This window comes from Equus przewalskii, chromosome 1 (assembly GCF_037783145.1).
Source record: "Equus przewalskii isolate Varuska chromosome 1, EquPr2, whole genome shotgun sequence".
Taxonomy (NCBI): Eukaryota; Metazoa; Chordata; class Mammalia; order Perissodactyla; family Equidae; genus Equus; species Equus przewalskii.
In genome coordinates, this window is record NC_091831.1 from 14,222,516 (window position 1) to 14,366,694 (window position 144,179).

The 144,179-nt window shown below is 39.9% G+C and overlaps 1 protein-coding gene and 1 long non-coding RNA gene across 3 annotated transcripts; both read left to right on the forward strand.

Moving 5' to 3' along the window:
* The first annotated feature begins 33,072 nt into the window (after positions 1 to 33,072).
* RAB11FIP2 (RAB11 family interacting protein 2) lies at positions 33,073 to 74,463 on the forward strand. Of its 2 annotated transcripts, XR_011532038.1 has the most exons (6): positions 33,073 to 33,815; positions 39,193 to 39,635; positions 40,348 to 40,816; positions 44,849 to 44,939; positions 64,257 to 64,302; positions 70,144 to 70,213. XR_011532038.1 is itself a non-coding variant. In XM_008525474.2 (5 exons), the coding sequence occupies exons 1-5, from the start codon at positions 33,463 to 33,465 to the stop codon at positions 70,369 to 70,371; spliced, it is 1,539 nt and encodes a 512-aa protein (XP_008523696.1). In that variant the 5' UTR covers positions 33,073 to 33,462; the 3' UTR covers positions 70,372 to 74,463. The 2 variants fall into 2 exon arrangements, 1 of the variants encoding a protein (XP_008523696.1); XM_008525474.2 differs by lacking the exon at positions 44,849 to 44,939 and having other exon boundaries at positions 70,144 to 74,463.
* Positions 74,464 to 74,482: 19 nt separating this feature from the next.
* LOC139078879 (uncharacterized) lies at positions 74,483 to 110,130 on the forward strand. The gene is made up of 2 exons (XR_011532063.1): positions 74,483 to 74,578; positions 109,887 to 110,130. It is a non-coding gene; the product is annotated as an uncharacterized lncRNA (long non-coding RNA).
* Positions 110,131 to 144,179: the final 34,049 nt, after the last annotated feature.

The following is a 144,179-nucleotide window of genomic DNA, read 5'->3' on the forward strand; positions in this document are numbered from 1 at the left end:
CTTTTTCTGTGTTAAACTGAGGCTTCTGATAAGTTTAGAGAAGTCCCCGTGGCACCGAATAAACCTAAACAATTCGTACAGACTAAGATCAAGGAGGCTTAGCGAAGAAGAGATTCCAGCTCCTCGAGAAAAGAGAGTCTGTTTGAAACCACTGGCAATTATTAATGTTTTAAAACTATAATTTAAGAAACCATTCTTTCTAAAAATAAATATTAAGCTTTCGGAAAATTTATCCTTTATAATAAGCTCTATAGCAGGGTTTTCAAAGACATTTCAGACTTATGTTGAAAAAAATGTCTTTGTATTATTACCTAGCCTTTTTCCTTTAGCCGTGACACGTTTAAACTCTCAGAATGAATTGGAAGGCTGCAGTTGTTTTCAATGCAATAGCACATCCCTTATAATAAAATAAGCCACCTTTTAAAGTGTTATACTTTTTCCTAGAAGTATTTAATACTTAAGGTTAGGTTTTGGCAGCATAAAATAAAATGAGATTTTTGTCTTCCAGACTGCCAATGAGTCTCTGGGGTAATAGAGGGGCAGTTTGTTGTGAGCTGTGAGTTTTGCAAGGCCACTCTGTAACACTGCAACAGGAAAACGCATGTGGTGTCACAGATTGCAGAGGAAGACACAATGCTGTCTTTCTCTTGCTTTTCAATCTAAATAGACCAGTAGCCATGAAACACGCTTGGGATGGAACATACTCCAGAGATAGGTGTATAACAGAGAAACAGCTGGGAAGCAATTGTCACTGGTCATCTGGTCGTGATATCTCAAGCAAGTATTCAATACTAGCTTTCCCCAAATAGGATAACAAGCTGGAGACTTGATTTGAAGTCTGTCACAGTCTAAAAAGAGCTTGCATGAATCCAAGAGCCTATAAATATTGCTGACTACAGCTCAGTGATTCTTTAGACATCACGTTTTCTTAGGTTGCCTGCTGAAATTACCACTTTCGGAAAGCTTGCAAGATGAACCACGTTTCTGAAGACAATTTTTGTCAGAGAAATAAAGCAAAAAGAAAAACATCATGAGTCTTAAGAGGATATTTCCTTTTCAGCCTAGTTAAAGTCTATGCAATTCTAAAATATTAAACTGTAGTGATGTTTACAAATTATCAAAATGGGCTTCAAGACTGTTGGTTGTTAGCCACATGCCAGAGGCAGCGCTGCATTGAGATGTGAGTGTGGAATCCATTTTTTAGCTGAAAATGTTAGTAAATGTTGGTTTCTTAATGGCTAAGGTAAGCTGTCTCCTCAAAACAACAACACAAAAAGCAGCTGGATTGATCTCCTCAATCTTAAAGGATGTGTTTTCATTCCAATGTGTGTATGCTTATGGTGACTGACATGTTCTCTTGATTTACTTGACAACAGTTAGTGGGCCCCATGTTACCAGGATAATCTGACCCCTTTTGAAACTCCCTAAGTGGAGATATTTTCAAACATCTTGGGTTATAGTTGATGTCAGTTTTTGGTGTCCTTTAGAATAGCTTTAGTTTATCCAAAAGACTGTGTCTCAGCTTATTTTTGGTTTAAGCGATAGCAGTTCCATTTACCCAAGGAAAATCTTAAACGTAAGGTTGGGTTGTGGCAACACAGAACAAAACGGGATTTTTGTCTTCCAGATCATCAATTAGTCTCTTCTGTGGCAACAGACTTTAAGTTCAGCTCACAAATCTCTTTATGTATAAGTCTAGCAAATGTTAAGTTTTGTGAAAGGGTTTTGAATAATATTTGGTTTCATTAGTTAAACACCTTCAAACATTTTAAACTTTGTTTATAAATTTAATATATTATATTTCTATTTTAAGTACTTCAATTATCTGAATTATAGAAACCTCAATGTATACTTACATCATTTTTGTATATCTAGTATATTAAACTTAATGACACAGTAACACTAAAGTCCTCTTAAATGATCTGATATTGTAGATGAGTTTAGCAAGATTTCATTTTAAAAACTCAAGTCTAAAGAAAATTACCAATCATCCTAAACTGTGGGGTGCCCAGGATGCGAGACTTTCCATTTTAAAACAAAGACAGTCCTGAGCAAATCAGGACAAGTTGGTCACCCTAAGTAAAAATCACATAATTACAAATTTTTGATTGAAGTTACTAGACTTTCCTTCCAAATAGGCAAAATACATAAAATAACAAATATGAACAGCTTCCTTCTTAGCCCCCAAATATTAATACTTCAATTTTAATCATCATAATCCTTTCTATACTTAATTCTAAATCTTCCCAGGGTTAAAAGATTACAAGCCACTAAAGGAGGCCTGTTAGCGTCCCAGGTAATTTAGGTCACCTGTGTACGCAGATTTTGGCCTGGATAGGAACTGGACTTTTATTAAAGACCCTGATGAGTCTCACTGAATCTTGTTTTATGGTTGAAATGTCATGGGCTTCAAATCATAAAGGTGAACTCAACATTACTACCCATTATGGAAAGGCAAATAAAACCACAATGAGATATGACTTTGTACCCAGTAGGACGGCTACTATCAAAAACAAACAAACAAATAAACATAAAATACCAAGTGTTGGCAAGGATGTGAAGAAAGTAGAACCTTTGTGCACTCTTGGTGAGAATGGGAAGTGGTACAGCCGCTACGGAAAACAGTATAGCAGTTTCTCAAAAAATTAACAATAGAATTACTATGTGATCTAGCAATTTCAGTTCTGGGTATATACCCAAAAGGACTGAAAGCAGGGTTTCTAAGAGATATTTGAGCAGCGATGGTCATGGCAACCTTATTCACAACAATCAAAAAGTGGAAGCAACCCGTGTGTCCCTCGATAGATGAATGATTAAACAAAATGTGGTAATATACATACAATGAAATATTATTAGGCCTTAAAAAGGAAGGAAATTCTGACACATGCTTCAACATGGATAAACCTTGCAGGCATTATGCTGGGTAAAATAAGCCAGTAACAAAAAGACAGCACTATATGGTTTTACTTATATGAGGTATCTAGAGTTGTCGAATTCAAAGAGACTGAAAGTAGAATGGTAGTTTCCAGGGGCTGGAAGTATAGGGGAATGTGGAGTTGTCATTTAATGGATAGAGTTTTAGATTTGCAAGATGAAAAGTTCTGGAGACTGGGTGTATAACAATGTAAAAGTACTTAAAATTACTGAGCTATACACTTAAAATTGGTTACTATGGTAAGTTTTATGTTGTGTGTATTTTACCACAGTCAAAATTTGTTTTGAATTATATTAAGAATCAAAATTTCTATAATCACAAGCATTGATGAGGATGTGTAATGTAGAAATAAGAACCTTCATACACTGCTGTTGGGAAGGAAAATGGTACAGCCACTCTGGAAACCGTCTGTCAGTTCCTCAAATGATTAAACGTAGAGTTGTCATATGAGGATATGTCAATGGAAACTTCCAAAACTGAAAAGCCAAGAGCAAAAAAATCTGAAAAAGATGGAAAAGAATATTCAAGGACTGTAGGACAACTACAAAAGATGTAACATATGCATAATGGGAATACCAGCAGGAGAAGAGAGAAGGGAACAGAAGAAATTTTTGAGGCACAACGACTGCGAATCTCCCCAAATTAATGTCAGACACCAAACCACAGATCCAAGAAGCTCAGAGAATACAAAGCAGGATAAATGCCAAAAATACCACATCTAGGCATATCACATTCTAACTACAGAAAATCAAAGATAGAGAAAAAGAAATCTCGAAAGAAGCAAGAAGAAAAGTGAGTGAAGTACTGACACACACTCCAACACGGATGAACCGTGAAAACATCACGCTGAGTCCAAGAAGTCGGTCACAAAAGTCCACACATCATATGATTCTATTCCTATGGAAGTCCAGAACAGGGAAAATTTATAGAGACAGGAAGTAGAATAGTGGTTGCTTAGGGCTGGGATGGGAAAGTGATGGGTTTGTAGAGAGCTGAAAGCCAAAGGATGTGAGGTTTCTTTGTGAGGTGATGAAAAACGTTCTAAAATTGACTGTGGTGATAGTTGCATATACCTGCAAATATACTAAAAACCACTGAATTGTACATTTTAAGTGGATGAATTGCACCATAAGGGAATTATATATCAAGAAGGCTGTGAAAAAATTTTTTTAAATGTGAAAGTAGTTGGTCTCTTAGCTCATTTTGCCTAGTTCTTTGTATACTCACAGAGGTCTGAAACTCCTGCCCAAGTGAAGCCCTTGATTAGATTTTACATTTCATTTGACCCTTACGACATACGCGCATGTTCTAAAATTCTACAGACCTTTGCATCCGACGAGAGCCTTAGATATACGAACGCATTTTCTATGTAACCTGGTGGAATTTTGTATTCCTTCCTATTCTTAGGACCGTACAACTCTTAGGAATATTTAAAGGGATAGTCGAAGAATTCTGGAGACCTCAGCTAGATTGGTATCACTACACACAAGACCATTCTACTGCCAACTGTGGTGTTGGTGAGACTACGGCTATTCCTAATGTGCTTCTCTGTGGCTGATGGATAATTTACAAATAATAGTAGTTCTCTGAATCACCAATTTGCCAAATTTATAAAATTTACCAAAATTATTTAAAATCTGATTATTTGGCCTATCATTATTTTGCCATTACATAAATTAGTAATGGAGGGGATGATTTCTATAGCTTTAACAGGAATGCTAAATGTATCAAAAGCTAGAGATCATAGGATGCTTTAGTCTTACAAATATACTTAATATTCAGAAAAGGAACCAAATTTTCAGTAACTCATAGCAAAGTAATAAATGGATATAGGTTCCTGTGGGATTTGTGGTTTTTAATTCATATATAGAAATTTTGTAGTTCATACTGCTATGGGTTGAATTGTATCCCCACCAAAAGCATAGGGTGAAGTGCCCTAACCCCCAATGTGACTGTGTCTGGAGATGGGGCGTCTAAGGAGGTAATTAAGGTTGAATAAGGCTCTAAGGAAGGGGCCCTAATCCAATAGGACTAGTGTCCTTACAAGAAGCAGAAGAGACACCAGGAATGTGTGCACACAGAGGAAAGGCCATGTGGGGATGCAGAGAGAAGGGGGCTGCCTGAAAGCCAGGGAGAGAGGCCCCCCCAGAAACCCACCCTGCCAGCACTTCTGTCTTCGACTTTCAGCCACTAGAATGACGAGAAAATAATTTCTGCTGTTTCAGCCACCCAGTCTGTTGGTATAGTTAGAGCAGTCCAAGCAGACGGATATAATATCAATTTTTTAGAATTATTTTGATGCCTTTTTCTATTTTGACAGATCTTTTGGCCTCCTTTAGGATTATTTCACCAATTTCCCAAGTCACACTAGCAACTTCAACTTGCTATGTTTATGAACCAGAGGCCAAAATTTAATATGCAGTGTGGTGGCCCCTGTGTCTTCCTAGTTATCTTTATATTTGCTTTTGTCTTACTTTTTTCATATTTTAGCATTCTTTAAGGATTTTTTACCAGTTGACTCTTTCTCGCATAATTCTTTCTTTATTGCTAATGTATTTGAAATCTGAGGTTCTACTCACAGTGAGTATAGCAATCCCCTCTCAGTGTGCCCACTTCACTTGTGCACGTAGACACACTGTCCAGAGGGTATAACCCCATGGTTCCTGTTGGAAAGCAAGATTTCAGCAAATTGTGTGGCTGAAGTGTTCAACAGTTTATCAAAGTTTTGGTTTTAGTCTTTCTGTATTCCTTTTGCCCTTGTCGTTTGCAGCAGACTTCTCAGCGCAGTTCAGTTACACGTCAAATTCATGTGTGTTTAATATTTGAGGCATACAGCACTTTGCAAAAGCGTAAAACACATGCAAAATGTTTATATTGTATTGGGCTGGTTAACTAAATGGTAAATTAAGAGAAGTACAAAAGGCTGGATTAAAAATATGTTAAAAGGAAAACCCATCCCACTGTTTATAAATCATAAGACAGTTAATAAAATTACATTTGTAATTTGAAATATACAAGATATTTTTACTCCTAAAAGTCAGAGTATGGTAAAATCTATGATATTCTGGTTTGGCTAACCACTGCAGCTGAAGAAAAACTAAAGCTAAATGAATGCTTTGGAAGAAAAAACAAAATCCCTGAGTGTTGCAACCATCTCAGGCATCACGGTTACTAATAGTATTAGACAAAGTTAATGGAAACTATTTGATTTTCAGCAAATTGCTCATTCGACAAATTGGTTTTCCAGCAAGCTGATTTTCTCCTCTCCCTTTCTGAATGTTTGCCCCCCAATAATGAATCCACATGGAAGTTTAAGCTGTAAGGGAAACACAGTAACTGAGTTTTTTACTGCATATCATCCCCATAGTTGAAACAGAAGGAAAGGAACTCTCAGTCAAATAACGTGATATATTGCCATCTGAAGAGATCTTCAAGTTGGAAAAGTTTTAAGCTTAACTGAGGCTCCTAGTGACAAATTTAATCTCAATGGAAACATTTTTTTGTGTAGTATAGTACTAACTAGCAAGATAGTTTTATTCAGCTGGACACTTTAAAGCACTTAGTAAAAGACCTACTTGACATTTAACATTTTTCCCCCTTGAAAACAAATTTATCTTTATAAGGGTTTGAAGTGATAAATATACTGAATGTAAATGAATACTTCACAGTGACTTCACATGCTTATCCACCCTGCCCCGTTCATGTGTAATAAATAGATGTTTTAAATATTTGCTCCTAGAGGTCTCTTCTTGAACTTACACATAAGTTATCTAAACAGTTGAAAAAAGATTTATAGTTATGAAGAGGCCTATATGTCAAGGAAAGTTTTATGATATGTTCCATAATAAATTAGCAATAAATGGATACAGGTGACTGTGGAATTTATGACCTTTAATGCTTTAATACTGCACTAAAGAAAAACTAATTATTAAGGTCCTAAAGGGTAATATAAGAATACCATCTACAAATTGTCAAATTAAGCCATTAGTGCTAGGTATTTGAGGTAGGTGCTTTTTATGTGGCTCAACCAGAGAGGCAGATGTATATAAATACAAGAAAACTCAACGCCCTCAAATAGCAGAGAAGCAACAGTTACGCTTTCTAGCCGAAACTAAAGAATTACTTCTAAAATTTTTTCTTCTGCTTAAAAAAACATCATTCTTTTGGCACTTTAGTGAAGTGGTACTTGTACTGTTAAAAAATGACTAATCTCACTAGATTCTCTCACAGCATTTATTGGTCATTTTTCGCCCCAAGGACCCATGAAGATGTTTGAATACAAGAGGTCCCGGAAAAAGTTATCTGACTAAAAAATCAAATTTAAGCTACTTGCAGGTTTTAGAGCTGTCCTGGCCATGAGAAATTTCAATTAAGGCGCTCGTTGTGGTGAGGCATCTCCACTTTCATCTTCAGTTTTTCATAAGAAAAAAGAACTCCCCCTTTTATTCCTAATTTGAACCTCACCAGGAGGTAGATGAGTTTATTTCCTGGAGGGAAGAGGCTATTGTAAACGTCGGCCTCTAAAGTGATCTTCCAGTTTCCAATCTCTCACCCTTTTAATCCATTCTCCACACTAACACCAGAATGGTCTTTATTTTTAGGGGAAAAAATGTGATTATATCACATCTCTACTTAAAATCCTTTGACGGGCTTCAGCTGCTGAGCCTAACTCCTAAGCAAGGCAGACCCGCTTTGTGATCTGGTCCCACCCATCCCTCTAGGCTCATTGCCTCCTGGAACCCTCTGCTCGGGTGTGTTGGACCACAGGTCGTGTCCACGTGGCTTGCTCACGGCTCTCAGTGTGTGCGTCCTTTCTTTCTGCTGCCTGATCATCCTTTCTCCTTCTTTTTCTTTCAAGGACCAGCTCAAACCCCACTTCATGTGTCCTGTCACAAATGTAACAACTGTCCTGTCAGAATCCATTGCTTTCTCAATGCTTCCATGTCATTGTATGCCTTTTCTTGCATTACAGTTAATTGTGTAAGTGACTACCTTGTTACTAAATTGAAAATGGTGGAAGGCAGCGACATCATCCTGCATCTTTTCATTCCTAGCATGGAAATCTATAGGGATATAATAGTGCTCAGTAAAGGTTTATTGACTAAAAAGGCTGGGGAAAATGAGCTGAAAGAGGGAGAGGTGATGGGAGATGGAGTATGAGTCTGAGACACGAGTCCCTAAACCTTTCTTCCCTGTAGGTCTAGAGTGGACGGGAAGTCTTGGATAGAAATCAAGTGAGCCTTTTCGTATGTTTCACCATTTCCTTAAGAAGCTACTAAGTAACAGCATAAAAACGAACATACAGGGGCTGGCCCCCTGGCCGAGTGGTTAAGTTTGCGTGCTCTGCTGCAGGCGGCCCAGTGTTTCGTCAGTTCGAATCCTGGGCGCGGACATGGCACTGCTCATCAGACCACGCTGAGGCAGCGTCCCACATGCCACAACTAGAAGAACCCACAACGAAGAATACACAACTATGTACCGGGGGGCTTTGGGGAGAAAAAGGAAAAAATAAAATCTTTAAAAAAAAAAAAAAAGAACATACACTATCTGAGGTTGAAAGATATTTATGCATGGGAAAAATTAATAAGGAAATTATAACTATAATAATAAGGAAAATAAGGGATGAGATTCCTCAATCTGGGAGACTGCTGTGTTGCAGGGGAAAGGACTTAAATCTACAATCAGCAGATCGGAGAGGACTCTCACCTCACTCTGTGATCTAACGGAATGTGTTTATTTTTCTTACCTTATTTCCACCTCTGTAAAAATGGACTCTTCCCAGGGCTTTCATGTGGATTATAGGAGATAATATAAATGAAATGATAATAATAATATCTACCTTTTAATGAAGACCGGCTATATGATAGGATTTGAGCTTTATAAACATTATCTTTAATTTAATCTCTAGAAGTGTGTAATATATTTGTACCCATCCTATTCATCATGTAGACATTGGTACTCTTTTCCAAATAGTCATAAGTAGTTTGACTTTTTCAGACTTTGTAATATCAGATTCTTTGCCAAGAGACACACTTACCGGATGTCCTTGCCTTAGTCAAAAACATCCCACACTTGTTTCTGTTGTGGGCAAGTGGCTAATGTCCAGTATTTTAACCTTAAGAACAAGGCCAGCTATAATCAAAACTGTGAAAGAGGCAAAGGTCTCTGTCATTTCTATATTTTGGTCCCTCTCTCTTGTCCCCATTGAAAAGACCATAGTGTTTGCGCCTCACGATCCTGTGACCCACACAAGGACTTCATATCTGGTGCTCAAAAATGACCTCTCATCCTCCCCCCAACCAAGTTAATGATCCAAAGAAGCTAATGAAACTAGTCATTCACCCCATGGTAAACTGTAAGTGTCTACTTAGGTCTTTGTGGGTGGATATTTAAATTTTAAAGAAGGATACAAATTATTGAATCTATTTAGTCAAGAATTCTTGGTTTAAGACTAATCCAGAGGCAGATTTACTCTGATTTGATGAAACTTAACCTTTAGGGCCCTTCATTTGCTCGATTCCCCCTTCTAAATGAATATTTACCAAAATCATTTATGGTTTAAGCCTCACAAAACTTGGAATAACCCCTAAACAAGTACTATCGAAAAGCTTTAGCACAATTCTTCTCCGTTTATGCCTTCGCCTCTGGGTTGGCTCGTTTCCTCCCCAGTCATTTCCTGTGATCTCTGATTCACCATAGACGCCTTGGCGAATCTCAGGGTAGACAAGCCAGTAAGTGTTATCACCAGAAACTCCAAATATTACACTAGCTCTCTGTGGCTCGAAGTGTACCCTCCAACTCCGTTTCCCAGAAAATTCCATCCTTCACTTCTGAGTTTAAAAGGATATATTTATGATCACTCTGCTAATAAAAGAAATTATTAAAAATGTATAACGTAAAGGTGTGGGCCAGGGCATTTCTTTGTGATGATGGAACGGGTCTATATGGGATGGTGATGATGGTTAACAAATCTATACATATGTTAAAATTTCGTAATACTATACACTGAAAAAAGAATGCATGTAAAAACTGATACAATCTGAATAGGGCCTGTAGTTTAGTTACTAGCGTTGTACCAGTGTCAGTTTCATAAGGTGTTATGGTTATAAAAGATGTTATCATTGGGAAAAGCTAGGTGGGAACTCTCTGTATTATTTTTATGACCTCTTGTGATTCTCAAATTGTTTCAGAACAAAAAGTTGAAAATATATAATGAGTTATTTCTAAATTTATCTGAATTATTTTTTTAAGTTTGGGGCTTAGTTGGCAATACTGGTGGAAACCACCTTTAAGACGCTGGCTCACTCCACTAAAGCTGCCACTTTCTTCCAAAAATGGAAGAAAGAAGCAACAAAGAGTGTCAAAAAGTTTCAATTTTCAATAGCACCTTGTTTTAATATATATTCCAATGCAGAACAACACGTCCTGCTTTCTTTCACACATCTGCCTTTCTCTAAGTGTCAGAAAGGTAAATGGCAGACTTTGGAGGGACCTCCTGCTGTGATCCTCTTTTTCCCACCTGTTATTAACCACGTGTGAGAGTCAGGAAGCTTTTCAAAGCCTGAATTCGCAACAAGTAGATTTTATCCGAGGTGGTTTAAAAAAGATGCTTCCAGTTAGTGGAAGGTTAGACCAGCTCAGTGATTTCTAAAATACGTGGACTGTGGGGTACAATGTGAGGATTTCAGCTGTCTGCTGCTAACTGAGAAAAGCAAGGAGAATAAAGCACCCAAGTCATTTTAAAGTCGATGTATCTTTTTTGGGAAAGGATCAATTTTTTATCCCAATATTATGTCCTTTGAATTTGTTTATTTATGTTGAACTTTATTTATAATCCCTATTTTGGTTTTATACTGTGTTTTATGAAATAATGATGATAGTAGATAATTATTTGTTTAAACTCCTTGGCAAAATTAGAAACCTGCAATTCTAAGCTATCTTGCCTCCCTTTTTTTTTCTCTAATTTCACCAATCTGTGAAATCCGATATCCAAGAACTATTGGATTGAATGTCTTTAAAGCATCTTTAAATTCTAATAACTGCTCATTCACTTAGTCATTTATTCAGGGCCTATTATTTGCAAAGCACAGTCCTGGGAGTGTAACTTTCAAAAGCTAAAGAGAAGACAGGTGCAGAAATAATAATAAATGCAAGGTGGAAAGTGAAAAGTGCTGCGCAAAGTTTGGAAAATGAGCTGGAAATTTATTCCGACACCTATAAACATAGGCAAAGAGGGAAAAGGTGAGAACCAAGAATTCAGATGGCATGAAATTGATTGGCTAGACCTTTCCATAGAAAGGGAACCTCATATGGAGACTGACAATAGTGAAGGCTAGAGGGAGGCAAAGGCTGGTGAGCTTGAAATAAATATGCTCTATACTCGAGCAAGTTCAAAGGGGCTCAGACAGAACCAGAACACGTGTCTCAGGGGAAACCTCATAGTACAAAGGAAGTGGAGGCATTTATGCATCCTTACGCAGTTTAGCAATGACACTTTTTTACATGCTGAATCTGAAAAAGTAATAAGTCTGGCCACAGAATTATTTGATATTAGATTTTTGTAAGCTGAAGCCTTAAAGCCAGTAATTTTTTAAAGCAGTATCTCAATATGTGGATTTATATAAGTGATAAGCGAAAGGAAAAAGAAAAGCAAGAAAGGGAAGGAGAATGTGAAAGGAAAGACCAATCACAGAAGTTACCACTACAAGAAGTAGGGGGAAAAGCAGAGAAATGGCTGGTGATGGAAGAGTCAGAAATTCCTCCATTGAACAGAAGGTTTCATTTTCTCACTTCTTCTTGTCACTTACAGTTTAGCGGCGAGTTTGAAAACCCCAGTGTGGTGGTTGTATTTGTTTTAATGTCCACAGAGGTGAAATACCAATAATCAGACTCATCATTAATTATACTAGGCATTTTATCCAATGTATTTCCAGGAGTTTCAAAGCTTAGTCTGTCAGTTTCCCCTAGACCTGATCTATTGCATTAATAGTATAATAGTACAATCTTGAAACTATGTTATAAGGGCTAGAAAAACATAACCATTTCCTATATCATAAAGCATTATACTCGACAGCACATCTTTCTAATATGATTATTTATGGTGCCAAAGAACTGATAATTCAATGCTCTAGTCCTTAGTACTTCTTTTCCCTAAAGATATCTAGGTATATTTCAAATGTGGATGCCGTATTAGTTACCTAATGCTGTATAACAAACTACTATCAACATAGCAGCTTAAAACAATACACATTTTTCTATCTTAAAGTTTCTGTGGTTCAGGAGTAGGGGGCATAGCTTATCTAGGTCCTCTGCTGAGAGTCTCACAAGGCTACAATTAAAGTATTGGCTGGGCTGCATTCTCATCTGGTGACCTGACTGGAAGAGTTTGCTTCTGCATGCATTCAGGATGCTGGAGAATTCATTTCCTTGCACTGTATGAATGAGTCCCTCAGCTCCTAGAGGCCACCCATAGTTCCCTGCCTCATGGACTTCTCCATTGGCAGTTCCAGCATGTTAGCTCGTTCCTTCCAGAACAGCATGAGAACAAGAGCTAGAAAGACCAAGTCATATAGTGATGAAATCATGGGAGTGACATCCTATCATCTTTGCCATACTCTAATGGTTAGAAGCAAGTCACAGGTCCTGCCCACACTCAAAAGGAGGGCGTTATACAGGGACGTGAATACCAGAAGGCAGAACTCATTGAGGGTCACCTTAGCGTCTGTCAGCATAGTTGCTAAAATAAACTTTTCATATCTTGAGTACCTTTTCATATGTCAAAAATAGACATAATTTAGAAGATGAAAATGATAATGCGGGGCAGTGTTTTAATAGAAAGGGAAACAGTCAAAGTAAAGAGAAGCAAACTTTAAAAGTCAGTTTCAGTAAACTCTTTCAGAATATAATTTATAAAATTCAAATTTACATTTTAAAAATTATTTAAATAATAATGTAGAACTGAATAAATATGTTAGCTAACTGATTTCTTGAAATGGTTAAGTACTAGTAATAATTTTATATGCTGAAACAGGATTCAGACATAAACAAAGCTAAAAAATATCAACAGACTGGGAGGAAATACTTGTAACACGTTTAACAGAGAGAGGATTAATATCCAAAATACATAAAAAGCTTCAATAAATCACTAAAGGAAAAACAATCCCAAAGGAAAATGGATAAAATATGAATAGCCAATTCACAAATAACATATATAGTAAAGAAAGAGATAAATGCTCAATTGCCCTTGTAATTAAGTAAATAAATGATCAAAGCAATAATAAAATATAAATGTTCATTCACACAATTGAAAAGATAAAAAAAGATTTCTAATCTCAAGGGCCTTTCAAGCATGTGAGAAAATGGTACTTATACATTTAATGAAAAGATAAGCTTTTTGGAAGGCAATTTAGCAAAACCTATAAAATTTTTTAAAGGATTACTATTTGACCCAGCAATTTCATTTCTGGGAAACTATCCTAAAGAAATACTCCCACTTTTCAAATAGTAATACACAAGGATAGTCATTGTAGAATTTTATGACAGTGAAACGCTAGAAATAAATGTACCATAATAAAGAACTGAATTATGATAGATTCATGCTATGAAATTCTATATAGCCAATAAAAAGAAAGAAGTTGGCTTATGTGTATTTGCCTAAAAAGAGCTCCATTACATATTAGGTGAAAGAAACTGAACAACAATATATAAATTATGATCTTACATATGTAAACAAGAAGATATATATAGATGTGTACATATAGGAGTGAAACACACAGAAAGGGGACTGAGAGAATGTACATCCACCTCTTGGCCTCCCACACCTCTGAGTGGAATGCAAAAGTAGGAAGTAGGAAGTAGGAAGGTGATCGGAGACCTCAGGCTTTGCTCTGTGTAATGATTTGTTTGACTCACGTGCATTGAGAAGACACAAAAAGAATAGAAATAAGTAAAGTGGCACTACCTTTTTCTTTGCCATTCTAAATAGAAAAAAACACTTCATTAATTAAAAAATAAATATTTTTTAAACCAGCCACTAAATTTATTTATGTTCTTCCTTGCAAACTTCTTGCTGAGTCAGTTAATTTTCTGGCATATGATAAATATAAGCAAGAGATTCAAAATTGGAGGGGAGGTTCTAATATCTATCTGTCTGTCATCTATCTACTCACCTAACAATTTTCTATCCCTGCTATTTATACTCTCTGCCTTTCCTAAATAGTTCATACTGCCCTGATGCCAATGCTAAAATTCCTGCCTTTGCTCCCTCAGAAGGTTTATTTTTCAAAAGCCATGGAATAGGAAGAATAGGCTGGAAGGATAACAAGAACATGTGACAAAAATAACAAGATTGATGGGAGACCTGTGTCACAATACAGCTGCAGAATGTTGGCATCATTTGAAAAACTGTCCTTGCCTATGTTCGCCTTCCACATATAAAATGTTCGGTAGCTGTTTTCTTAGCAAAATGATAACAAGCTGTAGGGGTTTGCTACATAATTCTGATTTATTTTGTCATTGTGAAGAACTTTTTACTGTGACCTCGTGTCCCTTTTTGCTGATATGAGTGTTTGCTGCCATGGTCAGTGCATTCTATTACAATACCAGATTGCAAGCAACATTGTTTTAAAGAAGGTTAATCCAACTTCTTTTACATCAAAAAAGCAACTAAAGAGCTTAAAAATTAAACCAAAAATTAAAAACATATGACTTTGGGTCTTTGCATTTGGTTGGGTAAATACATATATAAATTATGCTTAGACCTGAAGGCACTCAGTGCCTATTTTTACTTTATGATTACCTCAAGTCAATGTCGTGCCTTGTAAAAACGTACCTATGCTGTAGTCATTCCATAAACTCTATGAAATAAAACACATCTTTCTGGCTCAGTGAAGTTCAGAAAATCTGAGTCTTCGCTCCTATAAATGTATCATGTTGCATTTACTGGCTAATAAAGTCTCAAAGAACAAGATTGCCCTTCTTTTCACAACTTGATCCTTTACAAATTTACAAATGTAGTGCTTTAACCTACTTGAACTCAGCTCTGGCTCCCTGAGGGAAGATGCTAACCAAGGGAAGTGTCTGTTCTCGGTTAGCTGGGTCCGGGCCAGCAGCCGGGGGTATCAGGAGGGGGCAGCCGCGCGCCTGAAGGGTACAGCTGGTCTGCACTGGAGGTTTGCACAGCCCAAGTTAATGAGGTTAATAAACCAAGGTCAAAACAGGAAGACAAAAGGACAGAGTGGGCACTGAGAAGGCAAAAACAAGGACCTGGTACCAGAAAGTCAGGTCACAAGGCGAGGGCGAGATCTGTTATCAAGCTGGAAGCCACCTCCCCGAAAACCAAACAGAGATGAAAGCTGAGGAACGGGTGACATTCTTCAGGATTGAGGTATGCATTCCTTATTAGCCATCAAATGCTTAGGGAAATATTTCTCTGCAGAGCTTCTGAATTTAGACAATCTCAGACACCTTACCTGAAGGAGGTTGTGACATCCACGTGGCCTTGTGGAGGGTCTTGCAATAAAAATCTATTCCTCAAAGCCCACTTAGAACGAGTAATTTTAGTTTATGTTTTTGGTAATAGGGTATAGTTTAGAAAGAGAAACTCCAAAGGAGGTAATATACAAGGAAGAAACTACCATAACACTGGAGGCAGTAACTTCAACATGACCTTGTATGAAAAGGGAAATTTCTCTATCAAACAATGAAATGTTTTGTCTATACAACTCAAAGCGTTCTGAAGCTGAAGCAATAAAACAATGAGTTTGTGTAAGAGTAGAGAGTAGGTAGAGAAAGTAAAGACCAAAGGAGAGAGAAGAAAGAAGAGGTAACAGAGGGAAGGTTAGAATGTTTCCTTTCAGAAGCAAGGGAGCGTGGGTTCCACTTGTCAGAGGAAAAGATCCCGTCTCTGCTGCAAGCCCAAAGATTTGAAAATCCTCCTGGTGTAAGACTGGCTATTTTTCTGAATTCCCTAGATGTTTGACATTGAGTCCATTTACTTGGTAAAATGGATAATGAAAACTGTTTGCTATATATTTCAAAGACTTGCTTCAGTTTTAACACCACCACAAACATGTAACACACATATTATCCAGGTACTTTCAAATGAAAGCATTTGTATCTAAAATAATTACCAAGGTTTCTATTCCGCTCTGCTAGTTGATCTTCACTGGAAAAGGAATAAATGGTTTCTTAGACTCTAAAATGCACACACCCCATTTATATAGAAGTTTTTAACTGGGCAGATGTACCCATCCATTACTCATGGGTATAAGCCACCTCTAACTACCTCGCTGCCTCCTCAAAAAAAAAAAAATGTCCATGATCACCATCAAAATACTGACAATAGAATCTGTCTGTTTCACTAAGCTTCAAAATAAACCACTAAAAGCACTCGGTGACCACTGGCCGCCTTGCGCTTGTTCCGCCCACCTTTTAACAATTCAAAATCTTATGGAAAGCAAGTAATTTTCATCAAAATGGTTGTAGCTCTGGCTGTCCCCAGATGAATGTGGGGTCCTCAGGAAACAACATAAGGTCTCCAATTGCTAACGTTTTAATCTGGGTGAAAAATTAAGTTACATGAGTCTTTGCGGCAACCCTAGAGAGTAAAAGGAGGTCAGCCTGAAGGTGGTCTGTGGAGGTGAGGAGGGGCGGGGAAGGAATAGTGAAAGGCCATATAGCCTACAAAGAACATTCTCAGGAAACGTTCAAAGCAAACAATCCACCCCCACCCCCACCTTTTCCACCCTCACTCAGATCCCTGTGTTATAAGAGAGAGATTCTTTTTTTCTTCATCGTTTATAGGGAACCACCTCCACCATCCCATGAGTTGCTATCTTAGTTCCACAGGGCCGGAGGCTGAAACAACCATCTTTGATTAACATGTGGAGAACAAAATCCACCCTACATGATGGAGCTGAAATGCCACTTGGTCTTTGTTTTACAAATGTTTCTATAGTTTTATCTTCATTTATGATGCAGCTGAGACACTATGTTTTTGTTTTTTGTTTTTTAAGATTTTGAACATAAGAGAAAAGCCTTCCAGTGGAAAAATCTGTTTGCAGTGGCAATGTGCTTGCGCGGACATTTTGGGAAATATTTGCTTATTCTTCACAACAAATATTTGGCAGAGAAACTGTGTCTTAAATAGGAGCTCAAACTCTGTAGTGGAGAAATGATTACCCGGAGGAGTGGTAAACATTTCAATTCCATTCAACGTAGTCTTGAGTTCCTGCTCCGAGCTTACCTCCCCCTAAGTGGTGGAAGACACAAAAGAAGTGTAAGAAACAGTTCCAGCTATTTACAATGGTATTGAAGAGAAAAGACAGAAATAACAAATTGTGCAAGATAGCGCATATAATTAAGTACCGACATGTGCCATGCCTAGGACATACTCTTGTCCTGAGCACTAAAGGAAAAAATAAATCGTACTGAAGCTCTGCTAAGAAAAATGGCGAAGCCCTACCTTCTTTGGAGGCAGTATGGTATAGTAGAGAAAAACACAGATTTTACAATCAGACAGTACGAACCCAGATAATCAGTGGGTTAGCGGATATCTCAGCCAGGTTGTCCTTACACAGACTTGGGTTTGAATCCTGACTCCAATTACTAACTTTGTGATCTTGGACAAGCTTTTAACTTCTTTGAGCTTCCAGTTTCAAATGAAGATAAGAATGTAGTGTAATTTATTTATTTCGAAGTCTCAATGAAGTGGGGTATACACATGAAACGGCTTTAGTTTTGTCCAATCACTGCTTTTCATATTGTTTTGGAAGAGTCTACCTTTCTCATCTGAAAAAAGAAATGCTTTTAATTTCTTATTCCTGTGACAAACAGTATTGAGACCAGAAACAATTTCCTGTCCCTGTGTTAAACAATACCGGGATCAAGTAAAATCACTTGGCTGCTTGATCCAGAAAACAGTTGTTCTGGAAGATAATACTACAAATTCGTTCTAGAAGATAAGACTGTAAACTAAATAGCTTACTGATTAAGCCCAGCAGCTTGCTCAACAAGATTCACATCAACACCTTTGCCTTGCTTTGCACTCATCCAAAGCTATTATGTCACAAACTGCCCAGTCTCACCCAGGGACCCCTATTCCCACCTTGTAATACCCCCTCAATATCACCAGCCCAGACTCTAATATTGTTTCCCAATTTCCCCACTTTGTGGCACCCTGAGACTGTGTCAAGATGGTGTTCACTATCATTGCAATAGGTCTAATAAACTTCTCTTGGCTTGACCAATTGGTTTTTCTGGTGGTTTCTAGAGACATTAATGGTTGACACATCCCTTAACAATATCTTCAGCAGGTTTCATAAAATTCTGGCCACTTTGGAATTAAAACACACACCTTTCTGGTTTGGCTTACAAAGTTCAATTTACATTCTCTTCAAAGCACTGAGCCAGCCTTACCTCACCCCAGATGTGTGGCTCAGGGGACTTGGGATGGGGAGGCAGCTCAGCCTTCTCTTTAAATGGGGGTGAGGCAGGAGAGGGAAGGGATGCGTGGTTTGAGATGACCCTATGCCCCTTGAAGACCTAACGCCTCTAGGAGGAGGAAGGATCTTTGGGGGTGACTGGTCACCAGTCAGAGGTATGGAGAGGTTCTTTCTCATTTTGCTGCTCTGGCTGTTTCCATATGTCCCTAGGTCCACCAATATGGCGGCCCCTGTTTAGATGGTATGCATGGCTTTCTGTGGGCATAGTCAGCAACACATGGGCCCCTCTGTTGCTGATGTCCCACTCAAAGAGGATCATCCTCTCCATCAGTTCCTGCCTCCAAAAACCTTTTTTGGTGCAATGTTGCCTTATTCTGTCCCCTCTTATAAACTTGGTGCTCCTTCATATGGAGCCATAGGAACCACTCATAAAATGGGAATTAAACAGAACATTGTAGTGAGAATTAAGCACACTTCTAAAGTAAGTGGTCCATAGACAATAACTAGTAATCTTCTCTCTTCCCTATTATGTGCAATACATTGTGTTGGTGATACTACCTTTGTGATTAAGAATGGAATATGAGAATATTCTATAAATTTACCATTTTTAAGTGTATAAGAAAAAGTTCACAAACATTAAAACCACAAACTAACCTACTGTGAGTTCATCAAACTATAAACTAATACAAATTTATCATCAAGTGTTTTTAAATTCTAGTCCGGACCAGTAGGAAGAAAATCTCGATGCCAGAGTGATATTCTGTTTTAACTTTTTTTGTTGTTGCCTCTTAATAAATAATCTTTAATTCGGTGTCTTGAAAGTTGATACTTCACTGTTGATGTGGTTAGACTCTTTTCAAGGTGTGAAATTAGTATGTGCCAACACGCTAGGGGGATAGTTCTCTTAATAACATTTTCCATGACATGTATTAAAGAGTATTGCTACTTGGGAGGAATCCAAAAGAGCAGAGTGAGAAATATTTATAGCATATGAGTGTAATAAAAAATGTAATCATGAACAAACAATACATTAAACTGGTAGGACATAGTTTACATTAGATCACAGGAATGAATATCAAAAATACAGGCACTATTTTTGAAAAAACAACCAGCAGTGAAAAATCTATTTATAATACAAACCAGACACTCCAAAATAATTTGTGGTTGACTTAATTCTTACCGTTCATCCTGTATTCTTTTGAATAAGCTGAAGGAAGGCACCCGAGTAACTACCTCAGCTGTTTTTGATTTTCATTCTGAATTTTCAGTGAGATGAAAACTCTAGTCTATATAACAAAAAGAGATGGCATGACATTTTTAGAAATTTGGATTTTTCCCCTCAATAGAGATACATATTAAAAAGAAATGTTTTACAATAAATTACTCTATTTCCAAATTGTCTCATTATTTCTGGGAAACAATAATTGCATATAAATTCTGAATAAAGGAATATCACATTGCATCTTATGTGTTCTGCAATATGCACTCCTAGAAAATCATTAGAGTAACAAAACCAGCTGCATGTAATAGAAAGCAAATGATTTACAATGTTACTATGAGAATCTACTTTATTTCATATTATCATAAAAAGAGCAGAACTGAATATGTGCATGACAAACAGAAGAATCCAAGAAATTCCAAATGCAAGTCAGTTTTTTTTTCTAAATAGGTATTAATGCTGGAAGGTGATTTGAAAAGACTTCTATTCTAGAGAATATTATCAATTATAATTTGCAGTCATTATTAGTCCAAAAATTGAAAGAAAAAAATCTACAAACATTAATAGAATATGGAAAGAAATACTTGGAGACATATGTGCTTCTATTATTCAACATCTACGTTACAAGAGGTTCTATTTAGTGATTTTGAACACTTTATTTCATTTAAGCTGAGAAATAGAATGCATTTTTGTTCCTAAATGAAGCTTGTCCCTGTCATTTGAACTACACCAAAAGTCTTCAGTGTCTGTGTTTAAATATGTTTTATACATCAATCATATCTGCCTACCAAGAGCCCAGTCCAAGTGACTTGGCCCCACCTACAGTCCTAATAACGAGGAAATCCTATGCAGACCACAGGGCCCCAGCTTTCTCCCTCCACCAGCCACAGCCACAGGTGATGCAGCCGGAGCTACTGTGATAGGGCCTGCCTCAAGGAAAGTTGAGCTGGGCCAGTGGGACTCCCTCTCAGTCATGGGAGTCGAGTCTTGACTAGGAGAGGGAGCATTAAGACGAGGGAGCAGAACAGGAGCAGGCAAGAGCTCTGGGGCAGGGACAAGACACAGAGACCAGGGGAAGAGTGAGTAAACGTGACATAGGGAGAAGCAGAAAGCCTGAGCAGGGAGGCCCGTCAACGGTGGATCACAGTGCGATCCATGAACTCTTGCAGCTGAGGATCCCAAACCGTGACCCCCAACCACCAAACTCCAGCTGCAGCCTCCAGGACACCCAGCCCGGAATCCACTCCTAGGCTTAAATATCTACGAAACTCCATATCTCTAATTTCATTGCACATACATCAATATCATAAACCATCCTAAACAAAGTAACTGGTATGAGTTTCAGGTTCCAGCAGCCAAAAGAACCTATAAATTATATACATATGTGTGAGATTATACATATTAATTATATATAGCCTAGGTATAATATAATAATTAGTATATATTATATTATTACATATTTTATATTTATAACATAACATTTATATATTTATAAGAATATATAATATGTATATTATATTATATATTACATAATACTAAACATCTAATAATCATGTATATATATCATATTATATATTACACTTCTAAAATTGTAGGTTCTTATATATATCATCAAACCAGAGAAAGGTCCCAGGACCTAAATATTTATGCCTGAATTCCAAGCTCCAAGTCCCTTGTTAGAGCTACCAAATTAGAGTTCTCTTTAGTGATCATGGTTTTTAGAGAAGGAACCAGTTCAACTTATTTAATAAATGTTGTGGTGAGAGTAGTCCATCAATATAAAATACGTATTTTTTTTTTTTGAGGAAGATTGTCCCTGAGCTAACATCTGTGCCAATCTTCCTTTATTTTATGTGGGATGCCACCACAGCATGGCTTGACAAGTGGTGCTAGGTCTGTGCCTAGGATCTGAACCCACAAAACCTGGGCCACCAAAGTGAAGCACACGAAATTAACCACTATGCCACCAAGCCAGCCCCTAAGATAGATTTTAAACATAATCGAGAAAATACTCTAAATGAATACAGTAAACTGTTTCTTGGTTTATGTTTTCATTAGTTATCATATGTCACAATAACACTAAACCACAATAAACCAAACACCACAACAGAGTGGGCCATCACTCTGAATCTTGGGGCTTTTCTGAGATGTCTTTGCTTTATAAACTTGAGCATCAACTTTACCTAACAGATGGAAGATATAAGTGGTTAACTGTGCCTAATGCTGCTAACTGGCCAAACAAGATGAGGACTGAAAATTGACCCTGGCAATAGGTAGGCACAGAGTGGCAAAGACAAATATCTGATTGGAGTATGTTCAAGAGAAAATGGGAGAAAGAGAGAGCAAGGAGGGGCAAATCTTTCAAAAGATTTTTCTCCAAAAAGGAACAGAGAAGTAGGGTGGTAGCTGGAGGGAACGTAGGGTCAAATGAGTTATTCTTGCTGTTTTAATATGAGAAATATTAGCGAATACTTGTATGTTGATGAGATTTGATCCAGCAGAGAAGAAAACAATTAAGGCTGCAGGAGGGAGAAGGGATAATGAGAAGCAAAATCTTAAGAAGACAAGAAGGGATGAAACCCATTATCTGTGCAGAGGAACTGTCCTCAGGTGGGAACACAGATAGGCAATCCACTGTAACAGGAGAGGAGAGAGAAGGAGCGTATTGGAGCACCTTCATGAACTATATTTCTATTAATGCATCCCAAATTTACGCTAACTTGCAAAAAGCCACACCACAATATCAGTTTCCACTGCAGTTGGAATTAACCAAGATTCTACATCTTTTCCCTGTATGCTGTTGGTAGGTCATCCAATCCACACGCAGGTGATTTTCAAGACCAAGTTCACTAGAGACATCACTTCAGGTTAATACATTTATAATATATGTTCCATATGTAAATACATTTTAACATTCAGGCCTAATGTACCACCATAAACTGATAAAACAGGAGGTCTAACACCATCTCATAACATCTTGGAGGGGCCCCTTAAATCCCTGGGCTCTGGCAATCATCCCACTTTGCTTACAATGTATTATCCCTTGTAGCAAGTATAGTATTTCGGGCCACATACTCAGGTGATATGCAAGAAATGTAACTATTTTCTCATTCCTCAACTTAATCTCTCTTTTGATTTCCCCATTTCTACTCCTGTCAAAACTCGTCCAGAAAACATCATAATTGGATAAATTTAGTCATTTCATATTTTCAACTCAGATAAGAATTTCTGCCCCCTTAGCCTTCTCCCTGGGACAGAGCTGAAGTTCTAAAGGCTGAACTGAAGTTGAGGGCCTGGGGAGAAGCCAGGGCGAGTCCATGGCTGATAACATCTATTCCTACTAGCATCTCCTTGTGCACAGAAATATGTGTAGGTCCCATCATGTAGTCCCTGGTCCTCGACCCATGTACTCCAAATCTTCCCAATCCTGACTTGGAGGATCATTTAGGTCTACCAGTGCTTTTTTAATCATTTTCACACCTTTCTGGGGAAGATGGAATTCTCAAAGCTTTTCTGGTGACAGGAGGCTCAGGGAGATACCTTAGACCTTCTTTGCCTAGAGCCTCCCTGTCCTGCTCTTTTACAGCTACTGTTACTGCTCCAAGCCAGCATGATGCAAGGGACCATGGAGCTCTAGGACCTTGCTCACTTTCAAGGACCCTCCTGGGAAACAAGATACAAGTGATAACCACTTTGGGATGCCCAAATTGGTCTGGAAGCTCTATCAACAATTTGCCCAATTCCCATGCTCAGCAAGAGAGGAAGAGAATAGAAAGGTCTTGGGGACATTCAAAAATATCCAACAAACTTGGTCTTCTCCACCAGTCCCCCTTTTTTTTCCTTCTCCCTAAGCAGTGAAATCTTTGTGAAGTCTAGCTCTTTCATCAATTGCCTTCTTCCAAAATTCTTTATTTCCTGCATAAACTTTGGGGTTTTTTTCCTCTTCTCCTACTGTCTGCTTTGAAATGGCAAAGCTGAGAACGGATCCTGGAGCGGTAAGTCTGGCTCTCCTAGCTGCTGCCTGAAACCAGGAGGAAAGTCACAAGGGACCAGAGATTACTAGGAATGAGAAACACAAAAGTTATTATCAGCATTTTATCAACCTTACAACCACATGAGCTTGTGAAGGCATATTTTTCCAAGAAGGCACTGGGTTTTTCAGTCCACAATAAATTGAAATTTTGTCTGTCTTAATAGAGTATACCCTGTCTGTTCTGCAATAGTCAATCAGTTTTCACCTATCATATATATTTATCTACTCAGCTACCAAGTTCTTATTTATCCTTTATATATTCATTATCTTGTAACCTTGAATTGGATTTAACATAGTTTGGTAAATTTTCCTGCTTTTAAATCTGTTCAACTCTTACAATTTTAAGTAACAATTGATGCTAGAAGAAAAAGTGTGAATTTGCTAATAGGTAACTATTTAATAGATGCAAGCCTAAAAACTATAATATTTCATATTTGCAAAATTCTCTGCAGTTTACCCAACGCTTTTACATACATTATTGTGTCTTCCTCTCTAGCAAATGTCTAATGAAGGTTGAGGTGGTGTGTGAACCTTAGTCTTTTGACGGAAAACCCACCATTTTTCCACAAGAGACAGACTATAAGCATTTTGCCCTTTGATTATGAAAGCAGAATAATTCAGTGATGTCAACGGTGACTTTTTCAGTATATGGGGTTCACTAATACGTTTCAATTCCTCTGCAGTTTGTGGATGCCAACACCACAGCACCAGCTGCTGAGTTGCGAAATAGATCAATTGTCTTTTGCTTGTCTCTGCACTTTCACTAAAGCAGTGTTAGGCTCTGGGATTGTGTCAAGGATGCGACGATAACGCTTAAAGCCAATTGAAGTACAAGAGTTGTTCAGAGGATACGAAAGATTTGGTTTCCAAGTTTCCTGCCTCAGCCTCGTGTGAGCAATGCCTAAAGAGCGGGGTCCACCACACAACCTTGCTTCATTCTTTGTGATGGTTAGAAAAAAAAAACAATGGCAATGTTTTTGCTGTTGAGTGGAGCTTTAGTTCATTCAAATTAAATGAAATTATGATGTTAAAGAATTTAGCATCGGGTTAGCAATCAGCAAATGTTAGCTATTATTATTATTAAAATAGAAACAACATGCTTAAAATTAGAGTGGTACATGGGAGTCAGAAAAAAGATTACTCACCAAATGTTTATGTTACTAGGTATGCCAAAGGATTCATACTTTTGTTTTAAAATGCATCACAATTCCCTCCTAAGTGAAAATCTAGTATATCAAAATATTATCTGGTATATGATCTATTACTTAAGTTTCGAATTCAGCTACGTGTATTCATTATTTTTCTGCAACTCAAGAATCAGATTAATTCTTAGGGAGTTGTTAAAATAATATTTTAAAAAACCATTATCAAATTTTAAAGGAAGGTTTGAAATATTATTAAGGGGTTATTTTAATTTTAAGTTTTGTTTAGAAAAAGAGTCTAATAATCCTGAGTTCAGCTTGAAACAAAAATAACTCAGGGTTTCAATTTGCTGGCTTTCCTCTGCTGGGCTAGAGAGGCATCTACTGCAGCCCCAGATCCTTAATAAGTCAGCAAAGAACAACCCAGAATAACCGTCTTGCCCAGCCTTTGCCTTCAGATATGAAGAAAGCAGTTGCAAAGAGAAGTGGAATTGCACCATTAACCCAAGAGAAACAAACATCTTTCGAGCACTTCCTATGTGCTGGCCCTCCCTGCACTTTACCTGACCCTTCATTTCATTCTCTCAACAACCCATTTTGCAGATGAGCAAACTTAGCTTTAGAGAGTGCACATAATTTACGCAAGGCCACAGTGGTAGGTAGAGCCCAAGGGGCAAAACCTATCCTGGGATGGGCGCTCAACGACAGTCCAGTGAGCGTCTCTATCTGAGGAACTTTGGAGAAAATCTTGTGGCAAGCCCTTGATTCCTGAGGTGCCTAATGCATCAGACTCCACTTTTACAAAGCTAGTTTGCTCCATTCCTTTCCAATGTCCAAGTGTATGTAGAAAAGGAGAACAAAAACCCTCAAAATTTCAAAGGCAATTTAGGCAAAACTCCAACTGAGTTCATACAACGGCGTTTCATACTTCGGACAGGAGTTTTTGAAAAACTTCCTTAATTTTTCTTAAGACCTCAGGTTACTAGAGCACAGTGACAGGCACAAATTACAGAATCTGTCCCTTCTCCTCCTGCATAAGCCTGATAAACAACCACAGTAAAACACAGCTGCTCATTGATGTGAGTCTCTTGGGAAGGCATCCTGGATAACCTGAGATCCAAGTTTGGAGACAGAAGAAATTTAGAAGTTGCTGTTTTACCGAAGAAGAATTCACTTTGCTCAAGGTCATACACACCAAGGTCATACACAGCTGGGCATACACAACCAGTTGGTTGAGCCAGGTGATTTCTCTCAGTTCAATGCTCCATCCACTATGCTACCTAACTTCCTGGAAGCAGGTATTTCTTTTGGGTCTACGTTGCCAAGCTAAGTCCTGTGCTTCTTTTTGGCTGTGTGGATCATCAGTCTTCACTCCAATAACTAGAAAATGGTTGCAATACAGAATCGCAACACATTCCCGATATCATAACCTGAAACTGCTCTGAAGGTGACCTAATCCAGACTGTGTGAAAGATAAGCACCCAGTTCTAAGCCAAAAATATTTTTATTATCAGATATTCAGATGGACTAAAACATTGTTCAGGCTAGTTGAAAACTGCTTAGCAGAAGTGCTTTAAAATCTGACTGACCCTGGAACGAGAAGAGTTGGATCTATCCTTCAAAATGTGTTTCCCCCCCTGGGCTTTATATCAAACACACAAAACATAACAAATACTTTTAAAGTCATTAATTTTGTTTAGCATGGATTAAATAAGTAAAAGGGAGAGAACACTAGATCTTATGTAGGGGGAAAAGACACTGCCACCAAATGTTTTTGCCAGCTGCCCACTTGTTTAATGTTCTCCAAATGAACATATATATTAGTTCCAGAAATATTATAAATCTAGTTCCTTATTATTTGTTAATAAAATCTTCCGTCTTGTATTTTAACTGACTATGAAAAAATATTAACAGATATTTACAAAGTACAAGGATGAGGTTTATGTAACTCTGATAAACATTTCTTTCAGCAATAATCAAAAATTTACAGTCCTTGTTAATCTCCAATGTTCTGGAAGATTTCAGAAAGACTCATGCTGATGAGACAATTAAAACTTGAAGACAAATACCTAAGGATTCACAAAACCTTTCTCCAATAATAATAATCTCTGCTTTTCAGCAATTGTATAAATTTATTTTATTATATATATATTTATATAGAAACAATCCATAGCTATATGAATTAATATACATTATATATTATAATATACATGTTTATTAATATATTAATTTATAATATACTATTATATTGTCTATATGATGTTTATTATATATGTAATAGATAACATATACTATACACAATATAACATATATATATAAATGACTTCAAGAATTCTAGAGGTGGAAGGGGCCTCAGAGGCAGAGAAAGACTGTCAGGTCAGACCTGACTCGTCACGTCTACAAGTTCTTCATTGCAGAGCCAAGGTTAGCACTCGGGTCTTCTGATGCTGAGGCCCATGAGTTTTCCCACTATCATTCACAAACTCCCAATAATTTCATTGTTGTCAAAAAGAGGCACGAATACCAAAAAAAAAAAAATTCCTTGCAAACAAGCATAGGAGACATATGTAGATATCTCTGCAGCATTGTTCATGAGAGTGAAAAATTGGAAACAATGTCAACGTCCTATGAAAGGAGAAAAGATCAAATGAGGCTTATTCATCTGCCCCAATACCGTATCAGTTAAAGTAAATCAGTTCACATTCTGTGCATCAACATGCACTGATTCTGTTAGGGGAACAAAAATTGCACAACAGAACAGCATGAGGCCATGAAGAGGAAATTAAAAGACATCTACAAAAAACATTCTTATGTCTAAATACATATTCTGCTCCATAAATTCTTACCCCCCTCAGCATGTCTTCACAGTCTGAAAAAGCTACAAATAATATGAATAGAAGTCATGTTTATTACTACAAGTGAAAAGTTTAAGGCTTTTCAAAACCACTTGCACTCAGGTATAATTTCTTCCTAATCTTGAGCTATTAGTGTCACTTTCCTCATGCAGGGCCTATTAATAAAAGTTATATTTACTTCCTTTCTGTGATGATCATTTTCATTTGGGAGATAGAGCTCTCAGGTCATCTTGAAGATTTTTTTCTCCTGAATTAGAGGATCCTTCATTAATAAATTATATAAAAAGAATCTGCTTTAGTAAATTGACCACACTCAATTAGATAATTATAATGCAGTTTGCTTCTTTGTGTTGTGGATGTGGTACCTAGAATCATTAAATGTTAGAGAATGCTTTAGTCCTTCCTACTGTAGACGCTTATTTTACAGATGAAGAGATAGTGGTCCAAAGGAGAAAAATTACTTCCCTAAAGATACATAGCTAGTAGTGGGCAGCCTGGGATTAAGACCCTGGCTGCTGACTAGAGCTCTCTACACTGCGAACTACACGGCTTTGGGCATCACAACTGTGTCCACACACTGCCAATCCCAGAAGACAAATTAATCAGCTCAGTGATGGAAACAAAACAATCATCAAAAATCCCCAATCACTAGTTTACTGCTATCGTAATTTCAATCAACTTGCCAAATATTTTACTTTTTTACTGGTTATGGGGAGATTCTATCTATGTACATATCTCCAACGTAACTCTGGAGTTTTGATGCGTGTATACATGTACACATTTTATATACATTTCAGTTGTCCATATATTTGAAGCATGTGTGTGTGTGTATCTGAAGCCTGAAGATTGCAATGATACTTTGGGAAAGCTTCTTGTTGCCCTTATGTCTCTGACCCTCTATCAGGTAACTAATTAATCTGTTACACAGGTATATGGGAGCACTAACCCTCTTGATCCAGTGGGCTATGTAAACACTAAGAGCACTATAATTATCTTACAACAGATTTGCAAGTTGTAATTTTAGAGATGCTGATGCCCAATAGGAAAAAATCATTCAGGATGCTTGAATGAGTCTTCTTATGGGACTTTACTTAAAGGTGCAGCACTTACTAAATATTTTCATCCATGCGCTCTTCCACTATTGGACAATAAATATTGACTATTTTCACTTTTTGGACAAATTGTTCACCCTAGTCAAATCATCAAATTATTCACTGCAGCAGGCATTGTAACAGTTTAAAATTAGAAATTTCAGCATTTTCCTCCTTAAGACCTACTATTTTTCCAAGCCCTTGATTTTAGAATTATACCACACATTTCTGAAAAAATCATTAGTCATAGGATAACAAAAAAAGTGACTCTCTTCAATTCTGGTATGTTGTCCTTATGTATGCAATTCTCCTTCCCATTTTAAATTACTTTCCATTTATATCTTAGAATTAGTCAAAAGAATTTTTAAAACTTTAAGACAATAAACATTTTTCCAGAAGCACTTTGATCCCAGATCTTATGTAATTGCCATTATTTTTCACCATGAGCCAACCACATATTTGACCCAACTAATATGTTTTTACTCTCTTAATACAAATAATCAAAAAAAGAGAAGAACACTTTCTTATAGGAATGACTTCACTTTTACAATGCAAATCCAGATTCTATTTAGCTCATTTTTAAAATTTGTTTACTTGCTTCCTCAGGGCAAAAATATGCTATTTTCTTATTCTGGCTTACTAACATTAAGTCATAACTTTGGATCTTGCCAGATAGTAAAACTAAACAATTTTGGCTCTAGCCAGGCTTTGGGAAAACTTGTAAGAAATTTAGGTGCTACAGGAAGAGATATTAGTCATTTCAGTTGTTCAGTTCTTGCCTTTAGAGGATTCCCTGAGTTGTGTTGGAGTATGTTATTGCGTTGCTGCGAACTATTGCTGCCAATTTCCACCCTAGAGATGGCTATATTTCAGAGATGAGTGAAATGATACTTGTAAACAAGTTTATAATCATTAATAAAGCTTACCAAACAATTTAAGCTCTTTAGAAACACACATCCACTGTTATAATTAATTGCCTATTGTTTATTTAATTACAATCTTTAATAGAGACATGAAGACTTTAAAAAAATGTAATTTGTAAAAATTCTAAACTTAATTAAATTTGTTCTCATGATGCTTGTTTTGTTTTTGTGAGTTTCAGGTGTTAAAGTATTTCTCCCCGGAGATCCTGGTGAAATTCCACCATTGACTATTCCAACGTACTCTTGAAAAATCCCTAAGAATATTTTTCTTTAAAGTTGACAACTGCCCACTCTGGGATCCAGATGCTATATTCACAGTTCAATGATTTTGTTCTGTTTTCCGCATGTGGCCTTTTCATACACTGTCTCTCAGAGATGGAAAATTTCACCTCTTTGACTTTTTTTTTTTTGGTGAGGAAGATTCGCCCTGCGCTATCATCCATTGACAACTTCCTTTTTTTTTCGTTTGAGGAACATCAGCCCTGAGCTAGTATCTGTGCCAATTTTTCTCTATTTGTATGTGGGATGCTTCCACAGCATGGCTGATGAGTGGAGCAGGTCCTCGCTGGGATCTGAACCTGCGAACCCAGGCTGCCCAAGCAGAACACAGGGAGCTTTAACCACTCAGCCACGGGGCCAGCCCCTGTTTTACACTTTATAGTAAACTTTCATTAGAGTGACCCAAAACCAAGTCTTCTCATTCTAGATGGTATCTCGCTCAGCGTTATTTAAGATTCACCTGTAGTTTGGCTCCCTGAAGATGTTGGTGGTAACTTAATCCAATGTCTTTTTTTGAAATGTCTACTTCATGCAGAATTCACACTAGCCACTGTGTGTAAGCAGCACTAAAAAACATTAGGGTTTCTAAAAAACGAAAGGAAATCTATGGACACTAGCAAGTGTTAGTGGGTCCTGAAAAAATGTGCTGGAATCGGGGTGGTCTTTGAGGCTTGTGGTATTGTCCTCTAGAGGCAGGAAAGCACCTCGCTTCCAGAAGATTAAAATAATGTATAATGTTATCGCTTCTCTCCACTAAGGTTTTTCATCTTTTTTTTCTTTTTAAGGATTGGCACCTGGGCTAACAACTGTTGCCAATCTTTTTTTTTTTTTTCTGCTTTATCTCCCCAAACCCCCCCTGTACACAGTTGTATATCTCAGTTGCATGTCCTTCTAGTTGTGGGATGTGGGACACCGCCTCAACGTGGCCTGACGAGCGCTGCCATGTCCGCGCCCAGGATCCGAACCCTGGGCCAGGGCAGCAGAGCGCGGCAAACTTAACCACTCGGCGGCCACGGAGCCGGCCCAGGTTCTTCATCTTTAGTGGTTGCTCTTCTGACACAAATATACTGGGCCCTCAATATATTGGGAAAAGACCCTGTTTTTTAGGGTTTTAAGCGCTGCAGCTTGTATCCTGTAAACACAGGGGCACCGAGAAAACGTGGAGAACACAACGTGTTACTCGAATGAAAGAGTTTTAAACTTTGCTTAAAAGTAATAAACACAATACCTTACACTTTTATGGCTATTTTATGTTAGAAAAGTGTATGCACATCTATCGTACTGTTTTACTCTCAAAATCAGTCTCATAAAGGGGGAGAAGACGTTAAGTCACTCGGTCAATTGAGCGCCGACTGCATGCTAGGCACTGTGAAGGGACGATTCATAATACACAAGGCAGTCCAAAGAACTTAGAATTTCCACGGGAAGATAAGACAGGAACTGAAATAAATACAATAGAGGAGAATGAGAGATAGAAGGGCAAAGGGAGACTTAAGATTTTGTGCCACACCACGTTAGGAAATGTACATGTATTTCTCATACTACTACTCCCAACTCTATAATAGCTATTTTATCTAGAATTTATGGAAGGAAATCAAGGCTCCCAGAATCTAAGTTTCTTGCCTCACGGAGCTAAGTGCCCATCACGAGCTTTGCACTGAAGCTGAGGCAGAGCCAGGACACCAAGCAAGGTTCCTGTCTCACCAGCCATTCATTACCCATACTTTTCCCACTAGATCACGCTACTTCAGGAGAAAGTCGAGTATTAACATATGCCCACTTTCCTCTCTTAAAAATGCCTCTTCCGTTAGAGCAGCGCTGGTGTCCATGGGGCCTTGACCTCAGGTGCACGTAGGACAGATGGCTGTCGCCCTTGGGAAGGAGGCTGTTTGCTTTTTTTACTCGACAGAATACGACCAGAGCCATCTCTGGGGCTCGCTTCCGAAGCTGGGTTGTCTACCAGACTGTGAGTGCCCCTGGGGTCCTTCCGACGTTGAGCCCATCAGTCTCAATGGGGTCTTAGCCACGCTGGAGACCTGTTTTACCTGTGAAGAAACTGCAGCTCAAGGAGGGGAAATGACTTGAACAAGGTCACGCAAACCTCGTGGCAGACGTGGGGTCGGAACCAGGTCTTCTGGCTCCAGTCCAGTGCCACCTGCGATCTTTATTAATCCCTGTGCTCGTTTTGGAACCTTTTATCGGCTTCCCTCTCTCCCTTCGCCTGAGTCGGGGAGTCATCCCAGCCACTTAACAGCCTTCCCTGTCTTCAAAAAGAGAAGAGTGGATAAGGGGTTGGGGAAAGTGTGTTTTCGGTCAGTGAAGGGGACTGATTCATTCCACCACCCTTCATCGAACGCCCGTTCCGTGCCAGGCACTGGGCATCCAGGACGCAGCAAAGGCAGCTTCCGAAGATTGAAACCGGGTCTCTCCCAGAGCGGGCAGGCCCCGGGCCTTGACTGCCTCCTCTCGGGCGCGGTTCCCCGCTCTCCCCGGAGCCCCGCTGCCGGCCTGTGCAGGCCCCACGTCCCGAGTCCGGCGCCGCGCCTGGCCGGAGCAGCTGGCGCGAACCGACCTCAGGAGCAGCAAGCGCTGGGCGGGGAGCTCCCGCCGCGCGCCCTCGGTCGCCACGGCAACCAGGGAGGTGCTGACCCCTGACCCCACGGCCCCGCCCGGCCCCGCCCCGCCGCGTTCCCGAGAACAACATGGAGAAGGCCAACCCGGAAGTGCCGCTGCCGCCGCCCGCCCGGTGCTAGGAACCGCCGGCCCGGCGAGGCCGAGCCCTGTGCCCGCCGCCCTGCAGCCCGCGGCCCGCCCCGCGGCTCGCCGGCGCCGGGGCGGCCGCGTCCCCCGCCCCGTCCCACTCCGCCCCCAGGCGACCGCCCCCGCCCGAGAGGAGGAGCCGAGGCGCAGGGGAGGAGGAGGAGGGAGAGGTTGGCGAGAGGGAGCGAGGCCGCGCGAGCCGCCGGCGGTTCGTATTACCGGGGTCGGGAGGAGGAGCCGGGCCGGGCCCGCGGAGCGGCGCGCGGCGGGCGGAGGGCGGCGGCGGGGGCGGCCCGGCCGCGGGAGGCGGGCAGGAGGCCGGGGCTGCGGCTCCGGGCGGGCGAGCTCTGGGCTGCAGGGCGGGGGCGCCCCCCGCCGCCGCCGCCGCCGCCGCCGCCCTCCGCCCGCCCGGCCCTGGAGGCCAGGCTTCCCCTGCTCGAGGCCCGGGAGCCGCCGCCGCCGCCGAGGGCCGGGCCCCGGGGCCGCAGCGCGTGAAGGTGGGGACGCGGGGCGCGGGCTCCGCGCGGAGGCCTGGACGGCGCGGCCAGGTGATGCTGGGCCCCTGTGCTTCTCCCGAGGAGAGGGGACCCCCAGAGCAGCCGTGCCCCCGGGCTGCCCCAGTGAGGCGTTTGGACATCAGTCAGCCCTAGGGGAGGTGGGCAGCTGTGAGTTTGCCGGTCCCTGTTAAGTGCCCTTAGGATGCAGGGCTTCAGGAATTAGGCGCTCCCCCCGGGAGGGGCACTGCCTGCGCTGGTGCACTCGGTGCGGAGAACCGGGACAGAATGATGCTGTCCGAGCAAGCCCAAAAGTGGTTTCCAACCCACGTGCAGGTCACAGTGCTCCAAGCCAAAGATCTTAAGCCAAAAGGCAAAAGTGGCACCAATGACACGTACACTATAATTCAGCTGGGCAAGGAAAAGTACTCCACCTCTGTGGCTGAGAAAACCCTGGAGCCAGTCTGGAAGGAGGAGGCCTCTTTCGAGCTACCTGGGTTGCTAATGCAGGGCAATCCAGAGAAGTACATTCTTTTCCTCATAGTTATGCACAGGTCCCTGGTGGGTCTGGATAAGTTTTTAGGGCAGGTGGCAATCAATCTCAATGACATCTTTGAGGACAAACAAAGAAGGAAAACAGAGTAAGTTATGTAATTTATTTTGAATTTGGGGAGCTTAACTATATCTTACTTACGGATTTTCTGTTTTTGGAAATTATTTGTATACCTGGGGCTTTGGTTTTTGGACTGAAATATGACCCAGTTTTAAGCACCATATTTGCATTAATCTGAAAGTAAAAATAGCCCTTGTGAAGAAACATTTTAGAAGTGGAGTCGTTAATGATCCATTCTCTCATTTGTTGGAAGTAAACATCTTAAATAATTGAATTTTTGCTCTGAATTTTAAGTAAATTACCATTGTTTCATTACTTACAAGAGGACTGGATCACAGTGTTGCCCAACGAAAACAGCATACGTGTAAATTATGATCTTTAAACATTACAATTTTCCAGGAAATGGAACATCAGAAAATTAAATCTGCCAATATAACGTCATATCTATATGTTGAACTCTGAAGCTGTCAAAAGATAAATTACCAAATTTAGCACTCAGTATTTCATCTCACCCTTATAAACACAGTTGGCTTTTATTGTAGCTCAGCCATTTGTCAGGGTCAGTACATCTTGATGGAGTCTAAAGCTGGTAAAAGAAAGTTTTAAAAGTATGCACAAACATTCTCAACCTTGAACACTAACATTTTCCTTTGAATTCACAATATTTTGGAGCTACTGTATTACTTCAGAATTAGGTCCGCAAAGCAAATGTGTTTAGACCATGTTAAATGCTGTCAGATTGGAGATAATGATTAATTTCTTGTCATGAAATGATTTAATAACATCTTCAGTGAACACATGGCCTTTTTAATGTGACTTCAAGCTTAGGATAGCTATTTCCTCATTTAAAAAACCATAATGTAAATTAACACTAGGATATGATTTCTTAAATTGAAAAATAGTGTGTTTTCAGAGATAGGCATATTCACCCTTTCCTTAAACTTACAATTTTTCTAGTCTGAGAGAACGTTAAGATTGATGAAATTAATGAGAGAAAAATGTGGGTTGAATTTATAAGAGGACTTTAAATTTCCAAAATAGCTTCGTTATTTCTTTCAGTCATAACTAAAATTTCGTTACCCTTTTAAAAACTTTTTCATAATGATAACTTTCTTGAAGTTGATCTTAATTTCTTAGGTTTTAGAACGACCATCTCTTCTTCTTTTCTACACATAGCTTCCTGCAAGATTCACTTCATAGGAGTTTTTATTTTTATTAAAAAAAAATTTTTAAGTCAGGTCTTTACTGAAGATTTAATATAGACAGGATAAAACGGTAGAAAGATAAGAAATACAAGGAATGCAAGAGGAAAAATAAATTTTTAAAGTAACTGAGGAGATGAAAATAATTTTTTAAAAAAGAAAAAGGTTTTAAAAGTGTAAAGTTGAGTATATATGAATGATTTTAATAAATCTGTTTGATACCTACAAAGTGGCATTCGGTTTCCTCTGAAGAGCTCTTCATCAAATTTAAGATGAAAAATGGATAATTACCAAATAATTTGTTTCAAATCGCCAATTTTGGATGACACTTCCTATATAGTATTTAGAGTGTTTTGAATGTAATTGTCTAAGTATATTGTAACTTCAAATTTCTTACTGCATTTACAGTACTTTTAATGTTAGTGACTGATATAGAGAAGACTTCTCTAAAATAGAGATTTTCCAAGTGAAAGTAGGCCCAACTGTGAACCCCAAAATTCTGAGCATGAGATAAATAAGTTTTTAGTGTTTCTTCTTGTTTTACTCCTTATCTTTGGTCGCATCACAATTACGGTAAATTTGGCTGTAAGCAATACTCTAATATCGTAGTCTCCCTACAGAAATTCTCTTTTGGCTACTATATAAAATTGATTAGAACTTTTTGGGGGAAAATCTTTTAAATGTTATCAACGGAGCTTTTATTGTATTCAAAGTGATTTTCATATGTTATTAAATCCGTAACATTTTCTTTCTTTGTGGATAAATGGGGACCACATATTTGATGAGATATCTTTATTGGTAATATTCCTAGTTTTTTAATATATTTAATAGCTTCCTTTTCCAGCACAGCTGTACATGTGGCACAGTAAGAGACAGGCTTGAGCCACCGGTGTATTGCAAGAAAGATATTTGATATTCTCCACATTGCTGAACCTTGTCAGCATATTCCCAAGTGCTTTTTAGTAAGCTGTATGAGTGATGAAGGCTACCAGCTGACTTAGAAGTCCCATGAAACTGCTGGGTGTGACACTTTACTCTTGACACTGAAGACAAGTTTTTATAGCTCGTCTTCCAGTTGTGTCATGATAGACAAAGAAGTGTGACAGCTAAAATATTATTTTACTTACTTTTATACCTTGAAATTAATTCCCCGCTTTTTTTTTTCTTTTAAGGAGAGAGGAAAAACTTTGAGTGGGCATGGAAAGAGAACTTTTGTATCTCTCACTTTAATGGGTGTCTGGGTTGGTTCTGGCAGGAGATTTAAGGAAATAATACAGTGTTTAATAATAGAATGGTAAAATCGTTCATGCTGTTAGGTAATATCTATTGATTTTTTTACAACAAAAGTGGGTGATGTTGCTTTTTTTTTTAGTGCTCATGAAAAGTAATAACAGAGTCCCTGGAGTTAGGAATGACTGAAACACATGCAGGTTTTAGGACTTTCGTGTGCGTCTCTGCAGTGCACCTGCGTCCTGGCCTCTGGCACCCTCACTGCCAATCTTGTCCCATTTCTGACCACACAGCACCAATTGCTTGGGAATAGTTCCCACATGTGTGATGGTTTTGAACATGGACCTGTGCCCACTAAAAATTGAACCGAGGCCATATACAGTTTAAATCCAGCACTCCAGAGGTGAAAAAAAAATCAGCATTAATCCACTAAGCCCCAAATGCTATGTCTTCATTTTATCTTTTCCAAGCCTGGGAAAACAAGTGCTATCTCTGGAATGATTCTTGAAGGTCTCATTAAGACTTCCCTATTCTATCACTTGCTGTTAAAGAGGCTGAAGTTATCTGTCATGCCCAAATTTTAAATTAGTATATTTTTTAAGGTTCTTTGCAGTTCTTTTTTTTCGGAGGGGAGAGGATGGAAAATATTCTGTGTTTATAGTTTGTATTTAAACACTGACTTGCTTTATTCTTTGAAGTTTACCTAAGTCTTTAGCATTCCCTACCAAAAAAACAAAATAATGCAACACACACAGAGGTGTAGCTTGGTTGTTTTAAGAGTACAATTTTAGAAATAAAAATTCAATAAATGTTTATTTGGTGCAAGGCAAACCTCCTTCAAGGAGCTTGCGCTCCAGCAGGAGAAAACCTCCATTGCCTTCCTCTTTGGCTCTCATGTCTGCGATGGAATACTGTGTCCTGTGATATAGGACCAGCTGTGTGGTTAACCTTATTAACATATGTGGTTCATCAGATACGAATGAAAGAATTTCTGTTTCTGTGCAGATATTATTTGTTAACTTTGGATATTTTCCTTATTGACTTTAATCTGACATTGGAAAGTTACTTATCATTCTCTGTGCCTCGGTTTCCTCATCTATGAAATAAGGATGTTAAAGTAGATGATTTATTTGGTCTTATTTCTAAAATTCTATGAATTTTGATTACCTTCACCCCCTTCCATTTATTTGGTTATTGATTTATTTTTTTCTCAGATTGGCTTTGATTTGTTATATAGTTGGAAATCCTGCATGCTTGGATTTTTTTGTTTCATTTTTGGTACATTTCTTGCAAAGTATATTCATTCACCTCTTTTCTATAAAACCTGAGAAGTTAGAGTATTTCTCATGTACCATCCATCTGAAGTATTTCTCCCCCATTGAAAATGACTCTCTTTTCCAAGACTGTGAGTTAATAACTGGGTATATAACCTTGTTTTATTTTTAGGCTTTTCGAGTGCTCAGTTTTGTGTTCAGTGCTCTCTATTCCATGGAGTTTATTGCTGTCATCATCTTATTGCTAGTCACTGGGTCTTCAGATTTCACTGTTTGCCTCAGATAAGAACTTTTCTCAGTTTAAGGTCTCAGGTTAATGCTTTATATTGTAAAATATTTTATTTTTTAAAAATTGCTTATTTTGATGCAATTAGATCTTAATTGATTGAATTGCTCCAAATTAGTTAGGAAAAGATTTCTCTTGCGTATTACTTGCTAAGATGTAGCTGGTATATATATTATGTGCCAGTTTTCTCTCCTGCCCGGAAAGACCTGTGAGCCAGTCTTCCACTTGATGTATGGTAAATGTAAGCTTTTTCCAGCATATCCTGTTGGTAACAATGAGAGAGAGAAAGAACTAATGTAAAATTAGATCTTAGTTCTTTTGTAGCTGAGGAAATTTGTTACACTTGATTAGAGGTGTATTTAAGTAATAACCTGTCTGCAGGAGTGGATATTATGCTTCATTGTTAAGTAATGTGAAAACACTGTAGAAACTCTCTTCTAGGTTTGGTTTTGCAGTTTTTTGGCTGTTTGCCCTGTAGAATGACCACTTGTGACTCTGACAACTGGGGAATTTCTCATGGATAAAAATACTATAAACAAAACCAAAATAAACTTTGCTTCTTATACATTATTTAAAAATGGGCATTTTAATTCATTGAAGTGACTAAAAGCATAAGATTTGCCGCCAATTAAAATACTTTTTATTCAGTATGGTAGTAGTAGAAATAGTAAATGAAGCCAATAGATTCTAATAGGAAGCATTTAAGCTTTCCTTTTTCTTCAAAAACTCTTTACAAGGTTTATTGCTATTTGTCACTTCCTTCATTTTATTCTTCATTTTATTTATTGCATATTTTATTTCATATTTTATTCAGGAAAGGGCTTTTAATCCATTTTATATGAATCTAAATTACATCATATGCAATTTTCATGATTAGCACAATATATGTAATAGTCTCAAATATTAACAAAATTCTTTAATAGTTTTTACAGAAGAAATATTTTGGAATAGGGACTATTTATTATTTTATTAAAAATGTAGTCATCATTTTATAGTGCTGAAAAATAGTTTGTATTGATGAATCCTTTCATTCTCTACTTTAGTGTCTTTTAAAGTTAAGATATGTTCTTAGGCGGTTAGCAACACTTATCCCAGATGGAAACATAATAACTATTGTTGGTAAGAATTTTTGATGCTGAATGTTTTTGAATCATGAAAGAAAAAGTATCTAAAAACCTTTCAAACTTACTGAAGCCCTATTCCTTCGGAATCTGTCGCCTCACAGAACCAGTGATCAGTTTTTTAAAATTGAACAATGAGTAAAACCAGAAGTGCTCTGGCTGACAGATTCTCGTCCAACGCTTAGAGTGCCTCGATGTATAGTAGCTTTACCTGAAAAACTATTTGTATGTAACAGAGTTCGATATCCTCTTTTCATTACGTGTTACAGCCCAGTTTTTCCTTCTCTTTAAGGTGGTTTAGATTAGAATCCAAACAAGGAAAAAGAGTCAAAAACAGGGGTGAGATAAAGGTCAATATTCAATTCATGAGGAACAATATGACAGCAAGTATGTTTGACTTATCAATGAAGGACAAAACAAGATCTCCTTTTGCAAAATTAAAAGATAAGATGAAAGGGAGAAAAAATGATGGGACATTTTCTGATACGTCTTCTGCAATCATTCCAAGTTCTCACATGCCTGATGCCAGTACTGAATTTTCAAGTGGTGAAATACCAATGAAATCCAAACCAAAAAAGCCTTTCCTTTTGGGTCCTCAGCGACTCTCTTCAGCACATTCAATGTCTGATTTAACCGGGACCCACACGTCTTCTGAGAAACTCAAGTCTGGCGCTGTTGGTCACACACATCTTCTTGGACGCCAGATAGAGTCTTTTGGAGTGGTTCCGGAAAGTGGTGAGTGACACATTCTTTCTAATTGTATTCTCAGTGGTCTGAACTACCCTTTTAACTTTTAAAGTTTAACTTCTAAAATTAGAAAATAAAAATTACAGTTTCTTCGTAGTATTTTCTAAATTTAGTCATCAAATATTTATTGAGTACCTACTGTACTCAAAATTGATGTTTATTAAAGGCAGAGCTTGTCTACATTCAGTATTGTATTTGTATGATTAGATGATAATAAAAAGGAGTCCCAGTCGCTTTTCATGGCCTGGCTTCTTTTTGTACTGCTATTTTCTCCTATCTCAAAAGCCTGCAGCATAAATGAATATTCCATTTAATCAGAAAGTTCTTAGAAAAAAGCCTTTTATGTTCAGAAGTAAGGAAGTAAATTTAATGCTAATGATGAAAAAAAGTCTTTGAGAATTTATGGCACTATCACGCCAAGTAGAACCTCTGTTTTGACATTATTGTTTGTTTGTGTGCTCGTTTCTTTCTGAGCTGAGTACATTCCTGATGGTCTAGAAATATAGTAATTGTCATTACCCCACATACTTCAGACTGTCATACCTTAGCATTTTAAGATTGTTTTCCTTGATTATTTTAAAGGTTCATATCTTTAAATAGCTAATTGCTGTCATTCTAAAAGCAGCAGTGTGCACACAGAATGTGTCAAATAGTGTGTAATGTGTCACTGATTATGTTCTAACTACGAAACTGTTTGCAGGAAGTCTCAAATCTCCACACAGAAGAACATTAAGCTTTGATACTTCTAAAATGAACCAACCTGACAGCAGTGTGGATGAAGGTGAATCGTCTTTCGGAAGACAAAATGACCCATTTACAAATGTGACGGCTTCATTACCCCAAAAATTTGCAACACTGCCAAGGAAGAAAAATCCATTTGAAGAAAGCACTGAGTCATGGGACAGCAGCATGAATTTATTTTCAAAATCAATTGAAGTAAGAAAAGAAAATAAAAGAGAGAAAAGGGAGAAAGTTAGCCTATTTGAAAGAGTGACTGGAAAAAAAGACAGCAGAAGATCTGATAAACTTAACAATGGGGGATCCGATAGCCCTTGTGACTTGAAATCACCTAATGCATTTAGTGAAAATCGCCAGGACTATTTTGATTATGAGTCAACTAATCCGTTTACAACCAAATTCAGGGCTTCAAATATAATGCCATCTTCAAGGTAAGCTTAGTTGTGCTATTTTGAAAAATATTGTACTTGAAAGTACCAAATATCCCTTTTAAATACTTGAATATTTTAAATTCCTTTTATTTGAAAAAAATTCTTATATTTTTGTCATTAATTATGGAGCCAGGCAGCATTGCATACATCTTTGGAACTTCACTTTTTATCTTAGAAGGATAAAAGATTCTTAATCCCTACCCTAGTCTATTTCTACTTATATGAGCCAGAAACTCACCAAAATTTATGGAGAGAACGGCATAGCTTTTGATGAGACATGGGGAGAGTGAATCACCAGTGGGTGTTAATTCTAGCCAGAACTTTAGGTGATATGTTGTGTTTCTAGATATTATTTTCCAGTGATTAGTTCATGGGATATCTGAAGAGGATTAGTGGACCAATAGCAGCCCATGGGCTGGCCTTTAAGAAATAGTGGCTTAAGTTAAGTATTAATGGTTTTCTTAATAGGTGTTAACTATCCTTATTAAATGGCTATTTAGAGGTGGTTTTTATTTGCGAATGTTTATGGGAATTCAGTGACCCTTGTGGATACTATAGTTACATCAAAGAGTATCTGTATGATGATTTATAGTCCTGGAAATAATCCCTATCATGATAAAGGTTAGATTTTCAAAATCTGAGTTCTCAGTTATGTATTAATGGTACTTATTCTTTAGTACCAGTTGGAACTGTATGCGTTTAAATAAGATTATGGATTTTGCAGAAGTGATGGTGAAATAGTGGATTAAGGAAACCTCAAGCAAAGAATAAGATGAATTTATTGGAATCTTAAGCAATTACCATAAAAGAGTGTGGCAGAATGTTTGCCATGTGACATAGAAGTCTGTCTTTTAGGCAACAGTGTGTGGTATACAGACCTGAGTGGGACTCCTGGCTTAATAGCTCTGTCACCTCAATAAACCTTAGCATCTCCATCTTTGAAACAAGGAAAATAATACCTACTTGGTAGGATTGGGTGATGATAATGAGAAAGTATATGGTACAATGCCAGGCCCCAAATAGGGAACTTGAAAATGGTAACTGCTATTATGTTTTATATACTGTCATGTCGTATTTTATTCAAAAACAGTGCTTTATTTTGTCCCACTAGAAACAGAAAATATAGTGTTAACAGTAAACCTTTTAGACTGCTCTCACCTCTCTAATCTTCTAATGACATTAAAACATGCATTTAAAATTTTCAAAGGGGAGTATGTATTTCTGTTGTTTTCTTTTAGCAATAAATGGTTATTTACTATGGCTTTAGAAAATATTGTTCAGTTTTCTTTATAGACTATACTCCAAACAAATATGCTTTATCATATGGTATTAATATTTTCTTAAGGAGCCCATAGTTTTGATTCTCAGATATTTTATGTTGATATTTTACATAGTGTACTCCACATGTTGCATTAAGTCCTAAATTAAAGGGGAAAATATATATATATATTTGCTCTTTTGCCATCCGTGCTGAACTTTTTTTGAAGACGATTGTTGAAAACAACTATCTGAGATAACTTAGAGATTGGATAATTTATATGATTTTTAGAGTAAAAGAAAAGCAAGAAAAATGGGAAATGGGAGGAAAATAATGTTTTTAAATTTGGGGAGCCTATGGAAAAATAAGTACCCTCAAATCGTTAATTGCCCTGTACTTGGGCTATTTACATGACGGCCACAGGTTTTAAGAGTGTGGCATTTTGCCAGATTAAGGTTTTGTTTTGGGGTACTTCAATACTAATGCTGTCTATCAAAATTAGAGCTATTTCATCATATATATATAAAATGATTGCAAATATGTAAAAAACAATAGATTTTTAAGTTTAAGACTTTCTCTTCTTCATATTCTTTCATCTTCGTGTTCTGTGAGATGCCAGATATGAGGACAGAAACGTTTATAGATTCCTGGGAAGTTACTCTTCCTTTTGGTGTCACAAACCATCTTTGTGGTAAATGTAAAACATTTGTAATAAAGGAGTAGCTCTTTAATTAATAGTATAAGAAAGAAGGATTGAATATAAATAGATTCAGGAAGAGAGTACAGTTTAAATTTTTGGAAAGCAGCTTTATCTTGAGTGGAAATTGGGAGGATATAGTCGAGGTAGTTTTGTCTTTATGTAACGGTGTATTCCTATTTACCCTCCCAGTATCGTCCCTCAGTTGTATGGGACATTTTAGATTTCTCACATTAATAACCAAGTGTGCTTTTGAAGCTATAGACTCACATTGCTGGGACACGTGCTGTGAATTCCTTTTTTTCCAGTTGTGCTAAGTAGATCTATTTACAGAATGTCCTGGACTCTTGACCGATGTTTGTGAGAATGATGAACAAAGTTAAGGGTAAAATACATACCTGTGGAACTGGATTTTGTTCTTTGTGAGTGAACTGGCTCACCTGTGGTTGCAGGTGCATGGGAATCATATTGTTACCCTCCAGGTGAATAATGTGGATGATTAAAACTGGAGAATTTTCTTTATGCCGAAAATTTTAAAGTACTAAGGAACGCTTCCTTAAAAGTTTGAGTTTTTGTTTCTTAGTGTAAGTCCACCTGAAGAAACTACCTTGTAAATCACAAAAAATAGTGCATTTTGCTTCTGTTCTTGGAGTAGATCCTGTAGCCTTGCATAAAACTGATAGAGGAAATGAGTTAGGCTTTTTGCTGGGTTATTTCAACAAAGAGCAGGGCTCTTTGAAACCTTTCCCCCGCAGTTACTGAATCTCCGCCTCTTTCCTCTTGCATGCCCGCTCTTCTCTGAGACCCTCCCTCCTCTTACACGTCCTGTGCTGCAGCATTTTCTTACGTGGTCTTACTTTATGTGGGTATCCCATTGTTCACTAACAGACCAGTCACTTTTTCCCCTCCCACCACCGTGAACAACTCGAGGGCAGGGCCTGCCTTTCATTCGTTCATCTGCCCTAAATTTGTTTGGTAGGTGGTTGGTGTTAGAGGAGGGTTTTTTGAATGAATGGACACAGTATAGCAGGTCAGTTTCCTGAAATGCTTTCGTTCCCTAGTCTCCTGCTTCCAGCCCAGTGGAGGCCGTGAAGTGAAGGTCTTTCTGATACTGACAACAGGTCCATAAAGGCAAATATGTGCATTTTTATGTACAGCTAAGCATTATTAGAAATCTAAGTGAGTTTTAAAGACTAGTAAAATTTGATATTCATACCCTAAATAGCACATTTCTAGAGTTTATTAAAGAACTCTGTATTAGTTAGGCTAGGTTATCAAGTGTAATCAACAGCCCCAGATCTCAGTGGCTTGTCACAGTAAAAGTCCATTGCTCTTTGTCACAGTGTAGTTCACTGGGATGGGGATGGGAGAAGTGGGTGCCTTGCACAGCTGCTCAGAAACCAGGCTTCTTCCGTCTTGTGATGCTCCGTTTGACACGTGGCTTCCAAGGTCATGCAGCAGGGAAAGAGAGTGGAGGATCACAAGTGGCCACGCCTGGCAGTGGTGTGTGTTGCTTCCACGTACGCCCCATTGGCCAGAGCTCAGTTATGTCCTAACCTCAGTGCCGCCACTTAAGAAATATGGTTTAACTGTGGATCTAGAGGAAACTGAATTGAGTGTGGTAAGTACACAGTACTATGTGTGCCATCCGTGCTAGTTCGGAGAAGTTAGGATACTATCTAACACTTGGCATGCTGCAAAACTCCTATTACAGGTGTACGTGAAAATTAGTTGGAGTTCTTGTAACTTTCAGGAAAATATTTTATCACTTTATTATTGGTGTTGAGTTGTTTGCATTTTAGAATTGCTGCTACTCTTGCTTTTTAATTATAAATCACAGGTAGTTTAGCATCGTCAGTATCCACTAATTTGTTGTGTAGTTAACCTCACAATTTGTGAAGTAATGCTTTTTTGCATCAGCAGTATATTATTTTCAAAAAAAACTACCTGCACGTTTGTTATACCATTTTCAATAATTTACTCACAACCAGTTTATCTTTAACACTAGGCTATTTTTCCACTAGAAAGTGGAAATAGGTGGGTCTATTCACCAAACCAGATTTGCTTTTTTTTGCAGAGACACAGCTGGACCGTTTGGTTAGGTGGGGACATGTGACCAAGCTCTGGCTTACTGAAGAGTTAGTGGAAGAGATGCATTCCACTGTCAGGTCTGTCTGTGAAAACCTCCTGGGCAGTCCTCCGTGTCACCTCTCCTCCTCCATACCCTGCACCAAGGATTGGCACACCAGGCTTGTGGGCGAAATCTGGCTTGCTGCCTGTTTTTGTAAATAACGTTTTATTGCAACACAGCCCGCCCATTTGTTTATGGCTGCTTTTGTGCTACAGTGGGAGGGTTGAGTAGTTATTACAGAGACTATATGGCCTGCAAAGTCAAAAATATTTATTTGGCCTTTTACGGAAATAGTTTGCTACACCCTGCACTAGCTGAATGCAGATCTTTGAGAAGAGCAGAGCCATAAGATAAAAACTCATGCATTTTGAGTCCCTGAATGCATGTGGAAGGCCTCCTAACCAAGAATAACTGATTGAAGAAACTGAGTGATAATTCTCAGAACATTGTTACTGCACTTTTTGCATATGTTTAGTATAGCACTTAGCATTATTATTATTTAGCATGTAGGGCACAGGGGCCGTAGTACCCTTTGTTCTGTTTAAGAAAGCCTAGTTCAGAAAAGTTTAAGAACCACAGGTTTGAAACACCAAATCTAAATTGTTCTTTCTAACTCCCAAGGATTCTTGTATTTTAGGCTTTTTTTTGTTCCAGGTGAGTTAACTTCCCTACGCACCACTCCACACTGAGGTCCTTGTAAGCCTTGCTGTCTCTAATCCTTGGCTGGATCGTGGAAGGCACAGTTAACTTATGTCTGAGGGTCCTGATCCTAGCTGTCTTTGGTGCTAAAAACTCTTTAATTCTTTTTTGATTGATAACGTGGTGTTCCCTTCTTTGGATTTCTGGTGATATAGAACGTAATTGCTATATGATATTTAGTGTGTCTAGGTTTTAGTCTTCCAAGCAAGCTATATAAGCTTCTTAATGTTTGTGCTGAATCTTCTTCTGTGGGTGCCCCACAGCACCTAGGTCAGTGTGTGTCCTCGGTGCTGATCATCAAGGGTGTCTGGGGATTTCTTTTTAAACTACAGTGTGTTAGGTCCTAACTCAGACTGAATTAGAATTTTTAGTGAGTGGGCCCTGAAATAAAAATCAGCATTCTTAAAACTTCCCACTGATTCTCACTCAGGTTTAAAAATTGTTGATCTAAATTATATCATCTATTTCATAAGAGTTCAGTAAGTACGTAATTATGACTAGGAATCAGGAGTTGTGCTGGCAGACTCCTAGTTGATAGGCCCCTGACTAAGGTAGAGGGCACAGTAAGAAGATCGGTTTGACTAACCCAGGGACGTGGAGAGGAGTGTGGGATTTGGCAGAATACGTAAGAAACATCTAAATCATAGTAGGCATTGAAGACCAGACAGAAATGTCTGCCTTGTAAATATTTATGGCATCTGTGGATGAATTGTTTCTCAGGATTTAGGTGAAATCTAGGCGTCAGTACTGATGAATGACACTTAAAAAATATGCTTATATTTGTATGCTACCTATCATAAATTGAAGAGAAACTCTGTAATGTATGTTCTTCTAAGGCTCCATGAAAAAGTTCAGGACTGAAGAACTCCACCTGGTCAAGGAAATTCATTAATATAAGGAGAAAATTGGTTGTGTATGTCTTATTCTGAAATTTAAAAAAAATAGAGTCAGTAATATAAGCATACTCTGTATGAGGAGCTAAAGTTGTTTGATGTTAGAGGGCAACTCAGGGGAGAGCAAGAACTTACGGGAGGTATTTTTATCAGAGAATTTTGTTTTGGGAACATCCTTCTATTTGTGACTTGGCCAGAGAACGTGCTTTCCCTTTATTATTTTCTGCTGTACTGTGCTTGTGAATACCATGTAGCAGACTCTTAGTTGCTCTGTGATAACTTTATGGTATGTTTTATAATATTATTCCTAGTATTACTGATTTTATTAGAGCATATATACGTATATTTCCATTTGCAGTACTTGCTGGGGAAGAACCTGTCTAATTCTGAGCTGATGATCTTAGACCAAAAAGTTATTTTTTAGGGCAGTATGGTAATAGTGTCTAAGGTCAAAACCTCATATTTATGACTAATATTTTGTTATTTTTCATGACAGTATGCCTTTTACTTTTGGGATCAGGTTCACCTACTTTCCTCTTTCCCTCCGTCTCTCCCTCCTTCCTTAACTAGTCAATCCCCCTCTGTGGTTGTATCATACCTCTCTTAGAAGCTACAAAAAATTGGTTACCTAGAGTGTGTATGTAAATGTGTTTGTAATTTTCACAAATCAAAAATCACTATAGGCTTATAAACATGTCACCATTATGAAATTACGTAACATGTCCATAAAAAATGATAGACTGTTTACTGTAGGCTTACATTTTGATTTTAAAAAGTTGTAGTAAATAAATGATCCTAAAGAAAAGATCCTATTCGTTGTTATAAAACCTTCAGTTTACAACACCCCTCATGGACATTTTTTTCCCTGTATAAGTTTAAAGCTCAGTCTTTGGCTTAATAAACCTTAACATGCATAAGGTTCATTTTAAAAGCAGTGTTTATTTTTTGTTCATATTTGTCTAATAAAGATAATTTGCCTATTATTCATGGCAGTCTCTAAATCTTTTACACAGCTGAAAATTTGTAGCCTCATTTGTGACAGAAAACAAAAACTTTTGAGATGATTTTTAGACCCATTAATCCATTAGTGCCCAGGGATTTACAGAATGTATCCGGTGGAACAATGACTGGGAACTTGAAGTATGCAATGTGATTAGTTCCCTTAACACTAACTAGAACTTTTATGCTTAACTCCCCAGACATTACTTGAAACTTTTCTACCCTTTGTCATCCTAATACTTATTATAATAGCTCTTATTAATTGGTACATCTCCCAATGGGTTAATTTGCAGATACCAACCATGCCATCCTTTTGCTAACTCAGTAATGGAAATTGATATTTATAGACGTCAAAATTGAAAACAAAAAAAGCTGCGTAACAAAAAAAGACAGACTTTGCTAAGTTATTATTATTTTTGAGCTGAGAGATTGGAGTAGAGAGAGATTCTGTGAGAGAGAAGAAAACAAACCCAAAAAATCCACAAAAACTACTGTAGGCTAATAAACTGATGTGAAAATTTCTCAATTTACAGCACTTGACAGGTGCTAAAAGAAAAGCATCTTTAATTTTAATGTGTTGTTAGGACCTCTTTAGAGAGACTGTACAAGTTATTAACAAGGTCCTCTGAGACAGGAGACGGGTAATTAACAAGACCTATGGAGATATAGTTTAGGTAATTAACGAGCTCTTAGGCACTGGACATAGGATAACACATAACGAGTCCAGTAGTTAAAGAGAACAGGTTGTTATGATATGATCAAATGCAAGATATAGTATGTAAGTCCTCTTGAGGTTTCTGATAGGAAAGTATTAAGATTATATTCCACTGACCCCAGTGCAGTCATTTTTGTAAATCAATATGTAAATTTTTTGGTTTAACTTTTAAGATAGAATTTGAGAGGATTATTTTTCTGTAAAACCAAGAAGCAGAGAAGCTTGTTACATTTAGATTAATAATATTTGTTAATTGCCATTAACGAACATGTGTATTTTGAGAAAAATACATTGGAAACACATAATTTATATGATTCTAAATTGTTTTAGAGATTTATTGTTCTGTTTATTTTTCACCTATGGCCTATCAGCTAAAATCGCCTATTCCAGATTGACCTTGCTCTTCTGATCCACTTTAGAACTGTCAGGGTCTATGCTGGAGAGGACTCTCCTTGACCGGTTTGAATTTTACGTAATGTATGCAGGTCCCTCCCGTCATGTGCCTGTGCTACCTTCCAGGCTTCTGAGACTGGCGTTCCTAACTGCAAATATTTGGTCCAGTTATTTCTTGTATAAATCTGAAATTGTTAAGGTTTGAATTGAGTTTTGGTTCTGAAAGCTCTCACACTCAGCAAATCTTTGTTATGAACGTGTTCTACTCTGAAGATTAAGAATACAAAGAAAGCCCTTCCGGGTCTCCTGATTCGTTCCATTGTCTCCTCAGTGTGGCTACTCCAGTCCATCAAGTGATTTTTTCTGAATTTCAGATCTGATCATCAAATGATATTTTCATTTTCATTATTTTTGGAATATTTAATATATACAAGGAAATCAGAGGTTATTAAGATACAGATCCTGCTCTTAGAGCTCATAGAAACAGGCATGTAAAGATTAGATCTGAATTCCATGCTAGAGACTGGACATTGTATAGGCATTGGGGAAACATGAAAGATTTTTAAGTTGGATTGTGACTTGATCAAAGTAATGTCTTAGATAGCCCTAGGGCATAGGGGATCTGCTGGGGCCAGGAGTGGGGAAGGGGAGGAAAACTAGTTAGGAAGTTATTGAGTTGTTGAAGTGAGAGTTGTTGGAGGTCACTTTGCACTGAGGATGAAAAAGAAGGGAGCGTCTCTGAGAAATATTTCTGGGCTAAAACAGACAGGACTTAACCATTCTGTTTTGGTGTGTGTATGTGGAGGGGGGATGTTGGCTAAGGGAGAAGAAACAGGATTATTCCAAGGATGTGTCTTCAAGCAGTATCTTAAATCTGATGCAACACAGCATTGTAAAACTACGTGTTACAGCAACATATCTGTAGTCTTTGAATCCAACTTGGCATTTTAGTCTTGATGGAGAGTCTTGAGTTTTTTCTTTTTTGTTTGTAATGAGGTGCTGTCCTGTTTGTTTTAGATTTTTGTTTTGGAGAATAGGGATTAGGTGTAAGTTGTTGAAGGCCAGCAGGTTAGTATCAAAACAGTAACAGTTCTTGAGAGTTTGGTTTTGATCACTGAAACACACTTTGCCTTCTTTGAACATAAGAAGGCAAATTTCTGTGACTCCTTATGGATTTATGCATTGAAACTGTGTTCACCTTAGCACTGTGATTACTACACATACTCCTCTCCAGCGGTTTTGGCTTTAGCACATCTTGTCCCTGTAGGACCCCTTTTCACTGAGAGGATAACTTCTGGGTCTTGTGTACTTAGCCTTTCCTTCTGTGTACACCACTTCTTCCAGGCCCCCTGAGTCTGTGTTTAGTGCATTTCCACTTGGGCCACTATGACCTCATCACCTGTGGTTAGTTTTTTTTCATAAGAAGAAAGCTTTAACTTTTGAAATACAAGTGCTGTTTCTATATATTTAATATACGGTGATAGTGTTACCTGTGGCCAGGGTGTTTTTAAATAGCTAAATAAAGCAATTAACTTGATTATGAAATGATTTTCCTTATAGTCATTTAACTAGTTTCTAAGAATATTAGGATCCAGACATATAAAATGTCTCCTTGAACTTGTATTTTAAGGATAAACTGTTGTTCTTTGACTTAATGCACTCAATATAATATAGTATTATATTTTATAACATAATTATAAATAAATCTTAAAATGTGCTATATAAATATTTATTATATTAAATATAATATACATCAAATAAAAAAGTGTATTTTATATATTTTAAGCTTATAAATCTTTCTGACAAAAGTGCTGTTACCACTTAAATAGCAATTACACAAATCAGCTTGGCCTTCTAAGAGTAAAACTTAATTCAAATTGCCAGTTTTTAAAATTGTTTTAACAACTATGTATGTAAAGCTCTATTAGGGCTGGGGGTGGTGGTGTTGATTCATAGAGGACTAAAGTCCTAGTGGCTGCTAGGAGAGAGAGATGGAAGCCATGACCTGTCATCCTAGCAGAGTGGCTGTGTTGAGCGTGGAGTTTGCTGTGGAAAGGTAGAGCAGTCCACTGGAAATCAGGAAATGCCTCTTCATGGAACAGGCCTTTGAGCTTGTTCTTGACCATTGAACGTGATTTCGTAAGTTGGGGAATGAGTGGGTAGACAATTGTTTTAGTAAATAGCAGGAAAGCTCATTAAAAAAATTGTGAAATGCATTTTGAAGGAATATTTTGTAAATAGTGACTGTATACTATTACATCATTAGCTCTCTCCTAACTACTAGTGATTTTAGTGTTTCTCTTCTAGTTGGAGCCTGTAGCTGTGCTCTATGTCTGTCATTCCCTGCCTGGTGGGTTCCCCAGGAAGTGCGCTTGCTGCTTTAGGCTACCAGGGAGCCAATTAGCAAGCGCCCGCAGCAGCTCTGCCTTAACGTGACCTCTTTGTTCTGGAGCCTGGGGTGGGAATGGGTGTTCAGCTTAATCAGCTGTTGAGGTGTACAGTGTATTTGTTTCATATAGATTTTTTTGTTTTCAAAGAAATTAAATGCCCCAAATTAATTAAAAATGGAAATCATACTGAACATAATTAAATATTTGATTCAGAAGATATATTTGATTAACTTCTTCCACCTGAAGCTTTTACGGTGTAACATGAAAATATAAATTTAGTAATAGTACAATATTATGAAGGGAGAATAAGATAGGTATTAAAAGTTCAGGTTTAGGATTCAGATCTGAATTACAGTGTGTTGAACAGCCCTGTGACCTTGCTTAACCTTTCTAAGCCTCATTTTTGCTAGCTGTGAAATGGGGATAACAACTTTGCTGTTGGAGAAGAGGTTAAATAATGTAATGCACACAAAGTGCCGAGGGGAGCATTTGCCACATGGTGGACCTAGAAATGAGAGCTCTTGCTATGATCTTATTGTGCAGCGTCTAAGAATATATAACAATTGCTTTAAATAAGTTAAATGAAATTATTCCAAGTAATAATATATTCTCAACTTAAAAAATCTTAAAGTAGAATTCAGGAGCTCATGTTTTTCACTGACTGATAAAGGACATACATTTGGCAGAAAACAATAAACTTGCTAGTTTTTCTGGTTTCTGTTAAGCTGTATGTTCAATAATAATCTTTGGTGAAATAAATCACATTGAAATTAAGTAAAACTATATTCCGAGTATTAGGTAGAAAATCTATTTTATTACAAGGCAAAGTATAATAATCAATATTGCTGTAGAATCAGTGTTCAGAAATTCTTGCCTAGCACCAATAATGGCAGTACAGGGTAGGTGTGGAAGCTTGGGCTTTCCTTAAACCACAATAAGTATTTCCTAAACTCAGACTCCTGAACTCAGATTAAATTGTTAAAGAAGGCAGTTCAAACTAGTACAGTAGGAAGGATAAATACTGCTTATGGAAAACTCCAGACCAGTTCAGAGTCCCCTTTGGGAGAAGAGTCCCTGCCCTAGGGAACTCACACGGGCGCTAGCGTATGCCTTCTAACCAAGATCTGGAGGGTGGCGCTTTCATTCCTTTGTCAATGAAAGTGCCCTCTTTTCTCTTTGTTTTTCACCAAGAGTATAAGATTCTACTCAAGTATCTGGACTCAAGGTTCTTTAATATGCCTGAAATAATATTAATTGTATCTTTAATGTTTTCTCACTCTAGTTTTAAAGAATGAATATTCTTCATTTAATAGAAAAAGATAGGTAGCCAAAATTTGAGTGTAAGGTATTTTTGGATTGTCAGCAGTTTATTTTATGGAATAATATCTCTTGCACTGACAGGGATGGGTGGGATCTTATAGTGTCTTCCCCTTGTGCCTTCCATCTTTAGACAGTATACTAGGCAGTATATATTAAGGTGACATTCTAAAATAAAGATGTTTGTTTTAGAACTTCAAAATAAGGGATGGCTTTTATGAATGGAGATTAAAATGAGAAAAGGCAATGAGGTAAAAATGAGTTTCTTAAGTGGCTCTCATGGACCCAGCCTACCTAGAACTGTTGAGATTGTAGATAGTAGTGGAGATGGGACCTTATTACTAAGAGCTTACCAAAATGAAGAATTTGCACTTAATTGCATAGTTAATATAAAGACTTTTCGGTGAATGAGTGATGTGATAGAAATACAATTTTAGAAAAACTCAGAGAACAGTGACATTGCTCTTACATATATGATATGGACCTGGACAGGAATACACACACAGGAAATCGAAGAAAGATGCCCGTGAGACCACATTTCTTTCTTTCTTTTTTTTTTGAGGAAGATTAGCCCTGAGCTAACATCTGCTGCCAATCCTCCTCTTTTTGTTGAGGAAGACTGGCCCTGAGCTAACATCCATGCCCATTTTCCTCTATTTTATGTGGGATGCCTGCCAGAGCATGACTTGACAAGTGGTGCCATGTCCACACCCAGGATCTGAACCAGTGAATCCCGGGCAGCCAAAGCAGAACATGCAAACTTAACCACTGTGCCTCCAGGCCAGCCCAAGACCACATTTCTAAGTGTGGTTTTAGATTCAGAACAAAAACATTCTGCAGTGAAAAGTCATTTTAATTAGATAGCTTATAGGAACAGGACAAGGAGGAAATTTTTGTGGCATCAGAAATTTGCAAATACTATAAGGTACACTTTTAAAATCAGTGAATACTTGTGTTTTAAATGTTCTTGAATAGTTTTTTTTGTAATACAGAAGTATTCAGAAGATGCTGGCTGAGAGGTAGATAGTATAATGTACAATTTCCAATAAGATCATCGTATTCATTATTTTGGGGGGAGCACTGCTGAGTGTATTTTTATACAAAACAACATATTCTTTTCCAGCATAATTTTGCAATTTCGTAGCCCTGTTAAATAAGCTCTTGATAGCCTAGAAAGTTTTAAGACTTCCCAGCTTGGGGTATGGAGTGGCCAGAAATCCCCGAGTCACCGCAACAGCTCTGCTCCCGAGGAGTATGCACAGGAGTCTGGGGCCTGTGTCACCCAATGGAGGGGCCCCGGAAGGTTTGGCTGCCTTACGTATCCCTTCTTGAAGGCCGCCCAGTGATGACTGAGTTTGGGGAAGAAGGTGCCTTCTGGCCGGGGCCCTTATTACAGGGTGTTCTTGAACACCTGAGGCCTTCCTGGTGACCAGAGGGTACCAGGTTTCCTCTCCAGAACTTGGCTTTGTTCCAGGCACAGACAGCGCAGCTTGGGATACTCTTGGCCAAAGGCCTTTTTTGCCTAGTCCAGAGGGGCCTAGTGCCAACATGTCTCGCCCCCACCTTCGTGGAAGAGTTGCCTCTGCCCAGTTTGTCCTTAACCTCCCCTCACAGGAAAAGGCTGGTGGAGGGTGCTGAGTCAGCTTGATCACAGGACAGATAGAGCCTGTGCTGGGTCTGGCCCCGTCAGGGGCCCTGGTGCCTTGTTCTCATCACTCCTTTCCAGTTTCACTGTTCTGCTTCTAAAATAAACAGAACTTGATCCTCCTCCAACCCCTAAATAGACTCCAGTGGCTATATGGCAGGCAGTGGACCAGGGCCTACCCAGAGCAACAGGGTAAATACAACAAGCCTCCAGATTGACAGTTTTCCTAAAGATTGAGGGAGAAAAGATTCTTTTTGTATCAAGAGAAACATGATTATGGTATGAGTAAAGTACAAAAATCCACCTGAATTTTTATTAAATTTGAGATGTCAAGGAAATTTTATGCCTGTTGCTGGATTTCTTCTCATGTATTAGGAGTACTAAAGAGAAAAATTTTGAGAAGCATTCGAAGGAATGGAGAACTTTTGGAGTCCATATGGCAGATGTTTGGAAATTTGTTAATTGTCTGATTGACTATATTTAAAATAATTATTTCTTTTCTTCACTGGAAGACAGTAGTAGGTTAAACTTGGTGGAATATTATATTCTTGATGAAATATCCCTTAATTTCATAGATACCTCTAAATCCTGAAGTTTTGAGAGTCCTTCAACATTTTCCTTACTAATCGTGATAGAAAAGCAGCTAGGTCTGAATTTGCTGTCCATGATCTTGGTGTCACTGACCACAATTTTTAATTGTCTTGCCTGTGAGATCTCATAAAGGTATCCTGTGAGACTATTAATAAGTAAATTACTGTTAATCCCCATAGACATTTATGTATTCGGTTCTATTTTGCCATCCAGGAATTTAGTGTTCATGCCCAGTCCCAGGAGAGATAATGTAATAGTTTAATCTATAATATCATTAATTAGATTTGGTATTGAGTTCTTTTTTTTCTGAAAAGAAAGAAAACAATATGAGTTGTACCTTGCCTCTTAAGTTGTATTTACATGCGTAATAAACATAATTGAAATGCGCTAAAGGTTCTGTTGACTAGTGGAATCTGTTTTTGGACACTTCATTTTTTAGGGCTTTTGTAAAGAGGATCATTAAAGAAGATTTTCTTAAACTGCTTTAACATTGAACCTTTATGGAATAAATAACTGTTTTCAGGATTTAGAAAAATCTCAAATCAATCTGTACTGTGCTCAAATACATAAACTGGTAGACCTGGTTGGTAAACTGGATAAACTCGGTAGTTGAATTGCTCTCGTTGGAAGTCACCAATTTGAAACTTATTTCAATTGATATTGGCAGTTATAAGTTGGGATAATTCTTCCTCTCTTAAAAAGAACTGAAAAACATTCCACTGGTATACTATCAGGTCTAGATATAAGTAATTTTTGTTGTTAGAAGAACAATTCTTTATGCTCTTTGGGGACTTGATATCTTGTTGAAACTTACATTGACCTACCGTTGATTTACTCAGTCAACTATTAGCCCAGTTTTTACAAGTCTTTATTAAGCGCTGGCTATTCATTTATTCAACATACATTTGTTAAGCATCTGGCATGCCCTCGGCACTGTGTCAGATGCAAGGACTGAAAAGATTAGTGAGATATCCTTCCTCCCTTCAGGTAGTTTATAGTAGAAAGGGGTGTGGAATTTGATAGATATACAAAAGGCAAACTTAAAAAAATAATAATTTACTTTTTAGAGCAGTTTTAGGTCATAGCAAAATTGAGCGGAAGGTACAGAGATTTCCCATATGCTCCCTACCCCCAAGCATCGCTTCTCCCATTATCCACATCCCCCACCAGAGTGATTCATTTGTGACAATTGATGGACCCACATCCACACATCACAATTATACAAAGTCCGTAGTTTACATTAGGGTTCATTCTTTGTGTTGTATATTCTACGGGTTTTGACAGATGTATGAGGACATGTGTCCACCTTTATAATATCATACAGAGTATTTTCATTGTCCTGTCTCCATAGCTTTTGCTTTTTCCAGAATGTCATATAGCTGGAATCATACAGCCTTTTCAGATTGGCTTCTTTACTTAGTAACATGCATTAAGGTTCCTCCATGTCTTTTCATGGTTTGATAGCTCATTTCGTTTTTAGCACTGAATAATATTCCATTGCCTGGATATACCAGTTTATTTATCCATTTACCTGCTGAAGAACATCATGGTTACGTCCAAGTTTTGACAGTTATAAATAAAGCTTCTATAAACATTTGTGTGGACATAGTTTTCAACTCCTTTGGGAAAATACCGTGGAGTACAGTTGCTGGATTGCATGGTAAGAATATGTGTGGTTTTGAAAGAAACCGCCAAACTGTCTTCCAAAGTGGCTGTACCATTTTGCACTCCCGCCAGCGATGGATGCGAGTTCCTGCTGCTCCACATCTCTGCCAGCATTTGGTGTTGTCAGTGTTCTGGATTTTGTCCATTCTAGTTTGTGTATAGTGGTATCTCGTTGTTTTAATTTGTATTTCCCTGGTGACATGGTGTGGGGCATCTTTTCATATCCTTTTTGCCATCTATATCTGTATGTCTTCTTCGTTGAGGTGTCTGTTGAGATCTTTGGCCCATTTTTAAATTGTGGTTTTTGTTTTCTTGTTGAGTTTTAAGAGTTCTTTGTATATTTTGGACAACAGTTCTTTATCAGATGTATCCTTTGCATATATTTTCTCCCAGTCTGTGGCTTATCTTTTCATTTTCTTAACAGTGTCTTTCACAGAGCAGAAATTTTTAACTTTAATGAAAGTCCAGCTTATCAGTTTTTTTTTTTCATGGATCATGCCTTTGGTGTTATATCTAAAAAATTATTACCATCCCCAAGGTCGTCTAGATTTTCTCCTATGGTATCATCTAGGAGTTCTGTAGTTTTGTGTTTTACATTTAGGTGTGGTGTCAATTTTGAGTTAATTTTTATAGAGGCTTTAAGGTCTGTATCTAGGTTCATATACCTTATATTTGAATAGCACTTTGTCATACAAAACATTTCATATTCATTTCTTTTAACCTTGTTTTAGTCTTAATTCTTTGAAATAGTTGGTGGTATTTCTATTTCTTAACTAAAAGTAAAATATCAATTTAGAGCAGTTAATAGGTTGTACCTGTATGCCAGGTGGTGGCCAACAAGTTTGGAAGGATAAATTGAGTCAAATCCAATAGGCTTGGAAAGCCAGGCTAAGGAATTTTGTTATTATTCAGGAGGAAGTTGCAGGCCACAAGTTTTTTGACAGATGAGTAATGAGGTTAGACCTGAGCTTTGACACTCCCTACCCTGCCTTGTTGCATGGGCTGGAGTGGACAGGGAGGATTGGCAGACTATGAAGAGGCTGTGGAATAGTCTAGGCTGGAGGTAATGTGGTCCTGTGATCAGAAAGGTAGCAGTGAAAATGAGTATCAAGGAAACAATGAGCGATCCATGTCTGGAAGCTGGGTGGGGAGAATCTGGCAGCTTTTATGAGGCATGCAAGCTGAAGGCTGGAGTCGAGAGTGTCTCTGAGGCTTTACCTTCGGTGACCAGGAGACTGGTTGTACCAGAAGGAGGAAGATCAGAGCTGATATAGAAGACAAGATGCTGATTGGTTGGAGACATGTTAACTTTGAGGTACAGGTAGGATATCCAAGCATTGACTAAGTAGACATTTGTAAAGGTGGTATTAGAAAGGATACAGTGATTGTGGTTGAATATAAAAGATTTAGCAGTCATCAATGTTCTGGTGGTGGTAGTTGGAAAATATGAAATCACCAAGGTAGAGAAGAAAAAGAGATCTGAAAACGGAACCTTAAGAAATAGCCAATGTTTTCCATTTAGGGGTGAAAAGAGGAAGATGACAAGGAAAAAGAGAATTGGAAACATGAGAGAAAATTTAGGCTACAGGAGATCACAGAAGAGAGTCTCAAGAAGAACAGTCATTGGTATCCAATGGAGCTGCGAGGTTAAGGAGAGTGAGGGTATTGCCTTAGGTGAAAGTAGTTTGTTGGTGCCCTTCATAAAAGAAGCAATGAGCATTGGTGGTCAGGTATGTGTGTCAGATTATAGGAGGTGAGTGAGTAAAGGAACAAAGTCAGCGGGAGTTACTTGCGAGGGATGAGAGGCTGGCAAAATAAAAATGGTGGGATGTCTGAGGGACAGCGGGCTGTAACTATGCTCTGGTGAGAGATGAGCCGATACAAATGGATCAGGAGACAATGCGGGTGATAGTGGAGGGCCACAAAGCATGTCCCATGGGAGTGAGGGCGTGAGAAAGTCAGAAGGTGAGAGCGATGAGATGGGATTTTGATTGTATGAGGTCTTACCGTGGCTAACTGAATCCCACCTGATTGATTACTTCCTTCGGAAACACGTTTAGAGAAGTTCTGTTTGTGCAAATGTGTTATAAATTGTAAGGCAGTATATGAATGAGGTGATATTCAAATCCAACTCACCTAAAGCAATTATATCGTTTCAAAACTGCAGGAGCAATCAATCCTTAATAATGTAATCCTAAATTGAAAGTAACTTTGAACATAAAGTAGTCTGGCTCTGTAAATGAAAAGTGTTAAGTGAAGGCCAGGAATTTTTTTTATTGCTAGCAGTGAATTCTCATTTACAAATTAGGAGACTATATTTTGAGAAGAAAAAAAAATGGTGTTAATAGTTATCAAGCATGAGCCAGAAATTGAAGGGAAAAGGGAAGTGTAGATAATTCATGTGAATAATTGTGATATATTGGGTTTTTTTGGTTCTCCTCTCTTTTTTTCTAATAGATAAATAGAACAAACCTTTGTCCTTAACCATTTCAAGTTATTAAGTGAATAACATATGGCACTTACTGGATATTCTTTTGTCACTTAGGGTCCCAGCAGGAAACAAGTGACGCACTCAAACGCATAACTGAAGACAGTTTAGGAGACCATTAACAGAGGGATGTAGGGTTAAGGACACCAAGGAGGGAAAACAGAGCACCAGGGACCAGCAGTGTCTGGAAGGGCCTGCCGTGCCTGGGGATGAGGGACCTAGCTGCAGCTGTGGCCGTAGAGGAGATGCTGCTGCAACTACCGCGCAGCAGGGAGGGACCTCAGAGGGGCTGTGATCGGGTCGGGCTGGGAATCCCCTTCTTTCTGCCCTCCAGCCGCATGCAGGGACCTCCCAGTGGCAGAGCGTAACTGGAAGTCGATGGGCAAGGGGACTTTGCAAGTGGTGTGCTCTCCAGAGGTCAGTCTCCTGGGGTGCAGGAAGGGGCACAGGTAGTTCAAAACCTGTTGCCTTTCAGCCTTTGTTCTGTCTCCTTAAGATGGTCTAAGTGTTGGACTTTTCTTGGTCACTTCTGATTGGAAGTCTCCTCAGGAAAGTGTTTTGGACTCCCTGAAACCAGGCATCTCTGAGCTCACAGGCGTCGGAGCAGTTCAGAGCACTGTGTGGAAGTAGTCCAATTTTTGGCTAAAGATCTTGAACTGTGGAGTTTGGCTGCCTTTCTTTGTATCCTGACTCTGCCACCCAATAACTGTGTTATGTTAGGAAAGCTTCTTAACTTCTCTGTGCCTTTTTCCTCTGCTGTAAACGGAAATAAAAGTAGCACTCACTTCATAGGATTGTTAGCAGGAGTGAGTGAGGAAACATGTAAACCACTCAGAAAGGTTTCTGGTGCCATGGTTAAAATCTGGTAAATATCAGTTGGTTGTTCGGCTTGGTGTCATTATCCTTTGCCCTTGCTTCACTGTAAATGGGGCATTTTTCTTTTTCCTGTTTTTCAGACTTATTAAAGATTTTATGTTATGTTACAGCTGTCCATTTATACCTCTCCTTCTCCGCTATATTTGTCACCAAAGCGAAGCCCCAGGTCTCTGGAGCCCACTCCCTCAGTTAAACAAAATCAATAGGATGCTCTCCTTTGAAAATAATTACCGTCAGAAGTTCGTCTGTGACAGTTTAAAGTTGTGCTTATTTCCTATACACCAGAAGGAACCGGGTGGTGTTTGAGAAAGTTACTCCTGTGCTCCCTCTTCCCGTCTCTGCGCCACCCCAGCCAGGTGAGACAGCTCCTGGATTTTGCAAATAACTTGAATTCATTTACTAAATACAAAATGGGTCAAGTTATAGGCCAAAATAGACTGAACCTTATAATTTCAGCAGTATTGGGGCTTGGAAAAAGACTTTGTGGAAGATGTAATAACACTTGTTTTTAAATGCCTTTGAAAGAGCTTCAGGTGTTGTTACGTGACTTCTCATTGAAAGATTTAAAATCCTAGAGCGAGGAATTTACATCGTGCGCATTGCCTTATACTCACAAGACAGCTAGTTAATCAGTTTTAATAGATCTTTGTTCTTCTGTGGAGATGTTTTGTCTTGACAAGCGCTTTATACTTTTCACTTTCAGTAGTCTCTTCCCTTTCTTAGGTATTCTTGCTCCTAAAGAATGTATTTATGTTATTAAAAAAAAGGAAGGACAAGGAAAAACTCAGACCACTGCCAAATGCCGTAGTGATTTCTGCAGTGGTCAATTTGATGGCTTTATAAAGACGGGCTTGCTGTTCTGGCCTGTGTGGGAGACCAGGCCCCAGCAGAGATGGAAGGACACTTTCAAGTTCTCACCAGTTTACTTATTTCTTTACTCAAGATTTATTCTAACTTCAAAGTAAATTACTAAGTGATGTTATAGAAGAGATGCTAATGATTCCTTATATATATTTGAGTACTGTTAATTTCAAAATTTAAAATTAGAGGTCATTTGGAAAAATTCTTTAAAATTTGGAAATATCACAAGGTAAAAAATAAGCTTTTACCTAAAAACTTTAGAATGTTAAGATAAAACAGTTGACTAGTTTAAAATATTTTTAAAAATTTGACTTGAAAATATTTTTATCAGTTTAAAAGTTAATTTAAAATCCTCCGCCACCCCCCAAACTCCTTCAGTTCGGATTTCTAAAATACATTTTTTTAATTCTGAAGTTTGAATTTGTAGCGACTTTTTCAACATGAGCGTGTCCAAGTTTATTTGATACCTGATTAAAAACACCATTTCCCTTAACCTGTCAGCAGCTCAGTTGAGCAGTCAGACTGCATTATTCAATATCTTGTCTGACCTGAGGACAGCAGTCCGAAGAGAAAGATAACACAAATTGGTGCCACACTTCGATAAATAGAGACATTTTATTTTTCAGCAAGCTAATTCAGTCCAGTTCAGTTAACTCATTTTCCCCCTTACGGACAGATCAAAAAAGGCAGCCATGAATGACTGGGTTTGTCATGTGTTTGACACGTCCGTGTGTGAGTATAAAGCGGACCAGGAGGGAGGGGCCCCGCCTGTAGATTTCAGACAATGCCCCAGACAGGAGGCCCTGTGCTCGGTCTGCCCTGCGCTCTGCGAGTGAGAGCGGAAGAGGTCTGCCACTGCGCCCGGGGGTCACGGGAAATGGCTGGGTCTTGTGGCACTCCACACCCTTTTTCCTTACAGTTTAGACCTGGTCCATCTAATTATTCTTGAGAAGTGTCACATTTTTCAGGTTGTCACTGAGTTTCAGTTTAGTTCCATAAGCTAAAGCCGTTGGATATTACATATTGTTAGTTTTGTGATTTTGATAAAATCTTTGTCCTAAATGTCTGTTCCTTAAAAACCCTTATTACAATAAATAGAATAACAGTATTTCTGTTTCTTAGTTCAGTGGTTCCTTCCTGAGACGTATACTAAAATTTATACAGTCACAATATTGTTTATTCTTCAAGGATGTAATGGGATGGATTATGCTTCCAAACATGAAATGTTTAAATGACAGTCATGAAAGAAGATTAAAATTTCAAAAAATTGTCTGTTGATTTACGGATTGCGTCTAGGAGCCTCATCTTCTGCATCAGGACCCTTCAAGGGCTCCTTCCTGTGCTGTTGCCTTGTGTTCCAGTCTCTTCCATGCCCTGTAATGGCACTGCTGTCTGCAGCTCCAGGCCATGCCATATATCCTCAGAGTCCTCTTTTCTCTGGCCTACCACGCCTATCCTTTGTGTGGTTTTAAATCCTACTTTTTCCTTGACTTAAGCCTTCCTTGACTAATTGCTCTGATAAAGCATTTCTTTCCTCTGCATGATCTAAAAATTTAACTCTCAAAAATCCCCGCCTCCCCCCACCCCCACCCTCCATATGCTGCTCTACCCTCTGCCTCCTCAAAATGAGGTTAGGTTTACCTTCTGATTAACATATGTGTCCTGGATGTTCAGGGCTGCAGCAGTGCAACCAGGGCTCACTAAGTCCGTCTGTGTGCAGAGATTGGGGCTAGGGCTGTGTGTCACAGAAGGAGAGATGCTAGAGCCACACACCTCTGCCACCTGCCAACTCTATGACCGCGTGCGAGTTACCTGACCTTTCTGTGACTTGTTTCCTTGTTTTGAAAATGAAGATCATACCTACCTTAAGGGTTATGAAGATTAAATGAGTTAATAGTGGGAAAGTGCTTAGCATAGTGTCTGGCACAGACGGTGTAAATGTTTATTAAATGAAATAATACATTGAACATGTTCTGTCTGCTAGTCACTGCTAAGCATGTTACGTGCTGTTACCTCGTTTAATCTTCACAGTAGTCTTATGTGGTGGCTACTGTTGCCATCCCTGTTTTATAGATGAGGGAACCCAGACAGTCAAAGTTAAGTAACTTGCCCAAGGTCCCACAGCAAGTATAGAGTAGAAGCAGGATTTGAATTCACAGCACCTGGCTCCAAGGCCCTCAACCCCTCCTCTTCTCGAAACCCCCGTGGAGTACTGTCAGCCTGACTTTGTCCTTGAGACGATCACAGTCAGATGGAGAGGGATGCCCAGAATGCATTTCTTGACCTGTTAGAAAACAACGTGCTGTGAGAGATTAGTCCCACTGGACCCTCTGCTGACCCTGACCGCCTCGGACTGAAAATCGGAGAGGATGGGAACCGCATGTGTTGGCAGCTGCTACTGCGTCACTCTAGGCCTTGGTGGACTATAGGATAATGTCTTTGCGGATTTTGTTTTTGTTGTTTTCTTTTAAGCCACTCTTTTGTCAGTCTCTTGAGGCTTTGCTGGTGCAGTGACTCTGGTCTGGGACCATACAGAACACCACAAAGACGGTGAGACACGGGGAAGGAGTCAGCCGTGTCGGCCTATAAATGGTGCATTGTAGGTATTTAAATCGTGTTTCAGCTTTCTTTACCATGTCACCCAGCTCTACAGAAATACTGAATTTATCCACAGGAGTTCTGGCTAGAAAAGTTCAGCAACCAGTTCTGGAAGCTGGTACTACAAATCTTAGCAGTCACAAATGAAACCTTGGATGTATGAGAAATTCTCTTGAGGTGGCTGTACATGCATGTGTGCCCTGTGGATTTATGGCTTGGGATGGGTACCTGTAATAATAGATATCTTCCACACATTACATCCAGTGTCCAGACTTTTTGTACTCACCATCAAAAGTTTTAAAAAGTGAGTTTTTTCAAAGGATTCCAGTTATTTAGCTGATAGAGCACAGATAATGAAAAAAATATATTTTAAGTCTTTTGGGGGGGCGGGTGATAAAAAGGGTCCTAGGACAACAATGCTTTGTAGAGGTTCTGAAGGCTAATACTCTTAAGTGCTGGGTAAAAATTAAACTTGAATAGCAATGATGAAATATTTACTCATCAGATGGCTTTGAAGTTTAGCTTCTTTCTGGTTGCAGTCTCCTTCCTAATGGATGTTTCAAAGAAGAAAATGATTATAGCATTCAGCTGTGATGTGTTCTTACTCTGCATGGGAGAAATCCATTTTGTTTTGGTCCATTTGGGTATTTAAATTTTGAAGAGCAGCTTAGAAACCACATTAATGACAGAAATGGTTCATGCAACTGTGAGTTTGTTCTCATTGATAGGATAATGTTTAAAAGTTAATTTTTCTGATACTTATAGAATTTTTTTTAAAAGATTGCTTTAACTCTTTTATTCTACAATCTTGCCAAACTAAATTTATTTAATTATCTGTAGTTTTATATCAGAAGACGTAAGGTGAGTGAATGTGTGCATATAGAATGAATAATATGTTATAAAATATAGTTTTATAAAATATCTCACTGGGTAAAATCACTTATGTTTAAAGATGTGTAGTAACTACATAATTAAAGGTACAGTTCTTCAGTTCTGATAATAACTGAAGGATTTTTCCTTCAAAGTTGAAAGTTGTAGATGCTTTAGAATGTTGAGTAAATATTGTTTTTCTTCTACATCCTGGATTAAATTTCACTGATCTGTGTAATTTAGAACTTTAGAAGTTGTTATGGAAATGTTGGTTAAAAATGTTCTGTTTTTATGTTTCCTCCCACGTGGACCATGACACACTTTTAACATTTATGTTTGTCTTTTATTACGCAGTTTTCATATGAATCCGACAAGCAATGAAGACCTCAGGAAAATCCCGGTAAGTTGCTGTGGGGTTAGAGAATTACCAAAGAACCAGCCACAGCCAGCCTTCTGTCTGGCACACGTTTCTAAAATGACTCCGGTTCCTCGAGTCCCCCAGTTACCTACGAATTATGGCTTCATGTGGTGATTTGGGGAGAAAGAAGAAAAGCAAAATTCAAAGTTTGTCTTTAATATATGATAGGGTGTAACTTCTTACAATCTGTGGAAGTTCAAGCAAACATTATAGTTATAATTGAAGCCAATTTAGAATCCTCATGTTTTGTTTGCACACTGTTTTAAAATTACTATGAAAGCTGTATGTCAAGGTCAACATTAGAGTTATGAAATAAGAGCACGTGAAGAAAAATAGCATTTTTTGTTGTTATTTTGACAAAGATTGAAGAAAGAATAAAACTGCTTGTTAAAATTCACCGGTAGGAAGAGCACCCTGGCAAGGAATCCAGTTAAGCAGGAAAGTATTTGAAGGGACCTTTAGGACGCTTACCTTCCTGGTCAGAACAAATCCAAAGGTATTAATTAACAGGCTTGGTAACGACCAGGTGAATTAACTCACATATTTTGCAAGGATTATTTAGGTATCTTAACTTCATTTTATTGTTATTTGAAGTCCAGTTTTGGCTCTCAGAGTTCCATTCCGTCTTCAGTCAATTCTAAATATATTAAACCTGGAGAACAAGGTTCTTTACAAAAATATGGGCACGTGTTCTTGGTAGAAAACTAAATTCTCACTGAATAGCAGAAATAGAGCCATTATTCCAAGGGGCTGGTGGTTACTGTTTGAACCATCTGTCCTTAATGTGTGTGATCCAGATGTATAATAAGAATTTTTTAAAGCAATGACATATCACAATTTTCTATGATGTGATATGCCTAGAAAAAACCATGGTGGTGTATAACCCGTTCTAAATGCAGTTATTTGTCTTTAAAATCGTAGACAACATTATAGAAGCAGAGGACTTTGTACTGTGTTTTTGCTGTTTTATGTAAATGATTCATAAGTTTTGATGTTTCAGAAATACTCAAGTCTTTATAATATGGCAGTCTGGCGAGAAATGTCAGAATATATGAAGTCAGCCTTTGATCAGATAGTAAAATGAATTCTATCAGGCAGTTACTTAATCTCAAACAAAATGCAACATCAAAAAATCGATTTAATGTGCAGCTATTGTTTATTAAGTAACGTTAATTACAATTTCTGTGTGCTTGTAAATGTACTTTTCCAAATCTTGTAATTTATTGCTGTAAAAGCATAGTTAGAATTCTTTAAAGAAATAAAATGTGAAAATTGTTTTAGTTAAAGGATTTAAAGGTGATAAAAGAATCCTTGATGTGTGATTATTTTTCTCTGGAATGCTAACTCTTCTAAATGACAGTTAAAGGATTACTAGGTGTTGTTAATTTACTGCAGGATACAATGAAGAGGAGAAAGCTCATCCTCATGCCGATCATTATTGAGGAAAAGTGTTTGAACGATTTTTGTGTTGAAGATTATAAGATGTTTGAAGTAATTTACATTAAGTTCTCCAATAATAGCCATCCACCAAGTTATTTTTTCCCCTTCTGGACATAGTATTTTGTAATTAAGTTTGTATGTCTTATATGCTAGTGCCAACACCTGTCTGTGAAAGCACAGTGTTTAAACAGGAGCAGTAGCCAGTTGAAAGGGCAGTGTGAGCTCTTTAAGGCCTAATTAAGAACTGAAAGGGAGATGAAGGGAGTAGGACAAAAGATGTGAAAGTAGCTGAGATGATATTCCCAGAGCAAAGTTCCTCATTAGAACAATAATGAGATGATCAGAGAATGCCAAGCCTTCATCTTATCTCTCTCTCTCCCCTCCAGTTGCCTTGGACGTCAGCTAGTACCCCACCAATATTTGGTTACCAGGACAACCTTTCTTTAAATCTTCAGTTATTTTGAGTCCTGATAATTTGCTTTTGTTTAAATTTAAATATTGTAAAAAAATATACATTTCCTAGTTTAAAAGGCTAGACTCTGTAAAGTAAAAATAATCACTAGTAATTCTCCAAGTCTTTTGATCAACTATATTATTTAAAATTCCCATTAGAAAACTTTATATAATAATTGCATTATTCTCTCACCCAATCTCTATTTTCTTATATCTGCATGTGGAAATTTTTAACAGAGGTTGGGCAGGGATGAAAAAGGATTGGTTGTGAAAGGAAAAGAGACAGGAAAAATTTACATTAAATTTCAATATAAGAAGACATCTTAAAAACATGTGCTATCTATATGGAGTGCTGGAGGAAAAAATATTGAGTACGTAGGAGTCCCATTGTAGGTTGTTTGAATCTTTGCCAGTGTGGAGATTTCTCAATTTTAGAAGTTTTTCTGAGAATAGTATTAAAAGTATTTTTTTTAAAAATAATTTTTATATTTGCCTGAGAGTTTTCCTCTTTAAGCAAAATGATTTTTGTAACCAAAAAAATATTTTAATTTCTTATTGTGTATATTAGTTAATGTTAATCTTTATTCTTTTATTTGGAATTCTATCAACAAACAGAAGGATATATATGTATATATTGAGTATATCAATTTAAGAATCTTATGCCTAAAATTAGAAAGTTAACATGATTTTCAAATATGGGATAAAATCTGGAACTAAGCATAAAACTGTTTTTAATTATTTTATATTCTTTTCCAGAATACAGTTTATAATACATGTGTTTCTAAGATGTTTTCCTGCCTAGAAACTTGATGCAGAAATTTGGGGTAAAATTTTCACATAAAAAGACAAAAGGAAAATTTATTGAAAAGGTCAGAAATGTATTTCCAGAAAATCCATCTATGCATAAGTATTAGATAGCTGTGAGGGAAAAATAAGCCAAATAATGGATCTGTATATTCTAGATTATGGCTGTAACATGTTGAACAATATTCCAGGATAATAGTTGATTATTTTGAGATTAAATTGTTAGATTGATTTATACCATGGCATTAATTTAAACTACTTAGGTCAAAATAAGAATTTTTGACATGTCTTTATCTTCATTGTCTTTAGGGAAATGTTTAAAAAAATTTTTTTGTTAACTGCATTATCTGGTAGTACTGGTGTAGTGTAAAATATAACAATATAAGTGATTTTCTAACTGTATATCATCACTTAATTAGTTTGAAGAAGTCAGTTTATGTATGTATAATTTGATTAAGATTAGAGAGATTCAATTGATGCTATTCTTGCATTAAATTAAGAAAAGAACATAAAAGTCAGCTAATCAGCAATGAATGCCATTTAGCTTAATTTCATTAATCCCTCCAATTCTCACAAGAACTCCTATTTTTGAGTAAATATTTTATTAAAAAAATAAAATCACATTAGTGGGATGTTACTACTTTTTTAAAACTCAGTTTGGAAAAATCACTTTGTAGACCAGGAAATTTTAGAGTTGAAAGGGGCCTTGGAGAACATCTCATTTATCGGATAAGGAAAGTGAGACCTAGGTTGGTTTCTGTGTCAAATCTGTGCAGAATTACTTAGGTTAAAGTAAGAAACTTTAGCTCATTTTTAATAAGTTTTTAAAATATACTTACCTCTCTAGTATGTCTTATCTTTTCCATAGAGACCTGCTTAATATAATAATTGTTTAATAAGAATGTGGTTAGGAAATTATAATGTTTAATATCTCTGAAGGACTGATAACCAATTAAATAAACCAGTAAATACATGAGAGAGAGTGTGTGTGTGTGTAGACTTAATCTTATGAAAGATTAATTGATCTGAGAGAAAAGAGAAAAGAAAGTAAATCGAAATTTGTCTCCAAAGTTGTCCTTTAATTTTTGCAGAGCAATATTCTGAATTGTTTTTAGGGACAAAGGTAATACAACTCATAAAGTTGTGTCTGTTCCCAGTGTCTAATGCTAAAATAAATAAGTTGTTTTAAATATATCTTACAGAATTAAAACTCACTTCCCTTTAGCATCCTCTCTATTTATTTTCTTAATCTAGTAGAGGCTCTTATTAACTCTTTAATATTTCAATAACTTTATAACTAATCTCAGCCCCTCCAAATGATCTTACCCACTGCTGCCATTCAGTTTTCAATAATCATTAATTTAGCATTAATCATATCTTTCCTCTGTGTAGAAACCTTCAATGGCTTCCTATTTCCTGTAGCAAGAAGTCTAAAAGGAGTACTACTAAGGAGTAATAGTATTCAACATCCCTGATGGTCTGTTTGGACCCTGCCATTTCAGCCTCTTGCTGCTCCCTGTCCTGAGCCTTATTTTCCAGCCGTCCTCCGCTGATTGCGTGTTGCTGATTCTCTAGCTTGAACCTTGTTTCCTCCTTTGAACAAGCAGTCCCCACTGCTTGAGATGCCCATTACACATTTCTGCCTCGCAAAATCTTTGAAGGCCTAGTGCAAGCCATATCTTCTCCACGAAACCTGAGAGATTCTGTGGAATTGGAGAAGTTCTCAGTCCTGAGTTTTTTCCTTTACTCTGGCGAAGGGAGTATGGGTCTGTAACCCAAGCATCAAATTGCTGTCTGTTCTCTAGCTTGCTTCTCTGGTGCCTGGGGGAGGACGGGATACAAAGTTACACTTTGGCTTGGCTGATGAAAACTCCTAGACACATAGCAGATTAAAGTAGATCCTGAAAATGAGTAAAGACAAATTTAATTTCTAAGAAAAAAGGCCTTTCTCCATTCACCAGTCCCCATTCTCCCTTTTCCACTGAGTGGATTAAATGCTATTAGTCTGTAAGAGCAAGACCAATTCCTCAATATTTTAGTTTATTTTCCTTAAAGCCAATGGAAATGTTTTGAAAGAAAGTGATGAAAACTATTTTAAGTTGTTTAGTGACAGAACTATGTATAAAAAGGCATAAAAATTGCACTTTATATTTGGGCATTTTACGAATGAAAAATCTAAATACTATACACTGTAAATAGAAGATGATGTCACAGTGCCGTTTTGATTAAATTCCTGAGGAATATTTTTCTTTTGATATTATAATGCTTTGTAATAAAAATGAATTAAATTAATGCCTTTTTTTGGTTTATATTTATACTTTTGTGTAAAAAGAATTTTCATCAATAGAATAAGGTTAACAAAATAAATAAATGGTGAAATGGGAGAGAATGCAGATATACTAATGCAAAGTGTTTAATGATCGTAGTTAACTTTGAACTCTGAGTTTCCTGATAACCAGAGCAAAAAGTGAAATAAGATAAAATATATAGGTGGTAGTACTAGGAGGAGGAAATAGACTAGTTACTCGGGGAGAAGCAGAGCTGTCTGCCTCTAAATTAAAACAGAACTTGCTCCCATGGGGCTTCTTGTAAGGGTGCTCGTTGATTTATTCTGAATGCCTTCAACATTTCACAGCAAATTGGAGAAGCAGATTTGATTTTCCTGCCTCCTGTAATCGTCTTCAATAAAAAGCCAAAGGCATGACGTGAAATCCCAGTTCAGTGGAAGCATTTCATGAGGACTGATGCCCACATGTATTGTTTTCAGTAGCTGCTTGCAGTTCCTCCAAGTTAATTCCTAGAGATCTTTAATTTTTATCTGTGTTAGTTATATTTATTATGGAACATTTTATCTCTTAATTTAAATTATATGGTCAATTTCTTATAGTAGGACACTGTCCACAATGTAAAAAAGGATTTTAGAAGAATTTAGAATTACGATCAAGGCTCTGGTGCATCTGCCCTGGCACTGGCTCGCGACTCAGTGAGCTGTCACAATTGGTTCTGGCCGAAGATAGAGAAAAACTTGGGCAGGGTTTGAAAAACTGGAAGTTAAAATTCAAAATAATTCTTAATTTGTCCCTGATGATTGTATCTGCTGAAGTGACAGTCTTTATCCTGTTCTAGGACAGCAACCCTTTTGATGCCACTGCAGGGTACCGTGGCCTGACCTACGAGGAGGTGCTCCAGGAGCTGGTGAAACACAAGGAGCTCCTCAGGAGGAAAGACACGCACATCCGGGAACTGGAGGACTACATTGACAACCTCCTCGTAAGGGTCATGGAGGAAACACCCAGTATTCTCAGAGTGCCCTACGAACCGTCCAGGAAAGCTGGCAAATTCTCCAATAGTTAATGAGCCAACTGTACTGCATTTATAATTGGGGAAAAAAAGAAAGGAAGAGAGAGAAGGAAAGAAGGAAAACTTGTTTCTCAAAGAGACTACACTATCAGGTTTCATTACATACTCTTCTTCATTGTGAAAAGTTGTTTTAGCTGTAAATATTAGCAGGGACTCTCAAGAGTGACCTTTGAAGTAAGCTAAATAATTTAAAGTTTTAAAGTGAAAATGGCCAGATCCTCGATGAATAAGCAGTTCCTTAGGGTTCACTTAGGTGCTGGTGCCGGCCCACTAATCTGCCAGAGGCCTAGAAACATCTTCAGAAGTATATGACTTATTCCTCAGGAATAGATTTCTCATAAAGCAGAATCGGTACTGTGGTTGGTTTCTCAGAAGTCAATTTGTAGACACATTTAGCCGCAGGAATACTCATTATAAACACTATTTAAAAAAGTTCATGTTTTATATGCAAATGTATACATGAATGTATGTTCATGTATCTTTGTATATAAAATACATGCATATACCTCATATACATATATGTATGTGTTTTTAGAACATTTAAAAACAACTGGTTGCCTCCAAAATTAGGGCCCCAGTTTCTTAATTTGAAAACATATGTGTGCTCTATCGATGCAAAACAAATCATCGTTGCTACTCTTGTGGTTTGTGTAACAGAGAAGCTGCTTCAGATCACTCTTGGCCGTGTGAACCTTGGTTTCAGAGTAAGCTGCTACTACGTATTATTCCAGATTCAAATTTGTGCTCTTTTTCTGAAAGTAATGATCCAAAGAGTGACATATTTTAGGAAACTTTAACAACCACAACAGCATGAATTTCTTGAATTAACTTTTTATCTTAACGTTTGAATTTTATTTAAGCTATAAGCAGAAGATAAGCTAATGTAATTTGTTGAGATTCTGAAAGCCTTTAAATCACTAGCAAAGAAAATATTAGAAAGTTATATCTGAAGATAATTTGGGGGGAAGAAATGTAGGTGATCATCTGATGCCTGATAACCCAAAGCAATGGGCAAATTCTAGGAATGAAGAATTAGGCTTGGTTTCAAGTTACTTAAATAATAGAACAGATGGTTGCATTTGGGTCTTGAAACGAAATAAGAGTTTCTAAAGGAGGAGTGAGTTTTTAAAACAGATCTTTACTAGCATGACTTTATACACTATTTACATCAACCCTTTAAGAACTGATTTATCACAAAATTATATGTTGGCTTTTTTTTTAAGTCTGCTCCCCAAAAATGTTGATTACTTTCGTGAATTATCTTTACGTATTTGGACAAAATTAGTCTGAAATTTCAAGTTGGTATAAAAATATTAGTAACCATGTACTGCTTATGTTTTACCTTAAAAATCTAAAATGGTTACCATGAAACATTGAATCTACGTCTTCTGAATTTAAAATGAAAAATTCACCTGTACATGGGGACCTATAGTCCCCAATCTTTTAATGAGCTGCATTTTAGTCTAATATTTATCTCTACTAAGACTTCATTGAAAGTTAAATACAAAGCAGACGTAGTAATAGTTTTGTTCGTTTTAATATTTGGAATCAGATGATCTTGGCCAGGCTTAGATTCATGAGCCAAAATTCCTTGTTATTTGTATTTTCTGAGTTTCTTTAGTTTCCTTCTGAGAGTATACATTTTGAAATTCTGAAAATTTTTCCCAAATATAAAAAATTAAATCATTTTTAAGATGAAGAACTGTAGAAGCAAAAGTAGCTTTTACCAACTTTTCCCTCCATTCTAACTTTCTGTAATAAACCTCAAAATCTGGTGTGGAATTTTATTTTCCCATTTGAGGTCTTGGTAATTATTATTTTTTAACATGGTGCCATTTTTAGTTAACATTTATTAAATAGTACAAAATTCTTAGCATTTGTCTTTTCTGTTAGTATAATTGAAACTCTTCTTACACTTTTTAAAATACCCAAATCCATGTGTTTTCAGTATTATGACATTATCTGTAGATCCTTTAATATGCTTAGGCCTAATTTACTGTTTATAGAATGAACCGAGATGTAAGTTTTGTATTAGGGGACATGTTTTATGTAAATAGAGTTCGTTAAAAAGTGTGGTTCAGGTACTACTATTCTTTTTATGACAAAATTCATTTTTAAGGTGAGATTCTTTGCCTGTAAAAAAAACTGTTAAGGATTAGACTTCTCCATCCGTGAGTGATCTGGTTATAATGGAATCAATATTTTTATCTTTAAAAATGAGACAAGAGTTGTATTGGAAACTGCATCTGCATTTATCACTGCCTGAGAATGTTCTGTTTCAATGTTGGTGAACTCCCACTTGTGACTAGAGTAAAACTGATTCTATATTTCATAAGTGATCAATGTAATAAAATAACTAAAAAGTAAAAACAAGTTCCAAGGAAATATATCAGTGTTGCCTGTGTTTGGGCGAAGCGCAAACCGAGTAGTTTTAATATCTAGCGTTGCAGAGAAAGGTCAAAAATCACATCTTTGTTTATTTTTTGAAAATGTAACTTTTGAGTGTTTCTAATGGTATATTTTGTTAGTAGCTTAGAAATGGAAATAAAATGTATGTAACTCGATAAATAATGCACAGCACAGTTGACTTATAAATAGATTTTACTTTTGCTTTCATGCTTAAAAAAATGCATGCTCAAAAATATTTCCACTAATAAGAGGATTTTTTAAAAACCACAGGATTGATATTTATCTCAAATGTGTCTTAAGCTAACATACTTCTGTTAGATGCTTAAAATATTTCTGCTATTATATTTAAAACAGTATTGTTTTACAGCCAGTTCCTCTCCCGGTTCTCAGATTCAGCCTTGAAGGTATTGAACATGCTGTCCTCCCACTTAGGCTTCAGGTTTCATTTACTGAATACCAGGGTCCTATCTTAGAACTGTATATAAAATGATGTGTCACTCATTCATGCAAAATGTTCAAGTATTGCTTTTTGCTGCTATATTCTTCCTTGAGCCCAGTTTTGCCGTCCTCCCATGAATGTAGTATTATCCATAGATTATACATAACTACATCTCTTGCTTTTGGCAGTAAATGAAGATTTTGTTGTAATTTTCCAGCTGTGAAAATGTTGCCTTGTGTTTAAAAGGGTTTCATGAATGGAAACCTAAGTAAAACTCAGCCCGTTAGTGACAGACTTGCTTTCCTCACATCCTTCCTTCACCAGCTTCTCCACCCTCACACCCCCCACCCATCACCCCCAGAAGGGTGCTTATGCTTTAGCAAGGAGAATCTTAAAACAAAAAAAACCACAAAAACAGGGAAACAGTCTTTAGTATATCTAGTAATTGATAGACTAGAGCTTTTATTTCCCTGTGTGGCTTTTTAGGAAAAGCAGCCTACCTTGGATTTGTAAATCAAGCTGAAACTTTTTGATGTCCGTGTACTCATATGTCATAGATACAGTAGTGTCCCTTGTGTGTGTAAAGTGAAGTACAAAGCATGCTCCTTCGCCCGATCTCTTTGAAGTAAGAGGTAAAGGATCACAGCGCTGCGGGTTCATGATGGGAGATGTAAGGTCTGTCAGCACACAGTGAAAGCCCCCATTTTCACAGATTTATAACTTTAATAATCAGTGGAAGTATTTAATATGCAGTAGGTAGCACCTTAACTAATTAATCTGCATATGAAGGGTTTTCTGATGTATTTAATAAGAAGTGTAGATGCTCCTCGAGCATTAAACTAGAGTTGACGTTTTGTTTCATTTATTTTCTACACCAGAAAGATCCACTCTTACAATGGAATTGAAGTCTGCAACAAATGATACATTGGGCCTATTAATCTTCAAAGCTTCCAGGTGGTCTGTCTTTTGAGGTACAAAAAAATGCTGCAGATCTAGAAATGTATATATTTAGCAGGTATTTGAATGATAGAAACATTATTTATAACTGAGGAGTATTACACTTAGTAGGTAAAATGCCGTAGTAACTCGTATACTTTTTTGCAGGTACAAACTCAAAAGTGTGTAAGCATTGCATAATGTGACAGTTGTATAATTTATGTAATCTGATGCATGAATCAGAATTTTTATATAATGTATGATATTGATTTATTATAGTTGATTAAAGTATTAATCCTAAATCAGTTGTCGCAATTTCTTTTTGCAGATGAAACACCGTGAATACGCATTGGTACATGCGTCCTCCTTGGCCTTTAGAAATGCTTAGGCTGCCTCCTGGGTGGTGTTCTGCAGCAGGTACTCTGTGAGACCTACACACTCACTTTACTATGAACAGAGTTCTGAAAAGTCATTCCGAGAGTAGTTTTAAGTACTTTAGAGTGGACATTCTTCAACAAATATGCGAATGCCCTCTATGTATGAGATGTCCCCTCAGAGGGGCGGAGCGTGGTTTGGTAGAAAATGATGTTTGAGTATTTACGTAGAGACTAAGGCCTACACCAGGGGCTTTCTGTTGTACATTATTTCACTTATTCCTCATAACAACCCTGGAAGGAAAGGGCTGTACAAGCTTCAGAGGAAATTTAAGACAACTTATGAATATCTATTTGTGGACCTTAGTAAAGGTTGGTAAACCCATGGCATTTTATCCAGCTCATAGCAAAAATCGCTAACTGGTCACCACTTCCAGCCTTCTCAGCCTAGAAGTCCGAGTATACACCTGTCCCTCCGAGATGCTGTCTGAGGGAAATGGGAATCTAAGGGCCCAGGGTGTGGGTGTGGGTGTGTATCTGGCAGTGTGTTAGGCAGTTGTGTTATTCTAGGTTATGGGACGGGATCCATATGTGGTAGTCTTGGCCATAAATCATACACATTTGGAACAAGGCGTTTCTCTGCAGGCCAGAACACCTTCCTAGTCTACGTGCTTTCAGTTTTTGAGGGCCCATTTAACGTATCCCTTCACTTGCCCCAGAATATCTCTAGATTCTTTCCCTGTCTGCCTATCCCCAGTGCACACATTTATTTTTCCTTAGTCTACTGAGACAAAGATATTTGGGGTAGTTTGGAAGTAGAGAGTTATTAAAGTGGCCCTTTTTCACATAGCCTTTGTTTTAATGCACTGCCTGTCTCAGAAATGTTTCTGCTAAGGTTTTCAAAGTAATGAGCTTGTGACCTGGATGCCTGGCATTCTGCATTTTTCCCCAAATAATTTTAGATGATTACACAAATGTCATACTTTCACATGTTTGTGATTGTCCAGAGTTAATACTTACAAGCAGCATTTTTGTATGCGTATAATTACATGAACTAGGAAAGCTTGATTCCATTCTTAAACTCCTTGCACCCTATAATTTGATTATTAGGTTTTCAGTGGTTTCCTCATTTGTTAGGCAAACTCAGAAGCCAGAATTTGTGCTGGGAAGCATGAAATCAAATTTCTCTATCAGAGGTTTTCAATTACTTTGTGTTGTGGTCAAATGTAAGATATGGTCCAATTTGTTACTAATATTTGTACCAAAGTTTGCAAATGATTTATTTATTTCTACTAAATTAGAACAGAGTAAAGATTATTGCTATTATAGTGTTACTTACATGTTCGTGTTCTGGTGAATGTGTATGAGCAAAGGGTATGAGGCTGAGACTGCAGACCAGCCCTTCAACCTAGGGGCAGGGATGGCAAACTCATGTTTACACAGCCACTTAGGTACACTGGATAATAAGGCAGCCAGGTGTAGAAGAGTAGGGATTGCTGGGGACAGTAGCGATCTGGAGAGCCCATTTCCCCCACTGACAGCCGTTTAGCTCCAGCTCATTGTGGCCGTATGGAAATGAATACAAGGCCAGGGTTGCTAATCCGGATCTTTTTAGAAAAACTGAAAATACAGATTTTTATGTGAAATAATGATTTCCAAATGTTAGCAACTAATTCATTTTTTTTAAACACAAAAACTGAGGGCCACCAGTGTGCAGTCTCTTCCTTAGTGAGACACTAGTTCTGACATACCATCAGTCATAGTCATCGTCATCAGAACAGTTCAGAGGATGGTTGTTGTTTACGTCTCCCACAAATGATTTTGTGTTTAATCAAAAACTGGGTTGGCCAAGGGGTGTGTGGGGTGTGTACGCTATGTAAGACAGAAGCACAGCTCAAGAATTTGGAAGGGCAGAGCATAGGGAGTAACTATCAGTGGGTATAAAGTTTCAGTTGTGCAAGATGAATAAGTTCTAGAGATCTGCTGTACGACATCAGGCCTATGGTTAACAATACTGTACACTTAAAAATTGGTTAAGAGGGTAGATCTCATGTTAAATGTTCTTACTACAATAAAGAAACGACATTCCAAACTGGTGCAGCGTCTACGGAAAACAGTATGAAGATCTCTCAAAAAGTTAAAAATAGAAATACCGTATGACCCAGCTATCCCACTACTGGGTATTTATCCAAAGAACATGAAATCAACAATTCAAAGAGATTTGTGCACCCCTGTGTTCATCACAGCATTAGTCACAGTACCCAAGACGTGGAAGCAACCCAAGTGCCCATTGACTGATGAATGGCTAAAGAAGATGTGGTATATATATATATATATATATACAATGGAATACTACTCAGGCGTAAAAAAGACAAAATAGTGCCATTTGCAACAGCATGGATGGACCTTGAGGGTACCATGTTAAGTGAAGTAAGTCAGAGAAAGGCAGATACGATATAATTTCACTCATAGGTGGAAGGTAAACACATAGGTAAGGAGAAAAGATTAGTGGTTACCGGAGGAGAAAGGAGTGGGGGGAGGGCAAAAGGGATAAAGGGTCACATATGTATGGTGATGGATAAAAACTAAACGTGGTGGACACGATGCAGTCTATACAGAAACTGAAATTTAATGTCCACCTAAATGTTGCATAATTTTATAAGCCAATATGACCTCAATTAAAAAAAAAAGGACTTTCTCTGGCATGCCTGTCCCTCAGCCTGACTGTGCAGGTGATTTTAATGGTACAGGTAATCTGAGTTACAGGCTGAGGGCCAATGCTCTAGTGCTGAGAATATTTCAGCATGTTGTCCGGGGATCTGTTCCATACCCTTTTTGTGGTAATTATGATTTTTAAGACTTATTTATTATAGTCTTGCCTTTTAGTAAAAATTGTATAAAAACTGTTAGTGTCCCAAAGACCAGTTTAGCACATAATACTGTGCTGTGTTAAAGTCAAATCACATATGGAGTATGACAGTTTCCAGTAGTATAAAGTCAATGTGTTTTCATGTGATTTTTTTAGGGTGTAAAATACACATTTCAGTTAAAATATGATGACCATTGATTTCACAGTTTGTTTGATTTCGTATATCAGCCATTTAAAATTCTACCATACTTTTTGACCCCAGCAGATCAGGAAAGGTGGCCAGTTTAGTTCTCAAAGTGTTGTCCCCACAGCAGCAATGTCAGCATCACCGGGGAACTTGTTAGAATGCAGATTCTCAGACCCTGTTCCAGACCTACTGAGTCAGAAACTCAGAGGGTAGGACCCCAAAAGCTCTTTTAACAGGCCCTCCCGGTGCTTCGAATGCACATTCAAATTTGAGAACCACTGGGATAGAGGCCCCCCTTTTTTTCTGAGCTTGATGTAGTTGAGAGAATCCCTTTTTTTGACTTAATGTAACTTTCCTTGCCATCTTGAATTTATTTATGAACCTGTTTAAGTGTTTTTGATAAAATGAATATTTTGTATTTTAAAGAATCTTCAAGGATGATGAAACTTCATGTAGGTAGAATGTTCGTCAGATAAGCACAATGCATTGAGCAGGGTATCTGTGTCGTAAATACTGTTGGTTCAGTGGTGTACTGTGCTTTTGTAAAGTAAGATTTGGTACTGTGGCTGAGAAGGCAAAAATGCTCGTGGGCTTTACTGAAAAATCTCGCTTTTGTTCTGACTTAGCTATGCCAAGTTTGATTAAGGAGGGCATCTTTCTGGGTCTCACAGAGGCTTTCACCTGAGGTAAAAGATATTAGTGTAGAAAAGGAAAGAGAATGGAATGTGGTAGAATAAAGTTTTGCATATATGTGTGAAATTGGATAATGAACCTTAATATAACAAATGAAGCCAACTTGTGACTTTAGGTGTGAGATTTTATTTAACAAGTACTTGGTAACTTTGCTAGTTAATCATTTTGTCAAATAGTTCATAAAAAGCTTACATTCTTTTCACAATCAAAACCAGGTCAAGGGGCCCCGGCCCCATGGAGAGTGGTAAAGTTCGCACTCTCCGCTGCAGCGGCCTAGGGTTTCGCTGGTTTGGATCCTGGGTGCAGACATGGCACTGCTTGTTAGGCCACATTGAGGCGGTGTCCCACATGCCACAACTAGGACCTGCAACTAAGATATACAACTATGTACCCCGGGGATTGGGGGAGATAAAGCAGAAAAAAAAAGATTGGCAACAGTTGTTAGCTCAGGTGCCAATCTTTAAAAAAAAAAACAAAAAACCCAAGTCAAGTTCTCATTTCTAGGGAAATCTGGAATGAAATTTAAAAGTCTTGTCAGATCTTGCATCAAAAATTAGAAACACTAAATGACTAGGAAAAGGCCATTATGCATTAGGTTAAATAACATAATTTAAAATAAGGGTGGTATGAGAGAGATCATCCAAAAGGACAGTGTTTTAGTTTTTATTCCTCAGTGGAATGATGCCTCCAACATTCACGCTGCAAAATGGATTCAAAGACATCTGAACACGGGCAAAAGCTGTTGAGCTTGGGTTTTTGTTTGTTTGTTTTTGGTTGTTTTAAACCTCATGCAATCCCTCAATGGAAAAGCGAATGTCAAACATTACATTAGAAAGTTCCCCGTCATAGAAAGGGAGCCAGAGAGCACAGATCGCTAAAACCACACCTGATTCCGAGTCTTCAACTTGAACCTGTAGTTTCAATCTCTTTCAGCAAAACTTTGCTAAAGATGGTAACAGAATTGGCTTATGAATTGCCTTTCCTTTCCTTGTTATGAAGGAGGCATTAATAGGGGAATATGGCAGAGAAAGCCATGGGAGTTGGTGGAGAAGGCAACAGTAGGCAGGTTCCCAGGCGAGCTCGTGGGCACCCTCACAGTAATTTAGGTTATAATCAGACCGTACAGGACGAGCACCTCCTTTAAGAAATACTTCATTTGTCATAAACAGTTGACTGATCCAAGTGGCACTTAATGTTTTTATGTTTACATTTAGAGATTTTTTTATTAATGTATTATTACTGAACATCTTTCATGATTTATAAGCTGTAAAATATTTTAATCCTTGACTCATTTGTTTACCAAGCTATTCACTTAATGCTATATAATATGTAGCACTTGAGGCCATCTGTTAGGAATATTTGAATAATATGCACGCTGTGAAGATATGTACAGCAAATACAGCACAAAACACATGAAATATTCAGGAAGAGTTTGTGGAGACAATCCATGTATTTTAATTAAAAAAAAATGTGGTCTGAAATGTAGCAGTAAATCTTTCCAAAAATGAAACTTTCTCCTTATTCTGGACAAATTGATGTGCTGAGTGGCATTAAGATGTCATTTTGACTTTAAGTGAATAGATTTTAAATAAAAATGTTGGACTGATCGCTAATTAGAATTGTGCTTCTAAGAGCTCTTCATTCAGGGTGCGAAGTTATTTCCGGGTAACTGCAGCAGTTGTGTGGGGACCAGGGTAAGTGTACTGTTTTGTGAAGCAGCCCAAAGAGGGAGGCAGTGACTAGGACAACTTGGGTGTCTCTGGATCATCCCTGGAGGAGGGGTTTGGGGGGAGCATCAAGTTTAATACGGTAGGTAGTCTTGGAAACACGGAGCTGGGTGCAGTGACTCAGGTGTGGAATCCTAGGCCTTGAAGGATCCTTCAGTCCCGTTAATAGTTGAGGCTCTTTCTTTCTTTCTTTCCTCTGAATTGGTGGAGGATGGGGGCAGGTTGGCACCATGCATGGATCCCTCAGAGCGAGGGACCTTGTTGTGAAAGGTTGAAAACTGAGGCTCCCTGAGTCACTTGGCTGTGTGTAGACATCTGGATTCTCAGACCACCCACCCCTCAGCCAGGAGTGATTCTAAGGAGCCTTGCTGTTGCTTCAGGGTCGCACCACTTGTGACCTGTCATGGTGCCTCCTCTAAGGACATGCTAGATGGCATATTCACACGACAAAATTTGGTTCTCACCAGACCAAGGGAATGTCTGGCCAATGGTGAGTCTTAATCCTGGTGTTCAGTCTTTGAGCAATGTCTTCTCAGACTGCTTTCAACTTTTGTGTTTTGATGCCTAAATCAAACTTCCTTGGAGTTAAACCTTCTACTTTTTTAGTGTCTGTTACTTACTGGTCTCACAGGAGCAGGAGTGACCCCACTCACGGGTGTCCCTCAACTCTCAAAGCACATCTCCTGTCAAAAGTCATAATAAGAGCACAGCAGTGTACCACATCTTAATTTCCGATTGGCTATTGCAATGTACCACATCTTAATTTCTGATTGGCTATTGCATATATCTCGCTATTTTAGGATATTAGCATATTATTTCAACATTTTGTCTGATCCTTATTCTTTCAACATTATTACAGACTCCCGAGGTATTTATTATTATCCACCTAAAGTAATTTGGGACTGCATCTTCTGTTGATCCCACGGACTGGCCAATCATTTTGCAAATGCCTTTCAGTTATCTCTGCACTGAGTTCTTCCTGTTTGTGTTGTGACTGGATGTGTTGAACAGGTGTCGCCTAAGTTACTTTTCTGTTTGGCCATCACTAGTGTTTGGCATTCCCTAGTAACAAAGTGAATTTCAGCATGCATTTCTAAATGGTAATTTTATTCCTACTTTTTTATTCTTATATCCATGTTTATCTTTGTCCTGACTCCTTTATTTCATCATTTTGAATTGTATCTTTGTAAATCACCTCTAATCTTTTGTGGGATGGGGCATCCTATGAATAAATTTTTTTATCTGGCATTTCTTCCAATCCTGCTCATTCCACTCCATACAAAGTACCCCAACTGATCTTTGCTGACCTCCAGGAAACCCCCATCTTGGACATTTGTTTGTCCTTGTTTTTGGATCAAATAGTTATTTTATAAAAATATACAAAGAATTCTTGGCAAAGAGTTTGGGCCTCTAATCATTGTAGCCCTAATATTGACACCTAGCATGGTGCTTGGTATATAGTTGGTGCTCAGTAAATATTTGTTGAATGAGTGATCAAATTATTTTTATTAGGATCCATGTGGTTGTTATGAATATCGATTATAAACAGTCATATTATCTTATAAGGGAGTCTCCTTTGAAATGAATAAAAATAAGAGTTTTTAACAGGCAGTGGGAGCTGGATCTAGAAAAGAAATGATTGCTATCAGAACATTGCCAGGGAGGGGCCGACCCTGTGGCAGAGCAGTAAATTCGTGCACTCCACTTAGGCAGCCTGGGGTTCGGATCCCTGGCGGACCTATGCACCACCTGTCAAGCCATGCTGTGGCAGGCGTCCCACATATAAGGATAGAGGAAGATGGGTGGGCATGGATGTTAGCTCAGGGCTAATCTACCTCAAAAAAAAAGACAACATTACCAGGGAAAAGTGGGAACAGGTAGAAATAAATATTTAGCTTAAATTATAGTCAGTTTACTAAAATATAATAAGCTTCCTTACTCAATGTCTTCATTCATTCTTTTATTTTAGTGAGGGCTTGTCACACCCCACTGTAGATATTGGGTAACTTGTCTACCTGCCTTGCTCATCTGTAGCATACTACCTGTAGCATACTACCTGCTCCCCTTCACTTCCCTACCACTTACAGGTCACATGTCACATTCCAGGTCCTCAGTAAATGCATGTGAGAGGAAGGAGGGGAGGGAGGAGTTTAGCGGCTGGTTCTTTGAAATCCAGTGTAAGAAGGTTTTACTTTTTGTTGCACGTGATTTGGATGGCAGCATGCTGAGATTTTAATTATATGCACTTTAAAATATTGCAACCATGGTTATTATAAAAACACTTCTCATTGTCCTTGCTGAAGGGAGGAGCTCCCATTCTAATTTGACTTGTATTTGTAATTAATGAGAAAGAAAGAAACCTTGAGTGGTCCCTAATTGAAACAGAGAGTGCATCGATCCACTTTTGTTTAGGAGTCTACTGGAAACTCTAGATATAAAACAGTTTTCTTAATTATATCATGATGTAAAAATGAAATCATTTTGATTAGAACACTAAGCAAGATAGGCTTTTCTGATTGAAGTGCTGTATTTCATGTCTTTCATTGAATAATCAGCAAGAATGAATCCAGAATAAAACCTCAGGGCAACATGGTAAATAGATCTCATCTTGAGTGTTAATTGATCAATCAACAGTTGCTGCTGTGACGAGGAAGTTCGTGAAGACTCATTTGGGCTCTCCTGTTCAGCCATTGATCCAGTCAGCATCCATCCATCCTTCCTCCCACTCAACAAATTGAGTACCTGATATGCGCAAAGCACTGCTCTAAACACTAACAATAGAGTTGAACAAGATGGACAAACGGAAGGAGTGCCATGATCAATCAGTGATGTCTTCCAAGGGCTCATGAAGTCCATCCTGCCCACTGCCATTTTGTTTTTTTAAAGGTTTTATTTTTGTCCTTTTTCTCCCCAAAGCCCCCTGGTACATAGTTGTATATTCTTCGTTGTGGGTCCTTCTAGTTATGACATGTGGGGCGCCACCTCAGCGTGGTTTGATGAGCACTGCCATGTCCGCACCCAGGATTCGAACCAACGAAGCACTGGGCCGCCTGTAGCGGAGCGTGCGAACTTAACCACTCGGCCACGGGGCCAGCCACCCCCCCCCCCCCCGCCATTTTTTAAGGAGCATTTTTGAATCTTTAAGGCCTTCTCCAGTTGAAGTAATCAGTTAAGTACTCTTGAGTGAAACATCACAGCACCAGCTGATGGCACTTGAGTGTTAGCTTCTTGTGAGAGTAGAACTTGGTCATTTGACCAATACTGATCATAGACAATGAGTTAATGATAGATGTATCCAGTAGTATAAAGAACTAATGATAAGCTCAAAGGCAGGTTTTCCATGACTCTCTTAATTAATCCATGAGTTTAATTTTGAAAAAATATAATTGAAACTTGGGAGATGTTTCTAAGCAATATTGAAAAAAGAAAAACCACTGAGTTATCTCTAGTATAGGGACAATTCTTGAATAATTAAAGGTAGCGAGTCAAATGGACTATTGTTGTCCTCTTGTGCATTGCAGAGAACTCATTGTCATTCTCCACTTGGAGTTGCAACCTTGTCATTTAGAAATGAAAGATGAATGAAAGTAAATTTTATTTAAGAGACTGTCATCAACATTTATGACACATGAGTTCTTTGGAGAAAAATATGTACCAAACTGCTGAATGGATTAAGAGTTGTATATAAAAAGAATTTTTTTTTCAGTAGCTTCTAAATTGAATAAACTAACTGGAAAATTTTCATACCCAGGATCTAATGATGATTGAGTTAGTCTTTTTATTGAGAAGAATTACCTTCAAAAGATGAAAAACAGACATCAAAGCCATGGGAAAATGATGGGTCAATCAATAAGTAGACTTAAGGCAACTGAATACCACCTGGAAAAAAACACAAATTCAAATCCATACCTCACTCTTTATACCAAAAGAAATTCTATATGGATTGAATATTTAAACATAAAATATGAGAAGTGCCCCCAAAAATGTGGGACTTCTTGTTCTGTTTTGTTTCTTAATAATCTCAGAACAGAGAAGTCCTCTTTATTCAAGTCACAAAACCTAAATGCCATAAAGGAAAAGATAGATATATTTGACTATGTAAAACTTTTAAAACATTTGAACAAAAAAATTCTGTAAACAAAGTCAAAAGGCAAATAGCAAAATGGAGAAAAGATTGCAACACATTTGACAAACAATGGCTAATTTTTCTATTATATAAACAGCCCTCCCATACCATGAGGAAAAGATGAGCCATTCGGAAAATATTCAGAAGACAAACAGGCAGAAGAAGAAATCCAAATAGCCTTAGAAATATCTGCAAATTAGACAAAACAAAGAAGATGCCACGTTTCACCTATCACATTGCTCAGTGGTATGAATGCTAGGCTTGCCAGGAGACGGGGACATGGGGACTCTCATAGGTCATTTGGAGTGTAACTGGAGACAAGCTCTTTGTAGGGCAATTTGACAATATCTATTCATATCTTAAATACCGCTTTTGATCCAGCGGTTCTATTCTAGGAATTTATCTTGGAAATGTTCTAGAATGTGTGTAATCACACACGTACCAGGATGTTGACTGCAGCATTGCTGATAATAACAAAAAACTGGAAATCAGAGACTAGTAAAAGTATTTTTGGTATCTAATGGAATACTGTGTAGCAAGTAAAAAGCACAAGATTTGTATATAAGTTGATATGCCAAAATATCCAAGATACATTGTTAAGGGGGAAGGAAAAGGCAACAGAAAAGTATAGATCAAGTCCTCCAGTAATTTGCATATTAAAATATACATGAGTATGTATGCATTTGCAGGAACCTTCCTGGAGACGGTGATTACTCTGAAGAATAAGACTGGGTATTTGCTTAGGAGACGGATTAACTTTTCATAAACCCCTTTTAGTCTGTTTTAATATTTCATCATATGGATGTGCCATTTCCAGAATTAAATAAGATACATCTTTTGATCAGTTTCAGGAGTATTTGACTATTATTGGTTTTAGACTTTAGCCACTCTGTATCTCTTTCTGGGGTCTGTATCTGGAGAATAACAGAGAGCCTCCAGTAAGCCACTGCCCCACTGAGGTGGGTGGTTCACCGTCTGGCCCAGAACAGGAATCAGGCTCCACCATTTTCAAAACTGTCAGCTTTGCCACTCACACATCTGGCTCAGAACACATGGGGCCCTTCCCGTCAGAGCTCGGAGCCTCTGGGACCCACACTCGCCCTGAAGGTTGACGCTGCCTCTGCTGGAGAGCTCCAGGGAAGGTGTGGCCATCATGTTTCTTAGGATACATTTTCGGTAGAATTCAGCCCAGGAATTTCTTTTTAAATTTTCTGTACGAGTTGGACAGTGAAGTTCTAGAATCTTTACCAGATTGCTTTCTTTGCCTAGAATCTTAGCACCAAATTCAGTGTTTAGTACATAAGTGAGTGTTTAGTAACTATTTTAATGATCTGGTTGTTTAGTAACTATTTTAATGATCTGGTTGTGACCTAGACATTTATTGTAAATCTTTTTTGGGAGAAACAATGACATCAAAGTAAATTGTAAAGAAATGAACAGGCTTAATGCCACTCTGATGAGAACCTTTTCTGTCACGTAGGTGAGACATAAACATTTAAGGTATGCTTTCCTTCTCAGAAAGACAGTGTCTCCAGTGTACTATTCTTGCCAAAGATATCTAATTTGAATCTAATCATGAGAAAACAATCAGACAAATCCAGAATGTGCTACATTCTAGTCACTTGTCTTAAAAAAGACAACCGTGAAAAACAAACAATAAACAAAAAAGGGTTGCTCCAAATTAAAATAATCTCATGAGACATAGCAAATGTATCGCACAAATATCGGATTCTGGAGTAGGGGAAAAAAAGATTTGGGGGAGCCAGCCTGGTAGTGTAGTGGTTAAATTTGTGCACTCTGCTTCTGCAGCCCGGGGTTCGCCAGTTTGGATCCTGGGTGCAGGATCCTAACCACTCATCAGGCCATGCTGAGGCAGTGTCCCACATAGAAGAACTAGAAGGACCTACAACTAGAATATACAACTATGTACTGGGGCCGTGGGTGGGAAAAAAAAAAAGAAAAAGAGGAAGATTGGCAACAGATGTTAGCTCAGAGCCAATCTTCCTCACCAAAAAAAAAAAGCAACAACAACAAAGAGATTAGAGGGACAATTGAGAAAATTGAATATAAACTATATGTTAAATAAAATTAATGTTCATTTTCTCAGGTATGTTGATGGCTGTGTCATAGAATGGCTTTATTATTAGGAAGTGAATGGGAAAGTATTTAGGAGTGAAGCATTCAGTGTTTGTAACTGATTTTAAAATGGCTGGGGAAATAGTATCTAGCTAGAAAGCTAAAGCAAATGTAGCAACATGTTACCAATTTGTAAATCTAGGTGAAGGATATATGGGTGTAGAGTGTATTGTTCTTTCAACTCTTCTGTAAGTTGAAATTTTCAAACAAAAAAATTAGAGAGAAAAGGGGCCGGCCCCGTGTCACATCGGTTAAGTTTGCACACTCCAGCGGCCCAGAGTTCGCCAGTTCAGATCCCAGGCACGGACCTACACGCTGCTTATCAAGTCATGCTGTGACAGCAGTCTCACATATAAACTAGAGGAAGATGGGCACAGATGTTAACTCAGGGCCAATCTTCCACAGCAAGAAAAGAGAATTGGCAGCGGATGTTAGCTCAGGGCTAATCTTCCAAATAAATTAGAAAGAAAAAAGAAAAATCTGATTTGACTCTCATAGGATCATACTGTCAGTAAACAGATACAGCAAAAAATAAAAATAAAAAAACCTTTTTAAGTTAGGCTCCTTTACTTTCTGCCTTCCCTCTTGCTTTGACGCTTATCCCTTACTATCCCCAGGTGAGGACACGCTCTTGATGGCATCCCTGTCATTCCGAGTTCGAGTGGCCCCTTTTGACTAACAGCAGACTGCCTAATGGGCAGTGCCCACCCCCTGCGCTGGCCCCTCTGTGGCCTCCGTTTCTGCCAGCCTCCCTAAACTGCCTCCTTTACACCTCATCCCTGCGGGCAGTGTTTCCATCAGGGTTCCAGGTGGCTCCTCTTTCTCAACCTTTGCCCCCGACCCCCCCTCTCTCTCGCTCCCGCAGGTGTCCCTGCTTTCAGACCTTGCCCCAGCCCCCAAGCCTTCGTCTAATTAAACTGAAGTGGTGCCACCTGGCAAAGTCTTCCTTCCTGGGCCTCTTTGGGTGGTTTTTCCCCCTTTTCCCCTCTGGGGCTGTCATGAGTTTCTTGTCAGCGTCCTTGGCTTTTTCTGCCCTCCTTCCCCGAGCTGGGTCCGTGGCTTCCCCAGGTGTCCAGTCCAGTTGATAGTTGCATAGTTGTGATGTAAATTGCTGATGGCCTTTTCAGAAACCAGGAATGCCGGTTGAGACTGCCCCACGCCTTTCCAGACCCACGTTCCAAACCTGGGTGCCCTGGGGCGTCTTCAATCATCCACGGGGTGTCTGTTTTCTCTGCAAGGGCACTCGGGGTCTGCTCCCCACCTCTCAGGAGCCTGTGTGGCAGGAAGGGTGCCTTGGCCTCCCCCTCCCTGGGGGCCCTCCTGCCCCTTCTCACCCTTGTTTTGACCTTTTCACTTTCACCCTTTGAAATTTAACGCCAAACCTTTCCTATCATTCCACCAGAATCCCCAGGACCCCCCAAACAACACCCAAAACAAATAAATCTTAAACAGTTGAGGCCAATTTAATGATTTACGTTCTGAGTCCACTCAAGCAAGGAAGCAAACGCATAAATCGATTCTTACCTGGATTTCCCAGATTTGAGCTGTAATCTGTCCAATGGCGTTGGACTATCAGTTCAGTGACAATAATATAGAATGTATTGATAAGAGAAATGAAAGCTGGAAAACTGTGGAACCAAGAGACAGTCATGCGCTAGGCTAGAACCTGCTGCCTGCAGCTTATCGCTGGCCTTAGGGAAATACTTCAACCAAGTGGCGCTCCACACAGAATGCAGGTCACCAGGTAGCATTCACCCTGCCTTCTGCTCTTGACTTTGGGGCATTCTTCCTTAAAGTTTCCAACATTTGAGAAGCAGAGATTAATAAAGATAGATGGGGGATCTGAAAAACTGAGTTCCAGCCCCGACCTTGTCCTGATGACTTTTGTAATTTTGTTCAAGTTACTGAACTAGTTGGCTTCTGTTTCCCAGTTTTGTTAAATGAGGAAGTGGGTTGGGGGGCCAGTAGATTGATGACCTCTGAAGTCTGCCCCAGGCCTGACTCCATGACTAAAATACAGAATATAGAATATAAAATATAAAATACTAAAATGATAAAATACAGTGGTCTGGGGTTTTGGATTCTTCCCCTATATTTTTTAGAAAATGCCTTTTAAACACTGAGTGTTTTTCGTAATTCTAGTAGCTCATATTTGCGTAATCAGACCTGATCTGAACCCAGGGCTGGGATAATATAAAACGAACTGTGTGCAAATCAAAGAGCAGAGCATGGGGAACACCTGTGGGGCATCAACACCAAAGTCTCTTCCTTCTTGATCTGAATCTCAGAGGAGCCACTCTGCCAGCACCCCGGGTTGCTCATGCCTGCGGGTCTGCATTCTACACCACGCAGCCAGCGCCGGTTTCATCACCTCTCCCGAAGTGTTTGATGATGGGAACTTTGATCTGAGCCTGAAACCCCAAATCAAAGTGATCGTTTGTTAAATATTTGTCACACATCCGGAAGTTCTAAAAACCCAAAACAGAATAGAAAGCCCTGTAACAAGGAATTTTCTTTCCAGCCAATTAAGGTCATTAAGGAACAGTGTCCCGATTCAAATAATTGCTTAAGCTTAGAATTACTGAGCTTCCCCAGTAACAGGTTACAGAAAGAATACCCCAATTCAGGACGGAGAACAGGAGGAGAATGCAAGCTTACAAACAAAAGTATGACCAAGTCATTCCTTTGACAATAACATTATTTAATCTAAATAGAAGCCTGATTTAAAACGTGATCTAAACAATGACATGAATTTTAAAGTTAGAGGAGTATTTCCCAACAGTTATACTCTGGTTACCACAATAAGGACAGAGTTGAAAATTCTAGCCTTAGGGAAGCCTATATAGAATAACAATAAAACATCATTTTAAAACCACGTTGTCCTCTCATTTTACTAAACATTCGCTTCCAAAGCTATATTTCTCCACAGAGAGGCAACAATTCCCATTCTGCTTCCAGAAGGGAAAAGCATTTGGAACACTTTCCAGCTTCTCTCTGCAGCCACCGCCCCCCCCCGCCCCCCCCCCCCCCCAGGAGGAGGCATGTCTTACTTGGTTGACAGGTTTGGGAAGCGAGCTGAGCATCTTTGACTCCAAGGCAGCCTGTCCACAGGATGCACATGTTCTGGGGGGTCTCAGTCATGCAGTGAGCTCATGGGGGGGCCCCACGTCTGTAGGGGGACCTCTAGTTGGCCAGAGCTGCCCTTGACTGAGGGGCCAACTCCATCTAACACAGGATGAAGGATTAAGGAGCCCACTTTGGATGCGTGATGCAGCCATGCCCTGTAATTTAGTCTTATCTCTAATAAAGCTGTTATTTTTGTCTCCAGTTGTGACTCCTCTGTGTGTCTCAGGTTGGGAAGAAAGTAGTGTTATTTATTGTGGCCACTGCGATTCCACCAGCCAGTCAATACTTTCCTACGGGGAGCCGAGTTCATTCCAGGGAACTGAGTTTATAAAGAAGGTTAAGACTTGGTCCCTGTCTGAGCAACCTGCAGTCTAGGATTATGAAATTCAATTTTATTAGTTTTAATTAAGGACAGTGTTCTCCCTCACTCTTTGATCTCTTTGGGTGTTATCATCCTGTCCTATAAATAAATATCGCTGCGTTTCTAATATGAATTCTGGTAGAGCTATTTTGGTACTCTTTGTATTATTGTTGAGATTTAACAGCTCACGTAGAACAAATTTGATTGTGTTTATATATAAACCTTCTTAACAAAGGAAACAGAAGGATTAGATTCAATAAAAACAGGACCAGCACTCTGAATGTGTTTAAACAAGTTTTCCCCACTGATAAATAGAACTATTGAGTATCATTTTCAACTAGACTGACAAGAAAAAAAGTCATCAGTTCCCCTAAAGAATTTGTACAATGCTCAAGGCAAGTTCCAGCTGGATCCTCTTAAATGGATCAATCTTTTCTAGTAAATGACTCATAAGACCATTTAAATCTATGAAGCTTTTCAGTAAATTTATTCAATTAAAAGGATTTTCAATATTTTAGCAAATATTAAATTACCCATAATATTCTGGCGATGTCAAAATGGAAAACAAAACACCCCACACACCCGAAAGTCCCTCTCTGGGGCCCACAGCCCGGGTGTCAGCAGTGTCCTTCCATCCTTCAGGCAAGTTTCCGTGTAGATTGATGGAAGTTACTTTGGTGCAATAATGCTGACAAATTTACTTATCTTTCGTGATAATCACTCCTGCTGCTGTAGGGAAAAAATTTTTTAAGTACCTAAGTATTGGGGGATTACATTATGCCACACCAAAAAGGAAGAAAATAATTTCTGTAATGACAATTCAACATCAGTCAAGACTCTGGACCAGAGCATCATTATTATTCTCTTATTAAAGTAGGTAACTTTACATACTGTGTCCAGAGTGTATTCCATCTCAAAGTGGGACTGTGACATTTTCTTCTTTTAAGAGTCACTTGAAAAGGTTCAATTTACACACTATGCTTTGGACTTCTACTTACGTAACTTTCTTTTTTTTGAAATTGACAAAACATCACGATAGAAAGCATGCCATATTATTCCTAACCAAGAAGTACATTCCAGTGATTAGAATACCAAGCTGAATAGATGGAGGAATGCAATGGCCAGCAATGCAGTCCTGTACCATCCCTCCTTGCTGGTAGGAAGAAGTCAGAATTTAAGAGGTATAAGTCTCAAAGATTTTGGCTTTACCTTTTGGTGTGTGATGAGTCAACTATAAAATGGGGAGAATCACCTAACTTCCAGGTCTGAGGATGAACACAAAGAGTTTTTAAAGTCTGTTGAGGTTTCCAAGAAAAATGATCGTGTTAATTCTGGAAGTACTCATAGAGCAATGAAGTATCACTTTCCATTAGGGGAAGAAGAAAGTTGGGTGATGCCAAGTGTTGGTGGCAATATAGGAATATAGGCATCTTCCTACACTGCCGGTGAGACTGGAAGGTGATGCTCTGCTCAGCAAGCACATGTGCCTTATGACTTAGCAGTTCTGCCTTTCAAGGTATACCTCAAGCAGATGCTCATACAGACTCTAAAGGACTGGTACAAGGACGCTCATTGCAGTATTGATTTTCATAGTGGGACTTGGAAGCAACTGGGGAGAGTGGGCAGGTAGAACATGGTGGGGGCATACCAGAGATACTATGCTGCAACTGGAAGTAGCAGAATAGACATCTACACAGAAAGATGGATTGACTTGAAAAAAAAAATAGTCCTGAGAGAAAAAAGCAAGAAACAGAATAAAATCAAGAGGACAGCACCATTTATGTAAATTAACAACACACGGAAAACAGTATTCATTTTACAAGAACACATGCAAACAAAAGACAACAGTCAACTGGAGCAATTGCATATGGTGGGAATGGGTGGTGGGAGTAGGGAATGAGGAATAAATAAACAATTAAAAAATACTAAAAAGAGGGCCACCACGCGTGAAACAGTAGTGTATGGAATAATAGTGTGCTATGACCTGGGTATGATGATCTCAAATCTCTGTTTTTTAAATACTGTTCCTTCCCTAAATATAACACACACAAACACACACACACACACACACATGAGATTGCAAGGTGGTGACGTATGGCCCATGTAATACATAAAAATGGTTTAAATTAGTTGCCAACATAAAATCCAGGTCTTCAGCTAGTCTTAGAAAATCCAGCAAGTGGTTGAAGGCATCAATTCTTGGGTGTGCCTGGGAGCTGCCTCATCTAAAATAGGGATGCTGACTCTCGGTCGCCACAGCCCACACTCCATCCCTGACAGAGGATGAGGGTCAGCTCCTGCTTACCTTTGCATCACATGCTAAACCAGACTGCTTTGTTCTATTTCCTACCTGGGGCTTGATCTGGTGCTGCTGGACACAGAGGTCAGCTTCCTCCCCATCCTCTCCCCTGCCACAGCCTCTCAGAGGTTTGGTTAAACCAGACCAAGTGAAGGAAAGAGAAGAACAGGGATAACCCCTAAAATTTTGGTTAAAATACCCGAGTGGGTTTGGGCCTTTAGCTGAAATGGAGGAGACCAGGGCAGGCTGAGGCTTGGGGAGAAATTCAAGAGTCTCTCCTTCTTACCATGAGATATTTCAGATGCCCTTCAGACATCCAGGTGGTGAACTTAAATATTAACAGCGGTTATGCGAGTCTGGAGTTCTAGGGAGAGGCCAAGTTTGGAGGGTAGCCGATTGGGCGTCATCAACATGAACGTGGTACTTAAAGTTGTGAGACTGGATAAGAGCATCCGAGGAAAGTGCCGAAGTAGAGAAGAGCAGGAGGATTAAAAAGGAGAAGGTGGGGGGGCCAGCCCCATGGCCAAGTGGTTAAATTTGTGCACTCTGCTTCGGGGCCCAGGGTTTTGCTGGTTCAGGTCCTGGGCACAGACATGGCACCGCTCGTCAGGCCATGCTGGGGTGGCATCCCACGTGCCACAACTCGAGGGACCCACAACTAAAATATACAACTATGTACTGGGGGCGGTTTGGGGAGAAAAAGCAGAAAAAAAAAAAGAGAGAGAAGGTGTGAATCTCTGTTGAGAGGGGGAATATGAATGAAATATGAAAATTTAGGAGAACTCCCAGGCAGCATACTTTTATGTATTTTCTAGAGCAACAGTCAATTGAATAAATCTCAAAAGTATAACTTTGAGTGAAAAAAGCAAGCTGCAGAATGGCATGCGTAGTATGGTAGCATTTATGACTATTGAAAAGAATATTTATGATTATGAAAAAGAATATGCAAAACAATACAGTGTGTTTTTCATGAGTAGATAAGGCACAGCCTTTTGAGAGGGACAAAGAGGAGTGGAGCTGGGGAGGGAACAACGGAACAGCAGCAATTTATAACATTCTCTTTTATTTTTATTACTATTTTTAGAAGATTTAAAAAAATCAATAGCTATGATAATAAGGCATTTTAGTGAAAATTCAGATGAAATTGGGAATATTGGAAATCTGTAGAGTAGTTTCATTAGAGAAATTTGTGCATTGGATGTATGTAAACTCTTCATAGCAAATGAGATGGTTAATTTTATGTGTCAACTTGACTGGGCCGTGGAGTGTCCAGTGACCAGGTGTTTGGTCAGACATTATTATGTGTGTGTCTGTGAGGGTGTTTCTGGATGCGATTAGCATTTGAATCAGTAGCCTGAGTAAAGCAGACTGTCCTCCCCAGTTTGGGTGGACATCACCCAATCCATTGAAGGCCCAAATAGAACAAAAAGACTGAGTGGCAAAGGACTTCGTTTGCCTGTTTGATCTGGAACTTTGGTCCTGCCGTCAGATTGGAACTTACACCATCAGGTCTCCTGCTTCCCAGGACTTCAGACTTGGCCTGGAGCTACTCTGCTGGCTCTGTGGTTCTCCAGCTTGCAGACAGCAGATCGGGGTCTTGTCAGCCTCCAGAATCACTTGAGCCGATTCCTTAAAATAAATAAATAAACAAGAAGTAAATTCTATTGGTTCTGTTTCTTTGGAGAATCATGACTAATACAACGCATAATATAATTTTCATCTTTGTTTCCTTCTCAGCAAACTAAGAGTTGTCACAACAACTAGAAGGACCTGCAGATAAGATATACAACTATGTAGCAGGGGGGTTTGGTAAATAAAGCAGAAAAAAAAAAAAGAATTGTCATGGATCCCTCATAGTAAGTTCTTGATAAATTTGTTCTTTAGAGTAAATTTGTAATTAAATTTATTACATTTTTAATCTTAAGATTTTCTTAATTGAAAGCTACTTTACTTTGTCAGCCTTTTTAATGCTTCACTGAGTCACCCATACATCTGTGAGCAGAGCCATTTCTAGGATTTTGCAAATATTTGTGAAGCAAATGCCTCTAGGCCCACTATGTGCATGAGGCATGTGGCTGGACTCTGAGGATCTGGTGGTGAAGACAAGAACAAAATCTTTGTTGTCATGGGATTTCCAGTCCAGGGGACACAGGGGCTGACATTGAACCCACAATCAGACATGATTACAAGTTGTAGTCAGTTTGAGAAGAAAAAGAGTGGACCTCTTTGAGTCAGTGAAGTCAGCGCATCTACTTGAGACGAGGAGTCAAGAAGGGCCTCCCTGAGGTGGTGACCTCTACGTGGCGTCCTGAAGACACGAAGATTCAGCCCATTGATGGGGGAAGGGCAGATGGAGCAGCATGTGCAAAGACTCCAGGATAGAAAAGAGTTTGAGAAATCTTTTTCACTCAATGCTTTGGATGGGTTAAGGGAGATTCATAATATTTGGCAAAGACTCATAAAGGCAGCCATTTGGAGAGGAGAAGATCGTATCACCACCTTTCTTGCCTAGGTTGCCCTTAGTAATGGCATTTATTACTCAAAGTCATTCTTGATCTTCTAGTAGCTGGATCTCACAGGTGATGCCCGTGGAGAGGGGGAAAAGGTGTGGTTTGAGCTGACAGTGGGGTTTGACTTGGCCCTGTGCCTTCCTAGGGAATACCCTACTTTAAAAAATCACTCTAAAAATGACAGACTCTTTTTCCAGATGGCACCACAAAACAGTGTTGTTGATTGCTTTTCAATGAAGCCAAGTAACCCAAAAGCCTCCTCAAAAGCAGTGAAGACGTGAGATTTGATTGCGCCCACTGTGTGGGGGCATGGGGAAAGATGGCACCACGTTTCACAATGCACCCTTCCTGCCAGGGCGCTTGAGGCAAATTCCTTCCTAGAGGTAAGTTGTAAACGTACATTAGCTAGACCCCTGCATGTGTTTCAAGGATCCATCTCTATCCCACAGAAACAACCCCAACAACCCCCCATCCATCAGTGAGCGGTAAGAACATTTCAAAAACAAATCTCAAAGTATTTGATGGTAAATTCCATGCCACCACTATAGTGAGAGCATTTCTTTTGCCCTATCTTAAAAACCACAGTAAAATAGGCCAGGAATTTAGCGAGTTGTCTTTATTTTTATTTGTAGGGATGCAAACAGCGCCAGCCACTCCTGGGAAATTGATGTCATTGAATATCTGTGCTCACCTACCTTTTAAAAATAAGCAAATAAAATTCTGAAAGCAAAACTCTTCACCTAGATTATCTTTCTATCTCTTAGCATCCTCATTTGCTGACCTTTCCTGTGGATGTGACAAGTTGCATTTAGCAGGACCCCGGTGCAGGTTTTATTATTTATTTGACTTTTGCTTTTTTAAATGACCTTTTGCTTTCCCGAAGTTTCTCTGCAATCTTTACTTTGGCCCTAGTTTGAAGCTTCTTCCTGAGCCCCCCTTGCCCAGGATTACTCTGTGTTTTCTATCTTACCGGCATCAGTCTTTACTTTTCTTTCCTCTTGAACTTCTGACCTGAACTTTCTGCTTCCATGGTTCTCCTTTATGCATCTCTTTATCCTTGCTTTCCTCTTATTTTATTTTTCCCAGTGGTGTCATCATTCGGAAACGTGTCAAAGGAGTGTTAGCATTACTCAACACCTAGGCTCTTCGATGCCCCATCAGCTGAATTTAGTCACATTAAGTTCTAATTACTGAGCTAAATGGATTCTGATTACATACTCGACTGCTTTGGCCTGTGAAATGTATTTTCAGGAAGGTGAAACCTTGCCACATTGCCTGGGAAGTAGTTAAAAAAAAGAAGATGCTGACTCTTCAGCTAAAATAATACTCATTTATTCATTCACTGAATATGTATTGAGCTGCTAGTAGCTGCTAGGCACTGTGCTAATTATTGAGTATGAACTGATGAATAAAATAAATGTAGACCCTGCCCTCAACGAGCTTAGAGTCTAGGTGGGGACACAGACATTAGCAGGCAGACATATCAATATATACTTTCGGATTGCACCCAGTGAATGGAGGCAGCAGATGCTATGGTTGAGAATAACTCAGGGAACTACTGGGTGGTTGATAGAGTTGCAAGAGTTAGCAAGTAAAAACACAGGATGCCCGATTAAATTCAAATTTCAGATAATGAATACATTTTTGGTATAAGTATGTTCCATGCAATATTTGGGACTGACTGATACTAAAAAAGTATTCATTATTTATCTGAAATTCAAATTTAACTAGGTGTCCTGTATTTTCTCGGGCAACCTGGGTGGTCGAGGAAGACTTCTCTGAAGAGGTGATATTTGATCTGAGAACTGAAGGAGGAAGAGAGAGCCAAGAAGAGAGTGTTGAGTTGAAGGCCCCAAGCATGAGAGCTGGGCATGTTTGAGGAACTGACAGGGGAGGGGTCCCTGATTGGGCTGGAGATGTGGGCCAAGGCCAGATCATGCAGAGCTCTCTAGGTCCTGGTAAGGAGGGTCGATTTTATTTGCAAAGGCTTTGAAGCAGTTTAAGCATAGCAAATGGGGGCGGGGGGTTAGGTCATATTTAGGTATTAAAATTATTGTCCGGGCTGCGGCATGGAGAAGAGATTGGAGGGGACCAGAGGGGAAGTGAGGAGAAAAGAGAGACAGACATTGTCATCCAGGGAGAGGTGACAGCTGTTTGGATGAAGGTGGAGATGAGGTAGGTAGATCTGAGACACATTTTGCAGATAGACTTGACATTTCTTACTCGTGTATTGGATACAGAAAGCAGTGAGGGAGAAGGGAAAACATCAAGAATGAATAATTTTTAAATGGAGGACCTGGGTGAACAGTAGAGCCGTTTCAGAAATGGGGGAGACCGGGGTGGAACAGTGAGCAGAAAGGGGTGGATAATGAAGAGTTCAGGATCAGAAGGGTTAACAACCGTGAGACATTCGGTGCTACCACCACTGAAACCTGCACAGAGCTTCGTGGTTCAGAAGCCTCACGCCTACGGATTTCATTTGACAGGGAACCTCCTTAATATTGGTGTTATTTAATTCCTATAGCCCTAGAATGGCAACGTTATACCTGAACCCCCAAAATTCCTCACTTGGCATCTTGCTTGGGCCCCATTGGTTTGCGCACTGAGTGAAGTGTGACGTCTTAGTTTCAAGCTGTATATAACATGGATGTTTTCTTTCTTCTGTAAAACCAGTTTGTCACGGTTTTCTCTTACGTAGATCAGAATGGAGCCAGTCCTCCTGTCTGGGGATGCCATCTGCACATTGGACCTCAAAGAAACCAGCTAAGTGAGGTGTCAGTTTTGGGAAATGCTGAGCACTCAGCGCCCCTGCCCTGGTGTCATGAACTCCTGGGTTTGTGGATAATGAAAGGCTTCCTGAGAGAGAAACTCTGAGGTCCCCTCAACACATGCCTGACGAAGGGGCCAAAATGCAGCCTTTCCACAGGCCAGTGGCCAAGGTTATGGGATCTGGCGTCGAGAGACCTGGGTTCAAGTCCAGGCTTCTCCACTAACTAGTTGCATGACCTTGAACTCATTACCTGAGTTCCCTAAGTCTCATTTTCTCCACAGTATTTCTGTATGACATGAGCGAGTTTATATTGACTGTGCTTAACATAGAGCCTAGCACACAGTTGGTGTCCCATGACTGTTGGCCTTTGTTATCTTCTTTTATCATTAATTACATTACTGAGGGAAGTTATTGAATTGGTTATCCCTGAATATTTGAGTGAAAGTGATGAGCCGTGATAATTCTGAATGAGGGAGAAGTGAGCGTAGTGGTTAAGAACCTGGACTCTGGAGCCAGGCTGCTTGGATCTCAATCCCGACTCTGGTGTTTACTAGCTGTGTGGCCTTGAGAGTCACTGAGTTTCTTAGTGCCTCAGTTCCTTCATCTTTCAAATGGAGTAGTAATTGGTAGCTGTGAGAATTAAATGAGTTAATATAAGTGAAACCCTTAGAAGAGCGCATGACATATGGCAAGCCTTTGTAAACATTAGCTCCTATTATGGAAGGGACATGGCTGATGGGAGACAGGAGGAATGGAGACGAAGCAGTAAGCTAAGGTCGGGCTGTTGCCCCCAAGAAGATTGGGTCTATTCCCCGGTGCCAGGGCACTCAACAGAGTTTTGAACGGTAGTGATCCCGTTTTCCCCATTCCTTCTCCCTCCTTCTTTCTCTAAAATGAAAAAAAAGTGAAATTTACCTAGAGATCCCTGAGGAAAAGCTGTCCGCCTTCTGGAATAATCTGACCCTGAAGATGATGGAATGTACAGTCATGCCAAGTGAAAAAGAATAAAGCATCCAGGGTGCAAAGCAGGAGGAGACAGGGGCGGGAAGCAGATTCACGCCAATGGACCATTGAACACGAGCCGTGGAACAGGACCCAAGGATCAAGGGACGTTCAGTTTAGGGGGCGCCGAGGGAAATAGTCATGAGGGAATAGGAGGAGAACAAGAGAGGACTGGTTGCCATATGGTCTCAACGTCGTGTTCAGGAGTCTGGAGGAAAGGCCTAAGTGGAGGCTGGACCTTCTCCAGGGGAGGGAGCTACTCGCAGCACAGAATTCTCGCTGAGCGATGTTACTTTGATAAACTCTCCGGGTCCCAGGCTTCCCGACGGTCCCTATTTCTGTCTGGGGTTTCCTGTGATTCCAGGGAAGCTGAGCCCAGTCTCCTGCCCCGAGGTGGAGCTCATGACGTAGGTTAAGCCGATCAGAATCCGTGTTCGTCTCCTTCTACTCCCCAGTAACTGTTTCTGGGGAAGGCAGGTGACCCGACCTGGCTCAGTGAGTTAATCTCAAGTCTTTGGTTTAAGCTTCTAGGATAAATAAATAAGAGAAATAAAATTTATGTTCATACAAAAATTTGTACATGACTATTTACGGCAGCTTTAGCTGTAATTTCCCAAACTGGAAACAACCCTGATGTCCTTTAACAGGCGAATGGTTAAACAGATGGTGGCACATCCATACTATGGAACACTACTCAGCAATAAAGAGGAACGGATTACTGATACACACAACCTGCTCAAATCTCCAGATGGTTATGCTTAGGGAAAAAGCCAATCCTGAAGGCTTGCATACTATGTGAGTGCATTTATAGAACATTCTTGCAATGACAAAATGATAGAAATGAGAGAACAAATTAGTAGTTGCTAGAGATTAAGGAGGCGGTCAGGAGCAAGAGAGAAGTGGACGTGACTACAAAAGTGCAACATGAAAGATCCTCCCGATGATGGAAATGTTCTGTATCTTGACTGTATCAGTGGGAATATCCTGGTGGTTATGTTAACTATAGTGAAATATAGATTTGCAAGCTGTTACCACCGGGGAAACTAGGTAGAGGGTAAACATATTTTTCTATATTATTTCTTAAAACTGCACGTGAATCTATAATTATTTCAAAGTAAAGTTAATTTTTAAAAATGTCAAGTAACCGTTAAAATAATCACGTTATATAATACATAATACGTATAGTATTACTTTAATGGTATATATATAGAGAATATGTAATATATATAAGTATACATATTACAAAGCTCTTAGAGAGCATAGTCTTACAACGAAGTACTACTAAGCAATGAAAAGTAACAAACTATGATAGAAGCAATGACGTAGTTGAATCTCGAAGCCATTATACTGAGTGAAAAAGACTGGTACATGAGAGTACATAGTGGGCCAGCCCCGGGACCCAGTGGTTAAGTTTGGCGGGCTCTGCTTCAGTGGTCTGTGTTCAGTTTCTGGGCACAGACCTACACGACTCATCCGTCAGTGGCCTTGTTGTGGCAGTGGCTCACATATAAACAGAAGAGGAAGATTGGCAGCAGATGTTAGCTCAGGGCAAATCTTCCTCAGCCAAAAAAAAAGAAAAAAGAAAAAAGAGTACAATTATATCATTCCATTTATATTGAATTCTAGAATAGAGAAAACTAATCTATGGTAGAAACAAGACTAGACTAATGTTTTGTCTCTAGGGAGGTGAGAGTGAGGATTGGCTGAGAAGGGTAGGAGTCATGAGGGAACATTCTGGATGATAATAATGTTTTCTTTCTTATTAGGGGTTTGGGTTATACAGGTGCATGCATTTGTCAAAACTCATTGAATGGCACATTCAAGATTTGTCCATTTCATTGTATACACATTTTATCTAAAAGAACTATAAACAAATATTAAATTCTAGTAATTTTGTACATCCTTAAGTGATTGGGATGAAGTGTATTGATGTTTGCAACTTAGCTTAAATCCATTTAAAAATAAGGTGAATTGATGAATGGATAGAGGGCAGGATAGATGGATGGTTATGAGAAAACAAACGTGATAAAGTGTTAATATAGAATCTAGGTCACGGGCGTTTGTGTGTTCGCTGTGTCATTCTTTCAATTTCTCTGTTTGAAATTTTTCATAATAAATAAGAAAATAAACAGCTAGTATAAGAGAGATTATGGAACAATAATAATAAAATAAACCTTGTTAATCTAAAGGAAACCAGGAAAGGGGGAATAAAGGAACAAAGAGTAGAAAGATCACACAGGAAAACAAAGTCCAACTATAGGCGTCACCACATTCGATGTAAATGAACTAATCAGTCCAATTAAAACATAAAAATGAAAGCCTAGGTGTAAACACCACCACAACAACTATATGCTGTTTACTAGAAATACATTTTAAGTATGAAGACACAGATGGATTGGAAGTGAAAGGATGAAAAACATACCAAAAAAGCTAACCAAAAAGAGGTACTGTGTCTGTATTACTATCAAACAAAGTATACTCAAGGTTGGCTTAGTCAGCTTGAGCCGCCATGACAAAACACTGTTGACTGGGTGGCTTAAACAAAAGGAATTTGTTTTCTCACAGTTGTGAAGGCTGAAAATCTGGTGATCATGGTCATTTTCTCATTTTCTGGTAAGAACTCTCTTCCTGGCTTGTGGATGGCGCCCTTCTTGCTGTGTACTCACATGGCCTTTCCTCAGTGTGTGCCTCTGGAGAGAGGGAGCAAGCTCTCCGGTGTTTCCTTATAAGGGCACTAATTCAATCACGAAGGCCCCACCCTCATGACCTCATCTAGCTGTCATCACCTCCCAAAGGCCCCATCTCCAAATACATTGGGAGTTGTGGCTTCAGTGGAAGAATTCTAAGGAGATACAACATTCAGTCCATAACAAAGGTAAAACATTAGAAATTTAAATAGCACATTTATTAATGCTAAAGATTCAATTCAATAGGAAGCATGATGATCCTTAATTTGTATGCACCCAATAACAGCTGCAAAATATATAAGGGAAATGTTGACGGATCTAAAAGGAGAAATAGACAGATCCACAGTAATAGTTGTCCTTTTGTAGGTGACTTTGCTGTGAAGCTTTCATTTGCAATAGCAGAAACTAAATCACTATCCTAAGTTAAGATTTTCCTTTGGCTTCTGGTAGAACTTTTCAAATTTTTATTCTATGTTGCTGATTTGAATTCTTATGTTATTGTGTTTACTGTTCATTGCTCCTATCAAAGTTTTGAAATGTGGCAGTCATGTTTGAAACACCCCTATACTCTTTCCTTATCTTAGCTTGTTACTGATGATTAGGGTTTTCGTTTTATAGATTGTGTCCTCTTGAATCTTCATTAATATGAAATTTTCTCAAGTTTCATGCAGTTAATATGAATTACAGCAATTTCCTCAGATGCTTCTGGGGTTGATGTCCCCCAACCTAGTAGCCTTTCTGGAGTGACCTCAGCCTTCATCCTGCTTGCTGGGGCTGCTGCCCTTGAAGGAACCCCGCTGGGCCAGCATCTCATGATTTTGACCTCAAGATGAGCCCTTGACCTTCAAACCGGGGAAGTCAATGGGGACGTGGTAAGGCCCATCAAATTCCTTTCTGGTCACGCTGCTTTCTCACAAGAACTGGAGTTGGAGGTTAAACTTTTCTGTCTCTTTCAATCCGGTCTGATTAGTAGGGTCTATGTGAAAGAGATCTTGAAATGTTTGGTAAGGGAATGACACCTTCTAAGTTTCCAGAAGCAAGTTTGCCTCTTTGAGTATTTTTTGATGATTCGTGCTGAGAGGGAGTGGTTAGATATCTGCACTTACTCCCTCAGCTTACTGGAGGCCTACCCCTAACATCTTAAACATCCATAGTCTGTTCATTCTTTTATCTATGAAGCATTTATTGAACACTTAGTATATATCGGGCCCTACGCTTCTCCCTTCAGATAAATGTGAACAATGGTCTTTGCCTAATGCAGCTCACAAGCCAGCAGATTTCTTATGTCTTTCCCCAAGATTCTAGATAAATTCAATGCACGTGGTAGACAATCAACATAATCGTTTGATAATGATGGTATCCCACCTCGTGTTGCTGCTTATCCTCCATGTTGGTCATACTAAATTCCGAGCACAGTAAGCCCAGCACCATCTCCAATGCCCCACCTCGATCCCATTGTTTAAACCACACGTGGAACTTTTCAGGGGTTTAATCTCTGTGCTGTGTTGTCAACACATTGGATGTCTTGTTTTTTCATTTCTTTTAAAGCCAACTAAATAGCCAAGCCCAGTGTACCCAAAGAAAGTGCCAAAAGATATGTTCCATTCACTTGAAGTCCTGATGTGACAGTTTAATGATCTTCTGTCGTTAAGGAGGTTTTCCCTAAGTGGTGGTAGTGATATGCATGATGAAATTGACACTGCTTGGAACTGATGTCCCCGACAGTATCAAGGATGACAAATGAGGGAGGACAGTATGACTCTGAACAACCAAAGTCGGTGGCATTTAGCCAGGCCACAGAGGCAGGCCACTTCCTGTAGATTCTGCTGCTGAGTTTTGAATGCAGCTTTGGGAGTGTGTTGCTGGTGGAAGGCTCGCTGATTGTAGCTGCAACCTTGGTTCCTTTCTGTGCCACACTTGGGGGAAAATTACCTACCTGTAATATTGAATTTTACCTACATAATTCTTCTACGAGCTCTTTGGGCTTACTTGTGTTTTTCATGCTTCTTAATTTCACTAAGCCAGAGCTATAAGATTGAGGCTAAAGGAGGTGATGTTTCTGAAGGAAACAGACCACTTATTGGTCCCAGGTGGCATTGAAGCTTTTGATCCTAATACAACTATTTTTTAAGCAATGCCCGGGACTTGTAAAATTGGCCATTTTATTACAGAAATACATTGTACTTTTGGTTAGAAAAATGCCCTCGTTGGGAGCTGCCGCCTCATTGGCCAATGATGCGGTCAACGCTTGCAGTCACTTTCTAACCAAATAGATAGGTTTTCAAACATATTTGCTTGTGTGGCTTTGGGAGAGAAAATCATTCTTTATGTATAAGAAGATGTAACTGAGCACACTTGGGCAAGAAAATTATTCAACAAAGCCACAATGTATTTTAACTGACATTGAAACAAATTTTCTAGTTCATAAATTAACAGTTGTATCAACGCTTCACAGTGATCGCTTGTTGGTCATCTCACCATCTCGTTTGATCCTCATAACAACCATACAGGATGGGGAGGGCAGGAGTCATTGGGCCTGCTGGTCAGATAAGAAAATCAGGTTCACGGGACAGAAATAATCAAGTCTCACATGGCTAGAGACAGAGGGCAGTCTAGAACTGATGACTTTCATTCCAAAGATCTTTCTAGACCACTTGTTCTGAGCTTCTTCCGATGCCAACAAGCTCGAATGCTGGGAGAATCTTAAAAGGAGTCTTACAGTCGAGGGTTCATAGATGAGGTGAGTTGATCCCTTCTGCAAAAGGGTAAAACGTTAGGTGGTAATATAGATGAGAAGAAGGTAAAATGGAAAATTAGAAGACCCTTCCACTTTTTCTTCTTCTTTACTTGTTTTGCTGGCTGATAGGAAAGTGGTGAAACTTGAAGACCACCAGAAACACACCCTATCATGTGCTATTTTGCTTAGAAAGGACCAACCCTCTTCAGTGACCAACCTCACTCCATCATCATCTTTTCCAGTGGAAATAATTCCGTTAAGAGCCATCCTTCTCTATGAGTGCACCTTTATGGAGCAGACCAGAGGGAAAAGTAATTGAATTTAATAAAAGCTGTTCTCAATATAAAGCCACAGGGAAATGCATTTAACTTCAAAGCCAAGATGCATGGTTCCTAAATATAATTAATTGCCTGGCTGTTTCTTCCATCAAATCTCAATTTGACAGTAAAGAAGTGAATTCTTTGGCATTTTTAAATTTTATAGTAACATGAATTCTACATTGATAGTTATGGATAGATTGATAAAAGTCATTCACAGAAACGTCATTCCTTAGATTTATCAAAATTGCCACAGCTGTGACTTCTTTCCCCATCTGTTTAGGAGGGCTGGAAATAGGATTAGGTAATCTTGACAGAATTGTCAAAGGTGAAACTTTCTGCCTCTTAACTTCCTCCCCGCCTCCTTTTTAAAACTTTCCTTCAAAAGAAAAACAAATCTTCAGGAAAAATCCTTCTCTTAAGCAACCCTGTTAAGAGAATACTTCTGGTGTTGGTGCACTTATTTGCAAGGGCTAAGGCTTAGTAAAATACAGATTTAAAAGTTAGGAAGTTTGCTCATCATTGTCTGAAGCCTGCTAAGGGGTGGGTGGCTCTGCTTAGCAGGCTCAGAAGGTGTGAGTGCGGGCTGCACGATGCTGGCTGGCACCAACTGGGCAGGAACTCCCACTTGCATGGTGCATCACTCTTCTCTGAGTTAGAGCTTCTTTCCAGGTGGCAGGTCATTGTTGTCTAAGGACAGGCCCCTTCCTACTCTCTCTCCTCTCAAGGAAGGGCAAGCTCTTCATTCTTTGAAGTTCTATAAGGTAAGAAGGTGGATGTAAGACTGGAAAAGTTGTTACAAGAGCTGAGACTGGAGAAGAACTTGTGGCCCAAAAATCTCCTCCACAAAGAAAAAGCACAGGACGTCCCGGGTGAATAAGAATGGGAGGTGTGCCAAAACAACATCTGCATCCTTAGCATCACAAGTCATTACGAGAGACAAATTTTCAGCAAAAGGCAGCTTCGCAATACCTTGCTCACATTTAGAAGTGTCTCTAAGAAAAATAACGGACAGTTGAAAGGGCAAGATGGTGACATATGCATGAACAAATATATTAAGAAATTTGATAATATCGAATTTCCAACAAAATTTGAAAGTAAAAAGTTATATGCATGAAAATATCGATTGCAAGGTTATCCGTAATAGGAAAACACTAAAATCATATAAATGTCTAAAAGAAAGGCATAGCTTAAATAAATTACAGTGCATTTACTTGGTAATATAATAATGTAGTTATTAAAATGTTAGCTATAAAGGCTGGGAGGAATATGGAAAAGTGTTTATGGTATAATATAAAATTTAAAAGCACAAGTGTGTGCATATATGACTGCAACTGTGTAAAAAAGTTTAAGGGCAGAGACTAGAAGTAACTATACAAAGAAGAAAATATTTATGTTGTGGTGGTGAAATTACACGTGGTTGAAAAACTTCTCCTACATTTGATTTCATGGCATGACATACATTTTTTTACAATGAAAAAACGTGGTAGAAAAGTTGAAGCTGCCATTAAGCGTTTATTAGCTTCTCAGCGAGAACTTTTAGCTTTGGGTGCCCTTCATCCATAGCTGACTGTTGGATTTTAGCCACAGGCCCAGAAAGCAGGAGTCTGTGTATAATTGGAAAAGCATTGCTTTCTCCATCTGCCCTGTGAGCCAGACAGACCCCTTCATTTCCCTGAGTTCACAGCTCTGCAATCTCGGAATTATCTAATCCTCAGCTGGCCAGATGGATCAACAGTCGTACTGGGCCTCCTCTGGGTTTTATGTAGAGCAAGGCTATTTGAATGGCCCGAGATTATTAAACACTGTCTAATGACTCAGTTCCTGTAAGGGGGAATTTATGGTGAGCCCTTAGGAGCTTGGGGCATTGCTGACCTTGGGGACTTGCCAATCTACTCACCTTCCCTTAACATCAGCTCCCCAAATAACATTTCTGGAATGTTATAGGGTGCCCTCGGCCTGGGTGTGTGCTGACAGGGCCTGCAGGAGGCCGGCTCCATCAGGTTGGAAGTCAGCGAGTGCCCGGGCATGCACCTTCTGCAGCACAGCCTGGAAAGGACTGATCAGGGAGCCCCCTCTGAGTCTGAACAGAGAACTGGTCCTCTGATGTTGGCCCACATCGCCTGGCAAGAACAGGAGGAGCAGGCTGACATGGTCCTTAGACCTATGTGCTAGGCGAGCAGATCTTACACGATACGGAAGGAGAACAGGTGACCTGGCCCTCACTCACTCCCTCTACCCCATCAGGCTGCACTCACTTTATGCAACATGCCAGTGGTATTTTGGAAGGTGGCAGCTTTACTAGCTTTCCAGCTTTTCAATCTTACAAACCGGTAGCCAAGGACTCTTAAAAAAAAGTATTGTGCCATAATTTATTTAACTATTTTCATATCGGAATATTCTGGTTGCTTCCACTTTTGCTTCTATAAATTATGCTGTAAGGAACATCTTTGAATGTATGTTTTCATATACATATTTTTTCTCCTAGGAAATTCTTGGTTCCCAAGAATCAAATATATTTGGAAACACTTAAATAGTTTATTATGAAATACAGCACACACACGTGAGTGTATATGTAACACATGTATGGATTAAGGAATAATTATGAAATTAACCCCTCTGACTCCACCACCTGACTCAGGAACTAGGAACTGACACCTGTGAAGCTCTCCGTTGCCCCTGACTGAACCCCCTCCCTGACTCCTGATCTTGTCCTGGTCTCTCCCTCCGGAGACAATCACTCTCCTGAATTGTGTGATTGGTGTCCCTTTACTTGCAGTTGAATCATTCATGTATCCATTCTCAAAAATATACATATATGTATATTTTTATTTTGCATGTTTTAACCTGTATATAAGTGGGGCCAGATCCTATATATTCTTCTGTAACATGCTTTTATTTACTCAATATTATGTTTCTAGGATTTACTCATAGGAATACATGCTATTACTTTTCATTGCTGTATAGTATTCCTTTGAATAATTGTATCACTATTTACCAATTTTACTGTTCTTGGGCTTTCAGTTGTTTCTAATTTTTGCTCCATAAACAATGCTGCCATGAACATTTTTTCTATGTCTCCCGGTGCGCACATGCAGGTGTTTCTCTAGGAGTGAAATCTGGGTCACGTTCATTCTATACGTGTTCAAACATAAGAGAACATAATTTAATCCATGTGTTCTAGAATGAAAGCATAGGCGTTTTTAAAGCAGCCAAGGGAAAATTTCAGGGGTTCCCTGACATCCATTTGGGGTGAACAAAACATTTGACACACAGACATCCACTATCTCTAACTCCTCCTCTGCAACACCAGCTGCCTACACACCCATAAGGAAAGAGTCACTTTTGGCCCAGACAGGAGCCCAGGGAGTCCAGGCTGTAGAGTGTGACATCTCCTTCCTTAGCGATAAATAGGCATAGTGCTTTGACCCACCTTTGGGAGCAGGACTAAGGGAATGCACATTTACTGAGTTCCTCAACTGTGTTAAGCAAATTGTCAGGCACTCTACATATAGTATTTTGTTATCTCATTTAATCTCTACAGCTACCCTTTGACATAGAGAGTACTGTCCCCATTTGGCAGGTGGGCAAATTGAGGCTCACAGAGGTTGAGAAATTGGTTCTAGGTCGCTGTCAGCAGGTGGTAAAGGGGGTGTCCCCATCTTGCCTCAGCATTTCTTCTCATAGGTGATAATGCCTGGCTCGTGGTTGGTGCTCTGCAAATATTTGTGAGTGAGTGAAGGAAGAAAGACATGGAATGGGTCACTGTGCTTAAAAACAAAACAACAAAATCAACACTCTGGCAGGCCCATGTGTCCAGTTTTAATTGGCTGATAGCTGCAGTTGCCCCCTACACCCTGGACCCGATCCTTGTAGCAGATCTGAAGAGCAGGTTGGAAATTGCCAGGGTGTCTTTCCCGAGGGTGATGACTGGAGCCCTGCATGGCCACCTGTCTTGGGTGAATCATCACATTTTCTGACCTTCATAATGACCTAAAGTGAAGCAACAGCTGGCAGGGCAGCTGTTCCCCTCTGTGGGTAAAGACATGGCACTGGCCGTTCTGTGCTTGCTCAGGAAGCGTTCGGCCAGGCCCCCTGTTTTTCACTGCAGGATTTCAAAGAGACTTATAAAGAGGAATCCCTAATCCGCCCAGGCCCTGGGGAGGAGGTGGTATTATCTCCAGGGTGGGGGGGAGGGGCTGATTCCCTGTGGAAGTCGTAAATCAGGGGGCTGGGTAGCCAAATGCAGCTGAGAAATCCTCAGGACTTGAGAGCCAAACTGTGGGCCAGGGTCCACCTGCAGCCCTGGTCAGAGCGTGACTCTGGACTCACCCAAGGTCATTGGAAGCCTGGAAATGAGGCCTGCATCCCAGGCCCAGGTGTCCTCACCCTTTGGGCACCTGAAAACCCATCCCTAAGGGTTGCATGTCATTCCTCAGAGCTCAACGCGCAGCCCCTGTGGTTAATTAGAAAAAACAAGGAAGCAAACAAGCTAGGACTGTTGTGATAAATTATACTGATGCTGTCACGGACAGAGACAGCGCGTCCTTTGAAAGACCTGGACAACTTTAAAGCACAGATTTATGGCAAGGGCTCCGTAATCAGCTTACAGTACTGCTTGAAAGAACAAAAACATTTAATAATAATAAATGTGTATATATGCATATATTTTTTGTAATTTATTATTTAAAAGTTTTCAGGCCTTTATTCTTGACGGAGGTAAATTCTTACTTCTAACCTAGGCCACCTTGGGTTGTTACAAAGTGATTATTCTTGTCACCTTATAGGTGAATGCGTATTAATATATTTTTATATAAGTATATAAATATATAGTTATATAATTACCTTTATAATTTATGTATAAATGTAGGATGTGATTATATGTAAGCTACTATACATTATATATACTTTAATAGTCTACTCATAAGTATATAAATATAATTTAAATTTTATATATTTATACTTACACAATTAAATATAAGATTATAAATATAATATTAAAATTTTAAATATATTGAAATATCTATTTAAATGCATAATATGAATTAATGCACCTTGGCATGGAAATTGAGGGGAGTGACTATCAACATCAACACAGCTCACATGGAAACAAAGCTGGGCGATTAAAAATAAGCAGTGTGGGTTTCCCCTCCTGCTGGGCAATAATACCCAATCTCCCAGGCAGCCCAGGTATGCCCTCTGAGCACTCCTCACCGCGTATCAGCCGTGCAAGTCTTGTAAAGCTGCAGGCTTGTTAATCTGGAAGGCTGTACAGATGGACTAACTGAAGCTTTAGTCATTATACTTAATTGGGTGAGTGGCCCTCGTAGCTGTCTATAAACTGTGTGTTCACAGTGAGGTAATTAATAATGCCACTTCCTTTTGGGAGACATATCATTAGCCATTATTTCTAGAAACATGACATTGATCTCTTTATTCAGAGAGGTAATTGCAGGTTTCTGAAAAGAGTGTATGGTTTACCCAACAGTCCCCCACAAATGACATCATCTCTGAAAAGTAAAACCCACAAAATCTGTCATTTTGAGTCCAGAGTTGGGATTTTGTTCCCTAGGTAGCAAAAGAAGACTCTGAAAAAAAAAATAATGAACTATTTTGGTAGGGAAATAAGAGTGAAAGATAAGATTTGGTTTTTTAGACGTTAGTAATTTCTTTACGAGGCTGGGTAAGGGGGTTGAGTTTGTGCTCGTTAGGATTACAGCAAGAATGGAAACAAAGTAATGACAAAAAAATTTTTTTTAAAACTTTGCAACTGCCTCTGGTTTTCTTATTGTGTCTTACCACAGGCTCACCAATGAATTCGATCTCAACATTAACATGTAAAAACCCCGCATTCCGAAATCCAAGCTCTAACACCCAAAGGAAGCAGGGAAATGCAACACAGGACCTGACATTTTGCATTGACTGGATGCCCTACTGCGGAGCAAGAATCAAAGGAGAATTCCAGAATAAATTTTTCTAAAGCCTCTAGCTGACTTACCATCAACAATCCTACTTTCAGTGTTCACATTAAATTGAAAAAACATCTAACTTGCCACGTTTCATTTTTTTTTTTTAGGAACTTTATAAGGTAATAGTAGGATTAGAGAGAAATAGAACCTGCATTCATGTGGATTGTTTTACTGCCAGTTTCAAATCCTTGCCTGGTTCTTGCAACAACATGAGTCCACTTGAGAAAGGAGCGTTCAGCAAATTAGAACAAGGTAGCTTCTTTAAATCAACTGCTAGATTATCTGGTTCCAAACTCTTTTGTAAACTTGACGCTGTGAACCTTTCAGATGTTGATGAATTTTTCGAACCATGATTTTCCAAAGCATCTTTCTTTTCATAAACTTGTTTAGCACCAGCTTTCCTGCTTTTTCGGGTAGAGTTCTAAATGGAAACCATAGAATCTCTAAACTGGCCATAAACCGTCATTTCTCAAGTATAGTAGAGGGGATACCAAATGTGCAAGACGCTGCAGATGTATGTGGAGCATGATGCATTTTCTGTTCTCCTCTTGGAAACTGCCTCAGCATAGTGGGCCGTTAAAGGCCCTGAGAAGTCCTGTAGTGAAGGAAGCTGCTCAACTTTGTTTACCTGGAGAATTTTTTTTAAAGCTGTTTACTCTTTTAACTTTTCTGTATAGTTTTCAATGTTTATAATAACGAGTTAAAGCAAAACAATTTTACTTTTTTTTTTTTGCATTATACCTATTAACATCCTGCAGAGTTGGCATTTTTTAAAACCCAGTAGGAAACATTGTCCTGAGTTACTCCATTTAACCTATTTGTTGAGTTTCTCTTCTTTTCAGATAAACAAGGGGATCACCTGAATATGGATTTACTGATTAAATATGAAAACTTTAAATTTGGAAACAATTGAACATCACAGGTGTGAATTCATTTCTCAGATACAAAATAATTTTCATTGTTAGCCAAAGCTGGGATGGTAGTGACAAGACTGGATTTGCATTCAGCCCAAAAATAGAAGGGGAAAGACGTTTTCAATTAAATAGTTTTAACTAGCATTACATTTCAGTTCTCAAAAATAAATTAAAAATTTTAAGAGACATTTACTGAAAGAAAATGTCTCTTTTCAATTTTAGGTACAAATAAATGATGGAATTAAAGATGATGTTCAGGGGCTGGCCTGGTGTCGCAGCAGTTCAGTTCGTGCATTCTGCTTTGGTGGCTCAAGATTTGCTGGTTTGGATCCCGGGTGTGGACCTACGCACCGCTTATCAAGCCATGCTGTGGCAGGTGTCCCACATATAAGGTAGAGGAAGATGGGCACAGATGTTAGCTCAAGGCCAGTCTTCCTCAGCAAAAAGAAGAGGATTGGCAGTGGATGTTAGCTCAGGACTAATCTTCCTAAAAAAAAAAAAAAAAAGATGTTCAAATGTCTAAATAATTATTTTAAAGCTAATCCTAAAATGTCATTTAATGTCTCAATACCAAATGGGTAGATATTGGATTGGATAATTTGGCATTTTAGGGTGGGAAGACTTCAAGAGGGTATTTATTATGGCTTATGGATTTTAAAACCATAATCTCAGGATGAATTTGGTTAACGTTATTAAAAGCTATATCTTAAATATCTATGCTTTGTTTAATATATTAAATTTATTAGTACAGTTGTCTGTTGGATTTTATTTTTAACCTGGCAGGAGCATACGCATTTTAATCTAAATTTAATCTAAATGCTCAAATTTATCTTCAAATGCTTTCCTTAGTTAATTATGCAGATGTATCTTGCTAATGCAGCAAACAACTCTCTCCAAGGTGTACTTTGGATGCCTAATTATCCATAAGAATTAAAAATCCTTTGATTAAAACAAATCACTCTCGTTAAGAATTAAAAACTTCATTTTCCTCTCCCAAATTCAGATCTTACTATGTCGTTGTTTGTTACATGTACCACCAGTGGGGCTTTGCTTACGGCGATGGGGACGCCACGGGAGAGGCCGGGGGCGAGGGATTGGGGAGAGAAACTGCAAAGGTTTCTCTGTAGGGCATCCTTCTAGGGTTTATTAGTTTTAGGGCTATTAAATTGTTCTGATGAATCTAATGCTTTCCTAATGTCTCAGATTATTCTATGCGTGGCAAATACACAATGAAAGTCTTCCAAGGGAGATTTAAGTTAAACAAATAAATTCTGGCCACGTCAAGTGAGTGGATCAAGATGTTCTTGTCTTTCCTTTCCTGCCTTGGTGAGTCTGATAAAATCAGAAACTTCTCTACCCTTCGGATTTTTAAGGAGGAAAGAAAGACCAGATTTAGGCCTGGATGCCTCTCCCTGGGCCCGCTGAACCCGAACCAAGTGGCTGTGGATTGCAGGAACAAGAGCTCCTTTGTCATCTTCATTAATCAAACCCACCAAGCCAGATGAACGGGAGGCATTTTTTAAAGTAAAATAATTCACTAGAATTTGGATGTGTTTCTCTTTAATTAGTTTGATGAGCCCCAAGTCTGTGGGACTTGTCAAACACCTGGTATTAACCCTGCGCTACTGACCTAGGGAAAAAGCTGGGGAGAGGCAAAGGCATAGGCAGGTGGAATTAGCTGAATGAGAGGTCTTTTCTGTGCAGCCTGTTCTCCAGATGAAAAGAATCATTACCACAATGATACTTCTAATTATCCTGTCATTAGGATAAGTCTTGGTTTGCTGTGGTGCAGGGAGCCTTGCTTTAGACAACATGATCCAGGAGGCAGTGAAAGCAAGAAGGCCTGGGAGGCATTTAACCCTTTCACTAGATCAACACCAAACTTCAGTCCTCAGACTAACCCAAGAGTTTTTCATTTGCCTTGCACCATTCTTCCCGCCTTGTGTATAAATGTGTCAAAACAAGCAATACCTAAGTTGCCATGGGAAAATGTATCAGGGAGGGACTCTGGGTGCCCCCACCATCACCCATATCATACATGGTATTTCTGTGTCTTCATGTTCACAGTTTCACTCAAGCTCAGCCAATGGACATGTTGTTTCCTGTGGAATGTATCAATCTAACCACCTCCCCCACACTGGGGAACAAACGACCAAACCAAGATGCTCCTAATTCTAGCACGTGTTTACAGAAGCAAAACTGGGCACTGCAGAATTAAGGGTATAGGGCAAGGTGTCTGTCGGTGGAAGGGTGTAGCTTAGCGGGGGAGTCTGTGGACTTTAGAGTTTGATGGGCCTAGATTTGCATCTCAGCCTCTTAACTTGCTACACCTTTGGCCTGAAGTAGGTTACAAGCTTCTGAGCTTCGGTTTCCTCATCTGTAACTTGGGGTTTAACAATAGACCTGCCTTGCAGAGCTGTTTGGAGGAATAAATGACAGTTCATGTACATTGCTAAACAGCACTTGGAAGACACAGAGCAAACTTAGAAGACGGGCGTGAAGTGGTGGTTTCTAACAGTTTTCCTAAAGCACGTCTGTGTTTTCCTGACATCACCAGTCTGTCAGAAGTACCCACCATGCTATAACAAAGAAGCTCACCGATTGACTCCTAGATCTGAGGTTAGATGCTAAGTCACTTTCTGCAGCTTCTAGTTGCAAAGTGCCTGAAGAAGGCTGGTTGGTGAACTAAATTCTTTATTTCCTAAGTCTGCTTTGAATAGAACAAGCTCCTCAAAACTGTTTTGGTATAAGTACACAAGAAGACACATTTTCCTAATAAGATAGTATGTTTTATATGGGTGACATTTGGATGGTGAGAATGATAGTGTTGGCAAGAATCTCTGACTATTTCCAGGACTTTCTTCTTTAGGACAATGAACCATGATGCCCCAAATGAGGTCATGGATTTTAGCATGAATAAATCCGATCCTGTTGACATCTTTTAAAAACTGTGTCTGCCCCAGCCTTCAACTGGCACTGAGATTTTTAAAAAAAATTTTATTTCATATATTCTTCACACGTATAAATGGATTTACATGTAGGATGAGAATTTGAACTATTTGGAAGAAAAGCACAATTTATATTGAAAGTATTCTTATACTTTAATGCCATTTTCATAATAGCAAACATATATATGTTTGTATTGAACAATAGTCTAGAGAAACCACAATATAAAATATTTCAAAATAAGTCAGTTTTGAATTTCCCACTTAGAGGGCGTGGATTTTTCCTGAAGCGTAATGAAAAGCACATATTGGTAGGATTTATTTTACTGACAAATACCACTGAAGATCTGCCGTGGTGTGTGGCGTGGGGCTAGTACAAAGCAAGCCCCAACAGGAGTAGGTGTCATCAGAGGACACCCCCCCACACACACTTTATGCAAATTTTATGCAAACTACATATATGCAAATATATGCATACATATATATCACTGCATCTCAGACAGTGGTATAACTACATACACATCCCAGATAATTATTGACCACTGAAAAAATATTAAGCGATTGTCATCATGTATTTCTAACTCATTAATGGTATTTTCATTAGGTGAGACTGTTATTTATAAGTCCTTGCTGTGATTATTTTAAAGTTTACACATATTGTGGGTTTCGGTATCATGCTAAGGTCAAATTATTATGAACTCTGAAGGATGCCTAATTCCATGAGCTGGTTAATTTCTACGGCCATTGTAAAGATGACATTGTATTGCTATGAATTTTAATTAAAATGGCAGTCTTTGTTTAATCCTTTTATTAAAAACCTCCCTACAATGCAAGTAAAAAGTTTATGTAAGAAAGCAGTTAATTTTTGAGATGTTTGAATATCTTTTCTGTTCAAATCTCATAAACGTAGCCCTCCATCAATCCATTTTTTCCTTAGAAAGCAGTTTTCCACCTATTTTGTATAAAAAGTAGAGCCTGGAATTTGCTTTAAATATAATTAGGGCCCTAAAATGTATGGTTGCTCTCTGAAAACTATATCTCCGAGCTCTTTTGCAATACAAGTTAATTAACTGGATTTAGATATTTGCAAGATGATATATTTAATGGGATTACTGCTCATATAATGTTCTCAGTGACTGATTTGCAATCTAAGCTCACGGAACCGAGTGCTGAATTTCCAGCTCTTTGAGAGTTAATGTTGTGTTAAAGAAAAGTACAATTTGAACCTCATTGTTCATGAATAGGTGAGTTATTCCCGTGAAATGGAGCCGGGCCCTACAAGGGGTGCAGCAGGCAGATGCGTGAGCCGGAGCTCGCAAACCATCACATTCCAGCCACGGCCTCAGGTAGCTGGATCTCCACACCTGAACTCCTGACAAGTTCAAGGCAATTGTGTGTCTCGTCAAAATATAATGGCCCATTATTCACCGTCTGTCTCCCAAGTGGGATCAGTTAGATGCTTCTGCTCCACAGGCTTAAAGATAAACACCTATGTTTTGGTTGGTTGCGGGTTAAAATGAAACCATACATAACCATTCTGCTCCCCCCGGCCCTGACTATTGTGAGCCCTGAATGTTCCAAATCCATCTTTCAATGCAGTCATCCAAAATATTTGTGATTATTTTATCAGACTGAGTGGAAAGGTAAGTAATAATTTGCTTTGAAGAAATATCAGTAGAAAAATGTCAGCCTTACAAGAAAAAAAAATCCCCTCCTATTCGTGTCTGCCTTTGTTCACTTTCTCTTTTTTTTTAAAGCAAATATATTTCTGCCAGTCAGTTGGGCTCAGTTTAATGTTATGGCTTCAGTTATTGAACATGACATCACTAATGAATGTAATTTAAATCTTCCTGATCAGAGAACTACTGTAAAAATAGCATTTTAACTAAAATGTTGAAACTTTTATTAAATGTCTAAATATTAGCTCAGTCAAATAACTATTAAGAGAAAATTTAAATTCTCCCTTGGTGGGAAGGTTATATAACAGTACATCCAGTTTCTCATTTTCTCTGGGCCCTTAGTGAGTGAAACAGTTCTTTGTATCTGACGTAACATGATAATTTCCAGGGAACTTCAGATGCAGTCTGTGTCTTCTATCTGAGCTTCCGGGTCACCACTGAACACTCTCACGCAAAAGGATAATTTTGAAAGGAAGCATCTCTCCATAATGTGGACATGACAGTTTCTCTCAATTTTTAGCTAGATACTCCTAAAGCTGAGCTGTTAGGCCAATATGAGAGTAATTTGAAAACAGGTGTCAAAAAGTCAGAGACCAGAATCACCAGATGCAGGTGCTCAGTCAGCTGAGAGTTCATTTGGTCCAAGTTCACTTTATGGAAGAGAAGACTTCGTCCAAAGAGGTAAAGTGACTTACTGGATGGGACAGCAACAGCCTGGGCCTCATTCAGCTCCTGAGACTCCCGGGGGGTGCATGAAGAAGAGAAGGAGTCTGACTTTTACTCTTCTTGCTTCCCTAACACTCTACAAAGTCAGGAGAAGCTCACAGGCATGCACTGCTCTCACAGTTCCGCTCTACCTGCCACAAACCCCTGCGGATGGGAAATCCCGTCACCAGCGGTTGCTGGGGACATAGGGGTTAGCACGTACCCCAATAGCCCTGCAGTGATTCTGGGTCTGGCTCCAAGGGCTCCTGACCCGGGTTGTTGGGGTACGCCCCCACCCCCTCTTCCTTCCCTCCCCCTGCACTTCTTTCTCAACCCGCCTTAGATGAGGCAATCACTGCTTGTCTGTCTTTTCGTGTGTGTGTTTCCACTTGGAGGTTCATGGAAAGAGCTGTTTTCCTACCTTATTGAACTTTTCCTAAGCAAGGGAGCTGGATTCAACCTCCCAGCCCTTGTCACCTCATTAACCTCTACCCTTCCTTTAGATCTTGGCTCATTTTCAAGCCTTTCCTGACCTTCACAACCAGGTCAATCCCTCTATCGCAGGCTTTCGTAACATTATATATGCCTCCTTAGTAGCACTTAACATAATTGTAATTTTATACGCATTTATGTGCTATTTCTAAGATAGCTTTTTATTTCGAAATAGTTAAGACTCATAAGAATTTGAAAACTAGGACTGAGAATTCTTGCATGCTCTTCATCTAGTTTCCCGGATGATAAACTCAAAGATAATATCGGACATAACCACAATATATTGTCAAAACCAGAAATTGACATTGGCACAATACTATTAATTCAGGTAAAAATCTTGCTAGGATTGTAACAGTCTTTACATGATGATTATGTGTGTGTAGTTTGATGAAGTTTCGAGTCAGTAACTATCATCACTATCAAGACATAGGATTGTTCCTGCTCCTCGAAGAAACTTCCTCCAGTTACCCCCTGATGGCGGCACTCTTTCCCCGGCTCTAACCCCTGCCGATCACAGACCTGTTCTCCATCACTATAGCTGTACAACATTGGGAATGTTACATAAATGGAATCATATAGGATGTAATCCTTGGACAATGGCCTTTTACACTCAGCCACTCAAGAGATCCATCAAAGTTGTTTGCATCTATCAATAATGTGATCCCTTTTATTACTGAGTAGTATTCCTTGTATGGATGGACCACAACTTGCGTACCCATTCACTCGTTGAAAGACATCTGGATTGTTTGGTTTGGGGCTATTACAAATAAAGCCTTTATTGTACTATACTGTACACATAACTTTTGTGTACAGGCTTTCGTGTGAACATACATTTTCATTTCTCTTGAATAAACACTCAGGAGTACGATTGTTAGGTTGTATGGTAAGTGTATATCTATCAGAAACTTCCAAACTGTTTTCTAGCGTGGCTGGACCATTTTCCGTTCCCACCAGGAAGCAGTGTATGAGAGATCTGGTTGCTTCACGTCCACATCAGCACTTGGTATTGTCAGTGCTTTTTGCTTTAGCAATTCTAATAGGTGTGTAGTGGTATCTTGTTATACCTTTAATTTACATAACCTTAATGGCTAATGATGTTGAATATCTTTTCATGTGGTCATTAGCCATCTATAATATCCTCTTTGGTGAAGTGTCTGTTCAATTCTTGACTGTTTTCTAATTGAGTTGTTTCTTTTTTACTGTTGAATTTAGAGTGTTCTTTATATATTCTGGATACAAGTCCTTTTTCAGATATGTGACGTGCAAATATTTTATTCCAGTCTAAGGCTTATCATTTTATATTCTCAAGAGGGTGTTTTGCAGGGGAAAAATTCTAAATTTTGGTTAAGTCCAATTTATCTATTTTTACTTTTATGGACCATGACTTTGATATCATGTCTAAGAGAACTTTGCCCAATCCTATGTCATTAAGTCACAGGCTGTTCTAATCCAATTTGAGCATCAAGCGTTGGGCCAGCTTAGGCTCTTTCGTATGCTAATATCTATGATTCTAGCCTTTGGGTTCAAAGATGACGCTAAGACTTTAGTTCGTCGCAACAGAAGGTGCCTAATAAATGCAAAGCATTGTTGGGCTGCAAAGATAACATTGACTTGGCCTTTTGCAAATGTGTAATTTAGTAGGGGTGGCATCTCCAATGAACAAATGGCTATAATTAGGGTGGCATCATGGAAGGCCTATATTGGCAAAATAGGCAAAAGTCACATCTGTGAGGAGAATTAGGACGTCTCCATGGACCAGTGGGATCTGAAGAATGCCTAGGAGGACTTCCGCAGGCAGAAGCTGAGAGTGGAGAGGGGACCTCTGGTGAAAAGGACAAGGTAAATAGAAACCTACAGAGAGAAAGTGGATGTCTGAGGCAAGACCAAACATCCAGTTTCAGAGTAGAAGGGGAGGGAGAAGATGGTGCTAAGGTGGTTTGGGAGCATGTTACAAAGGCTTTGAAAGCCAAGCAGAGGTCTTTCTACTTAATTTTCTGGGAATAGATTGAATCCATTGAAAAATTTTGGTCAGAGGATGGATTAGCTACGACTCTTGACTTGGGAATGTAGCCGGCACAGTGAGTGAAGTGGTTCTTGGACTGGGGCAGGCAGAGAACTCTGGCTACTGCAACAGCCCAGGTATGCACCCCTGACTTTGCTACTTGTATGTGATGAGCACTGACTCAATACGACTTCATGGGAAACAGGAAGAATTATAAATAGGGCCTGGGAATTAAAGGCTCCTGATGATTATTTGTTGAATGAATGAAAGATGTGTTTCTCAAAATAGACTTATATTTGTCCAAAATATGAGTTACCCAAGCAAGGTTTTGAACGTAAGAAAATTATGCATATGTTAAAATGATGCTAAAGATTACTTAGCAAAAAAACCCAAAAAACAAAACAAAAAGCCCCAATGATGTGCAACGAATGCAAAAAGAGATTGGCTCACCACCTAGGACCATTATTGTACAGTACATCCTGACTGTGTAAAAGCTTTCAACATTTCACGTGGGAGAGCCAATTCTACTGCTCTTCGCTTCAAAAACCAGGACTATGTGGCTTCTCTAAAAACTGAAGGAGTTTATACTTGGGATGAGACCAAATTCCGTTTGGGGGAAAGGAGTGCTACGTGCGTGCTGTAGGGAGCACAGTCCCTCCAGGCGATCTGGGCAAAGGCGACCACGTCCAAGGGGAACTTCAGCGGAACTCACACCAAGTCCAGCCTAAGCCAAGACCGTTGGGTACAGAATCTTCATGGTATGAAATCTGGGAAATTACTGAAATCTAAAGACAAAATTCTGAATTTAGTTTCTCAAAAAAAAAAAAAAGGGAAGAAAGGAAAGAAAGAAAGGAAAAACCTTGGGCTCATACGTTTCCTTGTTACTCTGTGCTCCACCAGTGTTCAAATGCACAGCGAGGGCTTTAGCAGAAGTATGTAATTATTCATCTTGCTGCTTGTGGGAAGTCAATCTAGCTGAACTCGCCTTTTGCTGAGAGAGAGACACTCGCACACGCACATCCGAAGGGACGTGTCTATACTCCCTGGCCTTGCTCACTTTAAGACTTTAAGCCAATTCCATATCCTAATTTCAGAGAACCTAAAATACTGGTTCCTGTAGGATTCCCCCAACACCCAAATCTTATAACATTGAGCCTTGCTGGCTGTTAGAAAGATTCTGACTCTCAACATCATCAGAGATGAGGATTCTCAACCTTATTTTTAAAGACGCAGGAGAGAGGAAACCACTGTGGGACTTTTGGGAAACCAACACATGAGAAAGAGAATAACCCATTAAAATCCAACACAATACCCTGAATTCCTGTTAGTCATTTTTGAAAAGAGAAATGGGCATTGGTTACACAAAGATAAGGCCAAGATGCTTAACAGCAGGTAACTGAGATGCTCTGCGGCAAGCGGAAGGAGGAAATGAGGACCCCATACAGATGACTTTAGACTTTGTCGGGGGAAACATGTCACATCCATCCAGCGTGCATTCTGGCTTGTCTCTCTGTCGCCACTAATTTAAGCAAACTCTTTAGTGTCCTTGTGAATTAGTATCATGAGATGTTAGGAAAGAGCAGTCCTTCAGTGCATTAATGAGCAAGCGGTCAGGTCACCTCTGCAAGCAAGTACTTTAAGAAACGATAGCACTGAGGCTCTGCCTCGGCCTGAAGCAAGCACGCGTTAACTCCTTCTGAGAAGGGCTGAAAAGCTTACATTCAACATGCATTAATCTGAAAACAAGTGTACTTTTGTGTCTGGGGAGGATTCTTTTCCTTTCTGTCAATCTAGTGCATCGACAGAGGGAGATTCTAGCTTGACTATCAGGTTGCCCTCTAAGCTGAGACCCCTGGGCTGGCCACGCTCGGTGAAACTGTGTATCCTCTCTGATTGCCCCGATCGTCGTGAACACTCTGAGTTCCCTTTCTCCTCCATGACCTGTTTCCAGTTTCTTGGGAGGAGAAATGACCTCCAGGTCATATGAATAGTTCTTCAGCTCTGTTGATAGGATGTTAACTGGGGGCAAAAGCAACACACACACACACACACACACACACACACACACACACACACGACACATCTCAATAACCACTGAAGGCATTTAGCTCTTCTGCACCAACACATCGTGGAAGGGTCTCACGGATTTTGGCACTTTGGGGGTGACACCTAGGCACTTGCCGGCCCCTAGACTTTTTCTACCTTGTTGTGAGCTTTTAGTTTTGAAAAAGCTAAATTCTACTGAAATTGGGAAAAAAATGCTTTTGCATTATGTACCCTTTAGGTGCTCAGAACTCTGCATGGACATCCAGGGTTTTGTGTGTGTGTGTGTGTGTGTGTGTGTTTAAATGCCTTTGTCTAGTTAGAAGAGTTAGGAGTTGGAAGTATCCACACTAGAATTTCTACCTTTTACATTTGTGATACTTTGAGAATCACATACATCAAATGTTTAATTGTTAAATAGCAAAATAATAATATTAATGGATTGAGTACTTACCACGGGTTAATACTGGGCTAGGCACTTTACCTAAATTAGCCCTAATCTGTGTGATAGTCAAATATGTCAGAGGGGAAGGAAGTGAAGGAAATTTCGGTGACCTGCTCAGGTGACCCAGCTCATCGATGGCCATGGATGCAGCTCCAGAGCCGTGCCCTTCCCACTGCATGACACTACCCAAGGGTGATCTTTGAACGCTTCAGCAAAGCTTCATCATCCACGTAGGCTTCAAGCTCGTGGTTCAAAAAGAGAGAGTTAACGTTATTAGTTCTCGTTCCGTTGGTTTTTGATTTTGTTATAAGAAGAAAAGTTTAATGGGTTTGAAGGGGATTATGTCATTAATTCCAGGTTTTTGTTTTAAACAACTGTTCATATATTCAAATTCTAGTTCTGGGAAACTCGAATTACCCAGTCAGAGATGGAGTTATCAGTTTAGGGTGTGGTGTGGCTTGAAACTGTGTTCCCCTTTACTTTTGGGAAAATATGTGCCCCAGAAGCTGGAAACGCTGTGAATTGACAAATCTGAAAGCGCCCTTAGCCGTCTCTAATCCAGCCGCATGGGAGGCTGAGGTTCAAGGCCACCCACTGGACTAGGACCTGGGCGTCCTGCCTCCCTCTCCCCCTGGCAGGGATTATTCAGGGACTGCCCCACGCCAGGTCCTTGCCTTCCTCTGGCCAGCCCTCGACGGCTTCCTCCTTCTCTTGTCTTGATCTGTCCTCGGTCTGGCACTTCCTGAATTCTGTCTTGAAACTGCAGTGTTGGGAACTTTCCTCATTGGCAAAGGCCCCAGGTGTGACCCCACTGCCCATGGGCAGTAAAGCCCGTCCCCTCTCCTGTGGCAGGCCCGCCTTCTCAGCCCAGAAAATTGAATTTTAAAAGCACTTGCAAGTCTTGTTTAGTTAATGCCTGTAATCGCTGGGAATGGAGGTCACTATTAATTTCCCCACTTCACTCCTTGAGCTAGGAAACCAAGAAGCCAAAAGGTTAAATGGTTTCCTGGGATCACTAGATGCCAGGAGCCCTGGGCTCAGGAACTCTTGAGAAGAGCGTTTTCCTCCCTAGGAGGAGGAGGTTGAGAGGAAAGCATGGGGCTCAGCCCTCTGCTGCCGTGTCTGCAGCTCCCCTGCCCTACCTCTGCTTGTGCCTCTGGGTCCCCAAGCTGTGCTGGTGCCTGTCCCCTGGTGGGGAGCAGGGGGCATACTCCTTCCCATCACTGCCCAGGGGACTGCCTGGTCTTCCGTTCATTCATTCACTTAATAACTACTTGCCGAGTGTCTGCCAAGACCGAGGCGTCATGGTAGGTGCTGGGATCTAACAGGAGGAGCCGCAGTCACACTCGTTACCCTTGCGCGTTCTATGAAACTCCTCAGAATTTGGGCCATTTCTGCTTCATTAATTCCAGTCCCTTAGTTTACTCCCCAATCACTCCATGGGTGCCTCATCTCTGATTTTCAAAGAATGCTGAAGGAAGGAGGAGGGATGCTTATATTTTCCACACACACTTCCCTCCTGCCCTGGGATGAATTTTAAGTGTCAGAGAAGGATCCCATCTGCTCCCCACGAAAGTCGTTTTCCCTGACTTTAGGGACTAAATGCCCACGTCCTCCCAAAGTTTATATGTTGCACCCCACCCCCCAGCGTGATGGTACCCCCTCACCTCTTCTGCCTCGTGATGATACAGGGGAGGACCCTCTATGAACGGGAAGTTGGCTCTCTCCAGATGCCAAATCCGCGTGTGCCTTGATTTGGACTTTCAGCCTCCAGAACTGTGAGAAATAGATTTCTGTTGTTTACAAGCCACCCAGTCTGTGGTATCCTGTTATAGCAGCCCGAATACACTACGACACTGACTTTCCCAATCTGGGCGGACGTGGCCAATATCCCAGCTACCTCTCATTGCAGGTTTGCACATGCACTCGCTCCAGGATAGTTTCCTGCCATTTGGTTTAATCCAGCCATCACTGAGTGCCTTCTGTATGCAAGCCAGCTCTGTGCAAGGCATTCTGCTCAGTTCTGTTGTTCAAAGAAAGTTAGTGCTGTGCTCAGGGCCCTGAACACCTGTCCAACTGCTCATTGTCAGTCAACAAATGTGCACTGCCTGAGCACCTGGGATGTGTAGGCACTGTCCCAAGCACAGAGGGTACAGCAGTGAACAAGTCAGAGCCTGTCGCAGTCTGACTCATGGTCCATTGTTCAAAGTCAGACCTTCAGCATCTTTGATGTTGCCCAACATAATAACCAAGAAGTGGACAACACTTTAAAAGCTACCGGAAGTACCAGGATTCACTAGATTTCAAAATGAAGCGTAGAAAGAAGCAGCATCCCCTGCTCTAGGACCACCTCTGTGCTTTTTGGTCTCTTTTCTCTGTATTTTTAGGTAGCTGTGCTCACCATACCAACAGCTTTGGTTCTTAACCTTGCTTCTTAGAGAACATTGTAGCGTGAACATTTTTCATGTGGTTACAAAGTCTTGTTGAATATTTTTAATGACTACACAGTATTCTAGGAAATCTCTCAAGGCTCTTACAGACTATATTAGTTTCCTGTAGCTCCTCTAACTGATTACCACAAATTTGACGGCTTTTGCAGCCTGCAGCATGCTTTCATAACCATCCTTTTATCTCTCAGACATTCTAGAGTGCTTATGAACCCCAGCCCTTGATGTGAAGTGTGTCAGGCTTCATGTCACAGCAATGCCACTTCCTACTGGGGGACTGTGGTAGGTAGAATTTCCACATGTCCCCCAAGACTCCAGCCTCCTGGTGGACGTGTCCTGTGCGATCCTCTCCCCTTGAGTGTGGGTAGGACTTGCAATATGACAGGATTTCACTCCCATGATGAGTTTACATTACATGGCAAAGTGAAGGGATTTTTGCAGATACATTTGTAGTCCTTTATCAGCTAACTTTGAATTACTAAAAAAGGAGATTTTCCTAATCAGGTGAGCCCTTTAAAAGCCCCTTCTCTCAAAGGGAGATTTGAAGTGAGAGAGATTCTTCTGCTGGCCTCGAAGAGGCAAACCACGTAGTGGCCTTCCTATGTGGGGCTCCGCGTGGCAAGGACCTGAGGCTGAGGGGTTCAGAGTGGTCCCTGGCTGATAGCCAGCAAGAAAACAGTCCTAAAATCACAAGAAACTGAATTCTCCCAACAACCAATGAGATTGGAAGAAGACCCTGAGCCTCAGATGGGATCACAGTCTAGGCCAACGTCTTGATTTCCGTCTGATGATACCTTGAGCAAAAAACTCATATCTGGGCTCCTGCCCCATGAAAACTGTGAGATAGTAAATGTATGCTGCTTTAAGCCTCTAAGTTTGTGGGAATTTGTTACAAAGCAATAAAACACTAATACAGCGACTTCAGACAAGTTCCTTAAACTCTCAGAACCTGTTTCCTTCTCTGTGGGATGCAAGAATGATTGTACCTACTCTAGAGGGTAATTTTGAGGGGTCAATGCCATATCGTGGATGATGGGCTTCCCTAGGCCTAACATGTGGTCAGCGCTGAATATATATGAGCTATTTTTACCAAAGAACCTCAACACCCAAAGTCATATATTGCATCTTAACATTTCTGAAATGGAGATGCAGCTCACGGTCAATGCTGTATCCTTTTATTCTGTTTTACACATGAGAACACCCAGCTACAGAGTGTCTGAGACTTGTCCACAGCACATACCCAGTGATTGTGGTGAATTAAAGATGGTCCCAAATTCTTTGCTACTCCTTCCATGGAGAGATGGAAACTGATTCTCCTCCCCTTGAGTCTGGATTGGCCTTAGGCCACTAGAAGATGGTTAAAGTGATGTTCTGAGACTTCTCAGTTGTCATAAGAAGCCTTGTGGCTTCAGCCCAGGCCTCTTAGAACACAGATTGCCTTGCGCCCCCATGTAAGAGGTCTGACTACTCTGAGACCACCATGCAGAAGAGGCCACATGTAGATCCCCAGTTGACAATCCCAGCTCAGTGTAGCCTTCTAGCTTTTCCCCCTAGGACGCCAGATATGTGAGTTGAAGCTGTCGTGGACACTGAGACCAGACTAGCCATCCACTGAATATGCTAAGTAACTTTAGTCAATGCTGGGTGAGCAGAAGAATCACCCAGCTGAGCCCTGCCCCAAGTCTTGACCCACAAAACCATGAGACTTAATAAGATGACTATTGTTGTAAGCCACTAGGTTTTGAAGCATTTTGTTATGTAGCAATAGGTAACTGGTACAGTAGTGTTTCTAAGGCTTGAGTTGGAGTTTTCCACCTCCGAATTTCGAATTCTTCCCATTAGGTCATGCTGGATAGGAGATGGAAAAGCAGAAGGGAAGCAGGAGGGCATTCCAAGTAAATGGAAACCAAATAATTAAAGGCATTGGGCTCAGAACGGGCACTGGTGGAGATGAGATGACTAGAGAAAGGGGTAGAGAAGCTGGCAAGATTGACTGGGCAGTTTGAGGCCACTGGATGTGGGCATTTAAAAGGGACAAGGAGATGCCTTGGTGAAGCCATCAGTAGAGTCAACGTAGACTCTTGAGCAGAAGGTCGGGAGATGAGCCTGTCTCAGGAAAAGGCCTCCAGCAGCTGGGCAGCAGTGGGGGAGGTGTGAGGATGCTGCTGTGATCCAGGTGTAAGGGAAGAGGAGCCTGGCTTTGGATGTGGCCGTGAGAACAAAACGGAAAGGAAAGTGATGAAGAAAGGATGATCTGGGGTGATAGACTGGACAAAGGGATTGAAAGGAGGGAAGAGACCCCAGAGATGCCAAGGATTTAGGACCTGGGATTGAAAGAATGGAGGGTGTAATGGTTAATTGCACATGTCAATTTATCCAGGCAACAGTACCCAGATATTTTGTCCAACACTAGTGTACATGTTGCTGTGGAGATGTTTTTTAGACGAGATTAACGTTTAAATCAGTAGAACAGATTATCTTCCATAATGTGGGTGGGCATCGTCTAATCACTTGAAGACCTTAAGAGGAAAAAGACTGAGATCACTCAAGGAAAAGAAAATTCTGCCAGCAGACTGCTTTTCAGACTCAAAGGGCAACTCTTCCCTGGGTCTCCTGCCTGTTGGCCTACCTTGCAGATTTTGGATTTGCCAGCCTGCACAATTCCATGAGCGAATTCTTTGAAATCAGTATTTCTCTCACTCTCTCTCTCTCCATATATATATGTATACCCATATGTCCACGCAAGCATACCTTAGAGATATTGCAATAAAGCAAATATTGAAATAAAGCGAGCCACATGAATTTTTTGGTTTCCTAGTGCATATAAAAGTTATGTTTACACTATACTGTAGTCTACGAAGTGTGCAATAGCATTATGTCTAAAAAAAAGAATGTATATACCTTAGTTAAAAAATACCTTATTGCTGAAAAACACTGACCATCATCTGAGCCTTTAGCCAGTCCTAATCTTTTTGCTGGTGGAGGGTCTGACCTCAATGTCGATGGCTGCTGACTGATCAGGGTGGTGGTTGCTGAAGGCTGGGGTAGCTGTGGCAATTTCTTACAATAAGACAACAATGAAGTTTGCTGCATCAATTGACTTTTCCTTTCATGAATGATTTCTCTGTAGCATGCAATGCTGTTTGATTGCATTTTACCCACAGCAGAACTTTTAAAATCGGAGTTAATCCTCTCAAACCCTCCACTTCTTTATCAACTAAGTTTATGTAGTATTCTAAATCCTTTGTTTTAAATTCAACAATTCTCACAGCGTCTTTACCAGGAGTAGTTTCCAACTCAAGACATCGCTTTCCTTGCTCATTTGTAAGAAATAACTCCTCACCTGTTAAAGTTTGATCATGAGATGGCAGCCATTCAGTCACATCTTCAGGCTCCTCTTCTAATGCTAGTTCTCTTGCTGTTTCTACCACATCTGCAGTTACTTCCTCCACTGAAGCCTTGAACCCTCAAAGTCATCCATGAGGGTTGGAATCAGCTTCTTCCAAACTCCTGTTAGTGTTGTTATTTGAACTCTTTCCATGAATCACAAATGTTCTTAATGGCACCTAGAATGGTGAATCCTTTCCAGAAGGTTTTCAATTGGCTGCCCAGACCCTCAGAGAAATCACCATCTATGGCAGCTATAGCCTTACAAAATGTATTTCTTAAATAATAAGACTTGGAGATTGAAATGCCTCTTTGATCCATGGGCTGCAAAATGGATGCTGTGTTATCAGGCATGAAAACAGCATTAATCTTGTACATCTCCATCAGAGCTCCTGGGTGACCAGGTGCATTGTCCATGAGCAGTAATATTTTGAAAAAAATTGTTTTTTCTGACCAGTGGGTCTCAACAGTGGGCTTAAATAGTCAGTAAACCACGTTGTAGGAAGATGTGCTGCGTCCAGGCTCTGTTGTTCCATGTGTAAAGCACGGGCAGAGCAGATTTAGCACCCTTCTTAGGGCCCTACGGTTTTAAGAATAGTAAATGATGGGCTGGCCCAGTGGCATAGTGGTTAAGTTCACACGTTCCGCTTCTCGGTGGCCCAGGTTTCTCTGGTTCGGATCCCGGGTGCGGACATGGCACTGCTTGGCACGCCATGCTGTGGTAGGCGTCCCACATATAAAGTAGAGGAAGACGGGCACGATGTTAGCTCAGGGCCAGGCCTCCTGAGAAAAAAGAGGAGGACTGGCAGTAGTTAGCTCAGGGCTAAACTTCCTCAAAAAAAAAAAAAAAAAAAAAAGAATAGTAAATGAGCATTGGCTTCAACTTAAAGTCACCAGCTGCATTAGCCCCTAGCAAGAGAGTCAGCCTGTCCTTTGAAGCTTTGAAGCCACGCACTGACTTCTCCTCTCCATCTATGAAAGTCCCAGCTGGCATCTTCTTCCAGTAAAAGGTTGTTTCATCTATATTGAAAATCTGTTGTTCAGTGTAGCCGCTTTCATTAGTTATCTTAGCAAATCTTCTGGAGAACTTGCTGCAGCTTCTACATGAGCACTTGCTGCCTCCCCTTGCTCTTTTATGTTATGCAGACAGCTTCTTTCCTTACACTTCATGAACCAACCTCTGCCAGCTTCAAACTTTTCTTCTGCAGCCTCCTCACCTCTCTTAGCTTTCATAGAACTGAAGAGAGCTAGGGCCTTGCTCTGGATTAGGCTTTGGCTTAAGGGAACGTTGTGGCTGGCTTAATCCTCTATCCAGACCCCTAAAACTTTTTCCATGTCAGCAATAAGGCTGTTTTGCTTTCTTATCGTTTGTGTGTTCACTGGAGTAATACTTGTAATTTCCTCCAAGAACTTTTACTTTGCAGTCACAATTTGGCTAATTGTTTGGCACAAGAAGCCTACCTTTGGCCTATCTTGGCTTTCGACATGCCTTCCTCACTAAGCTTAACCAGTTTTAGCTTTTGATTTAAAATGAGAGACCTCTGACTCTTCCTTTCACTTGAACACCTAGAAGCCATTGTGAGTTTCTTAATTGGCCTAATTTTAATATTGTTGTGTCTCAAAGAATAGGGAGGCCTGAGGAGTGGGAGAGAGAGGGGGGACCTGCTGGTTGGTGGAGCACTCAGGACACATACAACATTTATAGATGAAGTTCACCATCTTACATGGCCCCGGTTCATGGTGTCCCCAAAGAGTCACAATAGTAACATCCAAGATCACTGGTCACAGGTCACTAATAATGAGAATGTTTGAGATATTGAGACAGTTACCAGCACGTGACGCAGAGATGCGAAGTGAGCAAATGCTGTCAGAAAAATTGCGCCAATAGACTTGCTCAATGCAGAGTTGCCCCAAACTTTCGACTTGTAAAAAAGCAGTATCTGCAAAATGCAGTAAAGCAAAGTGCAATAAAATGAGGTGTGCCTGTATACATACATTATATATATATATGTTTATGTATTCACACATACACACACACATACACATCCTATCGGTTCTGTTTCTCTGGAGAACCCTGGCTGCTACACAAGGGTATAGAAAAGAGATGATCTGGGAGTAAGTCCTACTTGAACCAAAATATAAAAATAGTAGGAAACACAAGGAGTTCTTAAGAAAAGACAGAAAACACATAAAATTGACCCAAAGTGTACCAAAGCCCACAATTGTGGTCTCAGTCATTGCTGATAAAGAAAGCTTTCACTAATACCTTTAATTAAAATGAGAAGTTGGACGCTCCCATTGCTGAAAATCCCAGCACAGTGTTCAAAGATCTTCCCAAGTGGCTCGACCTACAATTTGACCTGACTGTTTCGGTTTGCTGCAACTCATGAAACAATGAGCACACAATAGTAAATTCTGGTTTATCCCAAGCGTCTTTCTAATGGGCACATTATTCGGTGACTAATGTAGAATATGGTTCCACCTGATGTTTGTGGTGAAGCTGCTCATGGTTTTCCTGCTAATTCACCACCATATAAACTGTGATAATTTGAGGCTCGTTTTAATGTTAATTATGACTTGCAAGAGCATGGCTAAAGGTTTGCAGTGTGCCACACTGCCCCTGAGCAGGCAGGAACTGAGTAAGTCAGCTTTCCCTTGAAGTCAGCCCGAACGATCACTGTCAAATCGTCTATTTCTCTGGCAGGTCTAATTTGGGGTGTATATTAAATAAAAGGTGCACTTAAAAAAATAACAACTTCCACTGTATATTAAAGGCTTAATAGCTTTTTCTGGTCTTTGGATTCAGTCTTCACCAGGCAATTTAAAACCCAGTAATAACTTTAATAAGGTACGTATTAGAAATCAGTTGTTTTTTTTTTTACTCCACATACACACGAGCTCTCACCAACCATAGATATTTTGTTTCAAACTCTTTCCTCAGCTTCATCATTTGGTTGGAAAGAGAGAGTGAGGATTAGCAATCCTACTTAAGTCAACTCTCACTGGGAGCCGGCTCCGCGCCCAGGGCCGGGATGGGAGGATGAAGACGCTAGTGAACCTGACTTCTGGCAGCTCAGAGGAGTCCGGCAGGTGGACTGCAGTGTGACAGATCACGAAGGGCACAAGGCCAGGGAAGCACTGAGCAGGGAGGGCCTTCATTTTCCCAGCGTGAAGACAGCATTAGTGTCTTTTTTTAGCAAGGCAATTTCACCTCGTGGTTAAGTCCAGATCCAGACTGGCATGGCCACATACGAGCTGTGTGACTCAGGCAAGCTAATGGCCTTTTCTGTGCCTCTGTCCCTCGTTTTAAAGCTGGGGGCAATAGTAGCACTGATGTCATACTGTATCGGTTGGGAGGCTCAAATGTGCCTCCAGATGTAAAGCCCCGAGAACATGGAGGAAACGCCCCTTAGGCTTATTCATCCTTGTTACGATGCACACTCACTGAAATCAAGGCGAATGGTTCAGAAAGGATGAGATTGAAAAGCAAAAATCCCCTGCACTCCCGCCACCCTGAGATAACCATCGTTCCTATATTGGTGACCATCCTTTTACTCATCTCTTACTGAAGAGAAACATGCCCAGAAATATAATCTTATGTAAATGGATATTACATTCTTTTTAAGAAAAAAACAGGAACCATTGTTTAAACCTTTACTTTTGGGTTCTTTCTCTTTTTTCCCAGCCCTCTGCCCATCCTGCTCCTGGTTGCGAACACTGATGTGCAAACTCACACATCTTTCTTGATGCTCCTATAATCGACATCAGCCTGTGGACCAGGGCTGGGGAGGCTCATTCCTGTCCTGTAATGTAGTGATATTTTTAATATTTCTCTGTCTCTGAGTGTGTGGATTTTATTGTCCCTCACTTGACAATCTAAACCAGGAATCCCTCCAAATCAACTTGTAATAGATCTAACTCATTCTTTTTAGTGATTGTGTAATATTCATGGTTCTACTGTTCATTCAACCATTCTGCCCTGATTGGCACTCACTTTGCTTCTGTGTGTGTGTGTGTGTGTGTGTGTGTGTACAAAGAATCTCATAATCAGAATACAGGACCTTTTATTTACAGAAATAGTTTCCCAGGAATGGGGTAGTGGAGGGTTTGGGAAGGCAGATTGAGGGGTCTTGAAAAATAGTCAATGGTGTAGACACGAAACTACAAAGGAGCCAGATCACTCCATCTAACTTTCCAAACTGATAAATATTGAAATAGGCCCAATTTATCCAGTGGATGGCAGAGCTGGACTTGAAGCTAGAGCTTCTGGCTCACATTCCACTGCTTTTCTCCTCTTCTACATGGACAGAGGAAGTAATATTTGAACTTAGTCTTGAAGGATGACCAGAATACAGAAGGTAGAAAAGAGGGCAAGGGCATCTCAGCTAAGGCAAATGGCATGGACCAAGGCCAGGTAGGTTTAAAAGTGCATGATCTAGAAGGAAGGCTAAGTTTTTCTTACTGTTAAGCCTAGGATTCTAGCAGGGAGCTTAAGATATGTGGTGTGAGCAGGTGAGGCCAGATGGGTAGGAAGGAGGGGCTGTGTTCAGGAGTCTTGATATTGTCAGGCAGGTTATGGGGAAACATCAGGCTTTAGGCTGATTCCATCCCATGAGTAATTGGGAGAGATCACTCTGTTGGCAGGTGGCAGCTAGTTAATTTAATTTGCCAGAGCAATTGAAGGTGCGAGTCAAGAAGACCAGGTAGGATGCTAGAGATATGGGGAGATATGGGGACACTCCTGGGTAAAAGCTACAGGACCTGTTGACCAAATGCTCAAGACATTGACCATCTTGAGCACATGAGCTCAACAAATATTGAAAGAAATACTCTCACGTGGGAAAGTGGTGATGGATGGGAGGAGCCAAATATGGATACCTACTGATGCTGAGTCATTGTCAAGTCGCTATGCCATCACCTGGGGCAATGACCCAAAGAAGGAGATACTCCGGTGGCCCATCGGCCCACCGCTTTGGAAATGTTTCCCCAAACTCTCAAGGATTACCCTGATCTCACATTTATGCAGTAGGATCTATTACATGGGGGACTATCTTTTATAGCCCTGTGCTCTTGGCAATGAGCAAACATCTCAAATTCCCCAGAAGAAAGCTGTGGTTCTCCTATGAAATTAATTTTCCACTGACCCAGGTCCAGAAGGCTGTTTGAAAGATAAGTGTTGATTGATGTGCATAGGAAGACTTCCATCCAGTTTTGCAAAGTACGAAATCTGCAAATCTGCAAGTAGAAATAGAGTCTTTCTGGAAAAAATATTAATACTGTACCTTGGTGTTACCGGGTGATTGCTTTTCAACACCTGGGAGGACTTTGAAATGAACAATTCCTATTTATATCTTCCCCCAAATAGCACTGGAACTCCCAGGCATCTTATAAAAGTTTGGAACAGGCCTGCATTGCCGAGGTCATAACTTGAATAATCATACAGAAAGCACGAGCCCAGGCATATTACAATTACAGAGGGATCAGGTCTCAAATGAGCCAGGCACCTGAAATGAGTGCCTGTCTAAATCCCAGGGGTGATTCTGAAAACAAAAATGCAAGGAATGAATCCGGAGGATGATATTGAAATCTATGGCAGGAGGTGAGTTTAAGAAAGAGTTGAGAAATGAAAGATGAGAATAGAATGATAGAGGCAGGACCCTGAGGATGCGTTTCCATAGCAGCAGGCAACTGGGGGAGAGGTAGTAGAGAAAACAGAGTAGTAAGAAGAGAACAGAGCAGAAATGGACTTATCGCAGACCCTGGAGGAAGTGAAAACTGAAGGAGGCATTGGAGGGACTGAGTAAACCCTTTTGCTTCCTAGTCTTACAAACGAGGAAACCCCACCATCAACCCAAAGCTCACCTCCCAGGATCTACTTTCCTCTCACCAGGCCCTGCTCCTGGAGCCACAGCCTGACTCTTTCTATGCAAACGTGAGAGACTGTGAGGGGGGTTAGATGGACATAGATTCTGTCTCCGTTCGCCTCAAACATTGAAATGAGACTAGAGGTTCATGGAATATGGAGGCACAAATACCGACTCAAGGGAAGGAATACACTTTTTGAGACAGATGTAGGGGGCTTTTGTTTTGTTTTACAAACTGGCTTCGGAAGGTGTGTGAGGGTGTCACCGTGAGAGCCTCACCGTGACGGGCAAAATAATACCTCCACCCCAAAGATGTCCATGTCCTGATCCTCATAACCTGCCAATGGGTCCCTTACGTGACAAGAGGGACGTAGCAGGTGTGATTAAAGTTAAGGACCTCGAAATGAGGAGATTATTTTGGATTATTCAGTTGCCCCAATCTAACCCTATGCATCTTTAAAAGCAGAGAGCCAGGGCCAGCCCAGTGACCGAGTGGTTAAGTTTGGACATTCTGCTTTGGCGGCCCGGCATTTGCCGGCTGGGATCCTGGGCGCAGACCTAGCACTGCTCATCAAGCCATGTTGAGATGGCGTCCCATATAGAAGAACTAGAAGGATCTACAATTGGAATATACAACTATGTACTGGGGCTTTGGGGAGAAGGAAAAAAAAAGCAAAGAACCTTCCTGGCTGCAGAGCACTAGAGAGCAGCAGCCTGAGAAGGACTTGGCCCAACATTGCTTGCTTTGGATATGGAGGAAGGGGATATGATCCAAGGAATGCAGGTGGCCTCTAGAAAGGGGAAAAGGCAAGAAAATGGATTTTCCCCTAGAGCCCCCAGAAGGAACACAGCCCTGCCCACATCTTGGTTGTAGCCCAGTGAGATCCTTGTAGGCGTCTGACCTCTAGAAATGTAAGATGATAAATTTGGGTTGTTTAAGCCACTAAGTTTGTGATAATTGCTTACAGCAGCCATAGAAAACTAGTACATTCACCAAGCTGGTGGAGAGAGAAGGCTGCCAAGATGAGACCTTCACTGAGAGCAGGATGATTCAGAGCTCTGCTGAGATTTCATCGTGAGATTTGCCTTAGCTCAGGTTGCTATAATACAATACCATAGACTGAATGGCTTAAACAACAAACATTTATTTCTCATAGTTATAACAGACATTTATTTCTTATTGTCCAGACTGTCTGGAGGCTGGGAAGTCCAAGATCAAGGTGCCGCAGATTCAGTTCCTGGTGAGAGCCCTTCTCCTGGCTTGCAGATGGCCACCTTCTCGCTACATCTTCACAGGGCAGAGAAAAAGAGTTCTGATCTCTTCTTCTTCTTATGAGGACACTAATCCCATCATGGGGGCCCCATCTCATGACCTCATCTAAACCTAATTGCCTCTCAAAGGCCCCATCTTCAAATACCACCACCTTGAGGGTTAGGGCGTCCACATATGAATTTTGGGGGGACACAAACATTCAGTCCAGGGCAAGGTTTTTGAAACATTGATGAGCAAAAATGAAAAGCAAAACAAAATAGAGCAATTATTTAAATCTATAAGCAGGTTAATTTTCCTCGGAGGTAAATAATAAATGTTGACTATGACTGGTGTGGTCCACTCTGAGACATGTCTCTTTTTGCAGAATGGGTGTACCTTTAACTTACTGCTTGTTCTTGGGGACTGCGTGTATCCTGGGCAAGCTCACAGGCTATCATGGCTGAAGACATGCAAAACTACAGGAAAGACATGTGGGCTGGTCATCGTGATGTTGGGAGGATCAATAAAAAAAACTGAACCTGACCTGATGAAGTTCCACCTGGGTTGCCCTGTTGGTGATGTTCATTCAAGTAAACAATAGCTGCTGTAACTAACACAACCCTGCATTTCAGTGGCTTAACTCAAGTTGATTTCTTAATTATATAACAATCCTGTCGATTAACCAACTGTGAAATTGGCAGCTGACATCCTGCATGATGATTCAGGGCCCCAGACTCCTTCCCTCTTGTGACTCTGCCCTTCCCTAGAAACTTGTACTTCATGTACCACATGTTGGGCCAGTCAATGGGGAAAGACGGTGAAGACACGTGCTTCTTAACCTTAACCACTGTAGGCCCAAAGGGACGTGTAAATTTCCACGCACATTCCACTGGTGACGATCAGTCACGTTTTCTTACTCAGGTACAAGGGACGTTGGGACATATCTCTGCGCTAGGGAATGGGGAACAGAAATCTCTGGGCGGACAATCAGCTGTCTTTGTACACTATGTATTTTTAAGAGTCAATAGTCCAGACTCTGGGAAATGTATTGATATTGGACCATTATGTCCTAATAAAACTGACCAGCTAGGAGCTGCAGGAAAAGATCTCTCTCTTCTGGGTGGAGTGTGTGTTTTTCCCATCAAGTAATAGGTATTCACACTCTCAGTCACCCTGCAAGAGGCTGCTCCTTGGAGGGGAAGGGACGACTAGAGAAATGGCCTCAGACCAAAGAGACAGAGGAGCTTCCCTGGTTTTCCTTGTTGGGTCTGGACTAAGGTGCAGATATGATTTTGATTTCAATGGTATAAGAGAGAGGCTGCTGCCAAGTGTAGACAGGTTGGGAGTTAAGCAAACTAATGCCCTTTAAGCAGCTAGGGGATTTGGTCTGGACTTGTGAGTTTTGAGAGCACCCTATAGCTGTGCTTTCTTCTATTTTCTCCAAACTATTAGTAAAGTCATATTACAAGTTGTGAAATGGTAGCAGCTCTGTTATGGAAGTTAAAGGAAGGGGCTGAGTGGTGGGCTGGATTGTGCTCTTCCAAAATTCAAATGTTGAAGTGCTAACCCCTAGTATCACAGAGTATGACCTTATTTGGAAATAGGGTCTTTAAAGAGGCAATTAAGTTAAAATGAGGTCATTAAGGTGGCCCTAACCCACTATCACTGGTGTCTTTATGAGAAGAGGCAATTATGACACAGACACACGCAGAGGGAAGACCGTAGAAGAGTGAAGACACAGGAAGGAGACAAGGCACCCGCAAGACAAGAAGAGAGGCCTCAGAAGAAACCAGCCCTGCCCACACCTCGATCTCAGATTTTGCAGCCTCCAGAACTGTGAGAAAATAAATTTCCGTTGTTTAAGCCACGCAGTCTTTCGTACTTTAGAATCAGTAGCCCTCAGAAATTAATACATCCTAGTTCACACTCGGGATAGAACAGAGAAGGAAAGAGCAGGACACTCTGCCCAGGGCCACAGTGCTGGTGTTGGGGGCAGCCACTGGCAGAGGCAAGTGATACCCAACGAGCAGTGACAATGTCACAAATAGCAGAAGGAGGGGCAAGGTGCCGGACGAGGAGGCCAGGCAGGTGAACATGGGGGACCTGCTTTTGAGAACGTATGGAACTCAAGGAACTTACTGGGGAAGTGAGTTCTTCTGTGGCCTAGTGGGCTTGAAGACTTCCTACTGTGCCATATTAGTGGACATACAGATGCCCACTTTTGGAAGTTCCTAGTAAAGCCAAGCTTCATGGCGGTTGCAAGAGAATGGATGTTCTTGCGCTAACCCCTTCCAGGAAACTGACGGTTTGAATCCTCAACTCCTTCTCTTCCCATCTGTGTGCCCTTTACTTAGCCTCCATGAACTGGGCTTTCTCATCTGTAAAATGTTGATAATAACAGTCCTCGCTTGAATATTAGGTTTAAATGTAATGATGTAAGTCTCTTAGTACTGGGCTTGGCATATATTATGTGCTTAATAAATGACAGCTGCTGTGTTTATTACAGAAAAACACTCACTAATGAGAGGAACACAGTCCCTGAGTCCTGGGTCTCTTTCTGATGAGCAGAATAGATTGGAATGAAGGGAGGTTCGCCATTTGTGTTGGGGACAAATTTGGCCAGTTCTCGGACCAAACTTGACCCTGACTGGACCCCCTGTGGGATGAAAATGACTTCAGAAAGGGAGCAAGAAGGCTGAGCTACACAGAGATCTGTGGTTCTCTTCTGTCTCAAATACTAATTCTGCTGCAGGTCCACATTCAGGCACCAGAGTCATGTGACCGTGCTACCCTCACTTCTATTTCTCACGGCTTTCATCTTTTCTGAAGGGGGCCCTGGGTGTCTGAGCATAAGTGTGTTAGCCATTACCAGAGTGAGGATTCTTGGAGCCAGGTCACAGAAACAGAGTTGCCCAGCATGGTTAGCAGTCTATCCTGTGTTTGCTGTATCTAGGATACATAGTGATATCCAGGAACCAAAGGTGTCTTTTGGGGGAAGGGGTAGAAATTCGTCTCTGAGCACAGAATAGTCAGTTATTCAGTATGTGTTCAATTTCTTAATTGAGTTTCCTGTCATCTCCTACCTCTATTTCAACCCTCAAACCTCACAGCATTGTTGCCTTTGACTCTTTGGACTGATGGCGTTCAGGAAACTTTTAGAAAATTTGGAACAGAATCCCTGACGTGCACATTGGAAGGGTCTGTGGCTGATTATGCACAGGCAGCTGCACCTCACAGATGCCCCTGGGATCACAACGTTCTATTATGAAATCGGACTTTTAAAGAGATGGAGTCAAGTGGCAAAGTCAGTGGCTGTCAACAGCCTAAGTGGAGTTGTGAGTGAGCACGGTTTGCTGGGCGAGGTTGCTCTGGGTATCAAACGGTCCCATCTGGGGTTGGGGGAGAAGGATGACGGAGGGAAGGAGACAGGAGGCCAGGAAAGTGGGAGACCAGCAGCTGGGGCTGTGGCACTCAGTTGTGCATCTTGTTACTCGGTTCTGACCCCAAGCCCTGTCCGATGTCTTGGCTTCCATCTTGTTCCCAGAGTCCCAACTTGGTCATCCGCTCTGTCCCCTTAGGACTGGGACCCTCTCACTTTCGCAAGCTATGCTCCTGAACTTTCCACCAGAGGGTTCTATCAGAGGGGGGGGGGGGTGGGGTCAATAACATTAGTCTGGAAGTATCAAATTGGCTACTGAGTTGAGGGCCATGAGTGGCCACACAGTAGACACATTACAAATGTCCTGTCTGACCAACTCTGAGAGTAGACATTATCCCCTTTCTACAGATTGGTAAACTGAGGCTGAGAGACTCTAAATAAATTATCAAAAGTCAGACAGCCCATAAATGGTGAAAATTCAAATCCAGGACTGTTTGGGTCCAAGGCTTGTTTTATTTCTTATACGACATTGGTCCTCCATTCAGAAAGGGGAAAGCGCGAGAATTCTTGGAGGAGGTATTTCAGGAAATGTGGAGGGGCTTTGTGTGTGTGTGTGCACCTATGTGATTTAGGGCCAGAAAGGAGGAAATAAGAGATGAAGATGGAAAGATAAATAAGGATGAAACTGAGGAGAACTTTCCATGTCAAGTGGAAGAGTTTGAATTTTATCCTGAAAGAGACGCGTGCATCGGAGGAAGTGCTGGAGCCTTGTGAGGGAGAGAGGAGGGGAGACGTTTCTGGTGTTTGTTAACCACTCACCTCATCAGCCTCCGTGAGTAGTTTCCACCCTTCCACTGGGTTGTCAATCCCTTGACAGCAGAGATCACCTCATACGTTTTCAAATCCCCCACAAAACCTAGGATGGTGCCGAGTGCACAGTGGGAGCCCAATGAAGACTTGTTGTCAAAATACTGCATGTGTTAATTGTTCTTCCCTCAAGAGCGAATCGTGAGCTGTTGTAATGTACATGTTACATGGAAGTCCTGGGAGAAAGAAGGCGAGAAATCTTTTTCTAAGGAAAATGGCTCTGTGCACCCACAGCTGTTAACCCTTGAGCAAATGTGTCCTAAGTAGGCTTGGAAGTTTCCCAGTGCTCAGAAAAAGAAATATCAGAGAAGTTTTGCTGAAAAGTCTTGTTTTGCTTTTGTTTTGTTTTTATATCATTGTTTTATTTTTTATGTTTAATACTATATGAAGATCTTCAATAAATGCTGCTGTAAAAACCCAGTAAGATCTTGGCTTCTAACTCCAACTCGTTTACATTCACTAGAATTTTATATCAAACTGCTAAATTCCTGCGTAAGCGCCAAATTCCAGAATCTGGTTACTGCTCTAGATTTTAAACACTGAGATTCAGCTTACAGGGAACTTGGTCATCTCAAACACACTTAGAAGGAAAATCTTGAGTTTATCTTATTTATTAATGTAATTCAACTTATTTTAGCCCAAATCATCTTGTCAAGGATTTGAGGGGTTACGACAAAAACGCGTATAATGGACTCGTATCCTCAAAGTCAAATCTAAACATCTGAACTAGGCAAAGTAGAAATTAAAACAGGAAGTCAAACCCAGGAGAAAAGTTGAATGCAAATATCTGGGCCCCAAGAGATCAGAGATTGCAAAATGGCAGCCCCTGGGACAAACCGAAATAAAGCTGCATTTTGTTTGGTCCATGAAATGTTTCAAAGAATTTTTTTAGCCTGTTTCACGGATCAATGGGAGGTGAGACTATCACAAAACAAGAGATTTCAGAGCTGTAACTGCCAAATGCAATGTGTGGACTTTGGTTTAACTATGAAACCAACTTTGGTTTTGGATTCGGAAATTTTGAATATGGATTAAGTATTAGAGAATATTAAGGAATTATAGTTAATTATGTTAGGTATAATAATGGTATACACACTAGTAAAACCACAAGATGTCTGAGATTTACTTTAAAATACACAAGCAAAAACAAAAAGCAGAGTGAGATAGGTAAATAAGATTAGCGAATGGTTGATAATTTTTTAATCTGAATGATGGGTGTATGAGGGTTCATTGTACATCTCCATTTTTGTATATGTTTGAAAATTTCCATAATGAATTTTTTTTTTTTTAATTTAGACCATGACCGTCTTGAGATGGGTTATATGCTTTCTAGTTTGACATGGGCTCTACCCCCAACCCTTCCTACCCTGTACCACCATTACCACAGATGCGGCCTCTTAATTTAATTACCTGCCCGGCCTACCTTAGTACACTAATTAGGATTCTTAGCGTCAGATCGGAAAGGTAGACTTGATCAGTTGTTGAAGAGAAATAAACCTACCAGTTCCTCGGCTGGAAAAGATTTAACTAGCACTTAACAGTAAAGGATGTTTCTTCCCAGGAGGTTCCTGGGGGACCAGAGTAATGTAGACAGTGTCCTATACAGCAGTGTTTCTCGACTGGCTGTGGAGAAGGACCAGCCCCTCACTCCCATCTTCGGGGACCAGTGAGCACGCAATGCGAGGACGGGTACCCGTCTAGGGGCTGCAGGAGGAGAAAGCCCTCTGCTCCAGAACCCTTGAGCACGGAGCAGAAGACACTGACCAAAACACATCTCAGGAAAACATTTCTGTGTGGCCCAAAGCAACAGGATCTGGGCGTGCAGCTTTTTGATGGGCTGGCTGGGTTTAAAGACAAAGCATGGAATATCGGAGACTCAAGAAGAATGGATGGAAGGCACATTCATCAAAGAAGCCTCCGTAAGCATCATTCGTTGTGCTGGGGTGGATAGTGGCCTCCGAAAAGATATGTTCAAGTCCTAACCCTGGTCCCTGTGACTGTGATGTCATTTGGAAACAGGGTCCTTGCAGATGTAATCAGGTTAGGATGGGGTCATACCGGATTAGGGTGGGCCCTAACCGATGGCTGGTGTTCTTTTTTTTTTTTTAAGGATTGGCACCTGGGCTAACAACTGTTGCCAATCTTTTTTTTTTTTTTTCTGCTTTATCTCCCCAAACCCCCCCTGTACACAGTTGTATATCTTAGTTGCATGTCCTTCTAGTTGTGGGATGTGGGACGCCGCCTCAACGTGGCCTGACGAGCGGTGCCATGTCCGCGCTCAGGATCTGAACCCTGGGCCGCCGCAGCAGAGCGGGCAAACTTAACCACTTGGCCACGGGGCCGGCCCCTGGCTGGTGTTCTTTTAAGAAGAGGGAAACCTGGACACAGAGGCACACGGGGAGAACACCATGGATGTCAGAGGTAGAGACCAGAGTGATACATCTTACAGTTAAGGACTGCTAACAGCCACCAGGAACCCAGAGAGAGGCAGGGAACAGACTCGCCCTCGGCACATCCAGAAGGAACCAACCTTGCTGACATCTTGATGTTGGACTTTCAGCCTCCAGAACTGTGTGAGAACAAATTTCTCATGTTTTAAGCCACAGAATTTGTGTAACTCGTTACGGCACCCCTAGGAAAGAAATACTTGTCTCAATCAGGCTTTTGGTAAGGTTGGGATGCAAGCAATTCTTTTCTGAGGTGAGGTGAGTTCCTGGGGGAAGACGTTCTGTGCATTTGCTGGAGGGCAGGCTGAGTCCCGTTGGGGGAAGGAAGCTGCCCTGCTCAACTGTCTTGGCGGACAATCTGTCTGCAGGAAGTTCGATGCCCGGATTGTTTTTGCAGCAGATGGTTAAGGGTCCACTTTAGAAAGAGAATTAAGGTGAGCGGAAGCCTCTTCGGCCAGTGGTTCATAAATGTTAGTGTGCATGAGAAGAACCTGGAAATGGTATTTAAAATTCAGATTCCTCTGGCTCTCTCTAGAGACTGATTCAGACGCCTGAGGTGGGGCCCAAGATTCTGTGACTTTCCAAAGGCTTCAGGTGACGCTACTCAAGGTGGCTGGAGGAATGGAGCTTTGACCCAGGTGAATTGTTTTGGCTAGAAATATTTGTTCTGGACAGACAGCTGCCATCACCTTTTAAAGAGACTACTCCCTATTTTCACTTTATTTTCTCCAGGACAGACTGAGAGTAATAAAATGTGTAAGATGAAAATGGCACTAATTTCAATCTCTAAACAAATGTGGGGTTTATGCATTTTTTTTTCAAGTAAAATTTCCCTAGGAATCATAAAAATGTCGAAACATGAGAAAAGAATGGAGGCAGGCACGGTAGGGTTGAGTTTTTTTCTTTCTTTTAATCTGTCACTTAGCAACAACATATGTACGGCTGACAGTTGGAGTAATCTTTGAGTTGGCAACATCGAATTGTTAAGAAGTTTAAATTTGTGTTTTATCATTGTTAGCGGTGTTTTAGCAAATCGTGTAAGGTACAATATGTGCATTCTGCTGTTTCAGAAGGGAGACATTTTAAGTCAGAAATATTTGACTGTAAACACATTTTGCACCGTACCCTATTTTCCTTCTACATGGAAGAAAAAATAGAGCTTACCTAAGCACAGTAAGAAACCTAGTTAATGACCACTGTAGGATTAGGGGGAAATGTTCTTCAAAAATAGTTTATGAAAGTTTTAATTACACACACAATCATGAAATGTTCAGTAATTGCTGCATATTGATTGCGGGTTTTTTTTTTCTAGAAATGCTAAAACGATTTCAATATACACAGAATCAATAAACATAATTAAAATATGAGCTCATCAAAACAGTAATTAAATGTACTTAACAGCTTTTGTGGCTTTTCCCCATATGGTTACTGTGGGAGTGTGAATCTGGCGTGCTAGATAAATGTAACAAAATAAAGTGAAAGTCTCCGAAAAGATTACTGCCGTATCATAATACAATAAAACCCAGCTCGGCAGCAAGTCGCGCTAAATCAAAAAGTTGACAAAGGGAGGGGTGTATGCAATTATTATACATTTTGGGGCTGTTTTCTATTTATATGAGATTAACACTATCATGGTCTGCCTTCAGAGAGAACAGTGAAATCCTCCAACATGAAAGGAATTGGGGGAGAGCGCCCTGAATTCTTAAATTCTTAATATGACAATTCCCCCGCCTGCCCGCAAGCTCTACGCTGGTCGGCCTTGCAGGGACTGAGTCACGTGATTCCAGAGCCCCAGACCGCCTGGTTCTCAGAGTTAGGATTTGTGAAGATGGTTTCGCCCTTTGTGCCATTCATTTCTGCAGGCCTTGGCAATGGGAAGGGAAATGCAACCTGACTCTCGCCTTCCAGGAGTGCACAGCCCATGCTGCCCGGAAATGGTGCTGAACTACCAGGTAAGGACCGGAGCTCTGTCTTCGGTTAGTTTCCTCCAGCAGCAGACCCTGTTTTGACTGCAAGGAGTTTATGTGGGAGGCCATGCTAGGAAGCATGGCCCCGGGGGAGGGGAAGTGAGACGGGGAGATCGGAAGCCAGTGGAGGGCGCTTTACCCAGCAGGCTAGCACTCTTAATCTCACTGAGAACAACGAGAGTTTAGAATACCTCTGAGTTGTCCCACCTGAGGGCCTAGGGAGCTGGGGTGTTTATCCTACAACCCCCATGCGGATTTGCCTGAAGGTTCCTCTCTGAGGCTTGAACCCTGGTCCTTCTGGCCCGGTGGCAGGGCTGGCTGAGGGAGAGCACCTAGAAGGAGAGTCTTGAGCACTTGCAGTCAAATGCCATGGGCACCTCCTAGAATAGTGAGTGCTGAGGTTACAGGTGGGGAGCCCAGGACCTCTACCCTACAGTGTGGTAGGCTGAATAAAGCCCTCCAAAAAACGCCTGGGTCCTAATCTGTGGACTCTGTGAATGTTACGTTATATGGCAAAAACCTTGCAGATGTGGTTAAATTGAGCTCTTGAAATGGGGAGATTATCCTGGATTATCTGAGTGAGACCTAAATGCAATTCCAAGTGTCCTTCAAGGGGGAGGCAGAGAGAGATTTCAGACCAAAGAGGAGAAGGCAGCGTGACCTCAGAGGCAGAGCGTGGAGTGATGTGGCCACAAGCCAAGGAATGCTGGCAGCCAGCAAAAGCTGGAAGAGGCAAGGAATGGACTCTTTCCTGGAGCCTCTGAAGGGAGTGTGGCCCTGCTGACACCTTGGTTTTGGCACAATGATACTGATTTCAGACTTCCTGTCTCCAGAACCAGGAGAGAGTAACTTTCTGTTGTTGGAAACACCAAGTTTGTGGCAGTTTATTACAGCAGCCGCAGGAAACTAAGAGAGGCTCCTGGGAAGAAAGGGTTCTTTCAAAGAGGAACGTCCTTTGGTAGATAGAGAAGAAACGGAGCCAGTGAGCCTGTGGGGTCATCTTTTCTGAAATGGAAATCCATTTCAATGCCTCCCCAATTTCCTGTTTTCTTCCACTCCCATTTCCCTACTTTATGCAAAATCTCTTGCAGGGTTTTTTCTCAGCAGGTCCATCTGCGTTAGATGGCTGGACCCAGTTCTTTCCTTAGCTGAAATGTCTAAAACGCAGCCATTCTTATTCCACATTTTCCTTTCTCTTGTCCGTGGAAGGGTAGATGCAAGCGCATCTTTCTGTGGACTCTGTCGAGGCTTCCTATGGGCGCACTTAGAACGTGTCCTCTGTGTGCTCTCCTC

What these genes read in the sequence shown, in the direction of transcription:
- RAB11FIP2 (XM_008525474.2), top strand. Translation starts at nt 33,463, where the DNA reads ATGATGCTGTCCGAGCAAGCCCAAAAGTGGTTTCCAACCCACGTGCAG. An exon ending in AATATAATGCCATCTTCAAG is followed by an intron (nt 40,817 to 64,256) that starts GTAAGCTTAGTT and finishes TTTATTACGCAG; the next exon opens with TTTTCATATGAATCCGACAA. An exon ending in AAGACCTCAGGAAAATCCCG is followed by an intron (nt 64,303 to 70,143) that starts GTAAGTTGCTGT and finishes ATCCTGTTCTAG; the next exon opens with GACAGCAACCCTTTTGATGC.